The sequence below is a fragment of the Aotus nancymaae genome, unplaced genomic scaffold (assembly GCF_030222135.1).
Source record: "Aotus nancymaae isolate 86718 unplaced genomic scaffold, 86718_ANA_hifiasm-v0.15.2.pri h1tg000039l, whole genome shotgun sequence".
NCBI lineage: Eukaryota > Metazoa > Chordata > Mammalia > Primates > Aotidae > Aotus > Aotus nancymaae.
The window spans coordinates 112,063-218,128 of record NW_026988453.1 but is presented as its reverse complement, the minus strand read 5'-3'; the positions used below and the strand labels follow the sequence as shown (position 1 = coordinate 218,128).

Here is a 106,066-nt window from a genome sequence, read left to right as displayed (position 1 = left end):
ATTCTATTGTAACTAATTCTAGTCCACATGTTAGGGGCACAAATTAAACTCCCCCTCTTGAAGAGAGGATAGCAACAAATTTTTGGACATATGTGAAAACCATCTCTTATTCATTGGTTATAGATAAAGCTATCTATACATCTATAGATAATGGGGGCAGGTATAGTAAACTATACTCAGAAAAATATATTTATCCCAGAGAGGCAAAATATTGTTCCTTCCATAATAGAAAGGCTTTAATGTAACAACATGCCACAGGTAGCTGGCTGGTCTCATGGGAGAATGGAATTAGATCGGATGTTCGGCGTCAGCCTCTTTGAGTAGATTAGGCACTCCACGGGGGCTTATCACATCAGCTTTGCAAGGGAAACCACCTGGAGCCCATTCTTATCCTCCACCACTGCTGCTGTAGCCACTTTGTAAATGGGCTCAATGAGCAAGCAAATGGATCCCTGGAGAAAGAAACTGACCTCCCTCCACAGGATAGATTCTCCTTTTTACCTGATTTTTGAGCTCCTTCTTGGCCATGGATATTCTCTGATGGGCATTTACATGGAACACAAACTTAACTTCCTTTATCTGTTTTGAGTGGACTTTTTATATGCCTTGCCTCTCCAGACCACGTTGTCACCAATGTTCCATTTTTTTTCTCCAAAGCTTTGACCAGCTGGCCAACCTGTCAGCCATGGTCCGTTAATCAGCATAGAGCTTTACCTTGGGCCATGCTCTCTTCCTTATGAAATGGACCACCAGGCGTACCATCCAGAATTCTCACTGAGAGTATTCCCATCCACCCCTAAGGAGAAGCTGTAGTGCAAGTCTGTTTATATCTGACCTACCATACAGTTTCATCCATAAATCAGGTCTTTTTCTTGCGAAATTATCATTAGGAAATACCCAGTTTTTCCTGTGTAGTTTGAGAGAGAGAGAGAAGTGGCGAAGTAGTAGAGTAGTAAAATATTCTTACTAAAATCTGAGTCACCTGTTTGTATCACTTACTTGTGTATTGGGATCCTGCTTAGCCCTAGGCTTGTAGATTCCGCCTTTGTTTGATAGTGCAATGTTGCTTTTCACATAAAATTTTATGGTCCTTTAGATTAGATCCCAGGTCAGCAAATTTTTTGAAAAGGGCCAGACACTAAATATTTTAAGCTATGCAGGCTGTATGTTTTCTGTCACAGCTATTCTGCCATTGCAATGTGAAAGCAGTCATAAACATATGTAAATAAGTGGGCATGACCTTGCTCCAATAAAACTTTATTTACAAAAAAACAAAAAAGAAACCAATGGGTCAGATTCAGCCCTCAGGCCATAGTTTGCTGACCCTTGGATTAGGTAATAGTCGATAATAAACAGTTTGCATCACACAGTCACTTATAGTCCTTTGATAAGTCATTAAGTCCCTACCATAACCTAATAGCACAGTTAGGATCTGCTTTTCAAATGATAGATGATTGTCTGTAGAGGAAGGCATAGTCTTATTCTCCAAACCTGGAATTTTGTACTGTGATACTTCTCTGGAAAGTTGCCAGAGCTTCTGTTCCACATCTTGGATTGTCACGGAATGAGTGTTTTGGCCCATATGGTCTAAGTAGTAGGGCAGCACACATTGCAACCCAGACCTGCTGCAGAGATCTTACTAGTTCCAGGTCTCACTCAAAAATGTCAGTCTTAGCATTTACTAGATAAATGGTTTGGTGAGATGTGTCTTAATAATACATGCATTGCCTCCAAAATCTAAAGAGGCTTTCTAAATGATGCAAAGTACAAGTTGCCTCTTATTTTAGAAGAGATAGCCTGACATGTCTTAGGCCACTGGATCCCTAAAAGCTTTACTGACAGGAGAGGACCCTGAACTTTGTCCCATCTGGGTTACATTTGTTTTATTATTGGCATTTAGAGTTCTTGCTCCTGTTGAGAGATGCAACTTACCATGAGCTCTGAGCAGGCCTACATAGGCTTGCTGGCTATGCTAAGAATGTAAAGCCCCTACTAATTTTTACATAGGTCATCTCTCTGGATTGTGTTTGTAGAGAGTAATCATGAAGGATGATATATCTCCCTGCCCAGGCATAGTAGTATAAAAGCAGTCAAGTCGCCTTCCTTTCCTGTAATACAACCCACCGCGTGTGCAGGCATCCATCATGGGCCCTTTGTATGGCCCCATGAGACTTGAGAAGCAGGAGGAATCAATGTGAATGAACATGCTGACACTCTGGCTACTGTGTTTTCTGTGAATAATAAAGTCTTGTCTCTGACCCCAAACTACCGTATTTTCTGCTGGCATTTATGAAACTGGCATGCTAACTCTTTAGCTTGCAAGAGGGGTAAAATCTCAGACTCACACAATTCTTCACAACTACTTCTTGCTCACCAGGTTTAATTAGCAAATGCCATCAGTAAAATACGTAATGCTAAGATCCAAGTCCCTCTGAACAATATTACAGTATAGGTAGGAGACTGACTAGCCCTGAGGCAGGACAGTAATGCTATATAGCATTGTACTACTACATAAGTACAAAGTGCTTCAGTTTTTTGATACTGGATGAATGGGGAAAAACAAGAAAAATGCATTTTTCTTGGTTCATAGCTGCAAACCAGCTGATAAAGGTGTGTGCAATTCTTCTGTCTTGGCCTCCCAAAGTGCTAGGATTATAGGCATGAGCTACCATGCCTGGCCTTGACCCAACTGACTGTAAACCACTACTGAGTTCAGTTTTCAGTTAGTGGACCTATAAAACCATTAAAGCCATTCCCAGATACTTTAGCCATTGTATTAATTAAATGGGTAAAGTGCACCCATGACAATAAATTTGGCCTTATTTTTATTTATTATTTGTCCTCTTGGTCTAACGCCATTACATTCCACCTTAGACCGTCAATGTCTTGTAACTCTTTGCTGTACAGGCTATTTCCTCTCACAGCATATCCTGCACTCTCCTCTGTCCAAGTTTTATTTTTTGGAGCCTAAGCTAGTGGAGAGGTCGTGGGAGGTGGATGCTGAGGAGAACTGGAAGTGACTTGTGGAATTCTGCTCCAGGGTTTATTTTTTATTTTATTTTAAGCCGCTATGAAAGAATTTTTTTTATTTTTTATTTTTATTTTTTTTTTGGGGACAGAGTCTTGCTTTCTTGCCCATGCCGGAGTTCAGTGCCATGGTCTCAGCTCACTACAACCTTGGCCTCCCGGGTTCAAGCGATTTTCCTGCCTCAGCCTCCGGAGTAGCTGGGATTATAGACATGCATTTCATGATGCCTGGCTAATTTTTGTATTTTTAGTGGAGATGGCATTTTGTCATGTTGACCAGGCTGGTCTCAAACTCCTGACCTCAGGAAACTGCCTGCCTCAGCCTTCCAAAGTGCTGGGGTTAGAGGCGTGAGCCACCATGCCTAGCAGAAAAATTCTGTTTAAATATTGTTAAGGTTCAACTTCAGGTAAAATTGGGTACAATTGAATATAATTATATGTCTCAGCTTCCTTATTTTGATTTTTCCACTGACTTCTCCTTTTACATGTGTTGTGTAACCATACATACATCCATACATTATGTTTATTTTTTAAGTTTTCTACTGCATTTAGAGGCAATATAGTGTAGTGGGTAAGAGCAAGACAAGGGCCAAACTCACTGGATACCTATGTTGACTCTGCCACTTCCCACTTAGCTGTATGAACGGTATTCTTCATCTGTAAGATACAAATAATGGTACCTATGCCCTAAGAGATATCTCATAGGTTTAAGGTGAAGGTTGAGATAAATATGTGAAGGATTTTAAAAAGTAGTCCCTCAGGCCTGCAATCCCAGCACTTTGGGGGCTGATCACTTGAGGCAGGCGGATCACTTGAGGCCAGGAATTTGAGACCAGCCTGGCCAACATGGCGAAATCCCTCTATACCAAAAATAGAAAAATTAGCTGGTCATGGTGAGGCGCGCCTGTAATTCCAGCCACCTGAGAGGCTTAGGCAGGAGAAAATGGCTTGAACCCGGGAGGCGGAGGTTGCAGTGGGCCGAGATCACACCACTGCACTCAAGCCTGAGAGAAAGAGCGAGACTCTGTCTCAAAATAAATAAATAAATAATAAAATATCCCTAGCCTATGGTAATATGTAAGCTATGATTATTATTAAATCCCTACAATTAAAATAAAAACTAATATGTTATTTGTGAAGGACACTGCCAGTCAAAACGATCATCTATGAATTACTGAGTATCTCAGGTTTCATTTGTTTACCTGGTTTCGCTCCCAGCGTCCCGAAGTAATTAACATCATGTAAATATACTGAGTCCCTGCTATGGTCAGTCACTAAAATAAGCATGTTCACACAAACTAATTATCTTTACATCTCCACTGTTCAGCCCTGGAAACCGTGATAACTAATAAATATAATTCTGGGCGGGGTATGCATATGAGAGGAGTGACGTAAACCAATTTTTGCCGGCTTAACAGTTTTATCTATGATTGTTCCCGGAAACCGCAATGATTAATACAGGTACTGTGGAAATGCTGTGACTCCCTTCCCTTCAGCACAACCAAAATCTAAAGGCGAATTTCAATTCTAAGCCCCTGGTTTTAGAAGGGAACCAGGACTCCGCCACCGTTCTCACCTCCTCCGCAGACAGCGATTGGCGGCCGGATGCAATCATTCAAATACAGCGCCGCCGTCTCATTGGCCACGAGATGCTGCTCACCGATTGGCCTGGTGATGAGGTGGGCGGTGCCCGGAGGCGCCCATTGGTGGAGGCGGAAAATTTAAACAGAGTCAAAACCCCATACTTGTTTGGCTTTTCTGTTCAACTTGCGAGTTTGTTGGGCTTCTTTTCTGTTTTTTAGGGTGTAGGTTACTGGAAAAGAAAAGGGGCCGAATTCACTCCCCCGACCTCTACAGCCTCCCCTGAGGGGAAGCGGTCAGCGTAAGTCCTGGATCCCCGCTCCGGAACAGCCTCGTGGGAGCGGGGCAAGAGATCCAGGCGGGGGCTCGAAGTCGTCATGGCTACCCGGCGAGTGGGGCGAGGCTGCTGGGAGGTGAGCCCGACCGAGCGGAGGCCGTGCGCTGGGCTGCGGGGCCCCGCGGCCGAAGAGGAGGCGGCTTCCCCTCCGGTCCTGCTTCTTAGCCACTTCTGCAGGTCTCCTTTCCTTTGCTTCGGGGACGTTCGCCTGGGAGCCTCACGGACGCTGCCTCTGACCCTGGACAACCCTAACGAGGAGGTGGCTGAAGTGAAGATCTCCCACCTCCCGGCCGCAGACCTGGGCTTCAGCGTGTCGCAGCGCTGTTTCGTGTTGCAGGTAGGCCTTGGGAGGAGCGTGCTCCGGGCCGGGTGCTCGATTCTCCGCTATCTTTCCTGCCACCCTCCTCAGGAGGGATGACGCTTGGAAAACAAATCCGAAAAGACCCTTAGGGAATGGGGGGTCAGTTCCCTTTCACTTAATAACTGTGGGTGGGCCCTTGACGCATACACATGTGTTTTTATTTATATATTCTCTCTAAATGAAGGCTAGGGTAGACCTAACTTAGTCGGTGACCAACGCACGCGCATTTAGCATCTTTAGAAGCAAGTTATGTAGACTTTTCTGTTAAATCGATAAGCACTTTTAATAGACTTAAGACGTTATGAAATGTTCTTGAGATTCTAAATTAATAGTGCACTTTTTTTTAAAGATTGACCAGGAGTACCTTGGCTAAAGCAGCTTTTTTGATTACTTTCTATCAGCCCTCTTAACGTGCATTTTAGTTTCTATATGTACCCTTAGAGTCGAGGTAACTTTTTTTCTGGTGATATAGTGAGCTTTGTTTGGCTAAATGCGTACAATAAAAACCACAACAAAAAACTAATTAGGGTTGTTTTCAGTATGTATGTGTAGTATGTATGCACAGTTTAGTATTTTAATCCTTTTTTTCTTTGCTGTCAGTGTAATTTTAATGGCGCATCAAATTTAATTTTATAAATGTTGTTTCAAGAACTTCTGTAGCTTTCTTTTACTGCATTGCATTTGCAAGAGTAATGCTCCAATCCCCTTCACCAAAGACCAGAGAATTTATGTTTTTATTTTGACTGATGTGACCTTTCCATTGAGTAGAACCTCCAAAAGTGAGAAAACCATTAGCTGAGGAGATCTGAACTAGTAGGCTAATAACCACTTCATTAGGCAGAAAAAAGAGATTCTAATCTGAGGTGCCTTAACTTGTATGTCACCAATGGTTCATCTATCTACACTTCAGAACCTGTCCGTCCTGGCCCTCTGTTTCATGATCAGAAAGAAAAGGGGCCGCTTTTCCTTTCTTTGGAAAGACAGATTTCTTTCCTATCCAGTTAATACTCTTAACTTAGTCTTTTTGGTTGTAATGTGGAACTAAATTTTGCTGTTATTTTTAGAATAAACTATTTTATAGAGTAAAAATGCACTATTCTTATTTTTTAAATCAGTTGTTTATGATGTTATATTATTTCTCCTTTAAAACAAAAACTTGTCTGTTTCTCCAGAAAAACAATATTTGTTTTGTCATGTCAGCGTTTAAATTTGGCAGATTCTATCTACCTGCCAGGTGTAGGGTGTAGTTGTTGAAGTCCAAACTCTGGCATTAGACTGCCTGGATTCTGATAGGTACCTGCGTGACTTTGGCTGACTTTTCTGGATGTAAGTTACTTCATCTGTAAAATGTGCATAATCATAATACCTGCTTCCTAAGGATGTTAACATTAAATGAGTTTTCTAGGATACCTGCACTTAGGCCTGGAACAATAGTAACTGTTTAAGAAATCTCAGTATGATGATGTGGACTTTAGAGGAATTTGTGGGGAGGAAAGAATTTAGTTGATCATCTTTATATTTCTTTTTAAATAAAGTCTTCATAATACAGGGTCATTATGTTTGAAATAGAAGTACTCTATACATCTACAAAGTAGAAATATACAATTAAATCTTTTGAAACCACTCAAAATGATTTCTGTTCCATTGCTTTAATACAGTTAAGATTTTATAATAATTTTATTTTCTTGTGAACCTTGTTATTACTAGTGGCTTTTTTTCTTAAATGAGCAGATAGAGAAGGAAAAATATATTTGATTTATTAAATGTTTAGTGTATAGAGTGTTGATTAACAATTATTAAGCCCTACTGTAAGTTACATATAATGTGTTTTGGTTATTATATAATTACTACTGTAGTTAGATAATGTATTGTTTTGATTATAGCCTAAAGAGAAAATTGTTATTTCTGTTAACTGGACACCATTCAAAGAAGGCCGAGTAAGAGAGATTATGACATTTCTTGTAAATGATGTTCTGAAACACCAAGCTATACTATTAGGAAATGCAGAAGAGCAGAAAAAGAAAAAGGTAATGTTTTAACCATTCTATGATTTACTCTAAGAAAGTGTTTTATGTAAAACTTAATTTGATAACAGGCTTGAAGTAATATTGCTTATTTAAAGGTAATAGTAGCTACATTCTTAATTGGTATATTTTGTTTATTTTTGCAGAGGAATCTTTGGGATACCATTAAAAAGAAGAAAATTTCAGCCTCTACAAGTCACAAGAGAAGGGTTTCAAATATTCAAAATGTTAATAAAACATTTAGTGTTTCCCAAAAAGTTGACAGAGTTAGAAGCCCACTACAAGCCTGTGAAAATCTGGCTATGAATGAAGGTGGTCCCCCAACAGAAAACAATTATTTAACACTTGAAGAAAATAAAATACTCATATCACCTATTAGCCCTACGTTCAATGAATGCCATGGTGCAACTTGCTTGCCACTTTCTGTACGTCGATCTACTGCCTACTCATCTCTTCATGCATCAGAAAATAGGGAACTATTGAATGTGGACAGTGCCAGTGTTTCAAAAGATGATTTTAATGAGAAAGTTGTATCTGAAACTTCTTTTAATTCCATAAATGTTAATGACCAAAGTGGAGAGAATAATAAACTTATTCTTACCCCAAACTGCTCAACTTTGAACATTACACAAAGCCAAAGAAGTTTTCTAAGTCCAGATTCTTTTGTAAATAACAGTCATGGAGATAATAATGAACTAGAATTAGGAACCTGTCTTTCATCAGACATGTTCATGAAAGATAATTCAAAGCCTGTGCATTTGGAATCAACAACTGCACATGAAATTTATCAGAAAATTTTAAGTCCGGATTCTTTCATAAAAGATAATTATGGTCTAAATCAGGATCTAGAATCAGAGTCAATTAATTCCATTTTGTCCCCAAATCAATTTTTGAAAGATAGCATGGCATGTATGCGTACGTCTCAGCAAACATGTAAAGTAACATTATCAAATGAAAATTCTCAAGTCCCACAGTCTCTTCAAGATTGGAGAAAAAGTGAAGTTTTCCCATGTATTCCTGAATGTCAGGGTTCAAAATCTCCCAAAGCTACTTTTGAAGAACTGGTAGAAATGAAGTCAAATTGCTGCAGTTTTATAAAACAAAATCAGCCTAAATTTCCTGCAGTTAAGGATATTTCTAGTCATAGCCACAATAAACAACCTAAGAGGCGCCCAATACTTTCCGCCACTGTTACTAAAAGGAAGCCCACCTGTCCCAGAGAAAACCAAACTGAGATTAATAAACCAAAAGCCAAAAGATGTCTCAACAGTGCAGTGGGTGAAAATGAAAAAATAATAAATAATCAAAAGGAAAAAGAAGATTTTCATTCTTATCTTCCAATTATAGATCCAGTATTAAGTAAATCTAAGAGTTATAAAAATGAAATAACGCCATCTTTGACAACAGCTTCAGTTGCTCGGAAAAGAAAGAGTGATGGAAGCATGGGAGATGCAAATGTGAGAGTTGCGGTGACAGAACATACAGAAGTGCGAGAAATCAAAAGAATCCATTTTTCTTCCTTTGAGTGTAAAACATCAACTGTTAAGAAAACAAAAAATGTGGTAACACCCATCTCAAAACGTATTAGCAACAGAGAGAAATTAAGCCTGAAGAAGAAAACTGGTGAGTCTTGTTTATAAAATCTACTGAAGTAAGCCAGGCGCGGGGGCTCACGCCTGTAATCCCACCACTTTGGGAGGCTGAGGCGGGTAGATCATCTGAGGTCAGGAGGTCAAGACTGGCCTGGCCAACATGGTGAAACCTCGTTTCTACTACAAAAAATTAGCCGGGCATAGTGGTGCGCACTTATAATCCCAGCTACTTGGGAGGCTGAGACAGGAAAATTGTTTAAACCCGGGAGGCGGGAGGTTGCAGTGAGCCGAGATCCTGCCACTGGACTCCGGCTTGGGCAACAAGAGTGAAACTCTGTCTCAAAAAAAAAAAAAAAAAAAAATGAAGTATACCTGTAAAGGGCATACTTCCTTTTGGTTTAGTAAATCTGCTATTGATAAGCTTGTATTAAACTTTTTACTTACGTATTTGCTAGTACATTTCCTTAGCAAATGTGAGTACAGCTTATGTGACATCTTGTACCTATTAACTCTTTTTCTTTGCTTTTGCTGTTTCCTGTGGATATGTTCTGATCAGTAACAAATTATTTGATTATAAGGAACATACTTATTTTAATTTCCTACAAGATATACAATAAAAGATGGCTGAATAGATAAGTGAATAAATGAACAAATAAGCCACTGAAGTGTTGACACTCACACCCGCTGTTTGTTTGAGGCAGCCACTTGGTTGAGCCTTTTTGCTAGAATTAGAATTCTACATATTGGGTATCTGATTTATGAGCCTGTGTGAGAGGCAGTTAAGTAACCAAAAGTGACTCTTTGTACCTCTGAGAAATCTAAGGCATCAGAAAAGGCAATTTGTCTAGATATGTTTATTTGGCTGATAAGGTGCCTACTATGTGAGGTGCATTTTTAGGCACTGTGTACACAGGAAGGAAAGGTATCATTCCTGTCCTCAAGTTGCATTCAGTCCTGTGATTTTGCTTTGCTCAGGGAATTATAGAAGCAGAGGGTTTGTGTGTAAATTGCAAGAAATATACATTTATATTTCATAATGTAATGGTTCCAAGAAAGACTTCCTAAAGAAGAAAATGGTTCCACATAGAGGGACTAATTTCTGTAAGATTTCAGAATGAAGAATTTCTCCTTAGAAATTTACTTTTTAAATGTTCAAATTCATGGAAGGTTACAATCTAATATTATGTTGCAATTTAATTATATTCCTTATTTTCACAATTGATAGAGGTTTGAGATCCCTTTAAAACAAGGGTAAGCAAACTGTTCCTCTATTGGTCCAGATAGTAAAGATTTTAGGCTTTGCAGGCCATATAGATCTGCATTGCAATTACTCAACTCTACTGCTCTTGTAGGAAAGCAGAAGGTGGCCATAGACAATGTGCAGATCAGTGAGTATGGCTGTGGTTCAGTAAAATTTTATTTATAAACACCAAAATTTGATTTTCATGTGAGTTTTGTGTTTTATGAAATTTTATTTTGAATTTTTTTTAACTCTTTACAAATGTAAAAGCTCTATTTAGCTCTTGGAACATACAAAAACAGTTTGGAGGATTTTGTATGGGGGATGTAGTTTCTTATTAAATCTTTGCTTATATTTAGTAGCAGTGCTGTTGTGAAACCTGTTTTTGAAAGAGTAAACTGCTATTCCAATAGGTTATTTGCTGCTGTGATTTGTATTGCGTTTTCTTTGGTAGCCACCTGGCATTATATCAACCATCCTGGTGACATACTTGGGAATCAGCCTATTACTCTCTATCACTCTTCTCATAAGTTGATATTAAGGCTTGTTGCTTCCACTATTAAAATAACTCTCCTCTGATTTGTCTCCCTTGACTCTGTTTTAATTTGTCTCACCATATCTACTTTGGGTCATTGCAATAACTGCTTTGTCATTTTCTCTTTCTAATCTTGACCCTGCTCATTCCATTGTCCATGCTGTTTTCTTAAATATAACTGAGGGTTTTTACTTCCTTGATTAAAATTCTTCGTTGGCATAGTATGTGCTTCAAGGTGATTAATAGTGGAGTCTCTGTAACTATACTGCCTTTGTTCAAATTTTTGCTACTTACTAGCTTATGTGACCTTGACCATGTGGCTTAATTGCTCAAAGCCTCAGTATCCTAATTACATACATTGTGGTAATAATATTACACTTCTCATAAATTTGTTCTCATAATTATGTGAGAAAAAGATTATGATAGTGCTTGGCACAAAGTATTTAACTATTAGCTGCCACTATTATTTTTAATATTGTTGAAATCCTCCCTACCTCTTCCAACCTCTTGCATGTCATTTCCTACATGTATTCTTTCCTTCATCCTTATTTCAGTTATGGCAACAGGTCACATTCCTCATGCCTGATTTTAATTTCAGGAGTTAAGTAGACTCCCATCTGGGAAGGCTCTTCTGCCATTTATAAACTTCTTTTTTACCAGACTGAAAACCACTTCAGGGCTGGGAGCATATTTTTCAATTCTGCCTATTCTCAGCACCTAGCAAAAAGTCTGGAATACACAGACACAATAAGTTGTGGTTGAATCTAGACTTTAGCCTCTATAAACACAAAATAAATTGTGGTTTATGTTCTGTAACTTCTGTATGTTGGTTTGATAGATCACTGAATTCATAGCGTTGGTGCCTGGAGCACAGTGGTTATTAAGTATTTGCTAAATGAATGATTGTGAGGAACCCACACTAACTTTCAAATCACTGGCCTATTTACGGAATTTATTTTATATTTCAATTCTCTTAATTTTTTTTTCTAATTTATTTTAGAATTCAAAACTCCAATTTTTAAAACAAGTAAAAGGACAAAACCCATTATCGCTGTGGCACAGTCTAATTTGACCTTCATAAAACCACTAAAAACAGGCAAGTATTTATTATACTTAAACTCTCTGAAAACATGACATTGAATGAAGCGTTAATTGCATTTCACATGGAAATGAATTGATTTTTGTTGTTGAATAGAAGCCTGGAAGAATTGTTAAGTGTGTATTAAAACGACAAGATATTCTGTCAACTTCCTGTTTGATAAAAGAAATAAAGACCAAATGTTCAATAAATCAGTAGGGTCAGTAATCTATTGTATATTTCAAAATAGCTGGAAGAGAATAACTCATGTTTCTAGCATAAAGAAAAGACAGCTATTTAAGGTGATGGCTATCCCAAGCACATTGATCTGATTTGTATCAATTCTATGATTATATGATCACGTGTACCTAAAAAAAAAGTACATCTATTATGCATCAATTATAAAAAAGATATTCTATCAGACTTTAATGCAATTGACTCATGGTGGTTTAGTATTTTTAAATAACCAGGAAATACTGCTTTACTTTTCCGCATTTTGCTCTGATCACATTTCTTAATCAAAATGCTTTCAGCTCTTTCCAGCAAGTAATAGAAAAGCAAATATTATTTAGTGTTTTACAGGTGGTATTGCTAGTAAAAATGGCTTTTAATATATTTTGTATAATAAGAGAAATTTTCTTATGCAATAACCTAATTGTATTCTTAGGTATTCCCAGACACCCAATGCCATTTGCTGCAAAAAACATGTTTTATGATGAACGCTGGAAGGAAAAGCAGGAACAGGGCTTCACTTGGTGGCTAAATTTTATATTAACCCCTGATGACTTCACTGTAAAAACAAATATTTCTGAAGGTAAACATTAAATTAATGTTTAAATTTAATAATATTTCTAACAGACAAAATTTTTAGCATGGTTTATCATTTTTTAATTTTATATTGTTATTATAATTAATGGCATAATTCACTGTTCATTAGCCTAAATGCTTGTATAGGTAAGAATTTTTACTTATATAAATTTATATATGTAGATTTTTCATACCAAAAGTACTGAAATACACTTTTTGTTCTCTATTCTCTCCTGTCAGTCAATGCAGTCAGTCCTGTGTGGCTTGCCCACTTTGGGCATATTTTCCCCCCTGTTAAATACCTTAGTTTAAGAAGTATGTCGGAAAGATATAGGATTATGAGGAAATTGAACACCAATTCATATGAGGAATTTTTTAAACGTTTCAGTGTTTATTCTAGAAAAGAAAAACCTTGGGAAAGGGACAAAGTAGAGATGTGCCTTTCAAACATTTGAAGTGTTTTCTTGTGAAAGAGAAGGAACCTTAACTTTTGTGCAGCTCTTGCATAGAAGTTATAGGGATCAATTTCAGCTCAAGATAAGGAAAAATTTTTATAAATGTTAAAATTGTCAAACCATTATATAGACTAACTTTTAAAGTGATGATTTTCCTCTTGTCCTGGAATTCAGACAGACACTAGTTTATTTTTGTCAGAGAAGTGCATGTATAGGATTTATTCTTTTTTGTTTTTGGAGGCGAGGTCTCACTCCCTCACGCAGTCTGGAGTGCAGTGATGTGATCACTGTTCACTGCAGCCTCCACCTCCCAGGCTCAAGCAATCTTGCTCCCTCAACCTCCCAAGTAGTTGTGACTACAGGTGCACGCCCCCATGCCTGGCAATTTTTTTTATTACTATTTTTTGTTCTTGAAAAGACAAGTTCTTGCTGTGTTACCAGGGTTGGTCTTGAACTCCTGGGCTCCAGTAATTCACCTGCCTTGGCCTCCCAAAGTGCTGGGATTACAGGTGTGAGCAACTGTACCTGGCTGGATTTTTGTATTAAAAGGGTTTTTAATTAGATGCTCTCTAAGCAGTGATCTTAGAGATCATGTTAAAAAGAAAAAAAAAGTTGGTTTTTTTTTTTCCCAAAAGGAAGCAAAGCCCCATTTTTAGTTCTCTTCTTAAAAGAAAATGTGTTTTATAAAAGTTTAAATTACATTGCAAAATTCAACTGATTTTTAAAAATTATATTTCTTAGAAACTTGACTTTCATTAATTGTAAAGATGGGAACAGATAAACCAGTTAGATTAATTCATTAGTCTGGATTAGAGATAATCATGTTTGAACTTATGTGATAGCAGAATTGGTGAGAAGTGGTTAGACTTGGAGTGCATTTTGCAGGTAGAGCTCATAGGTTGCAGTGACAGACTGGCCTAAGGAGTAAGCTTGGCAGGGGTGCGGAATAGATTCTGTTTTTACCATCTGAAATTACATTTTATTGCTGGATTTAAGAATATGTAGAGATATTGTTTAACCAGAAACATTCTTTCTTTTGTTTTTACCCAGTAAATGCTGCTACTCTTCTTTTGGGATTGGAGAATCAACATAAAATAAGTGTTCCTAGAGCACCTACAAAAGAGGAAATGTCTCTCAGAACTTATACTGCTCGGTGTAGGTTAAACAGACTACGTCGTGCAGCATGCCATTCGTTTACTTCTGAAAAAATGGTTAAAGCTATTAAAAAGCTTGAAATTGAAATTGAAGCTAGGCGGTTAATTGTTCGGAAAGATAGACACCTATGGAAAGATGTGGGTAAGAACATTGCAGAAATCTTGACATTAATTCTTTAAAAACATTCAAGAGATTTTGTGATTTTTTCCCCCCAGCTTTATTGACATATAATTGACAAATAAAAATGGCATATATTTAAGGTATGCAACATGATGTTGATATGTGTATATATTAATAAATGATTATAGTAAGTTAATTAATATATCTACTCACATAGTTACCTTTGTGTGTGAGTGTGGTGAGAACATTTAAGAAGTACTCTCAGCAAATTTCAAGTATACAATTCACTTGTTTTTAACTATAGTCATCATGGTATACATTAGATCTCCAGAATTTATACATTCTGTGTAACTGAAACTTGGTACCCCTTTGACACCATCTCCCCAACTTCTCTACCATATTCCCTGGCAACCACCATTCTATGTGCTTTTATGAGTTCAACTTTTTTAGATTTCACATATAAATGAGATCATACAGTATTTGTTTTTCTGTGCCTAGGCTATTGCACTTTGCATAATAGCCTCCAGATTCATCCATGTTATCACAAATGATAGGATGTCTTTCATTTTAAGGCTGAATAGTACTTCATTATATATAGATACATATTTAACATATATATGCATACACACACACACACACACACACACCCCACATTTTCTTTATCTACTTATGCATTAATGGACACTTAGATTGATTCCATATCTTGGATATTGTGAATAATGCTGCCATGAACATAAGAATGCAGGAATCTCTTTCAGATACTTATTTCCCCAAAGATTTTGTATTTCAAAGCTAAGTATAAATGCTTTAGCTTTGCTGCCAAAAATCCCACATACTTGAATATGATCATGTATATTTAAGACTAGAAGTGTATTTTATTTAAATTATTTCATATAAGCAATTATTTTTTTCCCAGTGATACACTCTCCATGAAGTTTTATTTTTTTTAAATAAAATTTTGATTATCAATTTGAACATATTTGCCTTTGACATGTATTTCAGGAGAACGTCAGAAGGTCCTGAATTGGCTGTTGTCATACAATCCTTTGTGGCTTCGAATTGGTCTAGAGGTAAGCACACAATTCAGATTTTGAAAACAATATGTTTTTATTATACATTTTTTGTAGAATAGACCCATTTTATTAAAATGTGGTTTTACTTATAAAAGTTATAAAATCATTAGGTTAGCCTGATTCATCTTTTAGTGTAAAATGTAAGACCCATTAATAAATGCTTATTAGGTAAATAGACTATGCTATTGTATATTATTATACCATATTGTTATACTACATTTTACTGTACAGTCTCTTAAATAAACATAATTTGGTACTGGATATAATGACAACTATAGTAAACTCATTTTTGAAAATTTACAAATGCAAAGACAAGGCTGCTTTGAATACATTTTCTAATTTAAATTTCTTAAAACCCAGTGAGGTATGTATTATTATTTCCACTTCACTAACAAAACAGAAGCTTAGATGTTAAAATGACTTGCTGTATACCAATTAATTGATCAGGAATTGAACCTATACCAATCTGATGGAATAGTACTCATAAAAATGTCATCAGGATTTCCATTGTTTATGTAGTACTTGGCTCTGTAATATCTAGAATGTTAAAACCAATTTAATTAGAAACCTACTCTTAATAATTGACTGTTTAAAGATAATTTTTATTAAAAATATCTTCTGTGCATCCCTATTATTTAGTATTTTACTAGTATGTTTTCACTTTTTTTTTTTTTTAAGTTTCTTACCTTCTTAATGTAAGATCTCTCATTATGATTTTAATTTATTCCAAGTTTTGGAATAGAAGAGTCTTTGGGACTGAACAGGATCTTTGTAATAATCTGGTTTTTATATACCAATGAATTGAGGCCCAGAGAGAATAAATAATAGGCTTACTGTGGTTACACAGCATTATGGTGTCATTGCTGGGATTTCTTATTTCAATTCCAGTATCCCCCTTTAAATAGTTGACAAATTACATATCAACTGGCTCTGCTTCATGTGTGAAACAATTCTGGAACCTCAATTGAAGTAGAATCCCCATATTTGGGACATAGCTTTTTTGTGGCAGAAATAAAATCAAGAACTTGGGTGGAACCTTGCAATGCTTTTTAAAACCTCTTTGATGTAATTTGTATCATCTCCACCCACATTCCATTGGCCAAAGTGCATTATCTGGCTAAGCACAAACTAGGTAGGACTGTATTAACCTCCCACATGTCATAGTGAATTTATGGCAGGTGGTAGGGATGTATTATCTTTTTACAGGTACCTTATTACTGTACCCTAGGATTCTGCAAATAAATGGCCATGATCTTTGAGGATTTTAAGAAAGTTTCAAAGGCCAAAAAAAAGTAAATAAAGATAAATACCTCCATTTTGTTAGGTATTAATATTTTTCCATTGTTTAATCTTTATATTTTGTCAATGTAGGGTCACAGAATTTGATTTTTTTTTGTTTTTTTCTTATTGCTTTAAAAATTATTAATAATAAGCAAGCTAATGTTAAACTAATTTCATATTTAAGTCATTGATTGTAAACAGATCTGAACTTTCCAAATTATCTTAGATGATTTGCAGATTTTTTCTACCTTGATAACTATTATAAAATTTTGAATATTTAGATTTCTGTCATATCTTCATGATGTACTTAATGGGACAGTTAAAAATAAATTTGAGCAACATGCCTATATTTGATAGTTCTTTAACTTAAATGAAAAAATTAAAATGGGAATATTGCTTGTCAGATAATTAAGACTATCTTAGTCCTGAGCTTTGCCTTTTTTCATTATAAAGTATACCATATACACTAAAAACTACATAAATTATATATGCTTAGTTTAAAGAGGTTATTTAGCAAATAACCATGTCATTTAAAAAGAAGAACTTTGCCAGTTCCCAAGGTTATGGTCTGTCATTCCTCAGTCACATCCCTTTGTTTCTTAGAGATAGCATAATTCCAACTTTGGCTTTAATTTCTTTGTAGACAATTTATGGAGAACTCATATCTTTGGAAGATAACAGTGATGTCACAGGATTGGCTGTGTTTATTCTGAATCGCTTACTTTGGAATCCTGATATAGCAGCTGAGTATAGACACCCCACTGTTCCTCATCTGTATAGAGATGGTAAGTATCTCTGCCTCTCCTGCATTCTCTCCACGCTACACATAAATGGCTTCTTGTCATTCTTCCTGTTTCTATTTACATTTTTCTTTCTCAAAGAAACCAATCTAATAAGTCTCTGTTTCTAGTACTTCCCCTTCCTCCACCCTCATTCCCCATCAATTCCTCCATTACTATTTATAATTCTATTTGTGGTCTCTACCCATTCTTTCCTCCTAGTGGGTTGTAAGTCCTATGGGGGTCACAGTTGTTGTAGTGTGCTACTATATTTCTAGCACCTACGATAGTGCTGCGTATAGTAGGTCTTCATTAAATATTTGCTGAGTAAGACCAACTAAATCTCTTGATACCTCTGTGCCTGTTTCCTCATCTATGAATTGAAAATAGTAAGTGGTACGTACCTGTCCCATAGAGCAATTGGGAGGAATAAATGGATTTATACACATAAAGCACTTAAAAAGGCACATAGTGTTTTATTTCTGCTAGCTACCCCCTCTTTTTTTAACTAACATATTATTATTATTATCATTATCATATTTTAAGGTGAAACCTACCTTTCATAAATTAACTTGCTATGCTTTATTGTACTTTATTTAAGGTCATGAAGAAGCTTTGTCCAAATTCACCTTGAAAAAATTATTGTTGTTGGTCTGTTTTCTTGATTATGCTAAAATTTCCAGACTCATTGATCATGATCCTTGTCTCTTTTGTAAAGATGCTGAATTCAAGGTATGGTTTTCATTTCATGCTTTATATTTTGTATTTCCCATTTAAGACTTTTTCTTGCTTTTATGATATATTTTCTCTTTAGAAAAAAAAATTAGTTTTCCAAAGAATAATACTCAGGGGAGTAATATAGGAAATGCCTGTCTAGTGAGTTCCATCAGTAATTTTAACCATCCCTGATTTTTATTGATTTACCTTTGACCAGCACATCATCGTTACTCTTAATTTTGACTTGAAAATGGATTAAACTATGCTTCTGAAGATTTAATTTTGGGGAAAATTTCTTTCCTAATTTTGATGTAGCATATTATCAAATTAATGCTAGTTTTTATTTTTTTATTTTGATGGAGTCTCACTCTGTTGCCCAGGCTGAAGTATAGTGGTGTGATCTTGGCTCACTACAACCTCTGCCTCCAGGGTTCAAGTGATTCTTCTGCCTCAGCCTCCTGAGTAGCTGGGACTACAGGCATGTGCCACCATGCCCAACTAATTCTTGTATTTTTAGTAGAGACGGGGTTTTGCCATGTTGGCCGGGATGGTCTCGAGCTCTTAACCTTGTGCTCCGCCCGCCTCTGCCTCCCAAAGTGCTGGGATTACGGGCATGAGGCACTGCTCCTGGCCAATGCTAGTATTTATAGTGTATTATTATGAGCAACTTTTAGAAAGGTCTTAAGTTGGAAATGTATGCAATTTACATTATTAATGTATAATACGAAACTTTTTACATTACTATTTTATTTTTATATGTACATAATGATTTGGAGGATTTGTTTTTATTATAAGCAAAATTATAATATTGGAATATAATATCTGGAACTTATTTCTTTATAGGCAAGTAAAGAAATCCTTTTGGCTTTTTCACGAGATTTCCTAAGTGGTGAAGGTGACCTTTCCCGTCACCTTGGCTTATTGGGATTACCTGTTAACCATGTTCAGACACCATTTGATGAATTTGATTTTGCTGTTGCAAATCTTGCTGTAGACTTGCAGTGTGGCGTGCGCCTTGTGTAAGTATAAGAAATAGAATTATTTTGCTTAATGGAGTAGATTAATATTTTCTGGAAAACACTTTTTTTAATAATTATTCAATCTTGCTCTTTCATGTAGTAGAATAAATTTAGTATTGAAAAAATTATGGTTTCTTTTTCGGGGAAATGGTACATCAGTGTTTTGTCCAGAAACCTTGTCTCCTATCCACACCATTTTTCTTGATGGCATGGTACTAGGGCTCATGGATAATAATTACTGATGTCTCAGAATAGGAGTTGGTAAGAGCATTAAACTAATTAAAATATCAAACATTGAAATAACACTTTTTATCGACAGTGGTTTCATGAGTTTTATATCATTCGAGACCATTTTTAGTAGTGTCAACCTTGTTACATATCAGGAAAATGAGATGAAGTGGTAGAATAGATTGCCAAAGTTTTCCACGGTGGAATCGAGACATAAACTCATGAAATCTGACTTCAGATTACACAGTATTTCCTCAGTAGCAAACTGGAATGCTCAAAATTGGCTTTGGTATGTATAATGGCTAGCCAGTTTTGCTTTGGAAGGAATGGACTTTAGCATTTTGCCATGATTGGCCTCTTCAGGATACCTGGGTTGGAGATACTCATTTTATGTCTAGGGAACTCTCCAAAATATGTTACATCCTTATCAGGGAAGCACTTTTGGGGTCAAGGCAAGAGATTTCTTTAAAGCAATGACAGTTTTTTCTCTGTGTGTTTAGGAAGTTGTTATGCCTCAAAACAGCTAGTTAAATGTTGATGTATGGGAAGCACAGATTTAATTGTCTTTTTAAAATATCTCTGCTACAGTTAAAACTTAACCAGATTCTTTACCTGACCCTGGTACATTTTTGTCAGATTTTAAATTGCTTATATTGTAGCTAAAATTAATTGCAGGCAGTCTTCATGTTAAAATTCAAATTGTTTAAAAACTCAACTGAATAATAGGAAAGAAGTTCTTTGGATATATTTTTAAATTTCTTTGTTTTTACTAGAGATAACTTTAGAGTATAAACTAAAAACCTTACATCCATGTTTCATGGAAACCCATTGAAGGAACTGAATATTTAGAGAAACAGAACAGAAGAGTAAACTCTGGGACATAAATGTTTTCATATATTTGAAGAACTGTCTTATACTCAAAAGTGATTAGATTTGTTTATTGCCAAGCAAAATAACTATGCATGAACGATGAAAGTTTTAGGCAGATCAGTGTGGGTTTGGTATAAAAACTTGCCAATATTCAGACATGTCTGTAGGAAGAAAGCAGTTCATAGTTTTGGAAGGTTCAAACAGAGGTCAGAGGACCACTTGGCTAGAATGGAGGAATTCTTTGATGTTTATGAGGACGAGATCCTAGATTTTTATGAATCCCCAGTTTTTCGAAAACAATTTACATGTCCTTTGCTTTCTTTTATGCTAAATTTCCATGAACATTCTTTTCTTTCTGATGAGTATTCTCATCAGTTAATAGTCTTTTGAACATTACTACAGCTTTGTCTCACTTGAGCAGTTCCATTCAAGCTAAGATCATTTTGTTTAAAATATTTCACGTTATTTTTTTAGTTGGTTAATTTGTTTATTCCATAAATTCAAGTCACCACATCAATATTATGGCCAATAGGAATTCATGTTTTTATACTTTTTCCACTTTCTAGGAGGAACAAGGATTGGTTTAATGCTGAGTGCTATTTTTCCACAAGGAAAGCCCCCCATCCCTTTTTTTTTCCCCTGTGACGGAGTCTCGCCCTGTCGCCCAGGCTGGAGTGCAATGGGGTGATCTTAGCTCACTGTAGCCTCTGGCTCCTGGGTTCAAGCGATTCTCCTGCCTCAGCCCCACGAGGAGCTGGGACTATAGGCACCTACCACCGCATCTGCCTGATTTTTGTGTTTTTAGTGGAGATGGAAAAATACAAAAATTTGGGGGTTTCACCATGTTGGCCAGGCTCATCTTGAACTCTTAATCTCAGATGATCCACCCACCTTGGCCTCCCAAAGTGCTGGGATTACAGGCATGAGCCACCAGAACCTGTCAGAAAGCCTGTTTTTATGCTTTTACAGGAGTTACTGAGGACTTAGAAATGTTGGATGTTGATGTTATTTAGTCGGTTTAGGAATTCTAAGTAGTTAAGAGATAGATCTTGCATAACCAAATTTCTGTTTTGTTAAGTGTGAGCAAAATGACTATTTCATAGATCTTTAAGTCACTTGAGAATGCTTTGTAATGGTTACTCTATTAATGCCATGGGTGATGGGTTGGTCTACAACTGATTGGATGGTTGGCCCAGAATTATCTTAAGTCTCTTTCTAGCCTTTAGAAACTGTGGTTCTATAAGTAATTCTGCCAGCTTTTGGTTACAGACAGAAATCAGTTGGGGCTTGCTTTTTTCTGGGGAAATATTAACTATTGTCTAGTGAATAAAATACTACTGGTCAAATAATATTAGGGGTTTGAATTCGAACTGTGGTATACCTGTCTCTGTTAGGTAGATACTCAAATATTTGTATAGTAATTAGGTATATGTGTATGTATATTATTTATGTATAGTATATATATATATATATATTACATAAATAAAGGAATTACTGTGGAAACTAGTAAAACTGGATTGTATTTCTCATCTTAGTATTGCCATTACCAGCTCTATGACCATCGGCAATTCATTTACGTTCTTTGGGCCTTAGTTTCTTCATCTAACAATATCTAATTGTGGGCTTTACCATGATAACTAAAATAAGAGAATAAACCACTTGCTTGATATGTAGAATATAGTACATCCCAATAAATAAATGTGCTTCCTCTCGGCTCTACATCTTTCCTTTCTTCTTTTTCTTCTCTGTAGAGCCCTGTTCGTTCATGTATGCATTTCTGTGCGTATGTCTTATTTTCTTATCATCTGTTCACACAATTCGATCCCAGACTTAAAATAAGAACTCTACTTGCCAACTATGGAGCAACAGAGTTTTGAGATACTTTTTGAAGTCTTACTTATCAGAAAGCCCTTAAACTGCTGGGATTTATGTGGGAAATAACTATATTTCAATGAAGGTTTTTTTTCCATATATGTTTTTATATAACAATTTCATCTGAACATTTTATTACTGCTAGGCGAACCATGGAACTTCTCACACAGAACTGGGATCTCTCAAAGAAACTCAGGATTCCGGCAATAAGTCGTCTTCAAAAGATGCACAATGTTGACATTGTTCTTCAAGTTCTTAAATCACGAGGAATTGAATTAAGTGATGAGCATGGTAAAAACTGAGTCGAGCTAAAACTTATTCTCCTCACTGAATATTGATATGTGCATATTTTATGCTAATGGACAACCTTTTCTTTTATAGGAAATACAATTCTGTCTAAGGATATTGTGGATAGGCACAGAGAAAAAACTCTTGGTTTGCTTTGGAAAATAGCATTTGCTTTTCAGGTATTATATATTTGGTACATCTTGTACTTTTTATCAATTTTGAATACTGATTTAAAAACAATTTGAATTATTCTTTATTATTCTAATAAAGAATAACAACAATAAGTATCATTTAATAATGTTTATTTTGCCCCAGGAACTGTGATATATGCTTTATACATATATATATTTAATTCTAATCTTCACCACACACCTGCAAAGTAGGTGTTAAGTCTACCTCTCAGATGAGGAAACTGAAACTACAGTTTACATCATTGATAAATCCCATGTGGCCCCAAATCTTGTGTTCTTAACCAGTGAACATTTTATCACTTCAGTGTGGATGGTATTTGTCTTTGGAAAAAAAGGACTGTTTTGTACTAAAATATCCAGGCACTTTATTTTCTTTGATTTTTTTAACTGTCTGGTTTAAAAAATCTTCTACACTTTCTCTAAAAAAGATGATGATTACTTTTATTTCTGTGTGGGTCAAAAATAATATGTGGAAAATATAAAGGCATTTATCTTTTTTTGTGTTTGTTTTAGGTGAATATTTCTCTTAATTTAGATCAATTAAAGGAAGAAATTGCCTTTCTAAAACACACAAAGAGTATAAAGAAAACAGTATCTCTATCATCATGCCAGTCTGATCCTCTTACTAATAAGAAAAAAGGCAAAAGGGATAGTGGTTCCTTTGAACAATATGGCGAAAACATAAAGTTATTGATGGATTGGGTAAATGCTGTTTGTGCCTTCTATAATAAAAAGGTACGTTTCTTTGTTTTTGTTTAGCCCAATATATTTTAATAAATGTTGGTAAAAGTCAGTTAAACTTAATGCATAAAGTCTTTTCTTCAATTTCTTAGTTCATCTGTGTAAGCAAACTTTTCCTCAAATGAGTAAATGTGTTGTATACCATATTTCATCTAATCTATCACTAACTGTATGATACATGATAATTTTATCACTAAGAGAAGAAAAATATGCCCTAGATGGAAGTCTTAGTAGAAGATGCTTGCGTAGAACTGGGACATAAAAGGATCGTATCATTATGAAGGTCAATTCAAATAAGCCTACATGCAGAAAGGGACAACCAAGAACTTACCACTAGATAGAGGAAGAAAAACAAAATTTAAGTCTTTCTATAATCATTTGTTGGGTTGATACTGTATTTCTGTATGAAGTGTACTTCTTAATGTAAATATGTGAAAAAAATTTGCCCTTAACACATGGATAAACTATCTGGTAACAAATAAAAAACAGAAACAGTGATACAGGGTATGTGTAGCAAAATATGGTAGACCTTGCAATATGGTTATACTTTGAAGAAGTTATTAGTAGAAAAGATGTTACACATACGGATAATCTTTTATGTTTTAACTAAATACTGGAGAGCCAAAGTTGATCATCAGTATTAATTAATTCCACATTTGGAATTTTCATACTAGCTAAAATTTCTTTTTAATGCCAAAAATAGTAGTTGCAGCCTTTTATGGTCATTCATTGACATGTGTGAATGCCTAGGTACTCATTCCCAGTTGATGTCAAACAAGGTGGCGCTCTGTCTTTTTGTTTCAGCTCTTGCACTGTAAATAAGTGTCCTTTTTGGAACCTATTTAACATTGCGCTTTTTTGAATCTTTTGTGCTTGTTGTTGGTGATTTCCCTGTTTAAAATGGCCTTTAAGTGTAGTAATTAACTCCTGTGTTCTTAGGAGAAGACTGTGATGTGCCTTTATACAGAAAATATATGCATTAAATAATTTTAATGCAGGCATGAATTATAGGGCTGTTGGTCACGAGTTTAATGTTACTGAATCAGAAACACACATAAAACAAGGTTATGTGTGGATTATATAATCCAATAACATGTTGATAAACATGTTATAACCAGAGGTTCACAGGACACTATCTGTGTATTTCCCCTCTGTGCGATGGTTCAGCATTCACAAATTTAGTTTTCACAAATAACGAGAGTCCACTCTCATTGCTAATTGTAGTTTCCTAAGACCACCAGAACACATTACTACAAACTACATGGCTTAAAGTAGAAATTTATTCTGTCACAGTTCCAGAGGTTAGAAGTCTGAAATCAAGGTGTTGGATGTGCCATGCCCTCAGATAAGGTGGTTCTAGGGGAGAGTCTGTTTTACTTCTTTCTCTTAAATGTTAGAGGTTACCAGTCAAACTTGCCATTTCTTACCTTGTAGATTTGTCACTCCAGTCTCTTCCTCTATCATTCACAGGTATTCTGCAAACCATTGTATCTATATTACTTTCTAAATGCAGTTAATTCTTTTTGTGGTATTTTCAATCAGGTGGAGAATTTTACTGTGTCCTTCTCAGACGGCCGTGTGTTATGTTACCTGATCCACCATTACCATCCTTGCTATGTGCCATTTAACGCTATATGTCAGCGTACTACTCAAACTGTGGAATGTACGCAAACTGGTTCAGTGGTATTAAATTCATCATCTGAATCTGATGAAAGTTCTCTGGATATGTCTCTTAAAGCATTTGATCAGGGTTAGTCCCTTTTTGTTAATTAACTTTTCTGATTCTTTGCCATGTCTGATTTGGAGCTACAAATACCTAATTTCTCTTTTCCTCCTGCATAATAGAAAACACTTCAGAACTATACAAAGAGCTCCTAGAAAATGAAAAGAAAAATTTTCATTTGGTTAGGTCTGCAGTTAGAGACCTTGGTGGAATACCTGCTATGATTAATCATTCAGATATGTCGAATACAATTCCAGATGAAAAGGTAAGTAAAAGAAGAGTTTCTTAATTAATAATTCAATAATAAAGCCTCAGAAGATGATAGTGAGTACTGTATTCTCTGTTCACCTTCTGTTTTTATCTTTTGTGGTTTTTATTTTAGGTGGTTATTACCTATTTGTCATTTCTTTGTGCAAGGCTTTTGGATCTTCGTAAAGAAATAAGAGCTGCTCGACTCATACAAACAACATGGAGAAAATATAAACTAAAAACAGATCTCAAACGCCATCAGGTACTCCTAGAATATGAAACCACTATAGTGTGAATTGTACTATATCAGTTGATTGATTTTTGACACAATTTTACATTTTACTGATGTATGACATCATTAAGATAAATTTAATAATTGTGTATATATATTTTGGGTTGGGGAAGTATGAGTATTTCTCCCTAATTGCTAATATTCTTTTCATTTGATATGTCTTCCAGTCTCTGTCCACCTCTTCACTTAGTCTATCCCAGGGGAAGAGGAATAACTTAATCTGCTTTTTAAATTTGTGAGGAATACATAGGGATGCTTGACTCAGCCCTTCCTTTCCTCTTACTGGAATCTAACCTGACTCTAGAGAGCAGGAGCTTTCCATTAATTTTTTATTCTGTGCTCTGTGAGGCTTGACCTCAAGTAGTGCTGCCTGGGCCTGGGCATCAAGTGTCTGATTTTGTGGTTTAATTAGTAAGCTTATTTTGTTTGCCATGAAGCTGTCTTCTAGTTTATCCTTTATTAGTTTTAAAAGTAGTATTTTGGTTTCTACTATTAATTTTTCAAAATGCTAAGATCTGGGCATAAGAATAGAGTTGTCATTTATTGTTTCCCTTTGTGACCCCAATAGTACAAAAATTTCATTAATGTGAAAAAACTTTTCTTAAGTTCTGAGAAAATTGTTACTTTTAATAATCTAAGAAATGCTCTCCTTGATCAAGTTGAACAAATATTTCAATCGTTTTGTCTCCCTATTCCATCTACTAATTAGCATTATATTTATTTATTTGGAAGACTTAAAAAAAAAAGCAGCCATGCCTAATAAAATTTATCATAAATATTTCAGAAATATGTTCCACCCAATATTCCTTCTCAAGTATGAAATATGCATCTGTGATACAATTCTTGGTAGCTGTGTAAAACAGCTAAATTTTGGCAACTTTTAAACAGAATATATGTTTTTTCATACCACATCAGACTTGGAATTAAGAGTAATTGAAGTAATTTGCTTTTGCCCTACTCTTAACACTTACAAATGGTCTTTTCTGCTACTCAATATGCTCTGTGCCCTATAGTGCCCCTCAACTCAGAATCTGCCTCCCTACCTACATATCACTTGGAGAATAACTTCCTGAAAACTTTCCTAAAACAATTCCCCTAGGAGCTTCCAACAGTTCTAGCAGAATTTTTTTAGGAAAGATTTCAGGAAAGTGCCTCTCCTGGCCAGTCCTCAAGCTATTTGATTCACCCTTTGTATATTGCATTAAATGAGAGTTTTAGAATTACAAGAGATAGATATATATGTATTCTGCTTTTATTTTCTGCTCAAGATAGCCTTCAATTAATCAGATTTTTTTTTTCTTTTGGAGACAAGGTCCCACTCTGTTACCCAGGCAGGAGTGCAATAGCACCATCTCAGCTCACTTGAAATTTTGCCTCCTGGGTTCAAGCAATTCTTGTGCCTCAGCCTCCTGAGGAACTGGGATTATAGGTGCATGCCACCACACCCAGCTACTTTATTTATTTATTTATTTATTTATTTTCTGTAGAGACAGGGTTTCACTGCATTGCTTAAGCTGGTCTCGAACTCCTGGCCTCAAGTGATCTGCCTGACTTTGTCTCCCACCATGCTGTGATTATATGCATGAGCCACTGCACCCGGCCTTAATCAGATATTAACTGTAGAATTTTCTTAGATTTTTGCTGGTGACATTCCTTTTCTTGATTTATTTAATGCAAATAGTAGAAGTTTTCATTTTTTGAAGGACTAAATTAAGAGAAATTTCTAGACTTATGGTTAAACTTGTTGGGCCCAGTTAGACCACTACTTCTCTCCTTTCTCTTGGTGACCATACTCCCTCTTTTATACAATTACCTCACATCCAATTATATCTTTCCATTTTCTATTTAGAACACTAAGCAGCAGGCTCCTTATGTTATTACAAGCTACTAAACATATAAACATTAACTTGAGATAGCTATTTTTCAGGTTTTATATTTTGCTTTTATGTTATTATACTTTACATAAACCTGTTAATAATGGAGTGGCTCAAACTGATAAAGAAACTTTGGCAGGTAGCTAAAATTACCTGATGAACTATTTAAGCATCCCCTGGTACATTACCGCGCTCTGTTCTTCCTGTCAACCAATAGCCATAAACTTCAAAGCAAAAGAAGTCCTAGAATTTGGCCCTATATGTATGAGGCAAGATAAAAAAAATAAGCTGGTACCTAGCTGACTCAACAACAGTATAATTAAAAAGGTTCAATGACCACAGGCATGGAAACCTTTATCATCAGTATATGTAAATTTTCAAATAGTTGCTAAATTTGGTAATATATTTGCCTCTTCTAATTTCTTTGTTTTTCATCTTTAACTTCTCTAATGACATGTAAAGTTGTATTTTAGTTCTATAGAGATGATGTAAAAACCGAGTTAAGTTACAATTTACTTGAGCCTATTTTGTCCATGAATGCCCTGACCCTTGCAGCTTTTGACTCAAATGTGATATACTTCTGAACTGCAACATTTGAAAATTTTATTTATTTATTTATTCTAATAGGGGTGTGCTTTTAACTGGAGCCTCTATAGCCTAAAGGCCATAGGTTTCATAGGGGCATTGACAATGGTGTTAGATGACTTAATCAGCTTGTTATATACATAATTCCCCTAGCCCAATTTTAGAATTGTTTACTCTTTCTCTCTATAGGAATGATCCAGTATATAGCCCTTACTGTTGTCTAGTATTTGTATTTCAATCTATTGGTCACCTTTTTTATATGTAAAAATGTTTGATTATTTCCATAACTGTTATTAATAACAGTTTGATTGTGTTCTCGTGTTGTACAATTTTCATGCACAGATAACATCCACTGATTGTTATTAATTAATAATTGGAATTATAGCTAATCTCTGGGTAGAGCCTACCCTTGCATGGTGGACTGTATCAGATAGCAACACAAAAAATTGCCAGACATGCCTGCCCTAAGTTGTTCCTTTCCACCAGAGGAAATAATTCATTTCTAGTCTCCAATTCCAGTGAAATAAAGTGATAAATCTAGTGTTGGACAGTATAGCAAAGTTACTTTAAAGCCAAACTTACTGGTTCAAATCCTGGCTGTATTCCCAATAAACTAAGAAGCTAATTCACTCATTGCCTCAGTTTTCTACTGATCATAAGAGTAGTATTTGTCCATTTGTTTCTTATGTTGGTTGTTGTGAGATTTAAATGGGTTATTCATGAAGTGTTCAGAATGGTGCTGGACATAGAATGTGTTATTATTTATAACAATTTATTATCAGATGTAACAAATAGAGACATGGGGGATATTGCCCTCTAACGTAACTGGGGAGCTGGCTCCTCTCTGACCATGAGTGTTGGGCATCTCAGATACCAATTCTCATAATCCAAACTATACTCTTTCTCTTGAGCCTCTATGGCCTAAGGCCACAATGTATTCTGTGCTAAAGAAGTAGGTATTTTGTTTCTCCCTTTAGTGTTTTGCTTTGTTCAAATTGTTAGAATTCTCTAACTTTTTTTTTTTTTCCATAGAATCCAGTGGCCCTTTACTAAAAGTCAATCAGGAATTCAGTGGACCCAAATCTGAGAAACATACCACATTACACTTCAATTGGCCTTTATTTTGATTCCTGAGAATCTGTGATAGATCAAACCTGTATGATCTTTATCTTAGACTATTTCTTAGGAATCTTTGTTTCATCATGCAAATATATCTGCAAGCCAACCTATTAGCCCTTTCGACATGTCTAGAATTATCAGTATTCCAAAGATGAACACAATAAGTGTGGGACTGTTTTATTTCCAGGATGAATTTGATTGATGTTTGACACATAATTATCTTACAAAGAATAATTTAAGGTTTTAACTGAGTGTTTAATTTACATTTGCTGACTTTTTTTTATTTTAGGAGAGAGATAAAGCTGCAAGAATTATTCAATCAGCTGTAATCAATTTCCTAACAAAACAAAGATTGAGAAAAAAACTTAATGCAGCACTTGTCATTCAGAAATATTGGCGAAGAGTCTTAGCACAGAAAAAATTGTTAATGTTAAAAAAGGAAAAGCTGGAAAGAGTTCAAAATAAAGCAGCCTCACTTATTCAGGTATAGTATCCTGGACTAATTTTTTAATTTAAAAAATTTTAATGACATTTTTTTAAGAAGGCAAAATGTGATGAAGTTTTCAATGATTATACTTTAGTAATCTTTATCTAATACTTAATTTAATGAATATTTAGTACCTGAAAAACTCTTTATGGTGTTCGGCAGAAGGCTGAAACACAACTGAAATGCGTTTGCTCTGGAAAAGCAAACATTCTAATTCTGTACCTCTCGCTGTCTTCTTTGTTGCATCTTCTACTCTATGGAACGTGCTGGCATACTCAACCATTCTGCTTTGTATATCCACATAACCAACCAGGTTCTCTTTTTATCTTTGCCATGAGTCCTGGAAAATGGACAGCTGTACTCATTTTTCTCTCTAATCCACTTGGTTGGCATGTAATGGAAATCCACTTAGTTGGCATGTAAAGTGCTTATACTTAGTCTATAGAATACTTATTTTTTTTTTAGGAAAAAATATGTCATATCGACTTTAGATAATAGATATTGTCTTTACATCTATGTAAGTTAGTTTTTCACATTAAATGATATTTTAATAACAGGTGAATTATTTAAATTTACTATTTGTAAATACCATTGAAGCCTCACTCTATAAATCTGTTTTATAAATCTGAAAGTTTTTTATCTGGCTATCATTATTGATAAATGAGAGGTTCTCTGACTTAAATAATTGTCCTTTGGAACCTTTTTAAAAATGTAAAATGCTACACGTAGAAAATTGCCCAAAATAAAAATATAGGGCCTAATGATTTTTCCCAAAATGAATACTAATGTAAAACCACCTAGGCCAAGAAATTGCCAGTGTAGCAAAAGGCATTTTTCAATTAACTCTCCCATTCCAGCTCATTTACCATTATGCTAATCATGCCATTTTCCTGTGTTTTCTTTAAACACTATAATTTAGTTTTGCTTACTTTTTGAATTATTACAGATGGGTTCAAACCATATAAATTCTTTCATATGACATCATTACATACATTTTTGAGATTTATCAGTGTTGTTGAGTATAGCTGTAGTTTAATTTTTTTTATTTAGCATTCTGCACTATACTTGATCTGTTCTATTGCTGATGAACATTTGGCTTTCCAGTTTTGAGATCTTATGATTAAAGGCTTTATGAACATATCTTTTGGTTTGAAATGTATTCATCTGTTCGGTTGTACTAGGAATACAGTTGTTCTATACAGGCATACCTCGTTTTATTGCTCTTTGTATTATTGCGCTTTGCAGCTATTGAGTGTTTTACGAATTGAAGGTTTGTGGCAATTCTGTGTTAAGCAAGTCTATCAACACGTTTTCCAACAGGATACGCTCACTTTGTGTTTGTGTCGTATTTTGGTAATTCTCACAATATTTCAAACTTTTTCATTAATACTACATCTATTATGGTAATACGAGGTTAATGATCTTTGATAGAAAGTTTGAGTGGTCTAGATAGAAGATGAAACCAGCCACAACATTCCCATAAGCCAAAGCCTAATCCAGAGAAGGCCCTAACTCTATTCATTTCTACAAAGGCTGACCAAAGTAAGGAAGCTGCAAAAATTTTGAAGCTAGGAGAGAATGGTTCATGAGGTTTAAGAAAATAAGCTGTCCCCATAACATAACAGTACAAGGTAAAGCAGCAAGTGCTAATATAGAAGCTGCAGCAAGTTATCCAGAAGATCTAGCTAAGATCATTAAAAAAAGTGGCTACACTAAAGATTTTCAATCTAGACAAAATAAACTTCTATTTAAAAAGATGCCATCTAGGACTTTCACATCTAGAAAGGAAAAATGAATTTCTAGCTTCAAAGACTCAAAGGAGTGGTTTACTCTCTTGTTAGGGGTTAATGCAACTCGTGACTTTAAGTTGAAGCCAATGTTTGTTTATCCTGCTGAAAAATCCTAGGACCCTTAAGAATTAGGCTAAATATATTTAAAAAATACATTTTTGTAAGGCTATGGCTGCAATATATGGTGATTCCTTTGATGGATCTGGATAAAGTAAATTGAAAACCTTCTGGAAAGGATTCATCATTTTAGGTGACATCAAAAACTTTAATGATTCATAGGAGGAGGTCAAAATATCAGCATTAACAGGAGTTTGGAACAAGTTGATTCCAACCAACTTTTATGGATGACTTTGATGGGTTAAAGATTTCACTGGAGTAAGTAACTGCAGATTTAGTAGAAATAGCTAGAGAACTAGAATTAGAAGTAGTGCCTGAAGATGTGACTGAATTGCAGCAATTTGAACAGCTGAGGAGTTGCTTCTTACAGAGGAGCAAAGAAAGTGGTTTCTTGAAATGGGATCTATTCCTGGTAGCCAAGTATGGTAGCTCATTCCTATAATCTCATCAACTTGGGAGGCTGAGGTAGAGGGGATGACTTGAGGCTAGGAGTTTGAAAACAGCCTGGGCAACAAAGTGAGACTCCATTTAAAAATCAAAATAAGCTGGGCATGATGGCTCACGCCTGTAATCCCAAGCACTTTGGGAGGCCAAGACAGGCAGATCATGTGAGGTCAGGAGTTCAAGACTAGCCTGGCCAACATGGAGAAACCCCATCTCCACTAAAAGTACAGGAATTAGCCAGGTGTGGGGGCACATTCCTGTAATTTCAGCTTCTCAGGAGGCTGAGGTGGGATAATTGCTTGAATCCAGGAGGCGGAGGTTGCAGTGAGCTGAGATCACATCATTGCACTACAGCCTGGGCGACAGAGCAAAACTCCATCTCAAAAATAAAAAAATAAATAAAATAAAATAATTAGCCAAGTGTGGTGGCACACGCCTATAGTCCCAGCTACTCAGAAGGTTGAGGTGGGAGGACCCTGGGAGTTCAAGGCAGCAGTGAGCCATAATTGCACCACTGCACTCCAGCCTGGGTGACACAGTGAGACCCCAACTGTTAAAAATAAATAAATGTGTGTGTGTGTATGTGTGTGTGTATACATTTTGTAAAATTTATAACAGTATATAAATTTAGTTGATAAAGCAGCAATAGAGTTTGAGAGGATTGACCCCAGTTTTAAAAGAATCCCTACTATGAGTAAAATGCTAGTAAGTGGCATTTCATGCTGTGGAGCAATCTTTTCTGAATAAGGAGTCAGTCAATGCAGCAAACTTTATTGTCTTATTCTTTAAAAATTGCCAAAGCTACCTTCAATAACCATCATTTTGGTTAGTTAGCAGCCATCAACATTGAGGTAAGACCCTTTACTACTAAAAAGATTCCGATTTGAAGGCTCACATGGTTCTTAGCATTTTTAGCAGTTTAGTAGTTTTAAATTTAGGTATGTCATTGCAGTTTTTTACACATAATGCTTTTGTACACTTAATAGACTATAGTATAGTGTAAAGATGACTTCTGTATGCATTGGGAAACTAAAAAATTTGTGTGACTGACTCACTTTATTATAATATTTGCTTTATTGTGGTGGTGTGGAACTGAACCTGCAATATCTTCGAGGTATGCCTGTATATATTTCAACTTTAGTATACACTGCCCCAGAGTTTTTTAAAGTACTTGTAAAGATTGAAAACCCACCAGTTGTTTATGACCATTCACATAACTTCATGTCTACCTTAACATTTGGAAACTGTCTTTTTCATTTTAGCCATTCTGGTGATTGTGTAGTAGTATTTAGAGTAGTTTAATTTGAATTTTCTTTATTAATGATGTTGAACAACTTTTCCATTTTGGAAATCTTTTGTGAAGTATTATTTTGAGCATCTTTTTAAACTGTTTTTGTTTGCCTTCATGTGGATTTATAAAAGAACTTTATATTATGATTATTGGGCCTCTATTTGATATATGTGTTATATCTTCTCCCAGGCTATACCTTACTGTTTTATATCTTACTAATTAAATTTCTTGTTTTTATTTTATGGTTAGTATTTTTTTATGTACCATTTAAGGAGTGTTTCTTTATCTTAAAGCCTTGTAGATGTACTCCTGTGTTATACTCTACAAGCATTAATGTTTTGTCTTTCTCATTTTGATCTCATTTAAAATTTATTTTTTAGATGATTTGTTTTTTGAGTACATTTAAAAAGTGTATATGGATATCCAGTTGTTTTGGCATGTTTTACTGAGATGACCATCCTTGCCCTTTTGCTATGCTACCTTCAGTATACATGATATATTCTCTTTTTCCTTCGACTTTTAAATTCCAGGGGTATGTGAACAGATGTGTTACATGGGTAAACTGCATGTCACTGAGCCTTACTTAGTGTGCAAATGATACTGTCACCCAGGTAGTGAGCAGAGTACCTGATAGTCTTCTATCCCATGCTTTCCTCTGACTCTCCCCCATCAAGCAGTCCCAGTGTCTGTTGTTCCCGTCTTTGTGTTCATATGTATTCATTGTTTAGCTCCCAATCATAAGTGAGAATATGTGATATTTGTTTTTCTGTTCCTGTGTTATTTCACTTAGGATAACAGCCTCCAGCTGCATGCACATTACTGCAAATGACATAATTTCTTTTTTAATGGCCACATAATACATGCTTATGTGCTACATTTCCTTTTTTTGAAAACTTTACTTTTATTTTAGGTTTGGGGTACATGTGCAGGTTTGTTATGTGAACCCCCAAAATTTGAGACAGGTCTCAATTAATTTAGAAAGTTTATTTTGCCAAAGTTGAGGATGTGCACTTATGACACTGCATCAGGAAGTCCTGACATGTGCCCAAGGTAGTCGGGGCACAGCTTGGTTTTATACACTTTAGGGAGACGTGAGACGTCAGTCAATATATGTAAGAAGTACATGGGTTCAGTCTGGAAAGTCAGGACAACTTGAAGCAAAGGCAGGAAGACCCGAAGTGGGAGGTGGCTTCCAGGTCACAGATAGGTGAGAGACAAACAGTTGCATTGTTTTGAATTTCTGATTAGCCTTTCCAAAGGAGGCATCAGATGTGCATTTACCTCAGTGAGCACAGGGATAACTGAATAGAATGGGAGGCAGGTTTGTCCTAAGCAGTTTCCAGCTTGAGTTTTTCTTTTAGCTTAGTGATTTTGGGGGGGACCAGTTTATTTTCCTTTCACAGTTATATAGGTAGACTTGTATCATGGGGGTTTGTTGTACAGATTATTTTGTTAGCCAAGTATGAAGCCTAGTATCCATTAGTTATTCTTCCTGTTCCTCTCCCTCCTGCCACCCACATGGATGGAGCTGGAGGCCATTACCCTTAGCAAACCAATAGAGGAACAGAAAACCACCCTCCAGTAGGCCCCAGTGTGTGTTGTTTCCCTCTATGTGTCCATATGTTCTCATCGTTTAGCTCCCACTTATAAGTAAGAACAATGTGCAGTATTTGGTTTTCTGTTCCTCTGTTAGTTTGCTAAGGATAATGGCCTCCAGCTCCATCCATGTCCCTGCAAAGGTCACGAACTCATTCTTTTTTTATGGCTTCATAGTATTCCATGGTATATATGCGCCACATTTTCTTTATCTTGTCTGTCATTGACGGACATTTAGGTTTATTCTATGTCATTGCTTTTGTGAATATTGCTGCAGTGAACATCATGCTTGCTTCTTTATGACAGAACAATTTATATTCCTTTGGGTAAATACTCATTAACGGGATTGCTGGGTTGAATGGTATTTCTGATTTTAGGTGTTTGAGGAATCACCACACTGTCTTACAAAATGGTTGAACTAATTTAGACTCCCACCAACAGTGTATAAGCATTGCTTTTTCTCTACAACCTCACCAGCATCTCATTTTTTGATTTTTTAGTAATAGCCATTATGACTGGTGTGAGATGGTGTCTCATTGTGGTTTTGATTTGCATTTCTAATGATCAATTATGTTGACCTTTTTTCATGTGATTATTGGCCGTATGTATGTCTCCATGGTGTGTATGTGCCACATTTTCTTTATCCAGTCCACTGTTGATGGATGTCTTGGTCAATTCCGTGTCTTTGGTATTGCGAATAGTTCTGTGTTGAACATATGAATCCATGTGTCTTTTTGGTGGAATGATTTCTTTTCCTTTGAGTATATACCCAGTAGTGGGATTGCTGGATCAAATGGAAGTTCTGTTTTAAGTTCTTTGAGAAATCTCTAAATTGATTTTCACAGTGATTGAACTAATTTACATCTCCACCAGCAGCTTATAAGTGTTCTCTTTTCTCTGTAACCTTGCCAGCATCTGTTTTTTGACTTTTTAATAATACCCATTCTAACTGGGGTGAGAAGGTATCTGATTTGCATTTTTCTGATGTTTAGTGATGATGAATATTTTTTCATAGATTTGTTGGCCATATATGTGTCTTATTCTTTTGAGAGGTGTCCATGTCCTTTGCCCATTTTTTAATGGGGCTGTGTTTTCTTTTTTGAATTGTTTAAATTCCTAATAGATGCTGGATATTAGACCTTGGTTGGATACATTGTTTACAAATATTTTCTCCCATTCTGTAGGTTGTCTGTTTATTCTGTTGATCATTTGTTTTGCTGTGCAGAAGCCCTTTAGTTTAATTACGTCCCATTTGTCACTTATTTATTTATTTATTATATTTAAGTTTTGGGGTACATGTACACAATGTGCAGGTTTGTTACATAGATATACACATGCATGGTGGTTTGCTGCATCCATCCCCCTGTCATCTACATTAGGTATTTCTCCTAATATTATCCCTCCCCAATCCCCCCACCCTCTGCTATCCCTCACCTAGCCACTCTACCCCCCGACAGGCCCCAGTGTGTGATATTTCCTTCCCTGTGTCCATGTGTTCTCGTTGTTCAACACCAACTTATGAGTGAGAACATGCAATGTTTGGTTTTCTGTTCTTGTGTCAGTTTGCTGAGAATGATGGCTTACAGCTTCATCCATGTCCCTGCAAAGGACATGAACTCATCCTTTTTTATGGCTGCATGGTGTTCCATGGTGTATATGTACCACATTTCTTAAATCCAGTCTGTCATTGATGGGCATTTGGGTGGGTTCTGGGTCTTTGCTATTGTAAACAGTGCTGCAATAAACATACATGTGCATGTCTTTATAATAGAATGATTTGTAATCCTTTGGATATATACCCAGTAATGGGATTGCTGGCTCAAATAGAATTTCTATTTCTAGATCCTTGAAGAATTGCTACACTGTCTTCCACAATGGTTGAACTAATTTACACTCCCAACAGTGTAAAAGTGTTCCTATTTCTCCACATCCTCTCCAGCGTCTGTTGTCTCCTGATTTTTTGATGTTTGCCATTCTAATTGGCATGAGATGGCATCTCAATGTGGTTTTGATTTGCATTTCTCTAATGACCAGTGATGATCACCTTTTTTTAATATGTTTTTTGGCTGCATAAATGACTTCTTTTGAGAAGTGTCTGTTCATATCCTTCAGCCACTTTTTGATAGGGTCACTTGTTTTTTTCTTGTAAATTTGTTTAAGTTCTTTGTAGATTCTGGATATTAGCCCTTTGTCAGATGGGTAGATTGCAAAAATTTTTTTCCGTTCTGTTGGTTGCTTGTTCACTCTAATGATAGTGTTTCTTTTGCTGTGCAGAAACTCTTAAGTTTAATTAGATCCCATTTGTCTCTTTTTGGTTTTTGTTGCCATTGCTTATGGTGTTTTAGGCATGAAGTCCTTGCCTATGCCTATGTCCTGAATGGTTTTGCCTGGGTTTTTCTTCTAGGGTTTTTATGGTGTTAGGTTTTATGTTTAAATCTTTAATCCATCTGGAGTTAATGTTTAAATAAGGGGTAAGGAAGTGATCCAGTTTCAGCTTTCTGCATATGGCTAGCCAGTTTTCCCAACACCATTTGTTAAACAGGGAATCCTTTCCTCATTGCTTGTTTTTGTCAGGTTTGTCAAAGATCAGATGGTTGTAGATGTGTGGCATTACTTCTGAGGCCTCTGTTCTGTTCCATTGGTCTATATCTCTGTTTCGATACCAGTACCGTGCTGTTTTGATTATTGTAGCCTTGTAGTATAGTTTGAAGTCAGGTAGTGTGATGCCTCCAGCTTTGTTTTTTTGGGTTTTGTTTTTGTTTTTGTTTTTGTTTTTTGCTTAGGACTGTCTTGGTTATGCGGGCTCTTTTTTGGTTCCATTTGAAGTTTAAGGTGGTTTTTTCCAATTCTGTGAAGAAAGTCAGTGGTAGCTTGATAAGGATAGCATTGAATCTATAAATTAGTTTGGGCAATATGACCATTTTCACAGTATTGATTCTTCCTAACCATGAGCATGGAATGTTTTTCCATCTGTTTTGTCCTTTCTTATCTCCTTGAGTAGTGATTTGTAGTTCTCCTTGAAGAGGTCCTTCACATGTCTTGTTAGTTGATTCCTAGGTATTTTGTTATCTTTGTAGCAATTGTGAATGGCAGTTCGTTCTGATTTGGCTCTCTTTAAGTCTGTTATTGGTAGGAATACTTGTGATTTTTGCACATTGATTTTGTATCCTGAGACTTTGCTGAAGTTGCTTATCAGCTTAAGGAGATTTTGGGCTGAGACAATGGGGTCTTCTGAATATACAATCATGTCATCTGCAAATACAGACAATTTGAATTCCTCTTTTCCTAACCGAATACCTTTATTTATTTTTTTTGCCTGATTGCCCTGGCCAGAACTTCCAATGCTGTGTTGAATAGGATTGGTGAGAGAGGGCGTCCTTGTCTTGTGCCAGTTTTCAAAGGGAATGCTTCCGGTTTTGCCCATTCAGTACGATATTGGTTATGGGTTTGTCATAAATAGTTCTTATTATTTTGAGATACGTTCCTTCAATACCTTGTTTATTGAGAGGTTTTAGCATAAAGGGCTGTTGAATTTTGTCGAAGGCCTTCTCTGCATGTATTGAGATAATGGTGGTTTTTGTCTTTGGTTCTGTTTATGTGATGGATTATGTTTATAGATTTGCATTTGTTGAACCAGACTTGCATCCCAGGGATGAAGCCTACTTGATCGTGTTGGATAAGCTTTTTGATGTGCTGTTGGATTCAGTTTGCCAGTATTTTATTGAGGATTTTCACATCAAAGTTCCTCCTGAATATTGGCCTGAAATATTCTTTTTTTGTTGTGTCTGCCAGGTTTTGGCATTACGATGATATTGGTCTCATAAAATGAGTTAGGGAAAATTTGCACTTTTTGTAGTGTGTGGAATAGTTTCAGAAGGAATGGGACCAGCTCCTCTTTGTATGTCTCTTAGAATTCGGCTGTGAACCCATCCGGTCCTGGACTTTTTTTGGTAGGTAGGCTGTTAATTGCTGCCTCAATTTCAGACCTTGTTATTGGTCTATTCAGGTATTCAACTTCTTCCTGGTTTAGTCTTGGGAGGGTGTAAGTGTCCAGGAATGTATCCATTTCTTCTAGATTTACTGGTTTATGTGTATAGAGGTGTTTATAGTAATCTCTGATAGTTTGTATTTCTGTGGAATCTGTGGTGATATCCCCTTTATCATTTTTTCTTGCATCTATTTGATTCTTCTCTTTTGTTTTATTAGTCTGGCTAGCAGTCTATTTATTTTGTAGACTTTTTCAATAATCTAACTCCTAGATTTATTGATTTTTTTGAAGGGTTTTTAATGTCTCTAGCTCCTTCAGTTCTGCTCTGATCTTTATTATTTCTTGTCTTCTGCTAGCTTTTGAATTTGTTTGATTCTGCTCCTCTAGTTCTCTTAATTGTGACGTTAGGGTGTTGATTTTAGATCTTTCCTCGCTTCTCATGTGGGCATTTATTGCTATAAATTTCCCTCTAGACACTGCTTTAAATGTGTCCCAGAGATTCTAGTATGTTATGTCTTTGTTCTCATTGGTTTCAAAGAACATCTTTATTTCTGCCTTCATTTCGTTATTTGTCCAGTAGTCATTCAGGAGCAGGTTGTTCAGTTTTCATGTAGTTGTGTGGTTTTGAGTGAGGTTCTTAATCCTGAGTTCTAATTTGATTGCACTGTGGTCTGAGAGATGGTTTGGTTTGATTCTGGTTCTTTTGCAATTGCTGAGGAGTAAGTTACTTCCAATTATGTGGTCAATTTTAGAGTAAATGTGATGTGGTGCTGAGAAGAATGTATATAATCTAGATTTGGGGTGGAGAGTTCTGTAGATATCTATTAGGTCCTCTTGGTCCAGATCTGAGTTCAAGTCCTGGTTATCCTCGTTAACTTTCTATCTCGTTGATCTAATATTGACAGTGGAGTGTTAAAGTCTCCCACTATTATTGCGTGGGAGTCTAAGTCTCTTTGTAGGTCATTAAGAACTTGCTTTATGTATCTGGGTGTTCCTGTATTGGATGTCTTTATATTTAGGATAGTTAGCTCCTCTTGTTGCATTGATTCCTTTACCATTATATAATGCCCTTTGTCTCTCTTGATCTTTGTTGGTTTCAAGTCTATTTTATCAGAGACTAGGATTGCAACCACTGCTTTTCTTTACTCTCCATTTGCTTGGTAAATCTTCCTCCATCCCTTTATTTTTAGCCTATGTGTGTCTTTACACATGAGATGGGTCTCCTGAATACAGCACACCCATAGGTCTTGACTCTTTATCCAATTTGCCAGTCTGTGTCTTTTAATTGGGGCATTTAGCTCATTTACATATAAGGTTAAATTGCTATGTTTGAATTTGATCCTGTCATTTTGATGCTAGCTGTTGTTTTACCTGTTAGTTGATGTAATTTCTTCATAGTGTCAATGATCTTTACAATCTGGTACGTTTTTTGCTGTGGCTGGTACTGGTTGTTCCTTTCCATGTTTAGTGCTTCCTTCAGGAGCTCTTGTAGGGCAGGCCTGGTGGTGAAGAAATCTTTCAGCAGTTGTCTGTAAAGGATTTTATTTCTCCTTCACTTATGAAGCTTATTTTGGCTGGATGTGATATTCTGGGTTGAAAATTCTTTTCTTTCAGGATGTTGAATATTGGCCCCCACTCTCTTCTGGCTTGTAGGGGTTTCTGCCAAGAGATCTGCTGTGAGTCTAATGGGCTTCCCTTTGTGGGTAGCCCGACCTTTCTCTCTGGCTGTCCTTAGCATTTTTTATGTGCCTTGGGGTTGCTCTTCTCGAGGAGTATCTTTGTGGTGTTCTCTGTATTTCCTGGATTTGAATGTTGACCTGCCTTGCTAGGTTGCATGAGTTCTCCTGGATAATATCCTGAAGAGTGTTTTCCAACTTGGTTTCATTCTCCCAATCACATTCAGGTACACCGATCAAAGTAGATTAGGTCTTTTCACACAATCCCATATTTCTTGGAGGCTTTATTCATTTCTTTTCACTCTTTTTTTCTCTAATCTTGCCTTCTTGTTTTATTTCATTGAGTTGATCTTCAATCTCTGATATCCTTTTTTCTGCTTGATTGATTCAGCAATTGAAACTTGTGTATGCGTAATGAAGTTCTCGGGCTGCATTTTTCAGCTCCATCAAGTTGTTTATGTTCTTCTCTATGCTGGTTATTCTAGTTTTTGTTGCAATTGCTTTTGGGGACTTTGTTGTAAATTCTTTCCCAAGGCTGATATCCAGAATTGTATTTCCTAGGTTTTCTTCTAGGGTTTTTATTGGTTTAGGTCTTACATATAAGTCATTAATGCATCTTGAGTTAATTTTTTGTATATAGTGAAAGCAAAGTGTCCAATTTTAATCTTCTGCATTGACCATTTATTGAATAGCATATCCTTTTCTCATTGTTTGTTACTGTCAACTCTGTCAAAGATTAGGTGGTTTTAGATGTGTGGCTTTATTTCATGGTTTCCTACCCTGTTCCATTTGTCTAAGTAGTAGACATCAAGTATCTTATATGTGTGATTCTTTTTCTAATATTTCTTTCTATTCCATTGGTCCATTTGTCTATCTTTGAGCCTTGCCCTGTATTATTAGGTGACATCTGAATATCTAGAAGGGAAATCCTCCTTTTTTGTTAGTGATTTGCACATTATTTCTTCCAGTCTGTAGCTTGTCTTTTTATTCTCTTAACAGGATTTTTTTGTATAACAGAAGTATTTCATTTTGATGGAATCCAGTTATTGTTTTTCTTCTTTTATGGATTGTGCTTTTAGAGAGTACTCTAAAAGTTTTATAATTTTTTTTCTAAAGTTTGACCTATGATGCATTTTGTGTTAATTCTCATTTCAGGTTTGAGGGTTAGGTCAATGTTCACTTTTTTGCATATAGATGTCCAATTATTCTGACACTATTTGTTGAAAAAAACTATGGTTTCCACATTAAAATGTCTTTGCGCCTTTGTCATAAATCAGTTGGTCACATGCATGTTGATCTTCTGAACTATATTCTGTTTCATTAATACATGTGTCTGTACCTTCACCAATACCACAGGTTCTTGATTTCTGCAGCTTTATATTAAGCCTTAATGGATATTGTGATTCTTCCAATTTTGTTCTTTTTTCAAAATGAGTTGGGATTTTCTAGTTGCTTTGTCTTTCCAGTTAAGTTTTACATTCAATTTTTCTATATCCTCAAAAAGTACTGTCAAATTTTGATTAGAATTACATCACATTTACAGATATTTTGAGATGAACTGATACCTTTACTGTGTTGATTATTCTGGTTCACAAAGGTGGTATATGTATCTCCATTTATTTAGATCTTTGAGTTGTTCATCATCAGCTTTTTGTTAGTTTATACCTCTGTATGTTATTTATTTTGGAGCTATTGTAAGTAGTATTGGTTTTTGATTTCAGTTCCTATTTGTTTCTTTTTTATAGACATTCATTTTTATGTGTTAATCCTTTAATTTATAGCAGGGTTAACTATTAATCTTGTTTTAAAAACTCACTTATTTCTGTTAAGTTTTTATGTTTGTTACTGTTTTAGATTCTTTGAGATTTTCTACATAGTCATGTTGTCTGCCTTTCTTTCCAATCTAAATTTTTTTTAATTCCCCCCGACCTTTATTTTATTGGCCAAGAATTGCAGTATGATGTTAAATAGGAGTGGTAAGGTTCAATATCCTTGCCTTGTTCTCAATTTAGAACACATTAAGTATGATATAAGCTGTAATTCTCTTGTAGATGCCCTTTATCAGGTTGAAGGAGTCTCTGTTTCTTAACTTACTGAGAGTTTTATCATTATAGATTTGGGTTTCATTAAATACTTTTTCTGCTTCAGTGGATATATTGACAATTATTGGGTTTCTAATCTTACAGCTGAACTTACATTCCAAGGATAAAATTCAAATATTAGTGATGTACTTTTATATATATTTAAATTTTATCAATTCCATTTACTAGTACATTACTGAAGAGTTTTGCATCTGTGTAATGAGTTGAGAAGTTTCAGCATTCTTTTATGTTTTCTGGAAGAGATTGTTGATAATTGGTATTAATTTTTTAAAAATTATTTTAAAGAACTCATCAGTGATACTATATTAGGGTAGAAATTTCTATTTTATTTTTTCCTTTTTTTTTTTACTTAATTGTGCATACTCATAAAGTACATAGTGATGTTTTGATAGATATACTGTATAGTGATTACATTAGGACAATTAGCATATTCATTATCTCAAAATTATTGTTCTCCAGACTTTTTTTTCTTAGATACAGGGTCTTGTCTTGTCACCCATGCTGGAGTGCAGTGGTACAAACACCACTCACTGCAGCCTTAATCTCCTAGGCTCAAGCCATCTTCCCACCTCAGCCTCCCAAGTAGCTGAGACTACAGGTATGTACCACCATACTCAACTAATTTTTATATTTTTTGTGGAGATTGGATCTCACTAAGTTGCCCAGGCTGGTCTTGCACTTGTGGGCTCAAGTGATCCTCTCACCTTGGCCTCCCAAAGTGCCAGTAGTACAGTTGTGAACTATTGTACCTGGCCAGATTCTGTTTTTCAAATTTGTATAGGACTATTTATCTTTGATGAGTTTTGGCAGTTTCTAATTTTCAAGAAATTGGTCTATTTCATCCAAGTTGTTGAATTTAGATGTGTAAATTCAAAGTATGTCTTTAATATCCTTTTGATGCCTGGGGAGTCTGTAGTGATATTTCTTTTTTCTTCCTGATATTGATAATTTGTATCTTCTCTTTTCTTCTTTGTCAGTCTTGCTAGAGTTTTAGTTCTCTTGATCTTTTCAGTGGACAACCCTTTGGCTTCATGGGTCTCTGCTTTGTCTTTATTATTTCTTGTTTGATTAATTTTGCTTTTATTAGTAGTATGCTTTAAGTTCTGGGGTACATGTGCAGAACATGCAAGTTTGTTACATAGGTATACATGTGTCATGGTGGTTTGCTGCATCCATCTCCCCGTCATCTACATTAGGTATTTCTTCTAATGCTATACCTCCCCTAGCCTCTCACTCCCTGCTACCCATCTCCTAGCTCCTCACCCCCTGACAGGCCCCAGCGTGTGATGTTCCCCTCCCTGTGTCCATGTGTTCTCATTGTTCAACACCGACTTATGAGTGAGAACATGCAGTGTTTGGTTTTCTGTTCTTGTGCTTTTCTTTTTATAGTTTCTTTAAGTATAATCTTGACTAACTGATTTGGGTTCTTCCACTTTTAATGTAACCCAGTAGTGGTATAAATTTTCTTCTAAGTATAGGTTTAGCCACATACTACAGATTTTTATATAGTATGTTTTTGTTTTCATTTAGTTGAGATAGTTTTTAATTTTTCTTGAGTTTTTTTTATGATTTAATGTTTCAGAATATGTTATTTGCTTTCTAAGTGTTTAGAGATTTTCCTATTATTTTTCTGTTGGTGACTTTGTTCAATTCCATTATGACCAGAGCACATACTGTGATTTCAGTTATTTCCTATTTGATAAAGTTCAGTTTATGACCCAGAATATGGTCTGTTATGGTCAGGGATTGGCATATATACAGGCCAAATTTGGCCTACTATGTGTTTTTGTAAATAGAGTTTTTTAGAATATGGCCACAACTATTTGTTTATGTATTATTTGGGAGCTGTTTTTGTACTGCAATAGCAGAAATGACTTGCTTTGACAGAATTGGCCCACAAAGCTAAGATATTTGCTATCTTGGCTGTCATCTCGATTCTGCTATTGTGTCATACCAGTGAACTTTTATTTTGGTTAGTGTGTTTTTCAGTTCTACTATTCTCACTTGGTTCTTACTCATATCTTTGATGTCTTTACTGAGATGTTTTATCTTTCCATTAGTTTCAACTTGTTGGGACATTTTTACTTTATCTGCTTTAAAGTCTTTGTCAGTTAATTCCAATTCCAGTGTCTTTGTCATCTCATCATTGGCATCTGTTGATTGTCATTTTCTGTGCAAGTTGAAATTTTTCTGTTATGTTGTATGACAAAATATTTTTAATTGCATTCCGGAAATTTAATGTTATGTGACTCTGTTTTGTTTAAATCCTCTGGAGAACGTTGGCATTTTAGTTTTAGCAGCTAATTTACCTGATTGGGTTCAGGCCACAAGTTCTCATCAGCCTTCCATGGGTGTAGCTTCAATGTCATCTCCTTTTTGAAAGCCTTATAGTGATATTTGTATCATATCAGTTTCATTATGTAACATCCAGTAGCCAGTCTGTGATCTAGATTGTGATCTGTATGTTTTTCAGTTCTTGAAGTCTATAGCCTATATGGTCTAGATTCACACGGTGCACAGCGTGGTGATGAACTTAGAAATTCATAAACAACATTATCAGATTGTTTCCCTGAGCTCCCAAGTCCTTACAATCTCCCTAGTACCCTCTAGTTTCTTAGGGATGCCTTGTTTCATCCTTTGACCAGAAAACTGAAGATTTAGTTACACTGCTCTACTGCATTCTTTCCATGACTCTGACCATATCTCAGCACAGCAGGGCCAAGCAGAGAAACTTGTGAGAGGAAAAACAAAGTATGGTCACAGGTTATAGTTAGGGAGACATGAAGAATTGGGCTGTTAGTGCAATCAACCTACTACAGATATCTGTGGTAGAGTAGAGAGAACACTTGATTTTGGTGTAATAATCTGGATCCTAATATCAGTTATTTTTATTTGCTGTGGGACTTTGCAAAAAGTTTTATAACATGAGTGTTCCTTTAAGTGAAGAAAGAATGCCAACTTACTGTACTTTTGTGAGAATAAGTGAGAAAATTGCCTGTAATGTTCTCCTCAGTAAAAGCTATTTATTTTTGAGAACTGTATGACAATGGTGAAAAAATTGCTATTGTAATAAGCGAAACTGTTAGGAGGGGAGATGAACTTATCTTCCATGTTATATATCAACATTAATTAACATTTCAGCAATGGAGTAGTAATAGTAATTTAGAAAAGGTGATTATTGAAGTTTAGAGTCTGTACACACTGATTTTTCAATTTCATAGTTTGAGGATTTTACATAGAAATGTCTGTTGGGCGTGGGAGCTCAAAAGAAAAATAATGTCTGCATTTCCGAGTACTATTTCTGCTTTACTTTGCCCTATTTTAAAGCAGCTTAATACTTTATATAGTTTGTCATTTTTAAACTATGTTTGTACAAATAAGTTTAACTGTTGTTGGATAAATGTTTTAATCACTTGTGCATCTCTTTTTGATAAGAGAAATAATATGTATACAATCAAGTTCTTGTCAGGTTGAAGAGTACAAAGAAAACCTCAGGTAACACCTAGTAGAGAAAGGCAATAAAACTTGTGTGAAAAGGGTCGGGTAAAGGGATGTGCGTGTTCTCCTTAAGCCTCCTCACCCATGGGTAGTATGCTTAGGGCAGTCATAGCTGCAAGCAAACTCGATGCTGCTATAGGAGAGTGAGGGAGCCAGTCCCTATATTATTCTACTTTTATGTGAGAAAAAGTAAGATGTAATAGAGAACAACCTCTCCATGCCACCCCCAATCTTAGCAATGTTTGGAATGTTTGTACAAGAAATAGTCTTATTGCTAAAACCTCTAGAGCTTTATTAGCCTGGGACCATTTTAGATACCAGCAACTGGAATTAGCTTGAGATTTTGTAGTTCATTTTGTTGAGCCAACCTATTATTGGGTTAACCATTGTAACCATGGCTTTTCAAAAGACAAAAGTTTTGTCATTTCTCAAGTCTTTCTAGAATTCTGCTTTTAAGCCATGTATTTATAGTTCCTAAATTTGGGAAAAGGAAGTAATTTTATTCTTAATGAAAATAATGACTCTGAGAGTGATCTGGTTCATTTATTCCTAAATTCCTATATTTATATTATCAAGCCTGTAATGTGATGATGCAAGACACTTCACATAAACAGTTTCTAGTCATTATAAGATAGCTTAGAAACCTAAAATAAGGGGACCATATAAGGCCCAGAAATAAATTCATAGGAAATTACTTAGAATCAATAGATAGCAAAGAATATTACAGTTTTATTTTGACTTTTGTTTCTAATATAACATAACCTTGCTTATGTTTCTTATAACTTTGGAATACAAATGCATTATATAAATATAATGAAGATTTGGATAGATTTTTGAATTGATCAATGTAAAAACTAAACTAAAAACAAAAGAAACAAATATCTTGCAAAAAATGATTAGTTTTCTAATTCAATGTGTTTATTTTTAAGCAGACTGTTAGAAAAATTGGTATTTCAAAACTGTTAAATATAGAAAGCTATGCCTATTTTACTTGTTATCCTTTCTTACCTTTTCCAGGGATATTGGAGAAGATATTCTACTAGAAAAAGATTTCTGAAATTGAAATATTATTCAATCATCCTGCAATCTAGGATAAGAATGATCATTGCTGTTACATGTTATAAACGATATCTTTGGGCTGCAGTTACAATTCAGAGGCATTGGCGTGCTTATTTAAGAAGAAAACAAGATCAACAAAGATATGAAATGCTAAAATCATCATCTCTTATAATCCAGGCTATGTTCAGAAGATGGAAGCGACGCAAAATGCAATTACAAGTAAAAGCTACAATAACATTGCAAAGAGCTTTTAGAGAATGGCATTTAAGGAAACGAGCTAAAGAAGAAAAATCTGCTATTGTCATACAATCATGGTATAGAATGCATAAACAATTACAGAAATATGTTTATGTTAGATCTTGTGTTGTTATCATTCAGAAAAGATTTCGGTGCTTTCAAGCCCAAAAGTTATATAAAAGAAGAAAAGAGTCCATATTAACTATCCAGAAGTACTACAGAGCATATATGAAAGGAAAAATTGAGCGCACCAACTATTTGCAGAAACGAGCTGCAGCCATTCAATTACAAGCTGCTTTTAGGAGACTGAAAGCTCATAATTTACATAGACAAATTAGAGCTGCTTGTGTTATTCAGTCATATTGGAGAATGAGACAAGACAGAGTTCGATTTTTAAACCTTAAGAAGATTATTATCAAATTGCAGGCACATGTAAGAAAACATCAACAATTACAGAAATACAAGAAGATGAAGAAAGCAGCTGTTACAATTCAGACTCATTTCCAAGCTTACATTTTTGCAAGGAAAGTTCTGGCATCTTACCAGAAAACACGCTCTGCTGTCATTGTTCTACAGTCTGCATATAGAGGGATGCAAGCCAGGAAAATGTATATTCACATCCTCACATCTGTGATAAAGATTCAATCATATTATCGTGCTTATGTTTCTAAAAAGGAATTTTTGAGCCTAAAAAATGCTACAGTAAAATTGCAGTCAATTGTTAAGATGAAACAAACACGTAAACAATATTTGCATTTAAGAGCAACTGTACTGTTTATCCAGCGATGTTACCGTTCCAAAAAACTGGCTGCACAAAAGAGAGAAGAGTATATGCAGATGCGGGAATCTTGTATCAAACTGCAAGCTTTTGTTAGAGGATACCTGGTCCGAAAGCAGATGAGGTTGCAAAGAAAAGCTGTTATTTCACTACAGTCTTATTTCAGAATGAGAAGGGCTCGGCAGTACTACCTGAAAATGTATAAAGCAGTTATTATCATTCAGAATTACTATCACTCATACAAAGCACAGGTTAATCAGAGGAAGAACTTTTTGCAGGTCAAAAAGGCAGCTACTTGCTTGCAAGCAGCTTACAGAGGTTATAAAGTACGCCAGCTAATCAAACAACAATCTATAGCTGCTGTTAAAATTCAGTCTGCTTTTAGAGGCTATAGTAAAAGGGTAAAATATCAATCTGTGCTTCAATCTATTATAAAGATTCAGAGATGGTACAGGGCATACAAGACTCTTTCTGATATAAGAACACATTTTTTAAAGACAAAGGCAGCTGTGATCTTGCTCCAGTCTGCTTATCGTGGCTGGAAGGTTCGGAAACAGATTAGAAGGGAACATCAAGCTGCAATGAAGATTCAGTCTGCTTTTAGAATGGCCAAGGCCCAGAAACAGTTTAGATTGTTTAAAACAGCAGCATTAGTCATCCAGCAACATTTGAGAGCATGGACTGCAGGAAGGAAGCAACGTATGGAGTATATTGAACTCCGTCATTCAGTACTGATGCTTCAATCTATGTGGAAGGGAAAAACACTGAGAAGACAGCTTCAAAGGCAACATAAATGTGCCGTCATCATACAGTCATACTATAGAATGCATGTGCAACAAAAGAAGTGGAAAATCATGAAAAAAGCTGTTCTTCTGATTCAAAAGTATTATAGGGCTTACAGTATTGGAAGAGAACAGCATCATTTATATTTGAAAACAAAAGCAGCTGTAGTAACTTTACAGTCAGCTTATCGTGGTATGAAAGTGAGAAAAAGAATAAAGGATTACAACAAAGCAGCAATCACTATACAGTCTAAATACAGAGCTTACAAAACTAAAAAGAAATATGCAGCCTGTAGAGCTTCAGCTATTATAATTCAGAGATGGTATCGAGGTATTAAAATTACAAACCATCAGTATAAAGAGTATCTTAATTTGAAGAAGACAGCAATTAAAATCCAAGCTGTTTATAGAGGTATTAGAGTTAGAAGACATATTCAACACATGCACCGGGCAGCCACTTTTATTAAAGCCATGTTTAAAATGCATCAGTCAAGAATAAGATACCATACAATGAGAAAAGCAACTATAGTTATTCAAGTAAGATATAGAGCATATTATCAAGGTAAAATGCAGCGTGAAAATTACCTGAAAATTTTGAAAGCTGTTAATGTCCTTCAGGCAAATTTTAGAGGAGTAAGAGTGAGACGGACTCTAAGAAAGTTGCAGATTGCAGCAACACTCATTCAGTCAAACTACAGAAGATATAGACAGCAAACATATTTTAATAAGTTAAAGAAAATAACAAAAACAGTACAGCAAAGATACCGGGCAGTGAAGGAAAGAAACATACAATTTCAAAGGTATAACAAACTGAGGCATTCTGTAATACACATTCAGGCTATTTTTAGGGGAATGAAAGCTAGAAGACATTTAAAAACGATGCATATAGCTGCAACCCTCATTCAGAGGAGATTCAGAACTCTAATGATGAGAAGAAGATTTCTGTCTCTCAAGAAAACTGTCATTTGGGTTCAGAGAAAATATCGGGCACATCTTTGTACAAAGCATCACTTACAGTTCCTTCGATTACAAAATGCAGCTATTAAAATCCAGTCATCATACAGAAGATGGATGATAAGGAAAAAGATACGAGAGATGCATAGGGCTGCTACTTTCATCCAGGCTACTTTCAGAATGCACAGAGTACATATGAGATATCAGGCTTTGAAACAGGCCTCCGTTGTGATCCAGCAGCAATACCAAGCAAATAGAGCTGCAAAACTGCAGAGGCAGCATTATCTCAGACAAAGACACTCTGCTGTGATCCTTCAGGCTGCATTCAGGGGCATGAAAACTAGAAGACATTTGAAGAGTATGCATTCCTCTGCAATCCTTATTCAGAGTAGGTTTAGATCATTACTGGTGAGGAGAAGATTCATTTCCCTCAAAAAAGCTGCCATTTTTATTCAGAGGAAATATCGAGCCACCATTTGTGCCAAACATAAATTGCACCAATTCTTGCAGTTACGAAAGGCAGCCATTACAATACAGTCATCTTACAGAAGACTGATGGTCAAGAAGAAGTTACAAGAAATGCATAGGGCTGCAGTTCTCATTCAGGCTACTTTCAGGATGCACAGAACATATATTACATTTCAGACTTGGAAACATGCCTCAATTCTAATTCAGCAACATTATCGAACATATAGAGCTTCAAAATTGCAAAGAGAAAATTATACCAAACAATGGCATTCTGCTGTGATTATTCAGGCTGCATACAGAGGAATGAAAGCAAGACAACTTTTAAGGGAAAAACACAAAGCTGCTATCATAATACAAAGCACATACAGAATGTATAGGCAGTGTTGTTTATACCAAAAGCTTCAGTGGGCTACAAAAATCATACAAGAAAAATATAGAGCTAATAAAAAGAAACACAAAGCACTTCAACACAATGAACTTAAGAAAGCAGAGACTTGTCTTCAGGCAAGTTTTCAGGACATGAACATAAAACTGATTCAGGAACAGGACCAGACTTCCATTATTATTCAGAAGCATTGTAAAGCCTTTAAAATAAAGAAGCATTATCTCCACCTTAGAGCACCAGTAGTTTCTATTCAAAGAAGATACAGAAAACTAACTGCAGTGCATACCCAAGCAGTTATTTGTATACAGTCTTATTACAGAGGCTTTAAAGTACGGAGGGATATCCAAAATATGCACCTGGCTGCCACACGAATTCAGTCATTCTATCGAATGCACAGGGCCACAGTTGATTATCAAACAAAGAAAACTGCCGTTGTGCTTATACAGAATTATTATAGGTTGTATGTTAGAGTAAAAACAGAAAGAAAAAGTTTTTTAGCAGTTCAGAAATCTGTGCGAACTATTCAGGCTGCTTTTAGAGGCATGAAAGTTAGACAAAAATTGAAAAACGTATCCCAGGAAAAGATGGCAGCTATTGTAAACCAGTCTGCTCTCTGCTGTTACAGAAGTAAAGCTCAATATGAAGCTGTTCGAAGTGAGGGTGTTATAATTCAAGAGTGGTATAAAGCTTCTTGCCTTGCTTGTTCACAGGAAGCAGAGTATCATTCTCAAAGCAGGGCTGCAGTAACCATTCAAAAAGCTTTTCGTAGAATGATCACAAGAAAAGTGGAAACACAGAAATGTGCTGCCCTACGGATTCAGTTCTTCCTTCAGATGGCTGTGTATCGGAGATTTGTTCAGCAGAAAAGAGCTGCTGTCACTTTACAGCATTATTTTAGGACGTGGCAAACCAGAAAACAGTTTTTACTCTATAGAAAAGCAGCAGTGGTTTTACAAAATCACTACAGAGCATTTCTGTCTGCAAAACATCAAAGACAAGTTTACTTACGGATCAGAAGCAGTGTTATCATTATTCAAGCTAGAATCAAAGGATTTATACAGAAACGGAAGTTTCAGAAAATTAGAAATAGCACCATAAAAATTCAGGTATTTCTATATTTAAATATAAAACTTTCAGTCTTTGTTTTGACCAGTATTTGTTAGAATGTATAAAATGAGCTTAAGCAGGTCATAGAGAGTAATACTTAGTTGAGGTGACCATTTATCTTCCAAAGTGGAACATTTTTGAGAGTGGGAAAGGGCACCAATAGGTCAGCCAAGACAGCACAGAGCTGGGATTGTTCTGGCCATGGTCACCCTACCCTGTGTGTTGTGCATTTCAGTATGTGTTAATTGTAGCACTCTTAGAAGAATTTTGAGAAGATGGGAGCTCTATATTTGGCAAAGTTATTTCTTTAAGTAGAAAATGTAAGCTAAGATGAATATTATTTGGCATAATATAGGCAAAATAGAGTAACTTCGTTCCTCTAATCTGTTAACCAGAGCTGCTTGCTCCTTAGCCTACTAGACATACTTGATTCTGAGTATTTAGTAGTTTTGGCTTCCAAAGCACTTTTATATTATTTTGTTTCATCTATTTGCCAAATGTGTGAGGAATGTACAGTATTATCTGTTTTAAAACATGAGGGAGATGATACAGGTTAAGTAACTTGGCCAGTGTTGCACAGAGGCAGATCCAGGAACTAAATCTAAGTACTTGAGCTATTTCTGTTCTACTTGCAAAAACCTGGGCTTTAACCCAGATGTGATATGTTCATATCTTGCTGGATTGCTGTTAAGTTTAGAAATAAATATTTAATTCAAGAAATGTTAAGTGATAGAAATGTGCCAAATATGGTAGTGGGTGTTATAAATAGACAATCAGTAAGATATAGTTAGTTGCTGTCCTCAAGGAACTGAATTGAACAAGGAAGTGTAATTATAATACAACATGAGAAGTGTATGTTTCAGGAAGCGCAGATTGGGAAATTAATCTAGTCTCTGTGGTCAGAGGCTTCTGAGAATGAGTAACATTTAAATTGAAATGTTATGCTGAAGCATGAATTGGAAATAGCCAAGTAAAATGTATAGAAGAATATTCCAATTGCAAGAGATAACATAGAAAAATCCAAAAGCTAGAAACAAGAAAAAGTGATATGGGACCAGGTTGGCAATAGAGGGAGTAAGACTGTGGATAGACCTTTAAGACAGAAAAAAGTTTAGTCTTTATGCTCTAGACAAAGAGAAGTTCTAGAGGACTTTAAGTGGGAGAATACCACAATCATTTTTATTAAAAAAAAAAAAAAAAAATTACCCCTGCAGGAACATGGAAGGTAGACTGGAAAAGGAGCGAGACTAGAAGCAGGTAGACCAAATGAAAAATAGGCAGTAAGCCAGGTGAGAAAGAGTTATAGTTTGGCATAGGTTTGTGACAATGGGATTGTCAGTTGACATTATTTAGAACATAAACAAGGAGACAGACCATGTTGATGGCTTAAGTGACTCTGCAGAGTGACTCTCTCACACCCTGACATAGGGAATAAAGAGAGAAGGGTAGGTTTTGAGATTGATGATGAATTCAGTTTGGAGTACATAAGGTCCAAAGTACCTAGCAGATAACCCCCTTGAAATATATCTAGTAAGGCAGTTGACTGTGTTTAGACAGTCAGGAGTTCAGGAGAGCAGTGGGAATTTTAGAATTTGATTTGTACATTGTTGGCATAAACTGATAATTAAAGTTGTGGGAATAATGAGATCACCAAGGAACAACACATAAAATGAGTGAATGAAGAGGGCCTGGGACTTGAGCCCTGAAAAACTTCAAAATTCACAGACATTGACAAGAGAAGCCAGCAAGGTGTTAAGAGGGAAAGAAGAAAGCTGAGAGATACATTACCAAAAAACTAAGGTTTGAAAGAGGAAAGAAAGTGTGTTCAAATTCCAAATGCTACTGAGAAGTTCAGAATTGAAAGGTGTTTATGGGATGTATTAGTTATGGTTTTATTCACCTGAAATGATTGAATAGCCAAAATAACAATCTTAAAAACATTTGTTTTTGTCTTACATAATTACATAATAAAATTATATTTTACACATGTAATTTTTAGCGTATGCCAGTGGTCTCAATCTTTACTGCATGTTGGAATCATCTGGAATTTAAAAAAATACTCCTACCTTTAGATATTCTAATTGGTATAGGAAGCAACCAATTAGGTGTGGGATTTTTTAAAAGCTCTGCAGGTGACTGATAAACAGCGAAGTTTGGGAACCACTGAGATGTAGTATACATTACTGAATACTTGTGTGTGTGTGTGTGTGTGTGTGTGTGTGTGTGTGTGTGAACTTCTCGGTAGCATTTGGAATTTGAGCACACATTGTTTCCTCTCAACCCTTGGTTTCTTGATCCCATAATCTCTTAGCTGTTTTCTTTCCCTCTTAACACCATGTTGGCTTCTCTGGTCAATGTCTATAAATTTTGATGTTTTTCAGGGCTATATATATATATACGTGTGTAAATATCTATATGTATATATATAATTTTCTCATTAAAACTTTGTTTTAATGGGTTTCAAAATTCTGTGGCAGATTTTTGGTCAAGTTGTTTTCATTAGAAAGTATGGATTTTTAAAACTAATAACTTAAAACTGCCACAAGCGAAACAAAAACACCAAAGTGGTCTGTAAAACATTCTCCTTTCCTCCTGAAGATGTTATGATGCATTGTTATCATTGACCAGTCTTTTACTGTTACAATTAAATGACCAGTTGAAAGAAACACTTCTGAGATGTTCTGCTGCCACTGATTAAGACTAGGGTGGCAGGTTATTAGGGCTACACAAAAATAATGTATTCAGGTTTACATAGAAACCACATACAATATACTCTGAATGAGCTAAGGATATCTCAGAGTAGTTTTGGCCATGTGTAATTATTGTATTATCAACTGAATTTAGAACCTAATCTTGTTATAAGTTGGGCCAGTAGTATTTGTTGTAGAGATGTTGGAGTCAAATAGACTTGGGTTCAAATCTTGACTTTATCATTAACAGCTATATGCTAGCAAGTCCCTCTGAATCTCAATTTTGGGTTTTCCCCTTTTTTTATATAAAGTAGATAACCATTTCACCAGATATTTATAAATATTAAGTAAGACAACTCTGCCACTTATTAACCTGTGTGACATCAACAAGTTATTCAATTTCTCTAGGCTTTGATTTTCTCATCTCTAAATTAGAGATAATAGTATTATCTACCCCTGTTATTATAAGGACTAATCTTTTAGTTCAGTAAGTTGTCACCGTCGTGTAAACTTTTAGTCTGCCTGAAGGTTATCAAAATCAGAAAGTCTGACAGTCCTATCACAGGAGCTCTCAGGATTCTTCTGCAGGCTGAACATAAAACCCAAAGTGAATATGGATTGGAAAGAATTCCTTTTTCTCCTCAGAACCTGGAGTAGGTCAATGTTTTTCATTTTCATTTTTGTTCTTCTAAATGGATTGAGGTGATGAGGACAATACACATAATCTGGCTTTTTAGACTTAGACTTGTCTGTCTTACAATTTATAAATATTGGTTAGGGTTTTGTTAGGCTGGGCTGGCAGCCAGCCATGGAGTAGCATGATAAAGCACATAATAGGTGTTCACTGTAGTAAGAACCACTGTTCTCAGAGTATTCACTATGTGTCAGAGTCCAAAAGAATCATGGTATGACTATATTTATGCAATTTATTTTTGTCTGCATTACCTTATATTAACTGTCTTTATACTGATTAATCTTATTTACAAAGAAAAAGACAATTCATTGCATACTTGTTATATTTATGTATTTAATAGGCTATGTGGAGGAGATATAGAGCTAAGAAATCTTTATGTAAAGTGAAAGCTGCCTGCAAGATACAAGCCTGGTATAGGTGTTGGAGAGCACACAAAGAATATCTAGCTATATTAAAAGCTGTTAAAATTATTCAAGGTTGCTTCTATACCAAACTAGAGAGAACACGGTAATGTATCATAATTCTATGGAGAGTGTAAGAGTATTTGTGTGTGATAGCTAAGTCCTTATGTAAATTAACACGTTTATTGATTTTTCTTTTAAATATTCATTATGCTTAATTTACATGTTTGGTTTTGTTGGTATTTTCTTTATTAAGGACATAAAATATATCTCTTGTACTGTCTTGCGTTTTTGAGATAGAGCATAGCCTTTATAACTAATATAATCTAAAAATATTTACTTATACTTGATTAATTCAGGTTCATAAGGATTAGAGTAAGGACAGAGGGGTAGGAAGTGAATAAAAGCATCTAGTTAAGACTCGCTTTTCTCAGTAGTGCTTTGGTCCATTTTGTTGGGTGACTTAGCTACTGGAAAAATTTGTTTTCTTATTCATTCCTTTTTTCTTTGAATTTTATATTATTCCTCATACTCTTTGTCATTAATGATGAAGACCCTAATTACCAATCTATCTATGCTCATTGTATTTCCCTATTCCTAGCTTATTTCTTACAATCAAATTTTTAGGAACTGTTACCAGATCGTCTTTTTTCAAGTTCACAGTATAAGAATTTTTCTTCACCTTCCAGAATTGATGAATTATTGCCTTAATGATGGTTTTCAAGATGGTTTAGGAAAGCACACTAGTATGAGAGGAATTTTTGGGTCAAGTCCATGAGTAGAAGCAGGGCTTAACATATAAAATTGGTCTCATGAAGACAGAAAGTAGAATTTTAGTTACCAGAGGCTGGGACAGGGAGAGGGGAGAGGTGGATAAAGACAGACTGGTTAATGGGTACAAAAATACAATAAGATGGGATAAGATTTACTGCTTAGTAGCACAATAGGGCAACTATAGTTAACGATAATTTATTGTATATTTCAAAATAACTAGAGGAATAGAATTAGAAGTTTCCTAATACAAGGAAATGATAAATGTTTGAGGTGATTGATCTCCCAGTTATTCTGAGTTGATCATTACTCATATGTATGCTTTAGTCAAAATATCACATGTACCCCATAAATATTTACAACTACTATGTATCCGTAAAAATAAAAATTAAAAACATATAAAGATACAGTTACTACTATCAGCTGTTAAGGACCAGTATCTAATTTTCGTGTAACAGATGCTGAGTTTTTCTCAATGGCATTCTTATTTTCTAAGAAACGTGGCAGCAGCACAAGCTAATCATTATACTTTTTCCACATTATCAAGAACAGAGCAAAAAACCTGTCCATTCTGACATTTTATCTCTTAGCATTATGTTGATCCCTAAAATTTAATCTGTGGCACTCAGAGTTTTTAAATTTTTCTCCAATTCTGTTTACAAAATATCTCTACGTAGATATTTTGATGATACCTATCCTTCATTTCCAATGAAAGAGAAGTACCTGCTGCTGCTTGTAATCTCCACATTCTGTTCTTGACCACCTCCTGTCTGCTCAAAGACTCACTTGCAACACAGACTCAGATCTTATATTGTACCATTATTTCTACCATTCTCCCCTTTGTCTAGGTTTTGTCTAGATCTGGGTGACCATACTTTCTTTTGATCCTGTTCAAAATTCTGTGCCATATTATAATTATAGAACTTGGTATTTCTTACCAACTGGAATATTGCCAATTGTAAAACTTCTTTGTGTGTGTGTGTGTGTGTGTGAGAGAGAGAGAGAGAGAGAGAACTTGACTATGAATTATACTTGCCCACTGTTTTTTTATTCTGTCATTGCCTTCCTTATATTTAACTCTTCTAATATTTTAAAGGGGGAAGACAATAAATACTCATTGAATAAGTTAAAAGTAATTTGAAATTGCTTTCCAATAACTACTTTTTAGGTTTTTGAATTTGAGAGCATCAGCAATTATCATTCAGAGAAAATGGAGAGCTATACTATCTGCAAAAATAGCTCATGAACACTTCTTAATGATACAAGTAGGTATTAAAAATTCACTTGCAAATAACTACTTTAGGAAATAAAAAACAAAAAGCAAGTTTTGTATTTTTTAATCTTAAAAAAACACTGGAAAAAAGTGTTTTTAAGATCTTAGTATGCATTTATTTCACACACATCTATTGCAGTCAATTAAAAATTATATTCACCCATAAAAATGCTATTTGCTAGTTTTTAAAAACATACCTGTACAGGTATACCTTGTTTTATTGCTTTACAGATACGGCATTTTTTATAAATTGAAGATTTGTGTCAACCCTGTGTTGAGGTTGATCAAGTCTGTTGGCGCCATATTTCCAACATCATGTGCTCACTTTGTGGCTCTGTGTCTCATTTTGTTAATTCTCACGGAATGTTACGTAATTGAGGAATCTAAGGTGTGCTGGTGGTATGCTATGTTTTTTCAAGCTACAGACAGCTTCTGTCATAGCTATTTATGATCACTGTGCTCTTCGTATTGTAGCTAGCATTTTTATTAAGTGTATTTGTCCTGTAATGTTAGTTCTTTTCCCTCTCACAATGAAAAGTATGAAGAGGATGAGAGGGAAAGAGCACCAGGTATCTATTGACCCTTGGCTTACACCTTCATTTTGGCTATCGACCTATATGAGTTTAGAAATAATGCTTCATCACCTTTTCATATCTATGAAACAAGACATTCTTAAACTATAAATCATAATTATGCCATCTCATCTTACACTGAGAAATTCATTAACTTCTAGTGGTTTGGAAATCTTTTTATTTGTATCTATTAATGTTACTTATAAATTTTTCTTTATAGAGACATCGAGCTGCTTGTTTGATCCAAGCACATTTTAGAGGATATAAAGGAAGGCAGGTCTTTCTTCGACAGAAATCTGCTGCTTTGAATATACAAAAATATATACGAGCCAGGGAGGCTGGAAGATGTGAAAGGATAAAATACATTGAATTAAAAAAATCTACAGTTATTCTACAAGCACTGGTGCGTGGTTGGCTGGTACGAAAAAGAGTAAGTATTTTCAGGTAGCATATCTCAGTCTTATAAAGTGAAAGGACTTGATGTTAAATCATGTTAAGAAACTCTGGATTTTAGAGAATAATTTTAGAACGAATATGATCATTAATTTGAATTCATTCAGCTGCTAGAAAAGTATGTGACAAGAGCACTGACCGTCAGATTTTCATTCTATGATCCTAGTCCTATTTCTTACAGATGTTCACCACCAAAGACACAAAATAAAATTTTCTTTTGTAATGAATCTTAACAGAGGAACTGAAAATATGAAAGAGAAGCTCCATAAGTGAAAGAGGTTAATTGTTACTCTAGTAGCTTTTTGCCACCACCAAGCAACTTTTGAGGTGTTGCAACCAGCATTCCTGTGACAGCTTCCACGTCTTCAGCAAGAGAGAATTCTTTTTAGGGAAGTCATGACATTTAAGCTTACAATATGTGAAGTACTGGCATAGACAAAATAATTTGATTTGAAGTTAGATAGAAGAAATTTTTGTATTTTGTTCATTAAACATCAAGTGGAAGTCTAAAGCCCAACAGTGACTGTAGAAAGCGTCTTCTGCAGAGTCTTATGCTGGAGTTACACTGTATTCTTTAATATTAAAGACGGTAGTTCACATAATTTTTTCTGATTTAATGTCACCATTTCCAAGAGTTCTGCTTGGAATTCTGTAACTTATTTTGAGTTTAATATTTATACCCTTCTCTAATTATAAGTATGTTGCAAACCTTAACTCAGTGTTATAGGGCAGTCTGGTTAAATTAAATGCTATGGTTATTTAGTAAAGTACCCAAAATATAATTTTGCTTTCTACCTGCTGAATTATGAGTTATACTATTGGAAATACTGTATAATAAAATATTGTAATTACTTTGAATTACAATATAAGTAATTGTAATGATTAAAAATTAATTATTCTTGCTAGCTTATATAATTCGATGTTGAGGTTATACAAAAACACTCATTGATTAACTTAGGAGGCAGGTACTTGAATATGCTTTGTTTTTTCGCCTTTAGATTTTAGAACAGAGAGCCAAAATTCGGCTTCTTCACTTCACTGCAGCTGCATATTACCACCTGAAGGCTCTTAGAATTCAAAGAGCCTATAAACTTTACCTGACTCTGAAGAAGGCTAACAAGCAGATTAATTCAGTCATCTGTATTCAGGTTTGCTTCTTCTCTGCAATAAAACTATAGGATATAACTTTTCCTGTTAGAAATTTTTGATATGTAGTAAACAGTTTCCAAATGCCTTATGCTAAGGTCATACAACATTTGGCCTTTTACCATATAGCTGTTGGGATGATTCGAAGGTTAGAAATAGATTAATGTTTTATGGCACAGTAATAAAGTTGTGAATTATTGCCTGATGTAATTTATACTCATTTACATTCCTGCCAGCAAAGTCTTGAGGGTACCCTGTTTCTCTACATGCTTTCCAACATAAAGTATCGGACGACTTTCTGATTTTTACCATTCTAATGAATGGCATCTTATTTTCGTTTGGATTTACTTGATTGCTAGCAATTCTAAAATTATATTCTATGTTGATTATTCAAGTCCTTATCTGTGTGCTTTTTTTTTTTTTTAACATTTTTTCATATACTTTGCTCATTTTTCTGTTGGATGTTCTTTTTTATTATAATTTATAAGAGTTCTTTATATATTTTGAAGAAGAATTCTATTTGTGTATATACGTTAACATGCATTTACATATAAAATATTTAGTGAAAAAAATTACAGAATAATTCATGCAATTTGATAGAATTTATATAAATTGTAAAACGAAGACAATGCTGTCCAGGATTAAATATACTCCTGTGCGTGTGCATGCACACACACACACACACCCACCCAACATGGACTGGAAGGGTTTTTGTACCAAGCGGAGTGGGAAAGAAATGCCTCTGGGGAAAGATGAAAGATTTTTTCATAGACTGTTTTCTTCCATTTATGTATAAATGTGTATTTGTATTAATTTTTTAAAAAAATACCTTAAGTAGAAATGAAAAACAAAAGTCTTATCTTTTAAACAGAGATGGTTTCGAGCAAGATTGCAACAAAAGAGATTTATTCAGAAATGTCATAGCATCAAAAAGATTGAGCATGAAGGTCAAGAACGTCTGAGCCAGCAAACTAGGGCTGCATCAGTAATACAGAAAGCGGTGCGCCATTTTCTCCTTCGTAGAAAACAGGAAAAATTTACTAGTGGAATCATTAAATTTCAGGTAACTGAAACTTGTATAGTTTTAGTTCAAAACTTTAGATTGCAATTCATCTACATGATATCTGACACTATAAAAACATAGTCACCATTTTAAAAAGCTAATGGATTGGACAGTAAAATAACTCATAAACACTAGGCTACTATAATTTCATTGCTAAGATCTTTATTTTCGAATGCTCTAGAGAAGGTTTATAATCAAGAAATGTAAAAGTATTATAATATTTTGAATAGATTCAGACATTATTTGGTCAATAAATGCTGCCCAGTTCACATATAGGAAATCAATTTTCTTTTTTGGAAAATTGATTTTGCTATTTATTTGAACTTGAGATTTTAATTAAAATGTATCGATTATGTCATACAAATTTACTGAAAATGTTTACATTGTGAAAATAGATGTAGATATAAATAGAAAACATTGGCTATAATCTTAAAATTACTCTATTTTATCTCTTTAAGGCATTATGGAGAGGCTATTCTTGGAGGAAGAATAATGATTGTACAAAAATTAAAGCTATACGACTAAGTCTTCAAGTTGTTAATAGGGAGATTCGAGAAGAAAACAAACTCTACAGAAGAACTGCACTTGCACTTCACTATCTTTTGACATATAAGCACCTTTCTGCCATTCTTGAGGCTGTAAAACACCTAGGTTAGTTTGTGTTAACATGTTTAAAGAATGTTGTAATAGTACATTGTTAGCAAAAACTTCATTTTGTTGCTGTGAATTTACCTGTGTCTTATTTTTTTTTTTCTTTCAGAGGTAGTTACTAGATTGTCTCCACTTTGTTGTGAGAACATGGCCCAGAGTGGAGCAATTTCTAAAATATTTGTTTTGATCCGGAGTTGTAATCGTAGTGTTCCTTGTATGGAAGTCATCAGATACGCTGTGCAAGTCTTGCTTAATGTAGCTAAGGTAGTTTTTCATTTTACTAATGAGATATTCATTGGTCAACAAATAAGATCCTGCAAATTAAGTTTATGTTTACTCATCATTAGGGCTTAGATCTCTAAAATTCATTTATGTGCAAGAGTCTTAGGGTAAAAAAATGTTTATTAACATAACTGTAGATTTAAGTACTAATTTTTGTATTATTTTATTTCATCAGTCTTTATAATATTAAAAACAATGATGGCTAAAAGTTATGAAGTACTTACTACATGCTAGTATTTTTCTTTCTTTCTTTCTTTCTGTTTTTTTTTTTTTTTTTTGAGACAGAGTTGACTCTGTCTCCCAGGCTGGAGTTCAGTGGTGCCATCTCCACTCACTGCAACCTCTGCCTCCCGGGTTCAAGCAATTCTCCTACCTCAGCCTCCCAAGTAGCTGGTATCACAAGCGCGTGCCACTATGCTTGGCTAATTTTTTGTATTTTTTTTTAGTAGAGATGGGGTTTCACTGTGCTGGCCAGGCTGGTCTCAAACTCCTGACCTTGTGATCCACCCACCTTGGCCTCCCAAAGTGCTGGGATTACGGGTGTGAGCCATCATGCCTGGCCCTATGTTAGTATTTTTCTTGCATTGTTTAATCCTCATAATAATCCTCTAAAGTAGTTCATATTATTATTCCCATTTTATAGAGAAGGAATATAATAATTATATGTTAGGTTTATCCCCTAAGACCTGACTGTGATAAATGGTAGAGTTTGGATTCATTTCATCTGCCTTTAGAGGTTTGTTGTTATCTCCTGTATTATATCAGACAGTATTACCTCATTATAAGTATGTGTAGCCAAGCATGAGAAAGAAAAATATTGCTATAACTTAGTTATTCTGTAACTATTAATCTGTATCAGAATTTGTCTTTTGGCTTTGGACTGGTAACTGATATCTATTCCAAACTATACTGTATGCAACCAGAGGTTGAAAGATTTCTCTTTCCTACCCAACCTTTCAATGACAACTTAAAGCACTTTTACCCAATATATTTATTTTGAGAGGTAGTGGTTAAGAACACAGATCTGAGCCCAAACTGCTTGAGTTTGAATCCCCGCTCAGCAGCTTATTATAGGTTACTTAGCTTCTCTGTACTTTACTTTCCTCAGCTATAAAATGAGTATAGTAACAGTACTCAAAACGTTATTGTGAGGACCGAGTTAATACACATGAATACATAAACATGCCATACAAAGTGTTAGCTATGTTGTTTTATTTTTATCGTAGTATCATTATTTGTTACCATGCAAATTTCACTATGAATCTAATAATACAATTAGATAAATGAGACATGGAAAATATATCCTAGACTTATTAGTATCAAATTTATTTTGTTTTATTTTTCAGCAAGCTCTTCTTCCTTTCAAGGAGCATGTAATAGAATAACTAACTAGATCCTGCCTTTATCATTAACTTACCTATGATTAATGATATCACAGAGAAGTCATCTTTTTCCTGAGAGAATCTTACTAAAATGGTCTTACGTTTAAAAGTTTGCTTTTATTGACTTCAAGATGTTTGTTTTCAGAGGTTTTAAATTTTATTTATTTCATGTGAAACTTTAGAATTAGAGGGAAAAGATTAAAAATAAAATGTGAATACACATCTACGATAGATCCATAAATGATAGTATCAAAGCTGTTTCACAAAGTCCTTTGCACTTGCTGCAGGTGGTCCAACAATTTGGCTATAAGTATGGATTTTGGTTTTTTGGTTTTTTGGTTTGGGTTGTTTGTTAAGTATGCAACTTTTAAATATGTGTTTATTACAACTTTTAATTTCATTCTGTTCTCTTCAAGTATGAGAAAACGACCTCAGCAGTTTATGATGTAGAAAATTGTGTCGATACACTATTGGAGCTTTTGCAGATGTACCGAGAAAAGCCTGGTAATAAAGTTGCAGATAAAAGTGGAAGCATTTTCACAAAAACTTGTTGTTTGTTGGCTACTTTATTGAAGACAACAAATAGAGCCTCTGTAAGTATTAATCAGTTACATTTCTTTAAGACTATTTTTCTGTAGTCTTAAGTCTATGACTTTTATAGTTTTTCTTTAGTAATCATCACTCTAAAATAGGGTTTTATGTGTGTTCAGACCTGTTTTCTGCACTGATAAAATGAGTTCAGGATATATGTATGCGTTGTTTCCTTCTGACATGTTAAAGAAACTGAATTCTGAAAATACAATTTATTACAGCCATGTAAGTAACCATTTCCCATTTACTAGAGAGAACAGTTTCCTAGCAAGATAGAAAACCAGATATGTATAACTTCTTATGCTCCTGTTGTAATCATAATTGTATTTCAAGCTTTTCTACAGCAAGACCTCTGAGTCATTCTTTTAAGGTGTCACAGTTAACATAAGGGAAACCATAGGCCGTGATTGGACTGTGACCTTTATCCTGATAACAGTGGGAACCACTGCAGGGTTTTAAGCAAGGGAATTATATTTTCCAATTTAAATTTTAACAACACTCTAGCTTCTGACTGAAGAATGAATTTCGGAGCGTATATGTGGATATAGGGAGACCATGAAGGAAGGCGGCAAGTGTGGCTATGTAGTGGTCTAGCCAAGAGATTGTGCTTGTCTTAGGATTGTGTCACTGAGAGATAAGTAGAAGACTTTGGAAACTTTGCAGAGGTAAACTTTTCAAGACTTGGTAACTGGATATGATAGATATGTTGACTTGACTATATTCCTTCTTGTATTCAGTGTGGAGTTAAGTATGCAACTTTTGAATATTTATCTTCTTTATGATTGCCTTGCAAATTAGCTCGTAATTTAAATCGATCTACCTGCCAACTTGGCGAAGTTTCTTCTTGATTATTGAAAGCTAATAGTTTACTGCATGATTTTTATTTATTATGTTTGATTTTGCTAGTCTAAAAGAGATGAAATTTTAATTCTTATTACTTTTTAGTAACTGTAAATTTTATTTTGTAGGATGTACGAAGTAGGTCCAAAGTTGTTGACCGTATTTACAGTCTCTACAAACTTACAGCTTGTAAACATAAAGTGAATACTGAAAGATTACTTTACAAGCAAAAGAAGGATTCTTCTATAAGCATTCCTTTTATCCCAGAAACACCTGTAAGGACCAGAATAGTTTCAAGGTAAGCAGTTAAATATAGTCTATAAATTTGTGTCACTGTTCATTCATTCATTTAACAAATATTTATTGAGCACTTACCATAAACAAGATGTGCTTGACAATGGAGAAACAACAAATGAATAAAAATGAAATGTTTGGTAATTTTAAAGGAGGCAATCTTGGTAAGTAATGAAACATTACACTAGCATGCTGGACAATTTCAAATGCTCATTTTACATTTGCATTTATTGGCAAAAAATAAAGTCAGCTTGGTTGTGTAATTTCTTTTAGTAATATGCAGCTGTATAGGTATGGAGAAGGCAGATATTTTGACTCAATTTGAAATCCAAGTAGAATATTTCAGACTAGTTTGGTAGGAGAGAAAGACAACAGTTAATGGCATTGGCAAAGGTTGTGATAATATTGATGCACCTGAGCTAGATACACAAGAAAGTAAGAACAGCATTCTGGTGGATGTCGGGTATGTGTTGAAGCCAAGTGAATTGGAGATCTCAGTTTGGTAGAAAAACTGGTTCAGTGACTGTTAGAGCAGATGACATGGGTGAATCAGAAATGGTGGATGGAGAATGGAAGTCTCAAATTAAGATTTTAGTGGTAGCACACTTTCTGATGATGACAAAGTTTGGTATGTGATCGTATGAAAAGGGATTGGTTGAGGTAGAATTGAAAGAAAGTGTGGCAAAAATGGAATTGGTTGTTGGCTTTTTGGCCACATACATGTTTCTGTTGCTGAGAACTGTGACAGGAGGTAAGAGGAGACCAAGAACCAGGTTTACAAGGAACAAGACGCTGAGAGTTTGGTCGATGACCAACAGGCAGTGGTCAAGCCAAATAGCATCAGCTTCAAAGAAGCCAGCATTATTTTTTAGAAAGGATGGAGAGAAATAGTCTGGAACTATTGATGGGCAATAATGTGAAGTTCTCACCTCTTTGAGCAGTTTGTAAGAGAAATGATGTGTTCAGGAGTAGCCACAATTTAGTGAAGACAAAAAAGGTGTAAATAACGCTTAAGAACTTTATTAACGCCAGAGTGGTTTTTCTGTTTTGTTTTGTTTTGTTTTAACAGACTTAAACCAGATTGGGTTTTGAGAAGAGATAACCTGGAAGAAATCATAAATCCCCTGCAAGCTATTCAAATGCTGATGGATACGCTTGGCATTCCTTATTAGTAAATGTAAACATTTTCAGTATGTATAGTGTAAAGAAACATTAAAGCTAATCATGAGTATATAGAGTGATTTTTGCTCTCTGTGTACAGCTTTTAACATTTGACTTTGTATTTTAAAAAAAACTGTTCATTACATTCTTATTTCTTTTATCATTTACAGCTTTATGCATGTAACAAACTAATATGTCATAAGATGATCATGATATTATTCCCATTATCTTAAAGTATTACAGTAGTTTCAATGTAGTCATATTTCTAAAAGGAAATAATAGCTGATTACACCTTTTTTATAGGTAAGTTGAGGAATTTTTATAAAACAAATGTTAAAAATTGAAGATCTGTCTGCTCACTAAGAAGTGAGACTAGGATAAAATAATCCCACAAATTCATATCAATGACATCCTTATCCATATCCTTGACTGGTTAAAGCATCCAGATACACAAGTGAGCCCTTCTAGGCTCACAAAAAGAATACACCTACCACAGTATTTACTAAAAAATCTTAACGTTGAACTGATGGAGGTTATGATTTGAAGTGGAAGGAACATACTACTGCTTATAATAGAATCTTGTTGTGTAGTTATATACCACAGACCTGAAAATGATTCGGTATTGAAATGTAACTTTTTTCTACAGCTTTGAGTTACTGTTACTAGTCTCTGTGGTTTCAGGGCCACAGATGTCTAATTCTCATGGCTGAAATCTGATAGAGTCTCAAAGTCTGCCCATATATAAATGCCATAAAAGTGTTTTACTGTTCAAAGTAAATTAGTGGTAGCTAGCAATTGAGAGACTATTTAACTACTTAACGTATAACTTGATTAGAACAACTTAATTAAACCTAATTTGTCTGAAATTACTTGCTTATAATTTGGTTAGGATAGATCTAAATATATTGGTGCATTAAAGAGTATGTGGAAATTGACTCTGGAGAATTTTTTTCTCTCTTTTTGTTCCAATGAAAAGCTTTTGGGACTTAGTATTTTCTAAAAAAATTTTTCTGACTCTTTTATTGTTTTATTTTTCTTCTTCAGTTAACAGAATTTTAGCACTATTAAGTAATCTATTCACTTTGGTAAGTTATACTGCTAGGACATAATTAACCAGTGTAAAAATGTTATCGATGCCAATTTCCTCTAAGATAGATATAACCAATTAATAGTTGCACAAGAAATATTTTGATGAAGTTATACGTGCAAGAAGATAACTTCCAGATATTAAAACAGTTTTTCTGTTGTTGAATCTCAGGCTAATAATTTTTAATGGGCTTTTAATTCACACCCTTCCTCCCTTAGCTCAGCTGTACTACTAACTACTCTTACAGCAGACAGTAACGTCAGTCTTACCAGAGCTTCCCCTTTGCCCATTCCCAGGGAAATGTGTTAGATTTGACAGATAAAGAATTGTAGGGCAGTTCTTGCTGCTTATAATGGGACTGCATCCACAGCTTGAATTTGACTATAAGGGGTGAAGTTATGACCTGCTCTGAAATTCCTTTAGAAATGTACATGGTTAGATTTAATGATATGCATATTATATCTTGTGCATTGATAACAGCCTCACTAGTATATTGAACTACAGTTTTACTCCTAGGGCAGGCAAAATAAAGGAAATGTCACAAAATGTGAAAGATAAAAAGTGGTATAACTATCAATCCCCACTCTCATTTTCACTTCCCAATCCTAGATGCTTTTTTAGTAGATCCTTCCTCTGGATTGCCTAATTGCATATCTGTTTATTTAATAAAGTTAGCCAGCTTCTCAAACATTCTTCTTGCCTGTTTTATTTGTGCCTTCTATATATAGATGAGTAGTGTTATCTTGTTGTGGTTTTAATTTGCATTTTCCTAATATTAATTATGTTAAGCATCTATTCTTTTTTTTTTTTTTTGCTATCTATATGTTCTCCTTGGTGAAGTGTTTATTCAAGTCTTGCCCATTTTAAAAACTGAGTTGTTTTGCTATTAAGTTTTGAGTTTAAAAAAAATTCCAAATAAAAATTCTTTATTAGATGTGTAATTTACAAATAGTTCTAGTCTGTCACTTTTCATTCTTTTAATAGTGCCTTTTGAAGAGCAAAAGTTTTAAATTTTGATGGAGTCCAATTTATATTTTTCTTTTATTGATTATATTTTTGATGTATTATATCTAAAACCTCTTTGCTTAACCCAAGGTCATAAAGATTTTCAACTATGTTTTTCTACTAGAAGTTGTATCATTTTAGTTGTGTAGTTTGTTAATAATTTCAAGTTGATTTTTGTGTATAGCATAAAGTATGAACCAAGTTTAATGTTTTATATACAGATAGCCAGTTGCTGCAGCACCATATATTGAAAAGTCTGTCCTTTCTCCACTGAATTGCATTTACACATTTGACAAAAAACAACTGACCATATATGTGTTTGTCTATTTCTGACCTCTCTTCTTTTCCATTGGTGTCTTTATTTTTATGCAAATATGCTGTCTTGTTTAAGGCTTAAAATCAATTACTGTAAATCATTCAACTTTGTTCTCTAAGTCGCTTTGACTATTCTAGGTTTTTTGGATTTTCATATGACACTTAGAATAAATTATTCATTTTTTCTGCTTACTTGGTGTGTCATTTGCTCTTCATTTTCTAAATCTTGAAGTAGAATCTGATATTACTGATTTGAAATCTTTTTCTTTTCTAATACAGGCAGTCAGTGCTATAATTTAAGTAGTGTTTTGTTGCATATCAATAAATTTTGATATAAATTGGTACTGTGGGTCCAACATCTTCTCATATGCTGATGTTGGAATAATTATTGGCATAATAGGCATAATTTTATTAGAAAAATATTGCACTATTTGTATTACAAGTGCACATTTCACTTCTGGGGATTTATCACATATAGTCACACGTGCAAAACAGTATGTGCAGTACTGACATTGCAGAAACGTGGACAGTAATAAAATATTGGAAACAACTTTATTACCCAACAACTAATACATGTTTTGGTACCAGGAGTGGTTCTAGAGGAACAGAATTTTAAAGAAGGATTTCTTTAGTCGGTTTCTGGACTTGGCTATTTAATATGATTAGACTCAAAAATGCTAAGGATGCTACCTCTAATAGTATGGAGAACACTGATAATCCTTGGTGTGAACTGCTTAGAGAGTTATGCAAAATAAATACATTTGATGCTCCTGATTACCGCTCATGAGAGGCAAGGAGTTTAGTGACTCTGTACGTAACATGTGGAGAACCAAAGGATATCTGTATTAGGGTTCTCCAGAGGGACAGAACTGATAGAGTGTATGTATATGTGAAAGGGAGTTTATTAAATAAAGGGGGAATTGGCTCACAAGATTACAAGGTGAAGTCCCACGATACGGCATCTGCAAGTTGGGGAAGAAAGAAGCCAATAGTGACTCAGTCTGAGTCCAAAAGCCTCAAAAGCAGGAAAGCCAACTGTATTCACTTTTTCTCACATTGCTATAAATAACTACTTAAGACTGGACAATTTATGAAGAAAGGAGGTTTAATTGACTGTCACAGGCTGTACAGAAAGCATGGCTGGGAGGCCTCAGGAAACTTACAATCATGACAGAAGGTGAAGAGGAAGTGAGCACCTTCTTCATATGTCAGAGCAGGAGAAAGAACCAAGTGGGACATGCTGCACACCAGATCTCATAACTCACTATCATGAGAACAAGGAGGAAATCCGCCCCCGTGATATAATCACCTCCCACCAAGTCCCTCCCCCAACATGGGGAATTAGAATTTGACATGAGATTTCAGTGAGGACAGAGAAGCAAGCTATCTCACTGCCAGTGCAGCCTTCAGTCTGCAGCTGAAGACCTGAGAGCTCCCTGCAAACCACTGGAGTAAGTCCAAGAGTCCAAAGGTGGAAGAACCTGGAGTCTGATGTCCGATGGCAGGACAAACAGAAGGAAGCATCCACTATAGGAGAATGATGAAAGCCAGAAAACTCAGCAAGCCGGCTTATCCCCCACTTCTGTCTGCTTTGTTCTAGCTGTGCTGGCAGCCAATTGGATGGTGCCTGCCCACATTGAGGGGGTGCTTCCTCTCCAAGTCCACTGACTCAAATGTCAGTCCCGCCTGGCAACACCATCACAGACACACCAGAAACAATCTGGGCATCCTTCAATTAAGTTGACACCTAATGTTAACCATCGCCCCTTGTCAACTTGGCACCCATATACACCTCCTAAAACCATACTTAATTTCCAAATCAAGACAATAAAAAGGTCATGATTATGCCATAATACAGCTATTCTTTGTTCCACGTGGAATGACACTAATCCTTAGCCTAAATGCTATTACGTAAAGTTAACACAAATGCTGATATGAAGTCAATAAATCTTAAGTTACATGATAAAGGGAAAAGAAGGAAATAAAAGCTCTTAGTACAGGTGTATAAATGGACAAACATATTCTTACCAAAATAAGGAGGAAATACTATGAGCATGAGCCCATGTCACACTCTTTTAGCTGTAAAGTGAGTGCTTTTGTCAGAGGCAATGCTGTGAGGAACAAGGCATTCTGTGAGTCCACAGATGGTAGTCTGGCAGAAGCATTGTGTTCAGGATAGGCAGTCTGTATCTTGAGTAAGTGTCTATGCCAGTGAGGACAAACAGCTACCCTTTCCATGATGGAAGAGGTCCAACATAGTCAATATGCCACCAAGTAGCTCACTGATCACCCCAAGGAATGGTATATTGAGGGCTCAGAGTTGGTCTCTGCTGCCAGCAGATGTGGCAGTTAGCTATGGCCATAGCCCACTCAAGAAGTCTTGGTGTGTGGAAGTGTATGTTGCGGAGCCCATTTGTAACCTCTATCCCTGCCACCACAGCCACTTTATGAGCCCATCAGGTGGTGACAGGGATGGCTGGGAGAAGAGCCTGAGTAGTGTCCACAGAATGGGTCATTCTATTCACTCAATTATTGTAATCATCCTGCTGAGGTCACTTTTTGGAGAGCATTCTAGAATCTAGAAGGTGACATTTCAGATTGAATGGAGGCCTATGGTGAAAAGACAAATATCTCACGGTAAAAAACTAATGGGAAGCTATTTGTGAAACTGCTTTGCAATGTGTGCATTCACCTTCCAGAGTTCATGTTTGGATTCAGCAGTTTAGAAACACTGTGTGGAATCTAAAAACAGATATTTCTGATGCCAGTCTGACCTATGGGGGAAACCGGAATGACTGGTTTTACAAACTAGAAGCGAGCTCTCTGTGAAACTGCTTTGCTTTGTGTGTGTTCACCTCAGAGACTTGAACCTATGTTTTGATTCAGCAGTTTAGAAACACACTTCATGTAGAATCTAGAAAGGGACATGTCAGACTGAATGGAGGCCTGTGGTGAAAAGACAAATATCTCACAGTAAAAACTAATGGGAAGCTATTTGTGAAACAGTTTTGTGATGTGTGCATTCACATTCCAGAGTTTAACTTATGTTTGGATTCAGCAGTTTAGAAAGACTCTTTGTGTGGAATCTAAAAACAGATATTTCCAACGCCAGTCTGGCCTATTGGGGAACTGTCAGTCTACGTTTCCACCACTGACTAGGTGAAAGTGGAGCTCCACTGTCCAGACCTGTTCACTGTGGCTCAATTCCAGGACTTTGCAACTTACAGCCAGTACAGGCCTGACCACTCCCAAGGTTCCAGGTCACTGGAACAGGGTACTTAGCTGAAGGCAACACACCCTCAAGTACTGGGTTCAGGGACCTGATCCCAGCAAGGGCATTGATGCCATGCTGGAAAACATGCCTATATTGGGACTTGCCCTCCAAAGCTGCAGGGGCATTCAGAAGCTCTGAGCATTGTCTCCAGACACTGCAGTTTCAGGAGAATCCCAAAAACAACACCATGCAATGGCAGTATGTAGTGGCACAAAACAGCATGATTGAATGCTGGCAAACGGTGCCATCCCAGACACAGTGGGCTGTCCAGTACAGAACTTCAGTAGGCCATTTGCACAAAGCAGTTATTGGGCAGATATTGGGACAACTCCAAGCAGAGGATAAAAGCCTGCCAACTACGCTAATTATTGGAATATTTTGCGTTTCTCTTTTCACTTGGCTAGCAACTGTTACAGGCAGCCACCAGAGGCCCAGACAGAAAAGCAGCAGTGCAGGTGACACACTCACATGACATTCTCAGGTGGTCTCACCAGCAGGGTTGGATTGTGGTCATGGCTTCAGTGACAACCACAGTGTGAGAGCTTAACGGTTTTGATGACTTACAGATCCTCAAGTTATGCAGGGCCACCGCCACAGCAGACAGGCAGCAGTCCTGCATCCTAGGTCTTCTGCAGGAACAGCAGCCATGCATAATACAGGAGTATCCTCCTATTTAATGGCTATTTGGGATTGGATGACTTAATTTCACGGATAGGAAGAAGAAATATTGTTAAAATGTCCATACCATCTAAAGCAATTTGTAGATTCAATGCTGTTCTTACCTATCTACTGATGACATTTTATACAAAACTAAAAAAAAAAAAAAACTATTTTACAATTCATATTGAGCCAAAAAAGAGCCTGAATAGCCAAGGCAATTCTGGCCAAAAAGAACAAAGCTGGAGACATTACATTACCTGATTTCAAACTATTCTACAGGGCTACAGTAATCAAAACAGTGTGATACTGGTACAAAAACGAACAGTAGACCAATGGACCAGAATCAGAATGGAGAGCCCAGATATAAAGCCACATACCTAAGACCTTCTGATTGTCAACAAAACTGACCAAAAAAAAAAAAAAAAAAAAAGCAATGAGGAGGAAAGAAGGATTTTGTGTTGAATAAATAGCTGGGTGCTGGGATAACTGGCTAGGCATATGCAGAAGATTGAAACTGGATACCTTCCTTACACTGTATACAAAAATTCACTCAAGATGGATTAGAGACTTAAATGTAAGATCCAAAACTGAAAACCCTGGAAGACAACCTAGGCAATACCATCCTGGACATAGGAATGGGCAAAGCTTTTTCGACAAAGATGCCAACAGCAATCACAACAACAGCAAAAAATTGACAAATGTTATCTAATTAAACTAAAGAGCTTCTACACAGGAAAGGAAACTCAACAGAGTAGACAGACATTGGGAGAAAATATTTGCGAACTATGCACCTGACAAAGGTCTAACATCCAGCATCTATAAGGAACTTAAATGTACAAGAAAAAGCAAAAAGCCCGTTAGAAAGTGGGCAAAGGATATGAAAAGACACTTTTGTAAAGAAGATATACATGCAGGCAACAAGCATATAAAAAGATCCCAACATCTCTTATTATCACAGAAATTCAAATCAAAAGCACAATGAGATACCATCTCACGCCAGTCAGAATAGCTGTTAAAAAGTCAAAAAAAACACGTTTTCAAGGTTGTGAAGAAAAGTGAACACTTACACACTCGGTGGGAGTGTCAACTAGTTCACCCATTGTGGAAAGCAGTATGGTGATTCCTCATAGAGCTGAAAACAGAATTTCCATTCAACCCAGCAATCCCATTTCTGGGTATATACCCAAAAGAATATAAATTATTTTACCAAAAAGACACATGCACATGAATATCCATTGCAGCCCTGTTTACAATAGCCAAACATGGAATTAACCTAAATTCCCAATAATGATAGATTAGATAAATAAAACGTGGTGCATGTACACCGTGGAATACTATGCAGCCTTAAAAAAGAGTTCATGTCTTTTGCAGGAACATGGATGGAGCTGAAGGCCATTATCCTTAGGAAACTAACATAGGAAAAGAAAGCCAAATACCACATGCTCTCACTTGTTAGTAAGTGGGAGCTAGCTGATGAGAACTCATGAACACAAAGAAAGAAATAACAGACACTACTTGAGAGTGGAGGGTGGGAGAAGGGAGAGGATCAGGAAAAGTAATTATTGGGTACTAGGCTTAGTACCTGGTGGATGAAGTAATCTGTACAACAAAGCCCTGTGACACTAGTTTACTCATATAACAAACCTGCACACATAACCCCAAACCCAATTTTTTTTCTAAAAACTAGTGGTTTTTTTTCTGTGTGTGTGTGTGTGTGTGTGTGTGTGTGTGTGTGTGTGTGTGTTTGGTTTTTTTACTAACCAGAGAGTAATCTAGTGGAAATGGGTAAGTCAAGAAGGCTGGATTGTGAATATACACAAAATCTGAACAGACCAATAATGTGTAAAGAGATTAGATTTGTAATAAAAACTTATCAATCAGCAACAAAGCCTGAGACCAGATGACCTCACTAAAAAACAAACTTTAACAAATGAAGTGAAAGACTTGTACACAGAAAGTATAAATATTGATTAAAGAAATTAAACACAAAAATAAATGAAAAGGCTTTCTGTGTTCATGGGTTGGAAGATTTAACATTGTTAAAATGCTCATGCTGTGCAAAACAACCTGCAGATGTTATGCTAGCTCCTTCAAATGTTCAATGACTGTTCTACACAAAATTAGAAAGAATACCATTGATATGGAACAAGAAAAACACACAAATATTGGCTCTCTGTCCCTCCTGTTTGACAGATAGCCAAACCTTCTTGTGCACCATCAGCCTCATTTTGGAGACACTATGCAGAAAGTGAAGGCCAGACAGAAAGGATTTGACTGTATTAGGTACCTGGTCACCAGGGATTCCTTAACTCTGGAAAGGTGGGTACTGTCATTATCAGTGACCCTTTCCTTGATCTCAATGACATGGAGTACATGTTCCAGTATGGTGCTACCCATGACAAGTTCCATGCTACCATCAAGTCTGAGACTAGGAAGCTTGTCATCAATTGCAATCTCATCCTCATCTTCGAGAAGAGAGATCTTATCAGAATCAAAGGGAATGTTGCCTATGGAACCCACAGCCGTCTTCACAACCGTGAAGAAATCTGGAGTTTACTTAGAGGGGGATTCCAAAAAGGTTATCATCTCGGCCTCTCCTGCTGATGCCCCCATGTTTGTGATGGGCATGAACCATGAGAAATATAAAAACAGCCTCAAGGTTATCAGCAGTGCCTTCTGCATCACCAACTGCTTAGCCCCCCTGACGAGGTTAACCATCACAACTTTGACATGAAGAAAGTCATGTCCACAGTCGATGACATCACTGCCATCCAGAATACTGTAGATGGACCCTCTAGAAAGCTGTGGTGCCATGGCCACGGTGATCTCCAGAACATTATTCCTGCATCTGCTGGCACTGCCGAGGCTGCCGTAGGCAAGGTCATTCCTGAGATAAGTAAGAAGCTCCTTGGCAAGGTCTTCTGTGTTCCCACCACCAATCTGTCAGTCACCCTCAAGGATATCCTGGGCTTTGCTGAGCACCAATTTGTCTCCTTTGACTTTAATGGTGACACCTAATCTTTCACCTTTGATGCTGGTGCTGGCATTGAACTTGATGACTTTGCCAGAATTTGGCTACAGCAACAAGGTGATGTACCCTATAGTTCACATGGCCTTCATAGATTAAGAACCCCCCAGTCCCCCAGACCCAAAAAGAGCATGAGAGGCCCTTAGCTGTTAGGAAGTTCCTGGACCACTCATCCCCCACCATCCTAAGACTCTCCTCAACACAGTTTCAAAGCCAGACCCCCTTAAGAGGAAGGGGCCTAGGGAGCCCCACTTTGTCATGTACCAATACATTTTACTGTACTCAGAGGGAAAAAGAAAAAAATGAGGTGGCCAAAGCAATTCTGAGAAAGAACACAAATGTTAAGCCAAGCATGGTGGCGCGTGCCTGTAGTCCCAGCTACTCAGGAGGCTGAGGCAGGAGAATTGCTTGAACCCAGGAGGCGGAGGTTGCGGTGAGCCGAGATTGTACCATTGCACTCCAGCCTGGGTAACAAGAGCGAAACTCTGTCTCAAAAAAAAAAAAAAAGATTTAATTTAGAAAAACACAGTTTTCTAAATATATTGTAATACATTTAAATGTGGTCAAGCACGGTGGACCATGTCTGTAATCTCAGCACTTTGGGAGGCCGAGGCAGGTGGATCACAAAGTCAGGAGAGTGAGACCATCCTGGCCAACATGGTGAAACCCCATTTCTACTAAACATACAAAAATTAGCAGAGCATGGTGGCACGCACCTGTAGTCCCAGCTACTCAGAAGGCTGAGCAGGCGAATTGCTTAAACTTGGGAGGTGGCAGTTGTAGCGAGCCATGATTGTGCCACTCCAGCCTGGGTGACAGAGAAAGACTCTGTCCAAAAAAAAAAAAAACAAAAAACAAAACAAAACAAAAAAAAGATTTCAATGTAAGACCTGGAATGAGACAACTTTTTATTTAAGGTTTTTCTCTAGAAGTTTCTAGGCCTGGGTCTTGACAATAATTTACTATGACACAAAAGTGGAGGCAAGAAAAGCAAAACTAAACATGCAACTATGTCAAATTAAAAACCTTCTTCACAGGAAAGAAACCAATGAACAAACTGAAAACCTTTTTAACAAATATCCAAAATACCTAAGGAACTTGTATAAATAAATGGGAAAATAAAAACAAAAGAGAAAAACATCAAGAAGCCCACAAATAAGCAGATTTATAAATGAGCAATAGATCTGAATGGACATTTAGCCAAAGAAGACATCCAGTTGTCCAAAAGGCATGTGGAAAGGTGCTCAACATCACTGATTATCAGGAAAATGGAAATCAGAACCACCACAAGTGGTTTAGACCGTAGCGGCATGCGTGAAAGTTTTCAGGCCTGCAGTTGCTGGGAGTGGCTGAGGAGAGTGGAGTCTCAATAAGAACCAGTGTATTCTGGACATGTGTGGGCCCTGGAGTGTGCGTGGCTGGATGTCTTGTCTACCTGTGCCTTACAGAGTGACACCACTGTGTGGTCGATCAGAGGGACAGATGGCTTTCAGAGGGAGTGGGAAGTGGTTCATGCAGGTGGTGGGGTTGGTTGATTTGCCCGTGGATGATAGCAAAAGTGGGTTGGCTTCCCAAGAACTTTTACCATTAGCCTGTTTGCTGAATGTCTAGACCCAGACTGGCATCCGAAGACATCTCGGCAGCCCACAGCTTCTTAGCAAGTGTATGTTCAGTTGGATCCCCCAGCCCAGCCTGGGTCATCTCCACCTTCTGCTCTTGGGCTGTAGCTCAGCTCTGCACACTGAGCCAGCATCCTGTGGTGAGCAAGACCCCATTCTTGGACTTCAATCTCTTTCCCTGAAGTGCACAATCAAGGTGGTGGCTGGAAGGGGCCGAGGAGCCACATCTCACATTGACCCACTGCCTGAACAAAAACCAGAGGCCTGTGGCTCTCAGGTTTCTCCCATTTGGTGACTCATCACCTGGCCCCATATGGCTTTCTAGCTCACATCTAGCCTCCTCTGAGCAGTGAAGATGGGATGTCTTATGTTCATTTTCCCTGGTATGCAGAGCCCAACTGGAGTTCTCCACACCCCAGTCCATCCCCTCACTAATCCCCCCACCTGTCCAGTTTTACCTGCCTTCATGTCAAAAGCCCACAGCTAACCCAGAGGGTGTCAGCCCTGCCCTGCCTGACTTTCTAGGAAACCCTCCTCTCCATGTGTTCTGATCAGGACACTGTCTGAAGGTCCTCCCTCATCATTTTAAAAAGAAATTTTTCCAACACAGAGGTTCTGGTGAAGTGGCCAGTTTCCAAATCACAGGGTGATGGAATTTTGAACTGGACCAGGATAAGACAGTGCTGTCCTGGGGCTGGTCATCTGATAAGGTGCTCCAGAAAGTGCAGTGATGAGCCCCTGGGAGGCTTTCTGCTCTCCTGTCTGCAGGTTCCTGGTGAGAGGACCTACTGGCCACTGGCCACTAGGGTGTCTGCAAGTGTGTGTGTGTGTGTGTGTGTGTGTGTGTGTGCACGTGCAATATATGTTTCCTTGGACTGATTTCTTTCTGCATGAAGCCCAGTGTTTTGATGAATGTATCACTGTTTCCAGTTCATTCAGTGGGCTCAAGGGTCCTAGGGCCTCACTATGTCATATTTGCACAAGCCTAGTGTCTGTGCGGACTGTATGCTGGAGTTGTCATAAGACCCTTTTGATCCCTTATCCTGTCCCTGTAATAGAGAAGCCATTGTATTCAATGAAATAGAAACCCAGATCTAATGGAGAGATGGTCTAATCTGCCATACACTGGGGCAGTGGCCAGTGATTTGGACTTTGTGGCATAGATGGAAATTTCCAGGTTCTCTAAGTGGTGGGCAGAGGCGTCACGTTTTAAGAAACGCTCCCACTCCACCCCTGCCAATGAAGAAGTTGCTGGAGGATATTTCTATCAGTGTTAAGTAGAAGAGATCGATTCTCGATGTTGAACGTCAGGTAAGGAAGCCAGCTCCTCCATATCAGGGTGGTGGTGTTTGGGCTGAGACAGGTCTAGACAGCACTGTCTGAAAAGGGGCTCACGGACATAGCTGTGAAAGGACCCTGGGATGTTTTCTGCTCTTCTCTCTGCAAATCACCTGGATGGAGAGTATGTTAGTCACTATGGGGTGTGCGTGTGTGTGTGTGTGAGAATCACTTGTTTTCCTTTTTGATTTTCTGCATGAAGCCTGCAGACTTGCCAAAAGTACCTTGATGTTTTCAGAAAGCAGAACTGATGAGCGCACTCCAGGGCCTGAAACCTCTATTCTGTGGTATTTGCTTGGGGTTGGTGTATACCTACAGACTGTGTAACTGGGTTCAGGGTCAAGGAACACTAGTTTCTGTGCCCCATTTCTGTGTTAAAAAGACATTTCATTCAACTGGATAACAGGCCAAGTCTGGTGGAGAAAAGGTGTACTCTGCCATAGGATGGGGAAACAGCTTGCAGTTTAGAACACTGATGTGTGTCTGGAGATTTCCAGGGCCTCCAGTTGCTGGTAGAGGCCCAGAAGGTCGGGCACATTTGTCTGCAGATCAGAGATGGGGGTTCTGCTCACCCTCCATTATTTTTGCCATGTGTGGACCCTTGAGTTTGCAGGGTTGGATGTCCTGATTGACTGTGCCATAGGAGGGTATAAGAGGCTGAGGATGACACAACTGTAGGCTGTGGGGATGATGTTCATAAGGAGGGGAACATCTCTGCTGCCTGTGGCAAGAGGAAAGAGTGAAATGCTTGGGGGTGGGAACAAAAGCTTACAGAATATTCTGTTTATCTCCCATCCTAGTCCAATCATGGCCTAACATCCTTAAGCTACTGATCACAGAGAAGACTCTGCACCTTTGTGATCTTGTGGCCTTGAATGTTGGCAGATTCGGATTGGGGCCCCAGGCATCTGTGCCTATAACTGCAGTTTCAACAGGCTCAGGACCAGACTAAGGGGCCTCCAAGCTTCCTCTAGTTTCCTGGTGCATGCATGTGCAGTGTAGTACCCTGGTGGAGCATGGGCCTGACACAGTCAGTCACAGGTTAATAGAAGTTTGGCACAAGTTGCCTATAAGCACAATACAACTGAGATCAGGGAAGGGGAATTCCATGGAAGGAGATCCCAAGCTGTCCATCCACTTTGTTGCTGAGCTCAATAGCTGCTATCCTTGAAGGATGGGCCCCACTGCATAAGTACAGGGACACCCTGAAAATGATGAAGGATCTGGAAGAGTTTTTTCAGAGCAAGTGTCTGACTGAGCAAGGTCAGATGCTAGAGTGGAAGCAGCTGTGGTTGGCTGGCATCTTCCAACTGCGCCCCAAGCAACCAGGGAGGCTGTGGTTGCAGGATGAACTGTCATTAGAGAGAGAAGCCAGACAGAATGGAGGCCCTGGCTTGTTGGACAGCCTGTTTGAAGGATCAGCACCTCTTAGGCACACACAAGGAGCAGACCCAGAGTACTTGCCCTCACTGGAAGATGACAGTGCACCAGAATGCCAGGCTGCATCACGGTGGAATTGTTGACTCTGAGAAATACGTTCAGATGGGAGGTGAGAAAGTTGGTTGTACGGTGCCTTCTCCATCTATGGTGCATGGACGTGGAGGACAGCAGACTCTCCAAACTGGAAATGAATAGAATGGCATTCATCACAAACCACTTGGCCCTGAGGCTGTGTCTTGGTGGCACCTGTATTGGGAATCAGACTATTTCTTTCAGCTGAGTGGTTGTGGGTTGCAAGGCAGCCTGGCCAAATGAGGGAGATGTCCTGTGTCTTCTCTGTGATAGCAGACTGTGGAGGAATTGCAGTACATCCTTCAGGAACTAGGAACAGGGCACGCTATCTCTGAGGAGCTTTACCATGGTCCTGACAATGAGTTCTCCCTGCCTACATAGAAGATACTATCCTACAGTCAGTACTGAACCAAGAGTGTGGCATGCTGGCACATGGTGTGCACTGCCAGAATTCAACACAAGGGAGCCAAAAGGAAGAACACAGCCATGGGGCCCATCAGGGTAACCCACTGACAAATGTAGCATGACCTGGTCATGGCAAGGACATCAACCATGAAAATAGATAAGCAGCCTAGTGCTGTTCTAATCAGACTGGGTGGAAGATCAAGCCAGGGGAGTGCTTCACTAAAGGAGTCTCAGGCTCAGCCTATGAGCTCTCCTGCAAAGGACTGGCAGGTACCAACCCCTATAGACTAGGATGAATGCCAAGGCCCTGAAAACCCAACAAAAGCAATGGTGGCCAGGGTGCCTGGGAACTGCAGGCCACATAGACTGGAGGCTAACTACATATTGGTCACCTAAGAAAAAACAGAATGCTTGCCCTAGTGGATACTGGAGTGGAATGCACTCTGACATGGGGTAACTTTCATCACTTTTAAGGGCCTATAATAGCAATACATGGCTATAGAGGAGGGGCCGTGAAAGCCCAACAGGTTGAACTAGAATTACAAGTTGAGAGACTGCCACCAAAACCCTGTTTGGTGTACAAAGCTCCCATCCTGGAATGCATCTTGGGAATGGATATCTTATCAGGCCTGACCTTCCAAACAACTTCCAGGAAATTTCAACTGAGAGTCAGTACAGTAAATAAAGCATGGGACTGGGAGAAAGCAAAATGGACACTGGTATAGTTGCCAACCCCACAGCAAATAGTAGCACTGAAGCAATACCACCTGCAGGAGTGGGGACTGGGACATCCAGGGACTGCTAAGGAGTTAGCCCAGGTAGTCATTATAAGGTCAGGATGCAGCCCATACAACAACCCAATATGACCTGTGTGACAGCCTGTTGGGTCATCAAGAATGAAGGTAGATTGCCGGGAATTAAATAAGATGGTTCCCCCAAGTATACAGCTGTTCTTTTTTTTTTTTTTTTTTTTCAATTGAGAGCAAGTACTGTTTATTAACTGACCAGCTTAGAAAAATAATCATGGGAGACACCTTAGTTCATTCTTCTAATAAGCCTGTTGATCTGATCCTCCCTGTTGCCTGCATCTCCACCTTCTACAAAACGGGTGGTCTTTTTCTTCATTCGTCCCTGTGGAGAAGATAATTTAAAGGGCCACAGGAAGTTATTTGCTTCTTTGAAGCGTTTTCCAACAGTATAGATCTCATGAATCAGATTCTCCATGCAGATGATGCCATATTTTCCAAGAGATTGAGCAATCAGAGCGTTATCTGTCAAAGCAATTCGCTTCTTTTTGATTTTGCCATAACCACGTTTGTAGATTAGTTCCTTTACTGACTTCAGATTTGGGTACCTCCATGCAATATATGGCTCTCCAATCCTCAGCATGTTAATTGAAGCCTTGTTGAGCTTCACAAAGGTTCCATTGAAGATCTGATGAAGGCGAAGAAGCTTCAACACCTTTCGGACCTTTGGGCTCACACCATCGATACCTCTGATCCTGATGACAAATGCCAGTTTGGGTTCTGCAGGTACATAGAAGTTGCCAGCTTTCCTTGCCATCCTCGCCATTCGAATTTGAGTTCTGTACATCTGCCTACACTGCTTGTGATAATAAGCTTTTTCTTAGATAAGCTTCCTCCTTGCCTTTCAAAGCATCTTTTGGGCAAACTTCTTTCTCAGGCGCTTGATCTTCAGCTCTGCGAAATTCCTTCACTTTTTCTTAAGGGTTTCCGGCACAGCAGGGACCTTCTTCTTCTTCTTCTCTTCTTCACCCTCCATGGTTCCAGCTGGAAAAAAGAGCTACAGCTGTTCTTAATATTGTCTCCCTCTGACATGAGCAGGAGAAGTTCTGCACACATATTACTTTGTTATCAATTTATCCAATGCCTTATTTGGCACACTCTTTGCTCCAGAGAGTCAGGGCCAATTTGTGTTCACCTGAGAACAATGAACACTTTCCAACTTGCTCCAGGGATACCACTCTGGAGGGAGTACATGTTTTCATTACATTGATAATGTCAGGCTAACTTTGAAGACTTTTTCCAGCTTACCAGCTGCACCTCCAAGCCTGTGGCCTCAATTGCCAACAGAGGGTAGGTGGTCAGCATGGACAAAATCAGGCTTGTCAGTCAAATACTTTGGTGTTTGCTGGTCAGGGAAGATGAAAGTTTTTCCATCTGCCTTTATGAATAGAGTGTAGGCCAACCCATGTCCTGCCACACCAAAGCAGCTGGAAACCTCTTAGGCCTGCTAGGGTATTATTTCCTCCCCATTTGGCAGAACTTCTTAGGCCCCTATAGCACTTAGTCAAGAAGGGGGACACTGGGATAGTTCACAAGGAAAGATGTGCCTTTGAACAAGGTAGTCACAGTGAAACTGGTAGGCCAGGTCTCCAAAAGCTGATCAGGCAGGCCTCCATCACAACTGTTTCAGCACTGACCAAGTGGTTAGGTAAATATTAAAGGTAAATATTGAGGTAAATATTAGGTAAATATTGAGACAGCCAGTGCCCTTCCACAAAGGCTGGAAGAAGTAATAAAGGCCCACCGAGTCTTACTTAGGCCTTCATGGGCCTTGAAGATAATGAAGGAATGCTAACACTCTTCATACCAAGGCCCATTCAGGATTAAACAAGTTTTATTGGGGGTCAAAAAGAACTCCCAAACCTCCATAACTTACTGAGAGACAAGGTGAGGTAACCAGCTTTGATAAGGGCAATCACCTTTGGCACCTGAACTTATCTAGATTCAATACATTTTCTGAGGCTCTGGAAGAAGGTCCCAAGACTCAGACCTTAGTTATAGATTAGAAGAAAATAATTACGTATGTCTTTAGATGAATGCATGGTTACAGGTAGACACAGAACTTAGAAGCACTGGAAAACTTTGTAATTTTGAGTTGGTCTGGACATATTTTCATGGCCTTTTGCTTGTGCCTGGTTTGAGGAGCAAACTCTCTTCTTTCCCAATTCATCTGCATCTCATTATTGGGCCGTGAGAGTAAGCAGCCTGATCCTCAGTTTGGTCCAGAAACAAAACAAATATAAGCCTGCGGGAGAGAGGCTGGTGCAGGGACAGTCTTGTGAGTTGGACTTAGACAGGTACCCTGAGGGGACTGAGTGGGCTCTGTGGCAAAGTCAAGATCAGAAATGTGTGCTTTCAGGGTTCTGGTCCCAAATATGGTTGGGGGGACTGAAGTTAGATAATGGTGTTGTGAAGCAATTCTGTGCTGCATGTCAGGCTCTGCGATCACTGGGAGATATTGCAGAATGGGCCCCAGTGCTGCCATGCACCCAGTGTCCCATGGCAGGTTGGCTGAAGGCTGCTTTCTGGAGATTGAGGACTGAAAGTGCCCAGACACAGACCATGACCAGATGGCATGCCTGCCTGCCATGGAGAAGCACATTAACCAATAGCCTCTTAAGCAGAGAGCTTTATTTGGTGCTTGGCCCTGTCACCTATGTGGCAGCTGAAGGGCAGTCTTTGAAAGAGGCTCTTGAACTCCATGGGTTCCCTCCTTCATACAAAATGGACAGGACCCAATTCCTGACACACCTTTGCCTCAGCCTGAGACTCATGGTAACCTGGCTTTGTCCTTGCCACAGGACCTGCCTCCATTATTAGATGATCCTGGAAATGGACTTCCAGTGCCCTAATGGTTGAATTTCCCACTCTATGGGGGAAGGATCTAGAATAAGATAGACAGTTCACACCTGTCCTGCATCCTACTTCCCCTCATGCCTCTGGGAGAATGAGTCCTGATCCTCTATTACTCAGGGGGCAATCATCCTCTCAATGTGGATCATTGTGGTAGGCCTCATGTCTTACTCTGTCATTCCATGGCATGGAGGGGGCCAATCCATTTGGTATCATAAACCAGGCACCGGGCCATTGCCAAGGGTGTGCTTCATCAGAACAACACAACTTGCTGTGTCTTGCTAAAGGGGCATGACTTGCTTGTATCCACTAAACATCTCATTTTCCACCCAAATATGATGTGCAGAAAACTGCTTTGCTGACTGGGACACACATAGTGACCTTTCTCCAGAACAACATAGGCTGTTGAGCTCACGGAGAGCTGCTCCTCTCCTCCACCATGGGCGTGCTATGGCACAGCCAAGATCAACCCCAAGCGCTGGGAAGAGCCTTCCGGTTGTTATTTTATTATTTCATTGTTGCTGTAATTTGCCCTGCTGCTGCAGGAAAAGTTTTTAAAATGGTGTAATCAGAATGTGGGGGCCATTCTGGTATTCTGGGATGGGCTGTAGGGTAAACACACCTGAGAACAATAACTGAGGCATACCCTGAGAATGACTTTGTATGGCGGATGCATCTGAATATGTGTTTCCAGTTAGGAAATCTGGGAGCGGCCACCCTGGAGATTCGTTCCTTGTCCATGAGGAATATTTGAGCCCCTGACCTGTCCTGTGGGACTGAAGTCCTGAGTTTTGTGTTAAATAAAGGTTGCCTTGTGGAACTTATTAAGGGTAAGGTGTTAAGTAAAAATGCTGTATAACCTGCATGCTGTTTGCAAGTGGTTGCAGTTCTCCTGTCTATCCTGCTGACACTGACTGCACAGTTATCTTGCCCAGCGTGACAGCCCCAGCCTGTATGTAAGGTGGGTGCCTTGTCCAGCCCACCAGCACTAGCCTGAATGTAATGCAGATACCTTTTCCAGCCTGCCAGCACTGAGCTGTTTCTGAATGACAGTTCTCCTGCCCAGCTGATCACCACTGGACTCTCTCCCCTGCATGGAAACCTCTACTAAACCCCATGGATCATTTGCTGATGCTGCATCTCTTCCTTGACCCCTTGAACCTGGTGCCTTCTTCATTGTGGTTAATGAGGTTTGGCACAAGATGATGTTATAAAGGTGACCAAAATTCAATAAACATTATTATAAAGAAAATGAATCTTAAAATAATAGCTTCTCTGGAAACCATCATTCTCAGCCATCTAACACAAGAACAGGAAACCATGCACTGCATGTTCTCACTCATAATGGGAGTCAAACAATGAGAACACATGGACAGGGAGGGAAACATCACACAGCAGGGCCTGTCAGGGGGTGGGGGGCTAGGGGAGGCATAGAATTAGGAAAAATACCTAAGGTAGACCATGGCATGTGTATACCTCTGTAATAGACCTGCGTGTTCTGCACATATATCCCAGAACTTAAGGTATAATAAAAAAAACACGAATGAATAAACAGCTTCTATTGGTTTCTTACTCTTCCTTTTCTCACTTCCCTAGTGTGCTTCCAGTGATCACCCTTCCAATTAACTTGCGCTAACTCCAGCCTAGCCCTAAACCTAAACTTGCACTCATGTCAAGCATCGTAATAATACAATATAAAACAAACTCTAAACCTTTCAATGAAGGAGATATAAAACATATGGCCAAACATTAAGATCTCTTATATTTCATGGTTGATCAAATATAATTTTCTCATTATTAAACTATTATACTATCATAATCATGTCCATCATAGAATCATAAATAACAATCAATCAAACAGCCCTTTAAGCACACCTCTGAAGAATGGGCATGCCATTTACATATGCAATAAATTCTTGTACATGTAGAGTGTATTTTGAACTTGAGGATTTTATTAACATCCTGTTCTAGTGCACAAAGTGATGGCCTTTTTGTCAGATCTTGTAAAACTGCACAAGTAACAACTGCCTTTCCCAATCACATTCTCGTGTGTCTTTCTATGCCTAAAGAGATGTTTCTTCATAGAGCAGCCATAGGATAGAGTTCTGGTCAATAAAGTTTAGAGAGAAGTTCCTGGAAAGGATGGCCTTCTCTGAATTAAAGAGAAATGGCTTCAAACCTAATTCCTTATGTCCTATTAGCTTTACATTTTCTCCTCATTGCTGTTTGGAATATGGCTTCATATCTACCTGTAACTGTGCATTCATCTAAAGATATAAGTAATTATATCCCTTCAGCCAGGATCCTCCCCGTGAGGGTCCATCATGGCAGCTCCTGGGGGCAACTGCAGCCTGAGTTCTCCCTAGCTCTGAGCTAAACAGGTTGTAACTGGCTGGGGCTTGGATGGTGGAATGCCTGGGGAGATAAGGGCCTGGAAGCTTTTGACTTCCCACTCCCTTCTCACGTTGCTCTGCTGGTCACAACCCTTCCCAACTGACCCCTGACTCTCTGACCCCTTCTTTGTCCCCATGCACCCCAGCTATGGAACAGGACCTGTCTGTTGGGTCCATTTCAGCAGCTACTGGGTGCCATAGCAGCCTGAGGGCTCCTCAGCCCCAAAGCTAAGCAAGGTGAGGCCTTGCTGTGGCTTGTATGAAGGACTGCCTGGGGAGACCGGCAGCTGCAGTCTTTAGCTTCCACTTTCCTTTCCACATTTACCACTTTCCACAATGCTTCCCAATTGCCCCCTTACTTCCTGTCTTCCCGTGTCCTGACCACCTTCACCCCAGCAGCGGTTCTGGACCTGCACGTGGGGGTTCATCTAGGCAGCCTCCAAACACCATAGCAGTCTGAGAGTTGGGGCAGCTGAGAAACGTTGCCACAAGTTGGGAAAGCAGGAAAATAGCAGGAAGTCAAAAGCCTCTAGCCCTGTTCTCCCCAGGTGGTCCTCCATCTAAGTCTCAGTCAAGCCTGACTCTGCTTAGCTTCTGGGCAAAAGCACCATCAGGTTGTTATGGCCCTTGGGGCCTGCCAGGACAAGCCCCCACAAAGAGGTCCCAGGCTGCAGTGGGAATGCCATCAGACTGGGGCCTGGAAGCTAAGCAGGGTTGGGCCTGGCTGCAGATTGTATGGGAGACCAGCTATGAAGACAGGTGTCTGGAGGCTTTTGTCTTTTTGCCTTCTTCAAGCATTTCTCTGCTTATCCCAGCATTTCCCAACTGCTCTGTGTAAGGTCTGTTCTCGCCAAGGATGAAACGAAGAAACTGAGGCCAGCACGAAAATAATCCAATGCAAGGGGTTTTATTCAGGCTCCCGGACGAGGTTCTGCGGCCCGACAGGAGGGGCCGGAGAAGTCGCGCGGACTCCTCTCTGGCACGGGGTTTTATAGGCAGTGGAGGTGTCCGATTGGCTGTGCCCAAGGTGAGTGGGACAAAATGGAGGGGAGTGGGACCCGGATGAAACAAAATGGAGGGGAGTGGGACCCGGATGGAAGGGAGTGGGGCCCAGATAGGACAAAATAGTATCAGGTAGGTCCTGATGGGGCTTTTTCCCGGGCTCCTGGTGGGGGGGAGGAGGCGTGGCCAAGCTCCCGGCAAGGGAAGGAAGTGTGTCTGAGCTCCCAGCAAGGGAGAGGGGCGTGTCCGAACGCCCCACGAGGGGAGGGGGCGTGTCCGAAATCTCCGTGACGCAGCCAGCCTTACATTCCGACCTTTTGATGATAGACAGAGGGCGCCGCTCTTTCTGACTACTTCCTGCTGAATAGGGGAGAAGTAAGGGGGACAGGTCAGTCAGCTGGCACCTCGACTGAAGAGTCAGACACGTCCAACTTCTCGCATATGAGCTTGTAGCGCTGTATTGGGTTCTAGTGGTGGGGCCTTGTTTCCAGGATTCCTGCAAGTAGAATCGCCAGGCATAGTAGGGGCTGGCTTTAAGGGGAGATATTAGAAGAAATGTTAGGAGGAGAATTTGAAGGATCAGGAGTTGATGGGCAGGGGCAGCAGGTGAGGCGAAGGTGAGTGGGGCCCAGGGATTTGGATTTCCACTGGTCATTTTGCGGTGCTGGTTTAAGGCGGGACACATGATACCATGGGGTGTGACCCAGGAGCTTGGCAGCCATGGGGATGGTCACGATAACGATGTGGGGTCCTGACCATCTGGGCTACAGAGATCCTGGCTGAAGCTCCCGGAGGAGAACACTGTCACCTGGCTGAAGAGGTGCTGCCAGGTGCGAGTCTCCAGGCCCTGGAACAATGGGGAGAGCATGATCTGCGTGCTCACTGAGTAAGTGGTGGAGGAGAGATAGATAGGGAAGGTAGGTGGCTAGGGGAGGTGGTTGCACCAGGAAATTATGAGAGACCAGGAAGGGTCGGCCGTACAGCAACTCAAAGGGACTAAGGCCCGTTGGTTCCCATGGGGTGGCTCGGATCCGGGCTAGAGCAAGAGGTAGGAGAGTAGGCCAAGAAAGTTTTACCTCAATGGTCAGTTTGGCCAAATGGCCTTTGAGAATGCCGTGGGCCCGTTCAACCTTACCCGATGACTGAGGGTGGTAGGGGATGTGTAGTTTCCAGGAGATGTTGAGAGACTTGATGACCAGCTGGACTACCTGGGCTATGAATGCTGGACCATTGTCTGACTGGATGGTGGCAGGTAGGCTGAAGCAGGGGATGATCTCTTGAATAAGAATGGAGGCTACCATGTCTGCTGTTTCACGAGAGGTAGGGAAGGCTTCAATCCAACCTGAAAAGGTATCTACAAAGGTTAGGAGGTAGCGAAGTTTTTTGTGAGTGGGCATATGGGTGAAATCAATTTGCCAATCCTGAGCCGGCAGATTGCCACGCATTTGGTGGGTGGGAAACTGCAGCCTCAAGCTTCCCTGAGATGAGACCTTAGAGCAAGTAATGCATGTTTTGTGTACCTGCTCAATTGTCTGTTGCAAACCTGGTGAATAAAAGAGGGGTTGCACAAAGCGGTGTAACACTTTGGGCCCTATATGTAAGGATTGGTGGATTTCGGCAACAATTTTAGGAGCCTGGTCCCGTGGAAGGGCAATCTTATTATTTAGGAAGATCCAGCCCTGGTCAGACTCGGTTCCACTCCTTAACATAAGGTCCTGTCTTTCTGATGGTGAGTACACCGGCAACGTGGCTGTGGTAAGGAACAGGACCGGAGCGGGAGCTGGCCTAGTACTGGTTAGAGCCTTTGCTACTGCAGCTGCCCTTGGATTGCCCCAAGAAACGGGATCCTGCTGGGCCCGGTGCCCCCGGCAGTGGATGACAGCAACCTCTTTGGGGAGTAACAGAGCCTGCAAGAGGTTTGAGATATGGGTGGCATTGACTATGAGGGTCCCCTTTATGGTAAGGCATCCTCGCTCTTTCCAAAGGGCAGAGTGACAATGAGTAATAAGGAAAGCATACTTGGAGTCTGTATAGATATTTGCCCGTTTCCCTTTTGCTAGTGTGAGAGCTCGGGTTAAGGCGATGAGCTCTGCCTTTTGGGATGTTGTCCCATCAGGGAGTTGGCGTGCCTCGAGGGTGGCTGAATCTGTAACTACAGCATAGGCCGCTTTTCGCCATCCCTTGGCCGTTATTACTGAACTCCCATCTACATACAAGGTAAAGTCGGGGCTCGGGAGTGGAAGGCTAGACAGACCCTCTCGTGGTTTAGCAAATGCCTCTATTAGTTCAGGACAGGAATGAATTGGGGAAGGGGAGTGGGATGGAAGGGGAAGTAAAGTAGCAGGGTTGAGTGGAGAAGAAGGATGAAGACTAACTGAAGGATTTTCAATGAAAAGTAAATGAAACTCTTGTAACCGGGAAGGTCCTAGGTGTGCGAGAGACTTATGGGAGAGAAGGTCAGTGAGCCGATGGGGAGAAAACACCGAGATGGGCTGGCCTAAAGTAAGTTTTAGGGATTCCTTAGTGAGTTCTGTTGCTGCTCCCAAAGCCCACAGGCAAGGCTGCCATCCCCTGACTGTGGGGTCAAGTTGCTTTGATAAATAGGCTACTGGATGATATACAGGGCCTAGGGGCTGGTTTAAGACTCCAACCGCGATTCCCTGTCTTTCATCAGTGAACAAATGGAAGGGGCAGTTCAGATCGGGTAATTGGAGTGGAGGTGGCATGGACAAGGCAGTTTGTAGGGTTTTAAAAGCCTGTTTTACTACCCCAGGGTGGGAGAGGGGTCCTGTGGGTGTGTCTTTAACCGCTACATACAGATGTTTAGCCAGGGAGGCAAAATTAGGTATCCAATGGCAGAAAAATCCTACAAACCCTAAAAAGGAGAGAATTTGGTCTGCTGTCTCTGGAGGCTGTAGTGAAAGGAGTGCCTTTTTCCTGTCTGTCGTTAGGCTCTTGGTTGTAGGGGTGAGGCGTATGCCTAAGTAAACTATTGAGGTGACTGAAAACTGTGCTTTGGATGGAGACACTCGGTATCCTTTAGATCCCAGAAAGTTAAGAAGAGTGGCTGTATGTTGTTGAGACAGGGAGAGGGAGGGACTACAGAGTAAAAGGTAGTCCACATATTGTAGGAGGAAACTGGGTTGGAGAGGGCAGGAGCTGAGATCAGTTGCTAAGGCCTGCCCAAAAGTATGGGAACTGTCTCTGAATCCTTGGGGCAAAACTGTCCAGGTAAGCTGCTGTGACAGATTAGTATCTGGATCAGTACAGGTGAAAGCAAAGAGAAAGTACAATTCAGGGTGTAGAGGAATGGTAAAGAAGGCATCCTTGAGGTCCAGAACTGTGAAGTGGGAGGTATTGGAAGGAATGTTAGATAACAAGGTATATGGGTTGGGGACTACCGGGTGCAGGGGTACTACCGCCTCGTTGATAAGGCATAGTTCCTGAACAAAGCGATAGTCGCCGGACGGCTTTTAGACTGGCAATATAGGAGTGTTACAAGGAGAACTGGTGGGAATAAGGAGTCCCTGGGCTAGGAGTCGAGTGATGATAGGCTTCAGGCCCTGACGGTGGGTCTTTGAAATAGGAAACTGAGGACATGAGGGAAAGTTAGTAGCATTTTTGAGAAGTATTTTAACTGGTGTGTGATGTCTTGCCACTACAGGCTTGGAAGTATACCACACCAAGGGATTGACTACATCCAGAGGGATAGGGAGTTGGGTCATAGGGTTAGGACAGGGTGTAGCCTCCGTTAGAAGAGACAGTAGGAGGTGTGTATGTGAGGGGTTTGACTTTGTGTATGTGAGATTAGTGAGTTGGAGGGTGGCCCCTACAGTCTGGAGAATATCTCATCCTAGCAAGGGAACTGGGCATGAGGGTATGATTAAAAGGAGTGAGAGAAGGGGTGTCCCTTGAGGAGACAGGTTAGGGGAGGGGTTTGGTTGGGATAGGAGAGCCTTTCATTGACTCCCATGACCAAGACCTGGGAAGGTATGCTAGGACCTGAGTAGGAAGGTAATACAGAGTAGGTAGCCCCCCTGTCCACTAAGAAGGAAATGGACTTACCCGCTACCTGCAGCATTACCCTGGGTTCAGCAAGGGTGATGGGGGTCCTCGAGTCCGGGCTGCATCAGTCATCCAGAAGGCCAAGAAATTCAGGTGAAGGGACTGCCTCCTGCAAACCGGCCTCCTCCCCACATAGAGGTATGGGGAGTGGGCCTTTGGTCCGGGACGGGCAATCAGCCTTCCAGTGTCCAGTTCGTTTGCAATTTGGGCAAGGTCCAGGGTGTGGTCGAGGACAGGGGCACTCCCGGGCCCAATGTCCGTCTCGAACACATCTATAACAGGACCCAGGTGGGACCCTTAAAACATTTCGGAAGGGTTTCGATGGACCTCCCTCACCAGATGTTCAGTGGGCTGCCGGCCTCAGGGCCGCTACAAGAGCTCGGGTTTGGAGGCCAACCTTCTGCCTTAAGTAGGCCTGTTGGGTGGCCTCAGCCTTATCCTCTCAGCCATTAAAAACTTTAAATGCCATGTTTACCAGGTCTCACATGGGAGTCTGGGGGCCCTCCTCAGCCTTTTTAAGTTTCCTCCTTATATCAGCTGCTGACTGGGAGATAAAGTGGGTGGCTAGGACCGTAGCTCCTATTGAGGAGGCTGGATCCAGCCGTGTATGGAGGATCATAGCATTAGTTAAGTGGTCAAGGAAGATGGCTGGGTTTTCATCAGGTCCCTGAGTTATTTCTCTTAACTTATCGTAATTGACTACCTTTTGGGCTGCGTTTTGCATGCCCACCAGGAGGCACCATAGCATCTGGTTTCGGCGGCAGCGGCCATCTCGACTGTCCTGATAGTCCCAATTAGGGTCAGCCTCTGGGACCGCTGCCGCACCTACTGGCATCTGGTTATCAGTAAGATGTTCCTGATTAGCGTGTTCCCGGGCTGCTGTAAAAATCCAGTCACGCTCGTCTGGGGTGAGGGTGGAGGATAGGATGACAAACGTGTCATGCCAGGTTAAATCATATGCCTGAGTAAGGTAACGGAATTCCTTGGTGTAAGTAGTAGGGTTGGTGGAAAAAGAACCTAGGCGTTTCTCAATGGCCAATAGGTCAGAGAGGGAGAAGGGAACATGCACTCAGACAATGCCCTCTGCTCCGGCCACCTCACGGAGGGGGCAAAGGAGGGAGGCCTCGTCGTTGGGAGCACCATGTGAGCAGGTGTGAGCACTAACAGGTGAGGCCAGGTTGTAATTAGGAGGTGGAGGAGCTGAAGGGGGTTGAGGTTTATCATAAGGTGGAGGATTATTGGGTCGGGCCAGGGGAAAGGAGAGTTCTTCAGACGCATCGGGGTCAGAAAAGGAAGAGGAGGGTGAAGGAGCTAAGGGTGAAGAGGAGGTTTCTTTGGCTAGAAGTACCTTGGTGGTGGTGCAAGAGGAACAGAGGGTGGGTTGGGAACGAAGATACCAGAAAGCCTGCACGTTTATAATAATCATAATTAGGCAGAAACCAAGAAAAGACATGGCCAGGGCTATGTGTCACATGGCTACAATAAAGACAGTATTACATACAAGACTGACAAACAAAGGGTGGGTGTCCCCCAGATGGGAGAACAGTCTGATGCTTTCCTGGCCATGTCCCTGTGGAACCACAGGTTGAGGCCCACACAAGCCCTGTAGCTGTTAGGCCGTGGGACTACACATAAATTCACTCACTCACTCACTCTGGAATTAGGAAGAAAAGGAGAAAAATAGAGTTAAAGTAGAAAGCGGGAGATGGTAGAGTTAAAAGTAGAAAGCAGGAGAAAGTAGAGTTAATAGAAAGAATTAATAGAAAGCAGGAGAAAGTATAATTACTAGAAAGTAGAGTTAATAGAAAGCAGAGTTAACAGAAAGCAGGAGAAAGTAGAATTACTAGAAAGCAGGAGAAAGAGTTAATAGAAAGCTGCCGCCATCTTAGGTGGAAGAGAAAGCTAAGAGCGAGAAGCAGCCGCCATCTTAAGGGCGTAGTACAGCCACCATTTTGAAAGGGAGAAAGAGAGAAAGCTAAGAGAGAGACAGAAAAAGAAAGAAGCCAAAAATACAGTTTTTTAAAAACGGAAGCCTTTTATGCCAAATGGGCTAATTTACAACAACAAATTTGATATAAGCCGGGGGTTTGGCTCTGCTATGAGGCAGGGCTGCTTAAACAGGGCTTCTGAGTACCCACACCTCGGTTGCTGGTGAGGGTTCAGGAAAGTGGGGACGTCTCCCTCAAATTCCTGACCCTAAAAAATACCCCTCACGGGGAGAGAACAAGAGTATAGGGATGTCTCCTCTTACACTCAGGTTCTAAACTGGAGTCACGGACTCATGGGGAAGGAAGCCAGAGTCATAGACTCACGGTAGGAGGCCTCCTAGGGTCAAGGACCCGTGGGGAAGGAAGGGAGGAAAGCCAGAGCCATGGACTCATGGCGGGAGGCCTGCCAGGGTCATGGACCCATGGGGAAGGAAGCCGGGGGTCACGGACCCCGCAGCAGGGAAGCCAGGGGTCACGGACCCCACGGCGGTGGGAATCTCTGACGCTGCACAGCGGTTTTCTGACAGGGACTCCCTGAAAGCAGCAGGTGGAGTAGTGGGTAACAGAAGTCTTACCTTGTGGTGAAACAAATGGCAGCTTCCCCATCCGGCTCTGCATGGAGGAGTCAGTTTCCCCCGGGAGGGGTCTTACAACTCCTTCCCGGCCAATGCACCATATGTAAGGTCTGTTCTCGCCGAGGATGAAATGAAGAAACTGAGGCCAGCACGAAAATAATCCAATGCAAGGGGTTTTATTCAGGCTCCCGGACGAGGTTCTGCGGCCCGACAGGAGGGGCCGGAGAAGTCGCGCGGACTCCTCTCAGGCACGGGGTTTTATAGGGAGTGGAGGTGTCCGATTGGCTGTGCCCAAGGTGAGTGGGACAAAATGGAAGGGAGTGGGACCCGGATGGAAGGGAGTGGGGCCCAGATAGGACAAAATAGTATCAGGTAGGTCCTGATGGGGCTTTTTCCCGGGCTCCCGGTGGGGGGGAGGAGGCATGTCTGAGCTCCTGTCAAGGGAAGGAGGCGTGTCTGAGCTCCCGGCAAGGGAGGGAGGCGGGTCTGAGCTCCTGGCAAAGGAGGAGGGCGTGTCCGAACTCCCCGCAAGGGGAGGGGGCGTGTCCGAAATCTCCGCGACGCAGCCAGCCTTACACTCTGTGACTCTGTCCCCTTTTCCTGCTTGCCTACGCCCCCGGTGAGGCCCAGGTCTTCCTGGTGTGGGTTTGTCTTAGCAAATCCCAGGTGACAGAGCAGCCCTACAGTGCCGCAGCCTGGAAACAAATTAGGGGCTGGCCTGGGGCTTGGATGGAGGACCACCTGGAGAGACTAGGAGCATGAGGCTTTTGTCTTCCCCATTTCTTCTGCTTTGCCCCTCTTGTCCCGGTGCTTTCCAACTGCCCCTAACTCACTGCCCCCCCCCACACTTTTCTGCCTGCCAACGCAACCAGGGCAGCCCTGGACATTTTTGTAGGGGTTCACCTGGCAGACCTTGGACATCATAGCATCCTGACAGTGCCCCAGCAAGGAAGCTAAGAAGGGTTGAGCCTGGCTGGGCCTTGGATGGGGGCCCATCTGGGAGACTGGAGGCTGTAGGCTTTTTCCTTCCTGCTCCCTTTTTGATTTCCCCTGCTTGTCACAATGTTTCCCAACTGTCCCCTGACTCTAGCCTTCTCTTTTTCATCAGCCTGCAAGCCCACTGTGGCCTGGGACTTCCTTGTAAGGTTTTGTCACGGTTGACCCTGGGCACCAAAGCACCCTGAGGGTACCCCAGCACAGGAGCTAAGCAGGGTCAGGCTTGGCTAGGGTTTGGATGGGGGACCGCCTGGGGTATAGGGGGCTGGAAGCTTTTGGCTTCTTGCTTCCATCCTGCTTTCCCCCAATTGTTGCAATGCTTTCTATCCACCCCCGACTCTCTGGCTAGCCCTTTTTTGCCTGACTGCACCCCCTGCTGTGGCCTGGGACATCTCTGAGGACACCAAATTCCATCAAAGCTAAGAGGAGTCAGGCCAGGCTTGGGCTAGGATTAGGGACTGCCCAAGGAGACGGGGGCTGGCTGCTTTTGGCTTCCAGTTCTTTTCCCATTTTTCCCTGCTTGTCACAAAGCATTCCAACAGCCCTTGACTCTCTGGCTTTTCCTTATTGACTTCTGCACTCCTGCGCCCCCTCTGTGTTGTGGGGTGTCCTGGACGGGGACCATCCTAGCAGCCCTTGGGCTTCATAGCAGCCTCAGTGTGCCCCAACCTAGAAGTTAAGCAGAGTAGAGCCTCAGTGGGGCTTTGATGGGGGACTGCTTGAGGAGACTGGGGTCTAGAGGTTTTGGCTTCTCACTCCCTCTCGGTCTTTTGGTTTGTCACAACACTTCCCAACGACTCACTAACTCTCTGGCACTCCTTTTTCAGCTAACCTGCTCCCCACCCACGGCCAGGTACCTGACCATGGCGCTTCATCTATGCAGCCTCCAAAAACCATACCAGTCTGATGGTCAGGGTGTGGTTGAGAAGCATTACTACAAGGGGGAAAAGCTGGAAAAGAGCAGTAAGCCAAAAATCTCTAAGCCCAGTCATTCCACGAGGTACCCCATCCAAGCATCAGTTAGGCCCAACCCTGCTTAGCTTCCAGGCTGAGGGGCCCTCAGTCTGCTATGGCAATGGGGGGGCTGCTGGAATGAACCCCCACAGAGAAGTTCCAGTCTGAGGCGGGGGCACCAGCAGGAGGAAATGGGATGTTAGGGAGTCAGAGGGCAGTTGGAAATAGTTGCCAAAATCAGGGGAAAGCAGGAAGTTAGTGGGAGGCCAGAAGCCTCCAGTCACCAGACTCCCAAGGTGGTCCATTATCTAAGGCCCAGCCATGCCCTACCCTGCTCAGCTTGCATGCTGGGATGCCCTCAGGCTGCTATGCCAGTCTGAGTACATGTTGGGGACACAGGTGAGCATGATATGGTGTCCAGAGAGTCCAGGGGCGGTTAAGAAGAGTTTTAACAAGAGAAAGAAAGTGGGAAAAGAGTGGGAAGCAAAAAGCCTCCAGCCCTGATCTCCCCAGGTGGTCCCCCGTCCAAGCCTCAGTGAAGCCAAACCCTGCTTAGCTTCCAGGATGAGGAACCCTCAGGCTGCAGGGGTCCACAGGCCTACCACTACAAACCACCGCAAAGAGGTACCAGGCTGCAGTGAAAACACTGGTAGGTGGGAGCCTGGAAGCTAAACAAGGTCGGGGCTGGCAGGGATTTGGATGGGGGACCACCTGGAAAGACTGGTGGCTGGAGGCTTTTACCTTTTTATCTTTGTCAATCTTTCCCCTTTTGTCCCAACACTTTTCCTCTTGCCTACACCCACGCCAAGACCTGGGACCTCCCCATGTGGGTTTGTCTCGGCAGCCCCTAGGTGCCATAGTAGCCCTAGGGTGCCACAACCCAGAAGCTAAGCACAGTCAGGCCTGGCGGGGCTTGGATGTGTGGCTGCCGGTAAAGGCCAGGCGCTGGAGGCTTTTTCTTTTAGCCATCAACAGGCTTTCCCCTGCTAATCCCAAGGCTTCCCAACTGCACCTGAATCTGCATCTTTTTTTTCCCACTTGCCTACACCCACGCCTTGTCCCAAGACTTCCCCATGTGGGTTTGTATCGGCAGCCCTAAGGCACCATAGCAGCCCTAGGGTGCCGCATCACAGAAGCTAAGCAGGGTCTGGCCTGGCTTGGGCTTAGATGGAGGACCACCTGGGGAGACCAGGAGCTGCAGGCTTTTGCCTCCGCCATTTCTTCAACTTTGCCTTGCTTGTCCCAACTCCTCCCAACCACCCTCTGACACTCTGGCTTTCCCGTTCCCAGTCCCACACACCTGTGCCATTGCTGCATCCTAGTGCATCCCGAAGGAGATCGTCCTAGCTGCCCTTGGTCACCATAGCAGCCTGAGGGCGCCCCAGCCCAGAAGCTAAGCAGGGTTGGGTCACGGTGGGGTTTGGATGAGGGACTTTTTGGGGAGACTGGGGGATAGGGGCTTTTGGCTTCCCACTCACTCCCGGGTTTTGCTTGTTGCAAGGAGTTTCAACCACCCACTAACTCTCTGGCCCTCAATTTCCAGCCCACAGCCTGCTTCTACCCACAGCCAGGTTCCTCCCCATGGGGATCCATCATGGGAGCTCCTGGGTGCAGTAGCTGCCTGAGGTCTCCCCATCTCATAGTGAAGCACTGTCTGGACTGGCTGGGGCTTGGATGGTGGAAATTTTAAGGTAATAAGGGCCTGGAAGCTTTTGGCTTTCTGCTCCCTTCCCACTTTCTTCTGCTTGTCACAATGCTTCCCAACTGACCCCTCACTCTCTAGCCCCTTCTTTTTTGTCCCCGTGCACCCCTGCTGTGGCCCAGGACCACCCAGTGCTGTGCCAACTAGGGTCAGCCTGGATGGACCCCCACAAGGAGGTCCCAGTCTTTGTTGGGGGCGAAGGTGGGCAGGAAATGATGTCCAGAGAGTTTGAGGGTGGTTAAAAAGTGTTGCAACAAGCACGGGAAAGTGGGAAAAGAGTGGGAAGACAAAAGCCTCCAGCCTCGGTCTTCCCAGGCAGTCCCCCATCCGAGCCTCAGTCAAGCCTGACCTGGCTTAGCTTCTGGGCCCAGGCACACTCAGACCACTAGGCCCACAAGGTCTGCCAGGAGAAACCCCTCAAAGAGATCCAGGGCTGCGTCAAGAACGCCAGTGGGCGAGGACCCAGAAGCTAAGCAGGGTGGGGCCTGGCAGTGTCTTGGATGGGAGACCACCTGGAAAGACCAGGGGCTGGGGCTGGTGGCTTTTGCCTTTTCACCTTCTTCAAGCTTTCCTTCGCTTGTCCCGAAGCTTCCCAGCTGCCCCCTTACTCTGTCCCTCAACCTGCTGAGGCCCAGGACCTCCCTGTGTGTGTTTGTCTCAGCAGCCCCCAGTCACCATAGCAACACAAGGGTGCCACAGCCTGGAAGATAAGCAGGATCTGGGCTGGTTGGTTCTTGGATGCAGAACTGCCTTGGGAGATGAGGGCTAGAAGGTTTGAATTCATGATTCCTTCCCACTCCACAGATTGTCTCAATGCTTTTCAAGCACCTCCTGACACTTTGGCTTTCTTTTTCACATTCCCGCCTGCCTGCATCCCCACAAAGAAAGGGGACATTTCCGTGGGCGTCTGTCCAGGAAGCCCTGTTGCACCATAGCAGCCTGTGGGTGCCCCACCCCTGAAGCTAAACAGGGTCAGGTTTGACTGGGGCTTGGGTGAGTCAGGGAGCAGTTTGGAAGCACTGGGACAAGCAGGGCAAAGCAAAAAAAGGGGAAACGCAAAACCCTCCTGTTCATGGTCTCCCCATGGTCCCCACCCAAGGCAAGCAGGAAAGCGGGGACAGAGAGTGGAATGGGAGCTGGAATCCAAAACACTCCAACCCCGGTCTCCTCAGGCTGTCCTTCATACAAGCCTAGCAAGTCCTGAATCTGCTTAGCTTCTGTGCCAGGGCCCCTTCAGGCTGCTATGGTGACAGGCCACTGCTGGGACAGACACCCCCAAAAGGTCCCTGTCCTTGGTGGGGGTGCAGGAAGGCAGGAACGTGAAATTGAAAACCAGAGTGTCAGGAGGCACTTGGGAAGCAATGCTAAAGTCGAGAGACAGTGGGAAGGAATCAAAGCCAAAGCCCTCAGCCCGTCTCCCCAGGTTGTCCCCCATCCAAGCCCCAGCCAAGCCAGACCCTGCTTAGCCTGCCGCACCTTGTGGCTGCTATGGCGCCTGGGGGCTGCTGATACAAACCCATATGGGGAAGTCCCAGGACACAGCGCAGGGGTGGGGGTGCATAGGCAACAAGAAGGAAAGAGGGAAAACAGAGTCACTGAGTGTTTGGGAAGCATAGGGACAGATGGAGGAAAGCTTGAAGAAGGCAAAAAAGCAAAAGACTCCAGCTCCTGGTCTTTAAAGGCAGTTCGGCATGCAAGCCAGAGTCAGGCCTGACACTGCTTAGCTTCTATGGTTCGACACCCTAGGCCAAGGTGGAGGCAAAGGCAAGCAGGAAAGAGAGGACAGTCATGGGCCAGTTAAGAAATGGTGGGATAAGTGGGGGAAAGCTTGAAGAAGGTGAAAAGGCAAAAACCTCCAGCTCCTGGTTTTTATAAGTAGTTCCCCATCCAATCTCCTGCCAGGCACAACGTTGCATAGCTTCTGGGCTCCCACCTGCTGGCATTCTCACCTTAGCCCAGGACCTTTTTGTGAGTTTCTCCTGGCAGGCCCCATGGGCCATAGCAACCTGAGAGCACCTTGACCCAGAAGCTGAGCAGCATCAGGCTTGACTAAGGCTTGGATGGGGGACTGCCTGGGGAGACCAGGGCTGGAGGCTTTTGGCTTCCTGCTCTTTTCCTGCTTTTCCCCGCTTGTTGCAACTCTTCTTAACCACTGTCGGACTCTCTGGACACCATTTTTTGCCACCTATGCCCCAAAAATGGACTGGGACTTCCACATCAGGGTAGTTCCTGGCTGACCCTGGTTGGCATAGCAGCCTGAGGGGGCCCAAGAATGGAAGCTGAAGAGGGTAAGACATGGCTAGGGCTTATATAAGGGACAGACTGGGCAATCTGGTAGCTGGAGGCTTTTGGCCTCTGGCTCACTTCTCGCTTTCCCCCTCATTTAGCAACACTTCCAAACCACCCTTGGAATCTCTGAACCTTTTTTCTCTGTCTGCTTCCACTCCCTCCTAGGCCTACAACTTCCCTGTAGGGGTTTGTTCTAGCAACCCCAGTTGCCATAGCAGCCTGAGGGTACCAAATCCTGGAATCTAAGCAGGGTCAGGCCTGGCTGGCACTTGGATGAGGGACCATGTGGAAAGTTCCGGACTGGAGGTTCATGGCTTCCTGTGCTTTTTCCACTTTCCTGCCTTGTCACAACGATTTGCAACCACCCCCTGACTCGGACTGCTATGGTGTTCAGGGGCTGCCTAGGTAGAGCCTCACGGGAAGGTCCCTGTCCATGGGGTAGAGCAGGTGGGCAGGAAAAAAGGGGCCAGAGTTAGTGGGTGATTGGGAAGCATTTTGATAAGCAAAAAAACTTAGAGTGAGCAGGAAACCAAAATCCTCTTCCCTCTAGTTTTCCCAAGCAGTCCCCAAATCCAAGCCCCACCAAGTCCTGACGCTGCTAAGCTTCCTGCCTGGGGTGCCCTCAGGTTGCTATGGCACCCAAAAACTGCTAGGGATAACCCCCTTGGGAATGCCCAAGGATGCGGTAGGGGTGCAGGCATGAGGGAATGGGGAAGGGAAAGCCAGAGTTTCAGGAGGCAGTTGGCAATTCTTGCGAGAAGCAGGAGAAATTGGGAAAGGAAGCAGAAGCCAAAAGCCCCCAGCACCCATCTCCCCAGGTTGTCCCCCATCCAAGCCCAAACCAGGCTGAACCTGCTATCTTCTGGGCTGAGGCGGCCTCAGGCAGTGATCATGTTTGGTGACTTCAGAGACAAAACCCTTTAGAGACATCCTGAGCCATGGCAGCAGCACAGGCAGATGGAAAAGGGCTGACCAGAGAGAGCATGCTTGGGAAGCAATGGGACAACTGGGGGAAATCAGGAAGGGAGCAAGAAGCCAAAACTCTCCAGCCCCCTGTCCCCAAGCTGTCCCCCAACCAAGCCCCAGTCCTGCTTAGGTTCCCAGCAAGGGCACCTTCAGAATGCTCTGGGGCCCAGGGTCTACCAGGATGAACACTTATGTGGAGGTCCTAGGCCACGATGGGCTTTCTGGCTGAGGGAAAGGAGGGGTCCTGGGTCAGAGGCGATTGAGAAGCATTGCAACAAGCAGGGAAAAGCAAAAAGGGAGCAGGAAGGAAAAAGCCTTCATCACAAGCCCCAGCCACGCTCAACCCTGCTTAGCTTCCAGACTGGGGCCTCCTCATGCTGCTATGGTTTCCAAGGGCTGCCGAGTGGACCCCCAGAAGAGCGTTGTGGGCTGCCATGGCATCCAGTACCTTCTAAAATGGATTCCACAGGGAGTTCTCGATCAACAGCAGGGATGCACGGGGACAAAAAAAGAAGGGGCCAGAGCATCAGGGGTCAGTTAGACAGTGTAGTGACAAGCAGAAGAAAGTGGCAAGGGAGTGGGAAGTCAGAAGCTTCTAGGCCCTTATCTCCCCAGGCGTTCCACCATCCAAGCCCCAGCCAGTTTTGACCCTGCTTAGCTCTTAGCTGGGGAGAGCTCAGGCTGCTATTGCACCCAGGAGTTGCAATGACAGACCCCCACAGGGAGGTCCCTGCCACAGTGGGGAGCAGGCAAGCTGGAAAGTGAAGGTCAGTTAGTAGGTGGTGTGGAGCGTTACAGCATTACAATAAGCAAAAAATCTGGGAGGGAGTGGGAAGTAAAAAGCCTCTAGCCTCCAGTATTCCCAAGCAATCCACCATCCAAGCCCCACCTGGCTCAAACCTGCTTAGCTTCTAGGCTGGGTTACTGTCAGACTGCTATGACACCCAAGGGCTGCTAGGATGAACACCCTCAAGGATGCCCTAGGATGCGCCAGGGGTGCAGGCACATGGGAGTGAAAAAGTGAAAGCCAGAGTGTCAGGGGTCGGTTGGGACATTTTAGGACAAGCAGGGAGAATTGTGAAGGGAAACGGAAGTTAAAAGCCTACAGCCTCCATCTCCCCAGGCTGTCACGCATCCAAGCCAGGCCCAACCTGGCTTAGCTTTTGGCCTGAGGCACCCTCAGGCCGTGATGTTGTTCAGTGACTTCTTAAACAGACCCCTTCAGGGAGGTCCTTGGACACAGAAGGGGCACAGGCAGGCAGAAGAGGGCTGGACAGAAAGTTAGGGGGTGGGAAGTGTTGCAACAATGGGGGGAATGTGGAAAGAAACCAATAAACCAAAAGTCTTCATCCCCTTGTCCCCCCCAGGAGGTCCCCCATCCAAACCATGGCCAGGGAAGACCCTGCTTAGCTCCCAAGCTAGGGCACACTCTGGGTGTTGTGGCGCCTGGTGTCTGATGGAACAAACCCTTACCAGAAGGTTCCAGGCCATGACGGACTTGAAGGCTGACCAAAAAGAGGGAGCCTGAGTCAGCGTGCGGTTGGGAAGCATTACAACAAGCAGGGGAACGCAAAAAGGGAATGGAAGGAAAAAGCCTACAGCTCCCAGTCTTTAGGCAGCCATCATCCAACCCTGGCCAGGCTCAACCATGCTTTGCTTCCACACTGGGGCCCCCTCAGAGTGCTATGGCGACTGAGGGCTGCCGGGCAAATACCCACAAGAATGTCCCAGGCTGCTGTGGGGGTGCAGACAGGCAGAACAGAGGGGGCCAGTGAGCCAAAGGGTGGTTGGGTTGAGCGGAACAAAGCTGAAGAAAAGGGGAAGCAAAAAGCCTCCAGCTCCTGGTCTCTGCAGGTGGTTCCCCATCCAAACCCCAGTCAAGCCCGACCCTGCTTAGCTTCTGGACTTGCTCACCCTAAGGGTGCTATAGTGGCAGGCTGCTGTGGGGACAGATACCCACAGAAAGGTCCCTGTTCTTGGCGGGGGCACAGGCAGGCGGGAACGTGAAATAGAAAGCCAGAGTGTCAGGCGGTGCTTAGGAAGCCTTGTGACAAGTCGGGGAGAGAGAGGGAAGGAATCAGGGAGCCAAAGCCTCCAACCCCTATCTCCCCAGGAGGTCTCCCATTTAAGCACCAGCCAGACCAGACCCTGCTTAGCTTCCAGGCTGCGGGGTGCTAGGGCTGCTATGGCGCCTGGGGGCTACTGAGACAAACACACTCGGAGAAGCCCCAGGCCATAGTGGGGGCATAGGCAAGCAGGAAAGAGGGGACAGTGTGTCAGGGGTGGTTGGCAAACATTGCAACAAGCGAGGAGAGCTTGAAGAAGGCAAAAAGGCAAAATACAGCCCCTTGTATTTACAGGCAGTCCCCCATCCAAGCCCCAGCCAGATCCAACCCTTCTTACTCTCTGGGCCCCCACTTGCCAGCATACTTGCTGCAGCCTGGGACCTCTTTTTGCAGTTTTGACCTAGCAGGGCCTGTGGGCCAAAGCAGCCTGAGGGCGCCTGGGCCCAGAAGCCAAGCAGGGTCGGGCTTGACTGACACATGGATGAGGGACCTCCTGGGAATACTGGGGCTGAGGGCTCTTTGCTTCTCACTCTTTTCCTGCTTTTCACCGACTGTGGCAACACTACTTAACCATCCCCAGACTCTCTGGACACCATTTCCTGTCCACCTGTGCCCCCCAAAAGGACTGGGATCTTCCCATGGGGATCCATCCCAGCTGATCCTAGTTGGCATAGCAGCCTGAGGGCGCCCCAGCACAGAAGCTGAGCAGAGTAGAGTGTGGCTGGGGCTTAGATAAGAGACCACCTGGGGAGTCCGGTGGCTGGAGGCTTTTGGCCTCCTGCTCACTTCCCACGTTCCACTGCTTTTGGCAACTCTTCCCAACCACTCTCTCATCCTGTGACTCCTCCTTTCCTGCCCACCTGTGCCCCCACCTTGGCCTGAGATTTCCCCGTGGGGGTCCGTTCTTTTATGCCCCAGTCACCATAGCATCCTGAGGGTGCCCCAGCCCAAAAGTGCTTGGATGGGGGACCACATGGAAAGACAGGGCCTGGAAACTTTGAGTTTTCTGCCTTCTTCCCACCTGCCCCCCCTTGTCACAACAGTTCTCAACCACCCCCTGATCCTCAGAATGCTGTGGTGCTCAGGGGCTGCCTAGACAGAACCCATCAGAAAAGTTCCTGGCCGCAGAGGGGAGCAGGTTTGAAACAGAATTTCATTCAGAAAAAGAACTAAAATGTTAGTTCCCTTTCTCCATGTGCCTCATATCTTCCATTTGGCCATCCAGCCTCCAGATTCATACTCCACCTTTTACCACCCTGCTGTAGACCTTAAAAATCTCATTAGTATGTATCACAACAAAATTCCTTTCCATTTGAGTTTAGCCAGTTGGAGAATGGACAGAAGGAGGAAAGTGAAATATTTATACTCTATACGTCTGAGGACAGCATGGCCAGACTATATTTCTTAACCAAAGGTCATGAAACTTCCCAAGGTTGCTGTTACTAGCAATTTGCCTTACAGCTCTACTATGTCTGGATAAACTTTTGTGAATAACCTATTTCCAAATAAACTGTCTTCAAATTATCTTTCTTAGAATGTGCCATGTGCTTGCGGCTGGGGCCTTGACTATTTAAACTGATTTTCTTCTAGTATAGGAAAAGGCAAGAAAAGCTACTCAGTGAGAAAAGACATTTCTATAAAGAACCTTTTTAGAGGTTGGTCCCATTTCACATCTAGAATTGGATGAAAAATTATTGAATTAAATTATAACTCTCTCTAAAATTCTCCACAGATGGGAAACTAAATTACAGCATAAATTGATAAGAGATTTATAATAAATAATATTTTTGTATTTTAGATAAATAGCAGAAACAGTTATAAACACTTATAAGACATAAAATAATTTTTAGTTGTTTTGCTTTGGGCTCAATAAGAACACACTTCCTCCTTGGCCACCACAGAGTACACAAAACCAGCATTAAAAAAAAAAAAAAAAAAAAAAAACTTGGACAAATATCCTAACTCTATAACCCATCTGTGTTTTCGTTGCACCCATCAAGGTAAATCTCCAATCTGGATGAAACCAGATTTGTTTTCTCTAAGCCAGCATCAGGTCAGCTAGGTGCTGCTGAAGAAGATCACACAATGGGACAAACTGGATTCTAAAACATTCACAATAGTAATCTCAGTGGGAACAACTCACTCTTAGCAGAATTATTCTTTTCTTTGCTCAACTCCTGTGTTCAGAAAACTTTTCCAAGCCATCTCAATTCTCTTCAAACTCCTTATCTCCACCTTTCCTTCCAGTTTAAAAGATGACCATACCTAATGATTCACGTAAGTGCTGAGACTATCAACAAAATATGAACATTCTATCACCTACCACATCTATACACTGTCCTTCTTTCCTCATTTTTCAACAGAAAAGGTAAACCCTACCACCTGTATCTTAAACATCACCGCCTTCCTCATATTCAGGAATATCATTTCCATAGAATCTCCTCCTCTGTATGTTCATCTCCCCCTCTGTAAACAAGATTGTCACCCTTAGAACTTAACCACACACATGTCTTATGTGTCTTTTTCAAATACATGTTTCATGTATTTATAACTATTCATGAAAATGTCATATCTCTCCAATACTGCCTTATTGTATAGTAATTATATATCACGCAGCTCTAAGATCTCTTATTTTCTAAGAACAAATATTTTATTCCCAACATCTTGGTCTTTAGCATGCCTTACAACTGTATTAAAAATGGCTGAGATGCCAGGTGAAGTAACACATGCCTGTAGTCCCAACTACTTAGAAGACTGAGACAGAAGGATGCCTTGAGCCCAGGAGTTTGAGGTCACCCCGGGCAACATAGTGAGCCCCACTTTCCCTCATCTCTTAAAAAAATGGCAGGAAGTGTACTAGCTGAGAGATATTACGTAGAGCCAATCAAAATTTCCCCACCTAGTAAAAGAAGAGGAAATGATGATATATGGC

General features: G+C 39.8%; 2 protein-coding genes and 1 pseudogene across 2 annotated transcripts; 1 reads left to right on the top strand and 2 right to left on the bottom strand.

Moving 5' to 3' along the window:
• The first annotated feature begins 4,753 nt into the window (after positions 1 to 4,753).
• On the top strand, positions 4,754 to 68,835 carry ASPM (assembly factor for spindle microtubules). Its single transcript, XM_012459590.2, has 28 exons — positions 4,754 to 5,282; positions 7,190 to 7,333; positions 7,477 to 8,953; positions 11,698 to 11,793; positions 12,443 to 12,589; positions 14,088 to 14,333; positions 15,315 to 15,382; positions 17,310 to 17,451; positions 18,047 to 18,177; positions 19,006 to 19,181; positions 22,297 to 22,442; positions 22,533 to 22,618; positions 23,144 to 23,365; positions 24,914 to 25,121; positions 25,217 to 25,359; positions 25,477 to 25,605; positions 29,503 to 29,697; positions 47,220 to 51,971; positions 55,697 to 55,863; positions 57,697 to 57,793; positions 58,594 to 58,803; positions 59,825 to 59,974; positions 60,844 to 61,035; positions 61,494 to 61,686; positions 61,796 to 61,950; positions 63,767 to 63,943; positions 64,910 to 65,079; positions 66,145 to 68,835. The coding sequence occupies exons 1-28, from the start codon at positions 4,986 to 4,988 to the stop codon at positions 66,245 to 66,247; spliced, it is 10,419 nt and encodes a 3,472-aa protein (XP_012315013.2). The 5' UTR covers positions 4,754 to 4,985; the 3' UTR covers positions 66,248 to 68,835.
• A 12,638-nt stretch (positions 68,836 to 81,473) lies between these two features.
• On the bottom strand, positions 81,474 to 82,261 carry LOC105721940 (large ribosomal subunit protein uL30-like; annotated as a pseudogene).
• A 5,161-nt stretch (positions 82,262 to 87,422) lies between these two features.
• LOC110569562 (uncharacterized) lies at positions 87,423 to 94,478 on the bottom strand. The gene is made up of 2 exons (XM_021677297.2): positions 94,162 to 94,478; positions 87,423 to 91,870 (listed from the first exon to the last, which is right to left on the bottom strand). Exon 2 carries the CDS (start codon positions 90,257 to 90,259, stop codon positions 88,298 to 88,300), a length of 1,962 nt encoding a protein of 653 aa, XP_021532972.2. The 5' UTR covers positions 90,260 to 91,870; positions 94,162 to 94,478; the 3' UTR covers positions 87,423 to 88,297.
• Between the last annotated feature and the right edge of the window lie 11,588 nt (positions 94,479 to 106,066).

Coding starts and splice junctions, on each gene's coding strand:
- ASPM (XM_012459590.2), top strand. CDS start 4,986: ATGGCTACCCGGCGAGTGGGGCGAGGCTGCTGGGAGGTGAGCCCGACC. Junction 8,954..11,697: donor AAGCCTGAAGAAGAAAACTG/GTGAGTCTTGTT, acceptor AATTTATTTTAG/AATTCAAAACTCCAATTTTT. Junction 59,975..60,843: donor ATTCAGTCATCTGTATTCAG/GTTTGCTTCTTC, acceptor TCTTTTAAACAG/AGATGGTTTCGAGCAAGATT.
- LOC110569562 (XM_021677297.2), bottom strand. CDS start 90,259: ATGCCACCTCCACTCCAATTACCCGATCTGAACTGCCCCTTCCATTTG.